The sequence below is a fragment of the Hydra vulgaris genome, chromosome 09, assembly GCF_038396675.1.
Source record: "Hydra vulgaris chromosome 09, alternate assembly HydraT2T_AEP".
NCBI classification, from domain to species: Eukaryota; Metazoa; Cnidaria; class Hydrozoa; order Anthoathecata; family Hydridae; genus Hydra; species Hydra vulgaris.
Genome location: NC_088928.1, coordinates 57,850,958 through 57,995,136, shown reverse-complemented (window position 1 = coordinate 57,995,136; position 144,179 = coordinate 57,850,958). Strand labels below are relative to the sequence as shown.

Genomic DNA, 144,179 nt, shown 5'->3' with positions numbered 1-144,179 from the left:
GTCACAACTTATTATTATTTTAATTTAAATAAGGTTTAAAAAATTATTCTTGTTGAGAACAGAAGTGTCACAACTTATTATTATTTTTAATTTAAATGAGGTTTAAAAAATTATTCTTGTTGAGAACAGAAGTGTCACAACTTATTATTATTTTTAATTTAAATGAGGTTTAAAAAATTATTCTTGTTGAGAACAGAAGTGTCACAACTTATTATTATTTTTAATTTAAATGAGGTTTAAAAAATTATTCTTGTTGAGAACAGAAGTGTCACAACTTATTATTATTTTTAATTTAAATGAGGTTTAAAAAATTATTCTTGTTGAGAACAGAAGTGTCACAACTTATTATTATTTTTAATTTAAATGAGGTTTAAAAAATTATTCTTGTTGAGAACAGAAGTGTCACAACTTATTATTATTTTTAATTTAAATGAGGTTTAAAAAATTATTCTTGTTGAGAACAGAAGTGTCACAACTTATTATTATTTTTAATTTAAATGAGGTTTAAAAAATTATTCTTGTTGAGAACAGAAGTGTCACAACTTATTATTATTTTTAATTTAAATGAGGTTTAAAAAATTATTCTTGTTGAGAACAGAAGTGTCACAACTTATTATTATTTTTAATTTAAATGAGGTTTAAAAAATTATTCTTGTTGAGAACAGAAGTGTCACAACTTATTATTATTTTTAATTTAAATGAGGTTTAAAAAATTATTCTTGTTGAGAACAGAAGTGTCACAACTTATTATATTGTATTAAAGCTTCAAAACTTATCAACCTTTTTTTAAATTAGAAAAATATAAGTGTTTACAATAAACAACCCTTGAAATATAATTGGCATAATTCGTGGTGTGCAAAGACCTTTTGCTTATAACAATTGCACAAATATTCAGTCTTTGAATATAGTCAACTTATGATATATTATTAAATTTATATAATAATAATAATTAGAGATTAAAGTGCCACTATTTACAACAATCACAATAGTGATGAAGTAATTCAGAAGCACTAAAACAAGTTGGCTATGAGTTTGAAAAAGCGTTTATAAAAAGTTTATATTTTCGTCTTTTTTTAAATGTTTCTAAAGAGGTTGAGTTTCGTATGTTCTTAGATAAACCATTCCAGATTTGAGGTGCAGTCACACAAAAAGAATTTGAGCCCAGAGAAGTTTTTTGTTGACGACGTGTAAGTTGACAACTGTCTAATGATCTAGTAAGTTCGGACTACTAGGAGTTCAAATAAATATGCAGGAGATTTAGATAATAAAATTTTATATGTGATAACTGATATCTTATACATTATTCTTTGATTTATTGGTAACCAATGAAAAGATTTCAGCAATATTTCTGAATTTAAATGAATAGGAGAATGGAAAACGATTCGAGATAAGCTATTTTAAATTCGTTGGAGTTTTTAAATACTTTTTTGATAAGTTTTTTTTTTTTTTTTTTAAACATCTTCGCTTCCAACAAAGCTGCAAGCAGCCACTAATTAAAGTTGGAAGTTACTGTAAGAGAAAAGATGAAGATTGTAGAGCAAGATAACAATTGACGGACGATTTAAAAGATTGCAAATTATACGAATCAGGAAAGCAAGATGAAGGAAGCGAATTCCAAAGAGCTGATATTCGAGGAAAAAAACTAGACGAATAAGCGTTTTTGGAGCACTTAGGAACAGTCACAGAAAAAGGATGACACTTAATTGAATGACGAGTAACACGAGAATGAATTTTAGTAGATGGCACAAGAGACGCTAGCTCTTTAGAGCAGTGCCCATTATAGTATTTGTAGAAAAGAGAAAGAGAAGCAACATTACGACGATGTGATAATGGTTGAAGGTTGGCTGCAAGAGCAGGTCCAACTATGTTTACAATGCGTTTTTGCACCTTGTCTAAAAGAGAAAGGGCATCATTAGAAGATCCGCCCCAGATATGGCAACAGTATTCCATACAAGGCCGGATTTGAGATTTATAGAGATAGAGAATAGAATCCAGAATAAGAAAGTGGCGAGCTCGATAAAGAGATGCAACCTTAGCAGATGCTAATTTTGCAACTGATTTGATATATGGTTTCCAAGAAAGATTGCAAGTAAGAGTTAATCCTAGAAGATGAAGAGTAGGTGACTCATCGAGTACATCACCGTTCATAAATATAGGAAGATCTAAATTATTGCGATAACGATTGGCTGAAAAAAATTGAGTTTTATCTGAATTAAAGTTCACCAGCCACTGTGAGCCCCATGCTGTAGCAGAAGTGAGATCCTTTTCAAGTTCAAATGCCCCCTCCAAGCAATCAGAGGGTGTTGGTTTCTTATCACGACAAGAATAAATGGTAGTATCATCAGCAAACAATGCCACCTTAGATGTGAGAATATCTGGAAGATCGTTAATGTAAATTAAAAAGAGTATAGGGCCAAGGATAGAACCTTGAGGAACCCCTGAAGTTACAGAATAAGAAGAAGAGTGTTGTCCATCGAGGACAACTTTTATGCTACGGTTGAAAAGGAAGGATTCAATGATCTTAAAGATGTTGCCGGATACACCATAAGAAGAAAGCTTATGGAGAAGACCAGCATGCCAAACTTTATCAAATGCTTTTGAAATGTCAAGAGCAATGGCCTTAACCTCTCCACCTTCATCTAATGCACGATAAAACCTGTCAGTTATTACTGTTAGCAAATCAGCTGTAGAACGAGAAGATCGAAACCCATATTGATGGTCAGAAAGTAAGTTATTAGATTCAAGATGAGAAATTAAGTGTTTGTTAATTAAAGATTCAAAAACCTTGCTTATGATAGGAAGAAGACTTATGGGACGGTAGTTAGACGAATCAGATCGCTCTCCAGAATTTTTGAAGATAGGGATAACAGATGCGGCTTTCCAGCAGGCTGGAAAACAAGACTCTGATAAGCATACCAGATAAAAGACTGTTACAATAGTCAAGCTGAGAGTTGACAATGCCACATGCAATTGTATTTGCAGCTTCTTTAGTCAGACATGGATGAATGTGGCAAAGTGCACGAATATGGTAATTGCAGGATTTAATAGTGTTGTTTATGTGCTTGTCCATAGAGAGCGATGAATCTAGGGTGACACCAAGGATTTTTACTGAATTTATCGTAGTTAGTGTTGTTCCAGAAAAACTATTTTTGAATCCTTTTTATGCTTGCTAATTTGTTTTCTAGATCCAAATAAAACAGCTTCTGTTTTATTTGGGTTGAGCAGAAGTCCATTATCTAGAAACCACTTTGTTACTGCATCAGCACACACATTGATTTGATTAATGCTATCTATGCCTGGGTTGATGACAGTATAAAGTTGGATATCATCAGCATATTGATGATAATTGGTACCGAGTTTAGCTATAATACGATATATAGGTGAAACAAACATTGAAAATAGAAATAGGCCTAATACACTACCCTGTGGTACTTCTGTTGAACTTGCTATTAGTCTAGATTTTGTTGATCCAATAGAAACAAAAGATTTTTGAGTGTGCAAGTATGATGTCAGCCATTTTAGTGCAATATCTGTGACACCAAATTCATCTTTAATACTGTCAATCAGCAGGCTGTGATCAATTGTATCAAATGCTGAAGATATGTCCAGAGATAGGAGAATAGTGTTCAAAGCATCATCAATGTTTAGCAGGATGTCATTGCATATCTTTAATAGTGCTGTTTTGGTTGAGTAATTCGATCTAAAACCAGATTGTAAAGGATTGAAGTTAATAGATGAAGTTACGTGTGGAAGAAGACAAAATAATGCAAGCTTTTCAAGAATTTTGGAAATTGTATTGAGATTTGATATTGGGCGCAGATTTGATAAATCAAATTCTGCTAGTCCTGATTTTTTGGGAATTGGTGTTATTTGAGCAACTTTATATGAGGCTGGGAAAATTCCAGAATTGAATGAGAGGTCAGCAAGGTGAGCTATAATTGGACTGAAAAGTTCTGAACAAGATTTAAGGATGTATGTTGGAATAATATCAAGTGGCGATGTCTTAGGTTTGAGAGCTTTGATTATTTTTGACACATCTGTAGGTGTGACTGTACCAAATGTTGTTAAAATATTTACCGAGGGATGTAACTCTGAGATTAATTTAAATTTTGGGTTTTTTGCAAGCCTTTATTATACATTATTTACATTATTATACATTTTTTAAATTTTATTATACATTATTATACTTTATTATACATTATTATACTTTATTATACATTATATATACTTTATAATACCTTAATGCAATCAAATTGTTTAATATAACTCTTGTACCATCTCATTTTTTGTTAGAACTAAAGAAATATAGCTTTGATCAGAGCTAAAAGCATTTTAACACCTACAAAAAACGTGGATATTTTATTTCAGTGAGCAAATTCAAGTTTTGCTGTTATTGTAAAATCCAGACCCAATTTATTTAAAATATGCCTCCACTGTGAATGATTAACTTAAAGTGAATGCAATAGAAAAACGTTTTTAAAATGCAGAAAATTTTATAAATATTTTTTAGTCAAAAATAGATTTTTTGAACAGCTTTATGGATTCATATTTTTTAATTATTTTTAAAAAGTTTCAACGCAGTTACTGATAAGAAATTGGTAGTTAAATTAGCACAGGTCAGAAATTTTTATTTTACAACCTTAAATTTTTACATACTTATACTAATATCAAATAATGATATTCTGTCTTAAAAAAAAATACTTAATTTTAGGAACATAGAAATGCAACACTTTCGGGGAACCGACCCTAATTTTTATAAATACTATAATGGACACTGCTCTAAAGAGCTAGCATCTGTTGTGCCATCTACTAAAATTCATTTTCGTGTTACTCGTCATTCAAATAATTTGTTTTCTTTTACTATGACTGTTCCTAAGTACTCCAAAAAATTTTATTTGTCTAGTTTTCTTCCTCAAACATCAATCCTTTGGAATTTACTTCCTTCATCTTTTTTTCCTGATTCATATAACTTGCATCTTATTATGTCATCGGTTAATTGTTATCTTGTTTCATAAACTTCATCTTTTCTCATTCAGTAACTTCCAGCTCTAAAAGTGGTTGCTTGCAGCCTTGTTGGAAGTGAAGATGTTAAAAAAAACACTTCCGATATCGGCCCAACATATTGTATTGGCTGCGATGTTATGCATGTTACACTTTTTTTTTTTGTAACAAAATTCTCTTTTTAGTAATAAAAAAATTACCAATAGAATAAACAAAGTAAATGATATAAAATTCCCAAAGAAGTAAACTAAAATTAAATTTTTCTATAACTAGCAGTAATTTATGTATTAAAAACTATTTATTACTAATCTAGTTCAAAAACAATGTAACAGTATACTAGACATCAAACAAATAAGATAATAAAGGCTATTACCAACCAATCTGTAGAAAAAATAATAAAATATTTGTGCTAAGTAATGCAAATAAAAACTTTAATATAATTTCCTCACAAAATATTCATAACATAATAATTAACAATAACAAACCATTTAGTTGAAACATAAAAAGTAAGTTTCTCACCAATCAATCGTCACCATAGAAACTAGTTAAACTAATTAGCCAACCACACTTTATAAACTTTTTCATTTAAGCAGAAACTTTTCCACAATTAATGACTGAATTTTCCATTTTACATGCCAACGATCCAAAAAACATTATTCAGAATAATTTTTGAATTATTGGCATGTTTTTAAACTACAATAAAAATATAACGCTGAACTATCTTCAAAAAATCTTTTAGGCATCAATCAAGAAGAATCCACACAGTTATTAACTAAATTATATCCTTGAAGTGTTCTAAGCAATAAAAAATAAAAAAAACACAATAAAAAATAAAAATAAACTATTCAAAAATAAAATAATCTAACACTACTTCTTGTAAAATGAATTCTATAAAATTTTGAAACAAAAATATTGCTGAGATTTTTAGATTTAAGGAACAAACCAAATCAAAACAACATCATAAAACAAAAGTAGCCAAATAAAATACTTAAAAGGTGCAGCAACATATTTCAAGTGTAACAATATTGATCAAGATAATGCCACAAAAACGGTCACAATATTAGCCTCTAAGTCAAAAAAAAACTTTATAAATACAACATATAAAAGAACATTAGTATTAGTTCTTTATGACACAGGCTCGGAGCTATTATTTATTTCTCTAAAATGTCTGATAAAAACATTAATTTTAACACAAATATGAAAAGTTCACTTCACTTTGCAAATAACTCACCAATAAATATAACTGGCCAATATGATGGCACATAAAATAGAACCAGTGTAAAATACCTACTCTTCTGTCTCATTATTCTTGTCCTAGAATATATGACCTTTGAAAATTAGCAATTTTAATTTAAATAGTCAATTAAGGTTTCTTTTTTAAATATTAACTTATTTATATAAAAGTATAAACGTTACCAATGTTACCAACATTTTTTCTCGCTTAACCCATTCCATTCGCTTTTAACTTTTTCGCTTTCCCCACACATAGATGGCCATGGGTGATAACACTACAACTACTTGACAACCGCAACATAACTAATATAAGTATTTAAGGGTTGTCCACAAATTACGTCACGTAGTTTTTGACCGTTTTAGACTTAATAAATATTAAATTTAAAGGCGCCCGTGAAGCCCAATTATAGCAACCATTTACAAGTATGAATTTTATTTATTTTGAGAAGTGAAGCCAGGGAAACCAAATAGTATATCTTTGGCATACTCAACGAGTGTTTATATTGAATGATAAATATTTTAAATTAGAAAACTTTATTAAAGAATTTCTTTAAAAACTATATTGTATCAGTTTTTTTACGGTATCTTTACGGCGCCATCAGCGTTACGGAATATTAGAGAATCAGGAATAAGTGACCTGGGTTTTTATCTATTATTAGAATATTAGATAATACTATCTAATTAATTATTACTTAACTACCCAGGTCATTGATCCCCTGAATCCCTGGTTCACTTACGCTGTAGTTTAAATTTATTTTCATGCGCTTTAAGTAATTAATCAATTAGTTTAGATGTCATCATCCGGTGAAACATTTTCTTGTAAACTGAGACGTAATTAAAAGAAAAAACCAAAAATTCACAGAAAGTAAACAATTTATTTAGTTATAAATGTATAATAGATTATATATTTGTATGATTTTGAATGAATATAACCTTACTTCTAAATAAATTGTTTTTTAACAATCTTAATTTTAGATAAATTATTTATTAAGCAGTTGTTATACTATTGATACCAAAATAGATAAAACTTGAACGTATAAACAGGCACCTTTCAATTTTATATTAATGTCATATAATTAATTTTATGATATATTTGTATACAATGTTGTTATGACATTGCTGGCTTAGCATAGGAACAGTATTACTCAGGTAAATACTACTAAGCGCTGAGTTTTTGGTAAGCTCGTATCTAACGGCAGTCCAAGTTTTAACATTTCGTTTATTATCTATTCAAAGACATTTCATAAGAAAAAACAACAACTTTTCAATCACAACATTGTGACAAACAACAACAGCGTTATATCAACTCATTTTAAAATATTAAAGAAGCCTACAATTTACGACATGAAAAATAATATTTAAAAAAACCAACTGTTGATTCATTTACGCTACGTGAATATTAATGTCGTTTATTGAAGCGAATATTCACTCATATAGACGCAAATATTAACGCCTTTGATCAATATTTTCTTGCTATTCTGAGCATTCAGAACGTCTGAAAATATTAATCAAACGCTAGCTGGAAACATTGAGAAACACAAACATAAAATTAAAAAAAACCTAACATGTCCAAAATTATTTTTCAATTTAAGAAAAAAACTAGACATTACACAATTAAATTTAGTCTTACCCACTAAACCACCACTTGTTACTGCTAAATGTAGTGTTAATCCATTAAAAATCCAAGAACAATTGAATAAAGATTGTACTTTAAAAAAAGTTGTTTTGGTTAAAACTATTACAAATAAAGATGGAATTTTTGTAAGAGCTATAATAATGAGATTAAATACGCCCTGATGTACACTCTGATGTACACCCTGCTGTGGTGTTTTTTATCGGTCAATCGCTAAAAAAAAAGGACATTTTGAATGTGCAGTTGGAAAATCTGGAGTTTGCTGTCACATATTTGCATTACTCCTCTTTCTAAAAAATTTTCATCAAGGTGAAAAAAGAATTTTGAAATTATCTGCAACTCAGCAAAAAGTGGCATCGCAAAACAAAAAGTTGCTCAAGATGGAGCTGATTCTCGTAATTCCAATTTTAAAAGTCACTTTAATAAAGTTACAAGCTACATAAAAAATGTTAAGCAACATTTTTACTTATAATAAATAATTTTTTAAAAATTATAAAGTTTGAAGTTAATAAAAAATCATTTGTCCATATTTAAACTATCAATTTACCCTTTAGACAAAACAACACTTTTTGGTTCTAGACTTAACAACCTATATGAACTAAAAATTACGAAAAAATTACTCAACTTTATCAAAACTGAAGATAATTACCCGCTAATAAAGTCTTAAAAACTTACACTTTTAATACATCAAAGTTAGAAGATAAAGCTTTTACAAAAAACAAACTTTATATTAAACAGAAAATTCTCAGACTATATGGAAAACTAAAGACAATAAAAAATTACATGAAAATATTAATAATATCAATAAGATATCACTAATTTCCGTACATATACCACATGGGAAAATCGATTCTACTCCAATCCCAATAAATGTCTAACCACGTGTACCACATCGGTTCCACATGGGTCCACATGTGGAATTCATGTTATTTATTATTATTTTATTCAGTGATCAAATACAAATACAATAATCTATTTATAATTTGATGAAAAGGTGCTACACCAGGCCCCTCTATGCTGACGAACATGGAGATGCAGACGCTACAGACAAAGCAGCAATTGTATCTATAAAGTTACTTTCTTATGTTGTTTTTAAAAGCGTTGATGGATTGAGAGTTTACTGCTTTTTGCGAAAGCGCATTCCATGGGGCGACAATTCTATTTGAAAAAAAGTTATATCGCTCCTCGCAGTTTTTTACCATCTGACGTTCTAGTTTATGGTTATGGCCTCTTAGAATATACTTATCTTTACTTTTTGAAATTTTTTGCGGGACGACAAAACTAAATAGCTCGAGTTTACGAGTGATTTTGAATTGCTCGATAAGATCTGCTCTTTTGCGGCGTTCTTCAAGAGTTGTTAAACCGAGCCGTTGGAGTCGATCTTCATAGGTCATCTGTTTAATAGTCGATATTGTTTTTGTTGCTCGATATTGGACTTGCTCGAGAATGGCAATGTCTGATTTTAAATGCGGTGACCAGGCTTGTACAGCAAACTCAAGATGGGGGCAAATGTAAGTGAGATACAGAGTGCGCCATAAATAAAAACTGCGACTTAACTAACGTTAAGATCATTGAGACCATCACACCAAGGTCTCTTTCGACTGCGGTTTCTTCGAGAGGACGACGGGTGCCGTTGACGTTAGACACTGAGTATTTGTACGTTGACTTGTTACATCCGCATCCAACATGCATTACTTTGCATTCTCAACGTTGAAATGCAAGAGCCAAATATGTGACCACTCCACTGCTCTGTCAACGTCATCTTGGAGAGTCATGTTGTCCGACTCATTTTTAATTATCCCTATTATTTTTCTGTCGTCGGCAAACAGTTTCATATGATGAGTAATTCTGTCCGGCAGGTTGTTTACAAAGATTACGAATAGCAATGGACCCAAACGTACAACACGCATTTTCCTTTACTGGGACCTGAAGGGTCCTAAGATTTGTCTTAAAATTTAGCTTATTTTGCACTTGTAATTGATACACTAAATTATTGTTGCGGTTTTTCATTTCTCAGTTTTCACTTCTTCATACTCAAACTGAGTATACTCAGTTTTTTTAAAAGTGGAAGAATTTTCCCGAAGACATCTAATAAATTTTTTTTTGCAAAAATATACAATACAAAGTTAAGGTGGTAGACCACTAATAAAAAAAAATCTTTCAAAAATTACATTTTAGAAATTATTTTTATATAAGTTGATTATAATTTACATTTTAATGACAATTCTTTTTTTTTTTGATTATTAAATGGCTTGAGAAATTTGGTCCCGAAAACCCCAAAATAGGGTTATTTCGTTGCGGTGAATATCTCAAAAACTATGTATGGTATCAACTTGAAATTTTTCAGACTTGCTTTTAAAAGATCCTGTACCAAAACAAAAGAAAAATATTAAACAGTTTTTTTTTAAATAAAAAAAACACTTCGAAAACAAAAAGAGGGCATTTTTGACCATGTTTGGACTTTAATATCTTTTTATCGAGTTATCATAATGCAATAAAAGTAGTAGGGGGCATTCATAATAACTAAAGGAACAACTCCTGCAAATTTTATGGAAATCGGTTAAGAGAATCAAGAGATAATTACCGCAAAGTCGTGAATTTTAAAGAACTGAGAAAAACACATTAAAACAAAAAAAAAAACATTAAAAACTTCAAATAAAAATATAAAAACACAAAAAAAAACTATTGAAAATTATTATCTTATTATAAACGTGTTGTGGAGTAAAACGCAAAATTAAAATAAAATATGTTTAAAAAAAGTGATAATATTAATAAACAATACTATTATTAAAGTAGTATTTCAGTTAGAAAAAAAAAGTTTTTCTTTTGATTTGCGATTATAAAAATTATAAACTTAATTAAATATTTATTTATAGTAAATAAATAAAAAGTTTATTGTAAATAAATAAAAAGACTAAAATTCTCCTGCACCATTACATAAACTCTCCAAAACTTTTGCTCCCATTGGCAAGATGCACGTGAAAAAAATATACAGTGTGATAAACCTTTTTTAAGTTTAGCATCATGGTTAAAATTAACATTTGCAGAACATTTTGGACAGCAGCCTATGGCAGTAATTATTTCTTCTAAAATGTTAGTGTTCATAAAAATATAGCAGTCATTGGACTGATCATCATTAGCAGAAAAATTATTTTTATTTACAAAATCATTATTTAAAATATCGACGGAAGATTTACTACTGCAACAGGATGACAATATCTTCATTTTTTTGCAGAGCTACATTTGAATTGTAATTCTTCTAAATTAGATAGATTTTCTTCAGCTACAACGTTTGATGATTTATGTTGGTTTCCTCTGAAGAGTCTACGTTTCTTGCTATACCTTATTTTATTTCTTTAATCTTTATTTCCCATTATTTTAGTTATTATTTAACCAAAGTATAGAAGACAGAAAATTAGCCTATGAAAGTTGTGGTCGTTGTAAAGTAATTAGACATTTACTGAAGAAATCCGTTGAAAACCATGTAACACACTGCACCAAAAGCATTTAATAATAAACAAAAAGTAGTCTTAGAGTAGCAGTCACCACAAATGAAGTTTTTTTGTATTAATTTTTATGGTATTTTGTGGAATAACTTCCTTTTTAGCTACATAGCAACGGAATAAACAATCTGTTGCTACGGACAAATTTATGAAAATGCCTAAACCACATTATTAAAAACTAATTTTTAATACGGTTAGCTTTATTTTTATATAAAACTAATATGAAATTCGTAATCTACGATAATTATATTACTTAAAAACTTTAAAATTGAAAAAATAATTTTTTCGATAGTGGTCTACCACCTTAAATTGTGGTCTTTTAATAGTGGTCTACCACCTTAAATTGTAGTCACGCTATCTGTGATTGTTATTATTTAAATATATTCCTTGCTTGGAATAGAAATTATTATTATTATGTATTTCACTGTAAAGAAAAAAATTACAAAGTTATTTATTTATTTTATATTTTTTTCATATATTTTGCTGTTCATACAATTATATAAAAATATTATTCCATAAAAAAAAAGAAAAAATATATATATTTATACAAACAAACAGGGGCTCAAAGAAGATATTGATGACCAGAGTCATTACAATCTTTTCATAGAGCCCCTATGTGAGCTTTAACAAGTGCATAGAAAATAAAGTTAAAATAATAAAATAAAAATGAAAAAAATAAAAAAACTCCGTTAAAAAAAATCTTCAAATAAAATAACAAAACTTCGTAAAAAAAATTAAAAAAAAAGACAATAAGAGGAATAAATTCCTTTGAATATATCAAAAAAATTGGGTTAAAAAACGATAGTTAAAAAAAAGATAGTGTATATGTTAATTTTTAAAGCTGTCATTTGATTTCAAAATCTCTTAGGCCCTCGATATGTTATACTTTATTCTTTGTATTTAGTTAGTTTACGAGGTAGTGTGCATGAAAGCCTCTCGTTTGATCTCAGAGAATAGTTTTTGCTTTGATTTATTGTAAACTTTGTTTCAAAGTTTTTCGGTGTGTGATTTTTTAAATGACAATACATAAAGATCATGTGTTAAAATGTATTTATCTTGTATACATTCATCATCTTCATTTCCCTCATTAATGGCTTTGCATGCTCAAATTATAAAATGCTAATATACAACTGGGACAAGAAGAAGAAAAATTCATTCTTATCACTATACCCTTTTTAAATATAAGTATAAATAAAAAAAATACGTTAGGTCGCTTACTTTCACTTTTTAGTTTCATCACAATGTAGGGGAGAACGGGGTGAGATGGGACAAAAAAATTTGCTTGCATGCTGCGGTTTAAATTTTCCAAAAAAACCATCCAAATCGGTTTAAAACTATAGTCCAATGAATTGTCATGTTAAATTATTGAAAAACCCATTATTTAACCATCAAATTAAGTTCAAGGCTTGGTTTTTAAAGTGACACTGTTTGTCCCATGTCACCCCATGTTGGGGTGAATTGGGACAATGGTTGGGGTGAAATGGGACAAAAATAGAAACAAATAATTTTAAGCATTATTTTATTGTTTATTCTACTCCTTATAAAACATAACAATACACAAAATTTATTTATGTTTAACAAAAATAAAATACCATTCTAAATGCATTTGTAACTTTGTTCAACAGGTTGCTTGATGTTTAAATTGAGTCAAAATTACGTTGACGTCTGAGGGGGTAACTTTTTTTCTTTTTCTTATCTTTATCTTCTTTTTTTCTTTTACATTCTGATAAACTTTCAACTAGTTCATTTCTTGTTGGTGTGTCAGTCAATACCAGAGACCTAGAACATTTTCTTTTTGCACTTTTTCTCTTTGCCACCCTTTCACCCGCTTTTGGACTTATATCTTCTGCTGTCCAATGGTAGGCAGAAGTGCTGATTTGCTGTTTCTTTTCATTAATAACTTCAGATACAATACACAGTGATGTGGGATTGTTTGTTTGTCGGAACTGTCATTTGCTGGAATTGGTCGATCAGATACATAAGAACATAAAAAGTCGACATCACTGAAAACATATGGATCGTACAGGCAAATGCCAGCTGCTTTAAAACCATTTTGAATGTTTTGGGAAGTAAAAGCTCTCATATAAGCTATTCCTAAATTTTCAGAAATGTCATATATCGTCATAGGAGTATTTGGATGTGCCTTTAACCATAAATCAGATGCTGAATTGTAAAATTTATTTAATGGCCCAAATGCTGATCTGTCAAGTGGTTAGAGTTTGTGGCTGCAATGGGGTGGCAATGTCAAGAGCACAACATTGCTTTCCTTAGCTTTATCCATCAGTTCAATCGATATATGAGTTTTGTGGTTGTCCATTATTAAAAGTAATGGTGATCCTTGCTAGGATGTCCATACTCCACAAAATGATGAAACCATTTTAAAAAAATTTCTGTATTTATCCATCCACTAGGATTAGCATCACCTTTTGTACCTGTTGGTTTAAGCATATGGCTACGAAAGTGGACACGAGGAAATATCAAAAACGGTGGAATAAAATTTCCAAGGGCATTAATGCAACCCTCATTGTAATTAGGGTTCCCCTTTCAGCAGAAGTTACCTGTCCTACTTGCTTTACTCCTTTACCAGCAATCACTTTCACTGGCTTATGAACAGTTGTCAAATCTGTTTCATCAATATTGTAAATGGAATCAGCAGAAAAATTATAGTGCTTTTGCACACTGTCAAGGTTTTTGAAGAAAGTATCTACATTTGTGTGATTGAAACTAGTTGTTCGACTGAGGCTGGTAGCTTCTGGTATACGAATAGATAATTTTGTACGATTTAAGAATAAATAAAACCATTCAGTTCCAGCTGTTTCACTCTTTTTCCAGTTTTCTGGTATTTTAATGTCATTTTTAATTGCATATTGATATGCAAGTTGCTTTGTTTCTCTAACAACAAGTCCATAATGCATATTAGATGTTTGACGAAGATATATTGAAAGTTCATCTTCTTGTGACTTATTAAAAATATATTTTTGTTGTTCATCAAAGTATAAGTTACTGTAAGAAGTTTCTTTATTAACCTTTATTTTCCGCTGTAAACTTGATTTTGAAATTGTATACTCTTGTGTAGCTGCTCGTAGTGATAAACTACCAGATTTGACAGCCATCACAGCAGCTTTTATTGTATGAACATCAGGCTTTAACCGACTTGTCACTCATTTGTACTTGTGAAAGATGTCTTCAGGACAAAGTAACAAAGAAATCCAATATAATTATTATTATTTTCTATGATAAAAAACACTTTACTATAAAGTAAACATTGAAATCTTATCATAAACATAAACATAATTTTCTGTTCACTTGCTTTTTTACAAAAATATTGATTATAAAAGTTAAAGTACAGTAAATTAAAAAAATGATAAAATTAAACAGTGTCCCATTTCACCCCAATTCTCCTGTCCCAAGTTACCCCATCACTAGTAGGTGGGAGAAAAGCTTTATTTTATATAGTACTCGTAGCCATATGCTAATCATATTTCTTCAGTAGTTAAATAAAACAATAGTGAATAATTAAAAACCATAAACATAAAAATATATGCAAACAACACATAAATATTTAATATTAATGATGTCTTCAAAATCCAGGAAAATTGTTAGATTTTTACATATTCAGAAGTAATCCGAAAAAAAAAATACTTCTGAAACTTAAAAAACACAATAAAATGAAGAAGCTATTGCAAACTTATAATATATATAAAAAACTTTTGCTTTATTAAATTTTTTACTGAGATATTGCCTAGTCCCATCTCACCCCGTTCTCCCCTAATATATGCAATATATATATATATATATATATATATATATATATATATATATATATATATATATATATATATATATATATATATATATATATATATATATAGATACAAATATAAAAAGACTTTACTATTGTTATAATTATTTTTAACTTTTATTCATTAATATTTTAAATTTCAAATAAATAAAAAGTAGATAAAACATGGACAGCAAAAGAAGGGTTTGGAGCAAGAATTATGAACAATATTTATAGATTATAATGTATACTTTATATAAAATAAATTAATTAGAAACTCTGTTATACAAAACACAAAATTGTAGTATAAAAATTGAATACAATATATAAGAAATTATATTTATAAAAAATAAATTAAACATAAGAATAAATTTTCAAAAATATAAGAAATGAATTTTTTACAAATTTCTCTTATACAAAACAAAAAATTATAGAATAAAAATTAAATATAATATGCAAGAAATAAATTAGTACTCACTTATTTACACATTTTGTAAAACATATTATTGATACAAAAGTTTTTATTTCAGATTTATTATAAGGTTTTCTTAAGAGGTTGTCTAACGTTTGACGTAAATATGTACTTTATAGTTTGATAAAAAAATAATTATTAGCGTGACATCATCAGTGCCAAACAATTGCCCAAATTTGACCCTTTAAGCACATTCAGAAAGGCACCTAAAGTTTTTCTCATTTAAAAGTTTTTTAGTTTCAGTTCAAGATCAAGTATAAATATGATCAAGAGTGTAGTAAAAAAATCAACAAGTAAAAAACAAATGATTACTATTTACTCTTATTTACGCCTATTTTCCAAGCTTCTGGAACAAATAATCTACAATAGACTCTATAAATATCTAACAGAAAACAAAATTTTAAGTGAATATCAGTACGGTTCTCTAACGAATAATTTAAAGGAACATGATATCTTAAACCTCATGAACAACATCAGCTCATCTTTTTATAAAGGACAGTTTGTATTGGTAGCCTTTATTGATCTTACAAAAGCTTTCGATACGGTCAACCATAAAATTCTGATTGAAAAAATGAAAAAATATGGTATAAAAAACAAAACTATTAAATGGTTCACCAGTTATTTAAATAATAGGCAACAATGTGTCATAATCGACGATATTTCTAATTCAAAGTTATTAAAAATAAAATATGTTACACAGGGATCAATTCTAAACCCTTTGTTATTCCTTATATAAATTAATGACCTTCCTAAAGCCTCTACAAATCTTGATTTCATAATGTTTGCAGATGATAGAAATCTGTTTTATTCATCTTCTTCTATCAGCTACCTTTTTGACAAAATAAAATAATATCTTAAGTCTCTATTAGGTTAGCGACAAATAATTAATGGTGAAGAAAGCCATATTGATTAGCAGAGATTTTATTATTGTTAATGCTCTTAACAAGTGTTTTGACTATTTTGCAGGCAGCAGAGTTTAGTAAAATAGGTCGATAGTTTTTTAGAAAGTAACTTATCTTCCGCTTTTTTATAGACCGAACTAAAATTTGCAAATTTCTAGAGAGAAAGGGAGAGTATTATTCCAGAATTAAAGAATTTATGAAAGATTTTTGTAAATGGAAAAAATATTTATAGGGGTTTATATTGGTAAGTTAATAATGTCTGAAAGACAGTATTAACTTACCAATCTAAACTGCCAATAATCTGCCAACTCAACGTCCGTCTTAGTAATTTTTTTTTTAAGTGATTGACTGTTTTAATACAATAGCTTCGCTATTGTACTTTGCTTTAAAACCTTACGACATCATACCTACCACTTAACTAAATTGTATATTTATGAGTTAAAACAGTTTGTTTTAATTTTTTAAATATAAATAAAAAGCTCACTATTTGAATTATTAGTCAAGATTATTATTAAAGTTTTAAAAACAGCCTGAAAAAGAGTTGGTAGTTCTTAGCTATATACTAATAGCAAAAATTGCTAATGTTACTATGTTTATATACATGCGTATTACTTTTAAGAATGACAACTTTTATAAAAAAAATTGGAAAAATTTAGCTTCGGCCCCTAATAACTCTGAGCCCTTCCGCAACTGCGGGCCCTGCGGGCCCTTTTTACCAATATTAACAAATTGTTAAGTGTGACTGCTTGTTATTTTGGACAATGGAGCAAATAAAGTCAAAGACATAAAGTTGTCAAAATTTAGAGCTCAAGCTGAACGTGATATCCTCATTTAATTAGAAAATGATGTTTGTGAAGAGCAGACAACAGATCCAGAAGAACGGTAGAATATGACAAATAGTAAAAAATGGAAACAAGTTTGCTTTATAGTTGAAAACATAACATTTAGAAGATTGGGATGACTTGCACATGTTATACATTTAGTTGTAAAGCCTGCATATGATGGTAAGTATCATGGCTTACTTTTAAAAATACGTTGATTAGTGAGAATAGTTCGTAAATCTTGGCATGAAATGTGGCATTGAAAAAATTGTCAATAAATGTGGTAAGAATGTCATCAGCGACTGTTCTAAAAAATGAAACAGCACTTTCTCTATTGTTTGGCGATTTCTGGAAATAAAGACATCAACTAAGTGTTTGCACTAACACCTTGCTACTGGTATTATGTAACCCAGTACTCCCTCCCCAATGAACCTGCTGCCTTGTAGAGTGTTTTTTTTTAGGCAAAGGCTAAGAGAAACAAACTCCGACTTAAAAATCCCCTGCCTTGGAGCTCTTGGTTGAGTTAAGGCTAGAGATGATGTCTTGATAAAAACACTAATTTTAAGCAGATGTTAACTATATCCAGCTATTGTCTTGTAAGAGGCCTCCTAAGCAAAACCTAAAGTTTTCGCTTAGGAGGCCTCTTACAAGACGATAGCTTTAATTCTCCGAACCAGCCTCGAACCCCTTCTTCATCTATTAGGCTGGTGTAGATGTAAACCTGTGTTACATTGTTTCCTGCCTAGGCTAATGAATGCTAATCTTCTAAACTCTTTTCATTAGTTTTTGCTTGTGCTTCTTTAATAGTGGCTATGCAACTCTTTCTGTTATCTCCTAATGAGGGCACAGCTCTAAAACTCTGTTTAATGGTTCTAAGGCCAGCTGGTGATAAGGTTTCCCGGATTCTATGGTAGCTCTCAGAGAGGCTGATTCCATCAACAGCTGCAAAATATCCGAGTATTAACAGTGTCATATTGCGCATGGATGGTGTAATTGTTAATGCTTTTGGTGCGCATTATCGAGACCGCAAAAGGCCCTATATTACGACTTATGGTTAATTAACAGGACTGAGAAAATTGCATAGCTCTTTGCTTAGGAGGACGTACTCTATCTATGAATCAGTCAAATTCTCCTTAAACTTAAATCATGTCAAAAGTAACTCAAAATATTATACAAAAACAACCATTCCCATCACATATCTGTTTTAATATACCTTTTACTAATATTCGTTGTCTGCGAAGTAACCTTCCATCAGTTGAACATTACCTATTGCAAAATTCACCAGACTTGCTTGCTTATCATGAGACTAATTTAAATTCTGCTATTCCTTCTTCTAATCTTGGTGTTAATGGATGCTATCTTTTGATTTGCAAAGACATATAATAGTCACATGCTTGACCTGGGGGTGTACATACGCATCAATTCAATTATTTGTCGTGAAATCAGGTTCGAATCTTTTGACCATTCTTTTACGTACTTCCGCTTAGCACAATTTCACTCTATCACCTTTTCTCTATCTTTTTTCTTTATTGTTCTCCTTCTTCCCAAGACTGCACTCTTTTATATGTAATTTCTGATCAAATTGACCATGCCCTCTCTCTCTACCCTTCTGCCAATATTGTTGGTATTGTTGACTTTAATGCTCATCACACTTGATGACTTGGCTCTCACCAAGGAGTGACTAAAAAAAGCTCCACTCAACCTGCTGGCACTAAAGCTTATATTTACTGCATTTCTTAATCTCTTACTCAAATAATTAACTTTGTGACTCGTTTTCTTGACAACCCTAATCATTTACCTTCACTCCTTGATTTATGTCTGGTTTTTGATCTTAGATAGTGTTTAGTTTCTCCTTATTCTCCTTTAGGTGGTTCTGACCATGCAATGATCTCGTTAAATCTTCAATCTTGTACTTCCTTTTTGAACTCACCCTATTATCGCACTATTTACTACTACCCTAAAGCTTTTGTTGTTGTTGTTGTTGTTATTTAGGTACCCCCAGAAGACCTAACGGTCTTGTCACAAAGCACCGCGGAAATGCATTTAACCAGGAAGTTCACGCCTCCTTCCTTACCGTGACGCGAAAATATGTCCAAAGCTCGTTTCAAACCTGGTCTCCTGCTTATAAAGCAAGTGCTCTAACCACTGTGCCACGGCCGCACAAAAAAGCTGACTGGAATTCTTTTCGTTATTTTCTTCGTCACGGTCTATGGGCTGATATCTTTTTACTCTCAGCTGAAAAATATGCCTCCTAAGTAACCTGCCCCATTCAGGCAGAGATGGAAGCTTTAATTCTTTCTCGACGGTTCCAAGCCTCATTCTACTCCATTGTTTTAGCCATTTTGTGCAGTTGCTATATCTAATCGTAATCATTTTTATCATCTTTTTTAAAAAACAATTTTCTTAAGAGCAAACTGCTATTTTTTATTGCAAGAAATTGATATAAAAAGGTGCTGTCAGATGCTGAGCTCCATTTTTCTTAGTTTACCAAATTATCTCAGAAGTTAGGCTATAGAGACTTTTGAAAAATCTTTGACAGCGTTGTTAGCAAAGGTAGGTCTAACATTCAATCTCTCATTCACGGGACTGATAGGACTGACATTCTGACCCCTCCAGTTATCGTCCGATCAATCTTCTTTCTGTTATTAGCAAGGTCTTTGAGTCTTTGATTAGCGCTTTCTTACAGTCATCCTCAAAGGCCAACACTCTTCTTTTCATTCGTCATTTTCTCTTTCCTGATTCTCTACCTATACAAATCTCTTATTCGTTCCTGTATGGAATATTGTCGTCATATTTGGGCTGGTTTTTCTAATAATGCTCTTTCTCTTCAAAACAAGCTCCAAAAACGCATTGTAAACGTAGTCAGACCCGCTCTATCTACTGAGCTTGAGCGTCTTTTCCATCGTCGTAAAGTTGCATTTTTTTCTCTTTTCTTCAAATGTTGTTAACTTAAAATGCCACCTTAAGCAATTTGGAAATGCCAAATATGTTGCAATTAAAATGATTGCAGATCTACGTCATCGATTCGCAGTGCTTTTGCAGTCAAACGATCCTAATTTTAATCCACTGCCAAATGCCATATGTATTCTTGACCCTACGCGTTTAATAGCTCTTTAAGATATTAAGCATACACAAATCAGAGAGTGTGCAAAGGCATAAATTTTGTCAAAAGCCGAAAAATTTGTCCAAAAAAATTTACCCTTAGCAAATGCATCTGTTGTTTCTGCTGAGATTGCTCCAGCAATTAATACATTAATGAAATGGAAATTTTCAGCGGCAAAACAGCAAGTAGATAAAATTAGGTTTACTCCAGTTATTAAAGCCCAAATTTAACTCAAAAAATATTTTATTTAAATAAGGAATAGCTCTATGTGCCAAAAAACTTTAAACTTCTGTAAGACGAAGCGTGCCGTTTACCCTTATATTGCTATCCTAGCTGAAGATGTTATTGCAGCTCCTGCAACTCAAGCATATATTGAAAGACATTTTTAAATCTTTAGCTTGCTCTCAAATGGACGGAGAAATCATATGTCAGCGTCATTGAAGATGGGTGTTTTTTTAAATCTAAATTCTCATCTAGTTTAGATGATATGCTGATAATCATATAATCACTACGTCATTTATTTTCAAAATATATGAGTAATGATATAAGTCAGTTATATAACTATTGATGAGTTTTTATTGGTGTATACAGAGTCGTGGTTATACCCCCAAGGGGTATAACCACGCAGGATGCCTAGCAAATTTAGGAGCCCTTTAGGAGCTTCTAATTTATTTATACTTTTAGGCTCCTAAATTTACGAGCAAATTTAAGAGCCTTCAAAAGAATATTTTGGCGCCAAAATATTTTGACTTTTGTCCCCAGAGGCCTTCGCCTCCAAATTAAGGGCCGCACCCATAATTTTTTTGGAGGGAAAGCAGCCGTGGTGCAGTGGTTAGAGTTCTGGCACAAAACCAAGAGGTTCGTAGTTTGACGCCGGTTTTAGCCCAATAAGCGACATTGACAGGGAAGCAGATGAAAACTTCCTGTTATGGTTTATATTGAAATATATGGTTTATATTATAATATGGTTTATATTGAAACGGCTTTTATATTAGCATTATTTTATGTCTGATGACGTTCAAAGCTACTTAGTTCAAAATATAATGAATAAACTAATAATCTCGCTTGTCAAGTAACAAGAACGATCTTTATAGATCAGAGAGTTAAATAAATTATTCAGGAAAAGTTCTGAATTTAGAATGATGCAGCTCTTTAAATGTCACCAAGTCTACCTTTTGAAGTACCATTACCATTTAACCTATAATTGTTATTTAGTAAAATATTTCACCAAAAATAGCTTTTTATGCTATAAACTGCAGAACTTTTGTCTGAAGGACATGCTAAAGTAGTTTTGCAGTAACTTAGAGACGGATTTGAGCCCCCTTTTTCAATAACTAACGATGAAATGTGACCAACACATTCATGTTTATTAATAAAAAATTCTTCACATTATGGCTTAATCTCTATGACTTTAAGGAGTGAGCTGCTGTCACCTTCATAAATAAAATTTTTATAACGCAAACCAATTTGTTGAAATTGATAGAAAAAAAATTTGTTATAGCTCCTTATGTCTCCATTAAGCCTGCTAAGCCTACATTGAACACCTATAGCTGCTGTTCCATATTTTTTTTTTAATTTTTTTAAAACCTTAAATAATCCCAAAAACTCTGGAAGAAAAAATACTAACATCTGAATAAAAGATTGAAGAGATGATAAATGAACCGGTTTTTGTTCATATCCCTGGTTAAAAAAAAAACGCTTGTCCACATGGGTTTTTATGTGGATTTCGTGTGGGACTCATGGGAAACCGCATAAAACACAAGTGGTAAAAGTATTTTTTTCACTGGGTTAAATGAATGGCATTAAATGTGTAATAATGTTTTAAAATTTTTTTTAAAAACTGTATAAACGCTGGTTCTTACGCTAAAGATATCTAGCTGAAATCGAGAAAAAATATAAAATACATATAACAGCTGAAATCGAGAAAAATAATAGGAATAAAAAATTAGCTTATAAATTCAAAACTTTTTATAATTAATCATCAAAAAACTTAATTCTGAAAGAAATTAAAAATTCAGTGTAATAAAGTTTTTATATTTAATCTGATTAATTTTATATTTAATCTGATAATTTTTATTTAATTATGTTGTAAAATAGGGTGGGGTGGGGTAATGTGGATAAAATTTTATATATATATATTTTTTTAAATATAATTTTTTTTTTTAGTTAATTACCACCATAAAAACTTTTGTTATTTTTCTTTACATTCAGGGTGTATACAATAAAATGAGTAGAACATAAATATATTTTCAATAACTAACATACTATTCCTTTTTTAACAACCCCTTTCATATATCCATATTACCCCACTGGTGGGGTAATACGGATACTCATAATATATTTGATACATATATCACACTTATTGCTTTTCATGAATTTAAAAGGTCAAGCTATATTGGTTATGACTAGCAGTTTTTTTTTCTGAGTGATACAGTCTTCTTTTTAGTTTTGTTCTTCTCTTTTTCTTGCAATCTTGCGTCAACATCTTGAGCTGTTAAAACTCTGCCCTTTTTGGCCAGTAGACTTTGATACATTGTATACTGACTCCTCTTCCTTAACGAGCTGTATGACAGTCATTAATTTGCTGTGATTGTATGTACCATTAGTCATCACTGATATTTTATTTCAGGCATGATAGTTTATTATAGTCTAATTATTTTATCTAAAATATTATAAAATTAACTTTAGTTATTTAAAATATAAAATTTAATTATAAAATAAAATGTGGTAATAAAATAAAATGAGGAATACAAAAATAAAATATGAAATATTTAAATGGTAGTTAAAGTTTTACCCTAGCCATTTAAAGAAAACAAATTTGAACTATGATCTTAATGTAAATAGTTCAGTAACATTAGATAAAACTATTATATGTTACTGAAAAATGTATAATACTATATTTAAAAGAAAAAGTGAGCTTAAGTATATAAATAAATGTCATCTAGCTTATGATTTTGTCACAAAATTCTATAATGTTAATAAGATTTTATATATTTTATATATATTCATTTCACCCCACTATCCTTTTACCTGGATATCCATTTTACCCCATTTTAGATTTTTGTTTACTTATCAATATTTTACATGTTGTTACATGATGGTCCAACTAATAAATTTACATCATTATTCTTGGATAAGTAATATTACTGAAGTCTGCAGACAAAAGTTTTGAAACGTTATGTTTTTTTAATTTTTTTCAAAACAAAATTTTTTACATTTTAACTATTCATGTAAATCAACTATAAACATTGTTAATGCTAAAAAAAGAAGCTAATTATGTGTATAAACTGTTGGTAATTTTCAGGTTTTAGCATTATGTATAGATTACTTACTCCATACATACTTATTGAATATATCCATAGTACCCCAACAATCCATATTACCCCACCCTGCCCTATAAAAGTTATGTGATGAAATAAATTCCTCTACGACCGTCAATATCAACTCCATTCTATCTAACGCAAGGAGTGAGACAGGGATCGATTCTCTCGCCTCATTTGTACAATCTTTACACTCAAAACCTACTAGAAACCTTACAAAATGAAAGTGTCGTAGGAACATCAATAAATGGAAACTACACGGGTGCTGTAGCATATGCTGATGACATTATACTTCTTAGTTCCACCCTCTCTGGCCTACAAAAGCTAATTAATATCTGTAACATTTACACAAAAGAAAATTGCATAAAATTGAATGCTGACAAAACCGAGTTTTTGGTCACCGGAACACATCAAATTAAAAAATGCACAATAACACTCAACCACCAAAAAATAAAACTAGACAATAAACTTACTCATCTAGGATTTATATGGGACACAAAATATTCACCAATTGCCTCACTTAATCGTTTAAACATTGATAACCGAATATCCCATTTCCGGGCAGTAATACAGTCTTTAATTCAAGCTGGAATTCGTTTTGTTCACCCAAACTCTATTGTCCAGTTATATAAAACTTTAGCTGTTCCAACACTAACGTATGGTCTTGAGCTTTGCGACCATAAAGAAATGTTATTGCAAAAGCTTGATATAGTAGGAAGAATTGCACTGAAGTCACTACTAAACGTTTCAAAACATAGTAAAAATTATATACATCCCCTATTTTGTATTGAAGATATATCTATAATTACGCAACAAAATAAGATAAACTTATTTATTCGCCTGTTGAAAAATAAAATGACATTTGATATTCTTAAGTCGCAGTTGAACAACGAATCAGGTCCACGACCTTTTGTAGATAGCGTCAAGGCTCTGTGCAATAGTCATAGAGAAACTAATGCAACACAAAGAAAAAATAAAAATTACTGGTTTAAAAAATATAATTCCTGAAACGGATCTTAAAATCTTAAAATGTGCAGTTGAGTTCTGGAACTCAAAAGAACAAAGAACAATCTTTAAGGATGTTCTTGAAAATAAAATTCCTAGATCCTAGAGATTTTTTTTGAAACTTTTTATTTACCTTACTTGTAATATAGAGTGGGTGTTTAACAAATATATAAATAAAAAATAAAAATAATTCATAAAATATTTCGCTTAGACCGTTAATAATTAATAAAAAAAACAGTTATTTATGTTTTAATTTTCTCAATTATTTTTTCAATAGATAATAATATATGTGTTTACTTCATCTTTAAATTTACTTTTATTCTTATAATGGAACACTATTTTTTTAAGCAATGTCATTTATTCATAAATAGCAAACTTTTACCTCAACGATGGTAGGATTTTAAAAGAGATAGAGGGATCTAAATATTAATACGCTAATTTAATAGTAATTAAATATTAATACGCTAATTTATAGTAGTAGGAGTAGTAGTAGTAGTAGTAGTAGTAGTAGTAGTAGTAGTAGTAGTAGTAGTAGTAGTAGTAGTAGTAGTAGTAGTAGTAGTAGTAGTAGCAGTAGTAGTAGTAGTAGTAGTAGTAGTAGCAGTAGTAGTAGTAGTAGTAGTAGTAGTAGTAGTAGTAGTAGTAGTAGTAGTAGTAGTAGTAGTAGTAGTAGTAGTAGTAGTAGTAGTAGTAGTAGTAGTAGTAGTAGTAGTAGTAGTAGTAGTAGGAGTAGTAGTAGTAGTGTCGCTTCACTTTCGTTTTTAAAGTAGTTTCTAGGCTTTTCTATAAGCAGTTCTATATTCCATGCGGTCTTTCAAGGAAGGTCTGCAAGCAAATTAGAGCTGATAAATTTTTAGTTTCAAGAAGAACTGATATTGTTCATAAATTTGCGTATATTTCAGTATAGATTATTTTTCTCTCTATCTATATGTATATTATTTATTTATTTATTTTATTTATTTTCCAGAATAATATGAACAAGGAAAATTTACAATGAATATATTACTGGTAGGACTTCCAGAAGATCGCATGATCTTATGATGAACCCCTTTACAATCTATACATAAAAAAAATTCGTACATTAAAAAATTACATATGCGTTAATACTCTTCAGATGTTAAGCAAGTTTTAACATAATATTTTATAATATAGGTATTTAACATTCTCAATATTGAATAATATTATAATATAAAGTATTCAATATATGTTGTATAAACTATATTCTTTATACAGTAAACAAAAATAATGTATTAAATCATATTAACTTGAAATACTAAAAATAGATGAATATATTTTGTGTTGAAAATATTAATTCTTTTAATTTCTTTTTAAAGGAAGAAAAAGACCACTTGAAAGAGAAATCAAAGTTAGGTAATACTATTTTATTCCAGAGAAATAGACCACGATAAGAAATACAAAACTGGTCAATTTTTGTTTTGCAATATGGCTCTTGAACATTTTTACTACAACAAAGTTCATATTTGTTTTTGGGTTTCAAATTATAGAGGTTTATAAATACACTAGGAGATACATTTTCTTTACATTTAAACATAAAACATAAAATATTAAAAATATTTAGTTCGTATATATTTAAAACTTTCATTTCTATAAGAAATGGTGTTGAGCTTCCCCATATAATATTAGCATAGTTTATATGACAATGAATAAATGAATAATATAGTTGAGTTAGTTGGTGTTTATTTAATATATATCTAGCTTTATATAGAATTCCAATGCTTTTAGCAACTTTCATGGAAATATTATCAATTTGTTGGTTCCAAGATAAGTTTTGTCGATCAAGACTCCTAAGAATTTTGTAGCTTTTTCTCTTTTTATGATTGTATTGTCAATTAGTAAGTCAGGAAAGATATTTTGGATTCTCTTTTTTTTAGAGGTTGGGTAAAAAAGTAAAAGTTTTGTTTTATCCGTATTCAAAGACAATTTATTTTTTCTTAACCAATATAATATTCTTTTTAGTTCATTATTCATTTTATTAAAAAGTATATCTAAGTCTTCGTGCGACTTAAACAAATTCGTATCATCCGCAAAATTTACGATCGTTAAGTTAGAAGCTTTGTAAAGATCATTTATGTATAATAAAAATAACAGTGGCCCAAGTATGGGCCCTTGGGGGACACCCTATGTTATATTCGTTATTATTTGCGATGAAGATTCTTTATCATAAATAAATTGTTTGCGATTACTTAGGTAGCTTTTGAACCAGTATAGGGTTTTATTTTTTAAACCATAGCTCTCCAGCTTTTTAATTAAAATATGATGATTAACAGTACCAAAAGCCTTTGACAAGTCAATGAATATGCCTAGTGTGAATTGAGAACTCTTAAATGAGTCGGTAATACTGCGCGTTACTTGGAGAATAGCGTGTTCAGTAGAATTGTTTTTTTGAAAACCAAATTGATTTTTATAGAGGAGTTTATTATCAATAGGATAAGTGTATATTTTGTTATACATTATTCTTTCTAATATTTTTAAAAAGACTGGTAGAACTGAGATAGGACGATAATTTGTTATATTGGCATGATCACCTGTTTTAAAGATTGGAGTTATTTTTGCTATTTTTAAACTATCTGGAAAAGATCCTTGAGTAATAGATGCTTCAAAGACTTTGTAGAGGATATCTTTGATCACATTCAAAGAGTCAATTATAGTATTTCCATTTATATCATCAGGCCCAATTGCTTTATTCATTTTTAATGATTTAAATGCTTTATTCCTTTTTAATGATTTCAAATTCATAATAACTTAGATTTGAAAAATTTGAAGTTGAATTTGGTGACAATATAAATTTGTCAACAGAGTTGTTGTCTACATAAGGAATCTTATTTGATAGGTTATATCCTATTGTTGAAAAAAACTTATTGAATTCGGCAGCGATTTCATTTGAATTGGTAACTAATTTATTTTCTACTTTTATAGCATTCGGCATCGAATTTGTGCTTGTTTTATGTTTGCCTGTAATTTCTTTCATTATTTGCCAAAAACGCCTTGAATTATGTTTGTGTTTCATAAACAAGTCAGAGTAGTAAATTTGTTTGGCTTTTTTGCGGAGTTTTTCAAATAGATTTTTATAAGCTGTGTAGTTATTTTTATGTTTTTCTGATTTGTTTTTAAGATATTTAACATAGAGTTTTTGTTTTACTTTTGAGGATTTTTTTATTCATTTAGTTATCCAAGGACAAGAAATGCCTTTGGCGTTAAGAATAATTTCTCGTAACGGAAAATTTGCATCGCAGATTTTATAAAATATATTTAAAAAAGATTTATAGATGATGTTTATATCCTCATTAAAGTTTATACAGCTCCGGTCTTGATGTAAAAGTTGCTGTTTAAATAAATTTAGGTTATTGTTGTTAGAAATATGTTTTTTTTATTGTTACTTTTCCGTGCGTATTTGTTTTGAGGTCAGCGCCTAAGCAGAAAATTGGAAAATGATCCGAAACATCAGTTTTTACAATACCTTTTTTGAGCGTTATATTGAAACAGTCATTGGTAAGAACGTTGTCAATTAAGGAGGATGAGAACACTGCAATTCTGGTGGGTTTATTTATAATAGGTACTGTTTCCGTTTCAAATAAATGGTTATAAAACTTTGTAATGTTTTGTTTTTCATTGTACTGGAAACAGTCTAGGTTGAAATCCCCTAGTATATAATTTTTTTTCTTTTCTTGACTAGCTTTTTCTATTATATTATGAACAAGATAACTGCTTAGGTACTAAGTTCTTCCAGTTGGTGGCCGATAGCAGCAGCTTAGTAAAATATTTTTAAATTTTTTGTTTAATATTTCAACCGTTAAAATCTCAATATTTTCATCAGAGACACTCATTTCACTTCTAATATTATACCCAATGTTTTCTTTTATGTGTTTTCTAGCTTTTGAAAGCTTTCTGAATATTTTAAGTAAAGTGTTTTCGTGCATATCTAATAATTATTTTACTTGAGATGGAGTAAAATTTTTAGCCATTTTATTTTAGTATATAATAATAATGATTGACTTGATAATGGTAGATTTGAAAAACTAAAAGTAATCTGACAACGTACTGAATTTGGCCGCCCTCTTTTCTCGCCATAAAATTTTCTCCTAGATAAAAAAAATAGGGTATAGAAAAAAGTAAAAAACTCTGTTGGATGTATTATTTTAAATAAAAAAAATAAATTATTTTAATTTTTGTTTATTAATTTTCGACCTGAATGATAAACCAGTGGTTAAACTAATGAGTTAAATTGTAGATAGTGCGGTAAGTGTAGATAGTGCGGTAGTGGTGTAGTGGTAAGAGCGCTCGCTTTGTAAGCGAGAGGTTCGGAGTTCGACTCCCACCACGTCCCTGGAAGTACCGCGCTCAACTTAGTTTCTCCGCGCAGCGGCCTTGCTCGGCAAGGTTCGTGTTTCGGAGTTAAAGAGTTGAGAGAGGGTTGCACCACGAATAATGACTAAAAAAAATAAAAATAAAAATATTTAAAAAAAAATAAAAATGAGTATCCTCCTCGACTGTAGTGGCCCCCCTCGGGCCTTGGGGAGGTGAATAATCTAAAAAAAAAAAAAAAAAAAAAAAAAGTTGTTTATATATCATAGGGTCATTTCGGATAAAGCGAGCCAATAAAACTAAAATCAGTGTGTATTAATAACTATGTGAGATATCTTAATACTTCTTGTACTAGAAAACTCTATAACAGATACCTAAACTATGATATAATGTAAAGTGAGCCACACTAATATAAAGTGAGCCAAGTAAACTATATATGATACATAGGAAAGGCTCGCTTTATATTAACAAATTTATAAAGTGAGCCACCATTATTGATAAAGCGAGCCAATAGCTTATATGATTATTCTAAAGTGAGCCATTTAGCTTTTATTTCAGACAAAAATTTACAAAATTGGAAGTATACAAATAATATTTACTTAAAGTAAACAAATAATATTTACTATATTAATATTAACTTTATTACGTACGATATAGTAAACTGGTTTTAAAAGTTTGCAAACATTAACCTCAAATGCATACAATTCAAAAAATTTAAAGAACAAAAGCAATATAAAAATGTCAGCGACTAGTCTAATAAAAATAATACTGCTAAAGCTGCAGATAAATGATGCAGTACGAAATGCAAAATATCAAGTCTTAACTAGAGTTAATTTACTTAGTTGTTGTTTGAACACAATCAGCACATAGTTGTCCACGCACGGTTATTTCGATACAGCTCTCATGTAACCAATCACGGCACGCGTCACACTCAATCTATTCATCATCAATGAGAGGATCAGTTGCTTCACCATATGCAAACCCACAATATTTGCAAATGTCCTCTTCTTTTTGTTTCTTTTCTTTTTTCGATTCTTTCTTTTTCTTTATAACCTTCTGTTTAACAGTTCTCTTCTGTTTCTTTTCTTTGCTGGTCTCTTTCTCTTTAGCTGCTTTTTTTGTTATTGGTTTGGTTCTTTCTTGAATAAATGCTACATTTTCTTCTGATGTCAGTTCATAAGATGGTGGTTTCTTACGTGGCCGACTGCTTTGTGGTCGATCTCTGTGTGGCACTGGCATCAAGTTTTCGAAAGACACATCGAGGTCTGCTTGTTCAATTGACACAATTGCATTTTCATCAGTGGTAGGTAAACAAGTACTACCAGCAATATCAGTATTGACATGTTGCTCATGCTTCTTATCTAGGCGACTATTAGAATTAGATGCATTAATATTATCTTTATTAGCTCTATCAATAAGTTTAGCACTAGAACTATTTGAAATATCTGGCAATTGCATTTCATTCAGATTAATTATGTCAACGGATTCGGTCACAGAAATCAACTGCAAATTCATAGCTGCATTAGGTACAGGTGGCTGTTCAATACTCGATCGCAGTGGCAAACAAGAATTTTCAAAATTTGACAACATATTGGGCTGAGAATCCAATGGCTCGGTTTACCTGAATGCCCTTGGCTCGGTTTATCTGACAGTTATGCAAAACCAAGCCAGGTTGAAAATTCGATTAAAAAACTTTATCATCGCTCAAATACATATCAACACTGTATTTTTTGAAATAGTTTCTCATATTACTAATATTACAATCATATTTACTATAAATAGTGTCAAATATGAAATACTCACTTTTCTTAATTGAAGCTAAACAAAATATAAGGTCTTAAAGCGAAAAAACGTTTTGTTACTACTCGAATGATTATAATTATACCACCGCGAAAATAATTGCTTAGCAACTGTTTTTAAAATATTCATTAGACTTTAAAATGAATAACTAATATTAAATAAATTGTTATAAATCGAAAGCATAATTTGATTTCGTAAAATTGCAATATTTAGGCGACCGGCTCGCTTTATCCGATGGCTCGCTTTATCCGAAATGACCCTATATATACTAAAGTAATAGCATTTGATTTTTATTTTAAATATTGCTTTACATTACTTAAGGTATTTTGTTTTTTTTGCTTTTTTTTCCTTTAAATAGTTAAATAAATTTGTTTTATGGATAAGAAACCAAGTAAGATCCAACATTATGTTTTTGTTTTTATAATTAAGTAATATCTTTGTTATTAGGATTGCATGCTTTTGTTGATTTTTACTTGAACATTATTATTTATCTCTTGATAGATATGTTTACCACTTTGTAGATATGTTTACAATTTTAGACTATTAATATTTTGATATTTTTAATTTCTTTTCTTTTTTTTCTTTTTTTCTTTTTTCTTTTTTTTTTTTTTTAAATAATGGCGGTTTATCAATGTTCACTTAAAATAGTAGTAAATAATTTTATATAAAGATTATAACTCTTGAAATTCTTTTGTGTTTATTTATTACTACAGTAGTAATACCACTGTTTATATGTTTGTTGATAATAGTGAAATTGAAATGGATGATACTAGGCTTAAATAAGTTATTAAAAGAATTACTATCGACTTAAAAATAATTGATAGTTTAGTGAAATGATTAGGCAAGCTGAAACTAACTGTCATCAAAATGTAAGAAATTCTGCTCGGTAAGAAGAAACTAATTTGTTCCTAAATTAGAACATCATGGTTAGACAAGTTGAAAGTAATTATTACATAAGTGAAAGAGATAGGCCTAGACGAGATAAATCATTCTTAAAATGTACGAAATGCTGTTAGACAAAAAAAATGTATTGCATAACTAGAAGTGATATTATTCTAGATTATATTTATTTAGGAGAAATTAACCAGATCTTTCAGCATTGCTGTGCTAATAAATTTCTTGATAAAGCAAATTTTTTATGTTGCTATAATAGCAATATATAATTTTTATTAGCAATAACATTGCAATCAACTTTGCTTACATAATTTAATGTTTTATTTGCAAACTATAGTTAGTGAAGTTGCAGTTGTATTCGTTGGAGAAGATGGTGTTCCACCTGCTTCCGGGAAAGTTATTTACCCAAAAGGTCATTTAGAAGTTATATTGAGTATGTCAGCTAACTTCCTGTTTCTAAATGATCCTACGGCTTATTCACTTTTTTTTCCAAGAAATAGCATAATTGGTTTGCAACCCTGATCATGCAATATTAATAAGAAATCATGGCAAGAAACTATTACAGTAATATGCTGCTGATGCATATGTTAAAATTTAAGAGCAGTTTCTTTCATAGAAATAACCAAACCAAACTGAGAAGCATGCAATATGATGCCTTACATGAAGATGTAAGCAACCTTGGTAACAATCATAATGTTAAACCAGGGTGTGTTATAGTTTTCTATTCACTTAGGAAGTCTTAAAAAAACTATGAAAATGCTATGGTTCAAGTAATACCACAACTTAGTAACATTTCTTGACTGGCAGGGATAATAATCTTGCTTTACACACTGCTAAGTAACACTGCTTTTAAAACATAAAAAAAAAAACAGAATATAAACTTATAAATTTTAAACAAATTATATTTCATAAACTATTAACATTTTCTTTATTACACATATAAACATACTTATCATAAACTATTAACTATTAATAAACATTTGAAAATAAATTTGTGTACTTTTTTTTTACCACACACTACTATATTGGGTTGCAGGCAAAAGTAATAAAAAGATTTAGTTGGTTTTAGTTTGTTAGTTGGATTTAGTTTATGGTTCAAAAATTAAAAAGTTAAAGTAATAAAAAAGATCTGGTAACCAAATCTTTTTATTACTTTTTGTCTCCAACCGAATATAGTGGTGTGTGGTAAAAAAAAATACACAAATTTATTTTCAAATGTTGTTAATTAATAGTTTATGATAAGTATTTTTTTATGTGTAATAAAGTAAGTGTTAATAGTTTATAAAATATATGTTCAAAGTTTATATATGTTTATATTCTGTTTTTTTTTTTATTTTTATGTTTTAAAAGCGGTGTTACTTAGCAGTATGTAAACCAAGATTGTTATCCCAGTGGTCACAGTGCCGGGTGGTTTTAATTTCTGTTAATTATTTTTTACTTAAGACACTTTAGAACTAAGACTAAATATAAATCTTACTATAACCAGTATCAAAATATAAATACTAGAATTCGTTAAGCTACGTATCTTCTTTTTTTTTTTCCATAGTTACCAAATATAATTTCTTGGACCCATCAGATAAGTGCTAATATTTATATTTTAATTAAAATTCAATCTTACGTATATCTACTTTTTATTATACTCAACTTTTGTTTCTCATTACTTTCAGATATTCTTCGATATCACGACTGATACGTTTAAGATTATTATAATAACTTAGTTTTTATGACTGTAATTAACTAGATTATTATCAGATTTGTTAATATTTTAGTTTTAATATGTCACCGCATTTTTTTACAATTCAAATTTTATTAAACTTTCATATAACTGATTGTAATTATCCTAAAATGAAATGAATTTTTTTTTTTTTTGAAGTTCAAACATAATCGTATTCTGTTTTTTTTTTTTTTAGTTGCCATTGTTAAACAATATAATGTATTAATAATTATTTAAAGTTATGAAAAAATCAGGCTTCTAAAATATTTATGTAACATTAAAAAGTCTTTTTTTAATGGTTAATTGTGCTATAGCTATTTTGTACTAACGGGTGATGCCGAAGTTATCGGACAAAATAAAAACGTCGATAACTTATTTATAAATAAAAAAACAAACTACTGTTATATTTTTTTTAAATAAAGCATTTATCTTTTAATAAAAATATATTACTTTTTATATGAAAAAACACCACCATCTGCAATTGATCTCAATTTCGCTCTGACGCCTTTCAAATGCGACTGTAAAAAGTTTAAATCAATTTCTTGTAGTTTTAATTTAATGCAATCAATCAAAACTTGCTCTGTTGAAGCTTGCCAATCTCCCTTGTAAACCTTCTGTGCCAAATGTCCCAAAAATTTTCAATTCGTCGCACTTGAAGCACATTTGGGGGATTGGATTCTTTATCAACGTAATAGACATATTAGTCCATCCAATTTAGAGAATCTTTAGAATAATGAGAACTTGCTAAATCTGGCCAAAATAAATAGTTAAAGTCTCCATGATACTTGTGAATAAATGGAAGAAGTTGTTTTTCTAAACATTCATTAATATAGATTGATGAATTGATCGCTACAGCCTTGGAAGTGCGAAACAATGGCTCGGACATACCACGGTCAGATATGGCTATCCACATTAATAATTTCTTTGGAAACTTCTCTTTTCCTATAAAACGAACACTTTCTGGGCATGTCTTTTTGTTGTTTGTGTAGTATCCAGAATTTCCAGGCATGTTGTCCCCTGCAAAACAAAAGTATTTTTCGTCATCGATGACTAGAAGCGATTTTGTGTAACAGAGTTGGTTAGCTTGTTTCCTGATTCTTTTCTTTGCCTTTATTTGTTGTTCTATAATGTATTTTGGAGTCTTTTCACGTTTTCTATATTTAATATTCATTTTTTTTAACTGACGACCAATTGTCGATTGATTTACACCGAATTTAATACCTATTTTTCTCTGACTGACCCCTTTTCGATTGTTGACAAGTCTCGTTAATTCGGCTTTCTTTTCTCTAGTTCAGGATGTCGGACAACCAGGGTGCTTTTTATCAGAAAACGATTGAACAGTTTCAAGTCTTTTTAGATTATCATATATTGTACTTCGAGCAAATCCTTCCTTTTCAAAATGATTTACGATTTTTTTTTTTTTTATATATTAGGTTTATTTACAAAAAACATTTTAGTCGCTTTCGAAAAGATTCTCGGGACAAAACCTTTTTTGGCGCCCTTATAGATATCGCTTCCTATATATACTTAGCATAGAAGCAAAAAAATACATTATGCCTTTATAGCTACTTTAACTTTATTTCATTTTTTGCTAACTAACCACAGCATAAACAATTCCAAATTTAAATAAAATTTTCGAATTTTTTTCGAGGCAAAATTATAAATTGCTTCATCATATAACAATGATTTCGCGAGATCATTTTCATATCATGAAGTCATATGAAAATGATCTCACAAAACATCATAAGGTTTGAAAGTGGCTCTTGTTCCATGGTGGCTCTGAAGTGGTTTTTTATAATCTTAAGTTTACTAAAAGATCATTCACCCTCTACAACGGATATTGGCATTGTGTGAAAGATGCGCAAAAGTATGCATATCGACGGGAAAACTGGTTGCAAGCCTTTGGAATATATTTGATTTAAAAGATTGAGAAATTTAGCTTTTGAAAGCTTTCTGAATATTTTAAGTAAAGTGTTTTCGTGCATATCTAATAATTATTTTACTTGAGATGGAGTAAAATTTTTAGCCATTTTATTTTAGTATATAATAATAATGATTGACTTGATAATGGTATATTTGAAAAACTAAAAGTAATCTGACAACGTACTGACTTTGGCCGCCCTCTTTTCTCGCCATAAAATTTTCTCTTAGATAAAAAAAATAGGGTATAGAAAAAAGTAAAAAACTCTGTTGGATGTATTATTTTAAATAAAAATAATAAATTATTTTAATTTTTGTTTATTAATTTTCGACCTGAATGATAAACCAGTGGTTAAACTAATGAGTTAAATTGTAGATGTTTATATATCATAGGGTCATTTCGGATAAAGCGAGCCAATAAAACTAAAATCAGTGTGTATTAATAACTATGTGAGATATCTTAGTACTTCTTGTACTAGAAAACTCTATAACAGATACCTAAACTATGATATAATGTAAAGTGAGCCACACTAATATAAAGTGAGCCAAGTAAACTATATATGATACATAGGAAAGGCTCGCTTTATATTAACAAATTTATAAAGTGAGCCACCATTATTGGTAAAGCGAGCCAATAGCTTGTATGATTATTCTAAAGTGAGCCATTTAGCTTTTATTTCAGACAAAAATTTACAAAATTGGAAGTATACAAATAATATTTACTTAAAGTAAACAAATAATATTTACTATATTAATATTAACTTTATTACCTACGATATAGTAAACTGGTATTAAAAGTTTGCAAACATTAACCTCAAATGCATACAATGCAAAAAATTTAAAGAACAAAAGCAATATAAAAATGTCAGCGACTAGTCTAATAAAAATAATACTGCTAAAGCTGCAGATAAATGATGCAGCACAAAATGCAAAATATCAAGTCTTAACTAGAGTTAATTTACTTAGTTGTTGTTTGAACACAATCAGCACATAGTTGTCCACGCACGGTTATTTCGATACAGCTCTCATGTAACCAATCACGGCACGCGTCACACTCAATCCATTCATCATCAATGAGAGGATCAGTTGCTTCACCATATGCAAACCCACAATATTTGCAAATGTCCTCTTCTTTTTGTTTCTTTTCTTTTTTCGATTCTTTCTTTTTCTTTATAACCTTCTGTTTAACAGTTTTCTTCTGTTTCTTTTCTTTGCTGGTCTCTTTCTCTTTAGCTGCTTTTTTTGTTATTGGTTTGGTTCTTTCTTGAATAAATGCTACATTTTCTTCTGATGTCAGTTCATAAGATGGTGGTTTCTTACGTGGCCGACTGCTTTGTGGTCGATCTCTGTGTGGCACTGGCATCAAGTTTTCGAAAGACACATCGAGGTCTGCTTGTTCAATTGACACAATTGCATTTTCATCAGTGGTAGGTAAACAAGTACTACCAGCAATATCAGTATTGACATGTTGCTCATGCTTCTTATCTAGGCGACTATTAGAATTAGATGCATTAATATTATCTTTATTAGCTCTATCAATAAGTTTAGCACTAGAACTATTTGAAATATCTGGCAATTGCATTTCATTCAGATTAATTATGTCAACGGATTCGGTCACAGAAATCAACTGCAAATTCATAGCTGCATTAGGTACAGGTGGCTGTTCAATACTCGATCGCAGTGGCAAACAAGAATTTTCAAAATTTGACAACATATTGGGCTGAGAATCCAATGGCTCGGTTTACCTGAATGCCCTTGGCTCGGTTTATCTGACAGTTATGCAAAACCAAGCCAGGTTGAAAATTCGATTAAAAAACTTTATCATCGCTCAAATACATATCAACACTGTATTTTTTGAAATAGTTTCTCATATTACTAATATTACAATCATATTTACTATAAATAGTGTCAAATATGAAATACTCACTTTTCTTAATTGAAGCTAAACAAAATATAAGGTCTTAAAGCGAAAAAACGTTTTGTTACTACTCGAATGATTATAATTATACCACCGCGAAAATAATTGCTTAGCAACTGTTTTTAAAATATTCATTAGACTTTAAAATGAATAACTAATATTAAATAAATTGTTATAAATCGAAAGCATAATTTGATTTCGTAAAATTGCAATATTTAGGCGACCGGCTCGCTTTATCCGATGGCTCGCTTTATCCGAAATGACCCTATATATACTAAAGTAATAGCATTTGATTTTTATTTTAAATATTGCTTTACATTACTTAAGGTATTTTGTTTTTTTTGCTTTTTTTTCCTTTAAATAGTTAAATAAATTTGTTTTATGGATAAGAAACCAAGTAAGATCCAACATTATGTTTTTGTTTTTATAATTAAGTAATATCTTTGTTATTAGGATTGCATGCTTTTGTTGATTTTTACTTGAACATTATTATTTATCTCTTGATAGATATGTTTACCACTTTGTAGATATGTTTACAATTTTAGACTATTAATATTTTGATATTTTTAATTTCTTTTCTTTTTTTTCTTTTTTTCTTTTTTCTTTTTTTTTTTTTTTAAATAATGGCGGTTTATCAATGTTCACTTAAAATAGTAGTAAATAATTTTATATAAAGATTATAACTCTTGAAATTCTTTTGTGTTTATTTATTACTACAGTAGTAATACCACTGTTTATATGTTTGTTGATAATAGTGAAATTGAAATGGATGATACTAGGCTTAAATAAGTTATTAAAAGAATTACTATCGACTTAAAAATAATTGATAGTTTAGTGAAATGATTAGGCAAGCTGAAACTAACTGTCATCAAAATGTAAGAAATTCTGCTCGGTAAGAAGAAACTAATTTGTTCCTAAATTAGAACATCATGGTTAGACAAGTTGAAAGTAATTATTACATAAGTGAAAGAGATAGGCCTAGACGAGATAAATCATTCTTAAAATGTACGAAATGCTGTTAGACAAAAAAAATGTATCGTATAACTAGAAGTGATATTATTCTAGATTATAATTATTTAGGAGAAATTAACCAGATCTTTCAGCATTGCTGTGCTAATAAATTTCTTGATAAAGCAAATTTTTTATGTTGCTATAATAGCAATATATAATTTTTATTAGCAATAACATTGCAATCAACTTTGCTTACATAATTTAATGTTTTATTTGCAAACTATAGTTAGTGAAGTTGCAGTTGTATTCGTTGGAGAAGATGGTGTTCCACCTGCTTCCGGGAAAGTTATTTACCCAAAAGGTCATTTAGAAGTTATATTGAGTATGTCAGCTAACTTCCTGTTTCTAAATGATCCTACGGCTTATTCACTTTTTTTTCCAAGAAATAGCATAATTGGTTTGCAACCCTGATCATGCAATATTAATAAGAAATCATGGCAAGAAACTATTACAGTAATATGCTGCTGATGCATATGTTAAAATTTAAGAGCAGTTTCTTTCATAGAAATAACCAAACCAAACTGAGAAGCATGCAATATGATGCCTTACATGAAGATGTAAGCAACCTTGGTAACAATCATAATGTTAAACCAGGGTGTGTTATAGTTTTCTATTCACTTAGGAAGTCTTAAAAAAACTATGAAAATGCTATGGTTCAAGTAATACCACAACTTAGTAACATTTCTTGACTGGCAGGGATAATAATCTTGCTTTACACACTGCTAAGTAACACTGCTTTTAAAACATAAAAAAAAAAACAGAATATAAACTTATAAATTTTAAACAAATTATATTTCATAAACTATTAACATTTTCTTTATTACACATATAAACATACTTATCATAAACTATTAACTATTAATAAACATTTGAAAATAAATTTGTGTACTTTTTTTTTACCACACACTACTATATTGGGTTGCAGGCAAAAGTAATAAAAAGATTTAGTTGGTTTTAGTTTGTTAGTTGGATTTAGTTTATGGTTCAAAAATTAAAAAGTTAAAGTAATAAAAAAGATCTGGTAACCAAATCTTTTTATTACTTTTTGTCTCCAACCGAATATAGTGGTGTGTGGTAAAAAAAAATACACAAATTTATTTTCAAATGTTGTTAATTAATAGTTTATGATAAGTATTTTTTTATGTGTAATAAAGTAAGTGTTAATAGTTTATAAAATATATGTTCAAAGTTTATATATGTTTATATTCTGTTTTTTTTTTTATTTTTATGTTTTAAAAGCGGTGTTACTTAGCAGTATGTAAACCAAGATTGTTATCCCAGTGGTCACAGTGCCGGGTGGTTTTAATTTCTGTTAATTATTTTTTACTTAAGACACTTTAGAACTAAGACTAAATATAAATCTTACTATAACCAGTATCAAAATATAAATACTAGAATTCGTTAAGCTACGTATCTTCTTTTTTTTTTTCCATAGTTACCAAATATAATTTCTTGGACCCATCAGATAAGTGCTAATATTTATATTTTAATTAAAATTCAATCTTACGTATATCTACTTTTTATTATACTCAACTTTTGTTTCTCATTACTTTCAGATATTCTTCGATATCACGACTGATACGTTTAAGATTATTATAATAACTTAGTTTTTATGACTGTAATTAACTAGATTATTATCAGATTTGTTAATATTTTAGTTTTAATATGTCACCGCATTTTTTTACAATTCAAATTTTATTAAACTTTCATATAACTGATTGTAATTATCCTAAAATGAAATGAATTTTTTTTTTTTTTGAAGTTCAAACATAATCGTATTCTGTTTTTTTTTTTTTTAGTTGCCATTGTTAACCAATATACTGTCTTAATCATTATTTACAGTTATGAAAAAATCAGGATTCTAAACTATTGAGGTAACATTAAAAAGTCTTTTTTTAATGGTTAATTGTGCTATAGCTATTTTGTACTAACGGGTGATGCCGAAGTTATCGGACAAAATAAAAACGTCGATAACTTATTTATAAATAAAAAAACAAACTACTGTTATATTTTTTTTAAATAAAGCATTTATCTTTTAATAAAAATATATTACTTTTTATATGAAAAAACACCACCATCTGCAATTGATCTCAATTTCGCTCTGACGCCTTTCAAATGCGACTGTAAAAAGTTTAAATCAATTTCTTGTAGTTTTAATTTAATGCAATCAATCAAAACTTGCTCTGTTGAAGCTTGCCAATCTCCCTTGTAAACCTTCTGTGCCAAATGTCCCAAAAATTTTCAATTCGTCGCACTTGAAGCACATTTGGGGGATTGGATTCTTTATCAACGTAATAGACATATTAGTCCATCCAATTTAGAGAATCTTTAGAATAATGAGAACTTGCTAAATCTGGCCAAAATAAATAGTTAAAGTCTCCATGATACTTGTGAATAAATGGAAGAAGTTGTTTTTCTAAACATTCATTAATATAGATTGATGAATTGATCGCTACAGCCTTGGAAGTGCGAAACAATGGCTCGGACATACCACGGTCAGATATGGCTATCCACATTAATAATTTCTTTGGAAACTTCTCTTTTCCTATAAAACGAACACTTTCTGGGCATGTCTTTTTGTTGTTTGTGTAGTATCCAGAATTTCCAGGCATGTTGTCCCCTGCAAAACAAAAGTATTTTTCGTCATCGATGACTAGAAGCGATTTTGTGTAACAGAGTTGGTTAGCTTGTTTCCTGATTCTTTTCTTTGCCTTTATTTGTTGTTCTATAATGTATTTTGGAGTCTTTTCACGTTTTCTATATTTAATATTCATTTTTTTTAACTGACGACCAATTGTCGATTGATTTACACCGAATTTAATACCTATTTTTCTCTGACTGACCCCTTTTCGATTGTTGACAAGTCTCGTTAATTCGGCTTTCTTTTCTCTAGTTCAGGATGTCGGACAACCAGGGTGCTTTTTATCAGAAAACGATTGAACAGTTTCAAGTCTTTTTAGATTATCATATATTGTACTTCGAGCAAATCCTTCCTTTTCAAAATGATTTACGATTTTTTTTTTTTTTATATATTAGGTTTATTTACAAAAAACATTTTAGTCGCTTTCGAAAAGATTCTCGGGACAAAACCTTTTTTGGCGCCCTTATAGATATCGCTTCCTATATATACTTAGCATAGAAGCAAAAAAATACATTATGCCTTTATAGCTACTTTAACTTTATTTCATTTTTTGCTAACTAACCACAGCATAAACAATTCCAAATTTAAATAAAATTTTCGAATTTTTTTCGAGGCAAAATTATAAATTGCTTCATCATATAACAATGATTTCGCGAGATCATTTTCATATCATGAAGTCATATGAAAATGATCTCACAAAACATCATAAGGTTTGAAAGTGGCTCTTGTTCCATGGTGGCTCTGAAGTGGTTTTTTATAATCTTAAGTTTACTAAAAGATCATTCACCCTCTACAACGGATATTGGCATTGTGTGAAAGATGCGCAAAAGTATGCATATCGACGGGAAAACTGGTTGCAAGCCTTTGGAATATATTTGATTTAAAAGATTGAGAAATTTGCCTCTATTGAACAAGGAAGATGCTTTCAACTGGTCAAAGTGACAAATTTCCTAAACAAGATCATCTTCTTTAACGTCATTTAAATAGAATTTCGCAAGTTGACGAGCTTTGTCATCTTGTGAAGAAGGGTCTTCAGACTAAAACCAGATAAAGGAAAACTGAGAAGAAACCTTTTTCACCACATTAAACCTTGATTGAATTTGTAGAATTATGTGGTCCAATGCCGTCCAAACGTTGAAAATATATACTTCAAAATTCTTTTCTGTATTGTCGAGGTAGTGGGCTGTATTTGATGATTCCTCGTGGAATTTTTTCACTCTTCTTGTGCGTTTCACTTTAAATTCTGTATCAAAGCCTAGGTTTCCAGCCACTAGCTTTGCTTCAGTCAAAATACCAAAACGAACGAATGCAACCTAGTTCATCTAGAAGTTGTTGATTGAGGATGACTTCTTGGTGGTTGACTCCGACTGGAAACATCGACTAACACCATAAATATTTTGCAGTGTTTTATACCAAATGGTGAACTACTTGTTCGAATGATTTAAAATATTTTCCCAACGATTTCACTTGATTTAGCATGTCCGAAAATAGGTCAAGTTGATAAACGGTTCTATTCAAAGTTGCAATGATTTCTCGTGGTTTTTTCACTAATGGTTTTACAGCTGCAATGTGGGCTGACGATCTAGTATCTGAGAGCTTGTGAAGTGATAAAGCAGTTTCTTTAAGAAGAATTTTCCATCTTGCTGAGCTGCAACTAAAAAACACGTAAAGGGCTTGGATATTGCCAAAAAACGTTTTGATCTCAGCGCAAGACTCAGCAGCATGAACTCCAGCTAAATTTAAACTATGCGCATCGCAAGGATTGTATAAAGCAAACGGATTTTTTTTGCAGTATATGAGCTTGGGCTCCATTATAGGTTCATATAATTGTTCAGCCATATTAGAACAATTGTCGTATCCTTGGCCTCTCAATTTCTCGATTTTGATACAATCACTCAATTTTCTCCAGTCATTTCTTATTTGTCCATTCCAGCGAAGAAGAAGAGATCGATCGCCATTGGATCCGGAATTTTCAGATCGAAATAAATAACACGGGAAACAAAGAAGAGAGTTAGACGATGGGCTCCATATCAAATAATCTCTTTGAACTTTTTCTCCATTAGGCAATGCAACGAAAAGAACTTCTTTTGGGAAGGACCTGTTATTAGAAGCATCTCGTGGGAAATCATCAGGTAAAGTTGACGGACCTTTTTTGATTATTTCTTCTTTTTCTTTTTGCTCAAGAATCGATGGCCAGAGTGCTGGGTCATTTTCAACGCCTGAATTTAAAAAAATGAATTAAAACTTAATATTTAATTAATTATTTAACTATTTTGAATTATTGTTTGAGTAAAAACTTTTATTTTCTTCGGGTTTCAATTCATCATTAAAACTGTTGTCTGTTTCATTTTCCTCTGAACCAAGAGAATGTAGATCATTCGATATCCTCAACGCAATCATCATTATCATAATACGATAATTCTATTGCTTTTTCTGATTTATTTAATTCGGCCGACTTGAAAAATGATTAACTATTATTCGTAAATTGCTTCGAAAATAATATATATATATATATATATATATATATATATATATATATATATATATATATATATATATATATATATATATATATATATATATATATATATAGACCTATATTAGTAGAAAATCACTTAACAAAGATTTTTTTTTTTTTTTTTGTTAAGTGATTTACTACTAATATATAATTGCTCTGTTCTTTTAAGAACATTGAGCACTCTATTGTGTAGAATACATTTTAAAGTTGTTTAAATATATATATAGACCTATGTATTTCTACTAACTCACCTTCAAATCAGTATTTTGATTAGTAGCTTTGTAAAACCAACGTAATTCTTGGAGTGTTTGTTTATTTTTTTCACATTCTTTTGCCCATTTGTAAGCCAATGCCCTATTTTGGGCACCAGAAAGTTTTTTACGATTCATTATTAACAGTTACTGTAAATAACCGTACGCATCAAAAAAATAATAGCATAGTCAACTACACAAGCTCATCAAAAAATTATCAATCTCAAAAAGCTAATGTCATGAATCAATATTTCAATGGTTAAATATAAATCTTAAACATGAATTACCATAAAGAAGTTGATCGTAAAGAGTTGAAAAATATTTATTATTACTTTCTAAATTCTGAATAGAATTATTTCTAAATTGTATTCACAGTTTGTTATTGCTAATTATCAACGTTTTTTTTACTTTAGTCTGATAAATGCGAAAATCTCAAGGGATATTTTTAATTTAATAGCGTACAGAGCGCAAAATCAATGATGAGTTCGTATTTTAAAATTCATTTTAAAATACGAACTCATTGTTTGTCCCCATTGATAGTTTGTCCCCATCAACATCTGCCGCCCGGGACAAACTATCCCTTTGGACACCCCCCCTCTTGGCGGCCCTGATTGGAACACTCTGTTATTTCTAAGCTCTTATGTATTTTTTGGTACCATAATTTATTATAACCATGAACACAATAATATGTAAAATAATTATTTTACATATTACTGTGTTCTTGAATTCCCCTTTATTAATAAGCTTACTTATTCTAAAATTCAATAATAAATATGTAAAATAATGCTTTGTAGATTAAGATGATCTTCTATTTTTAGGTATAGGTAAGTTATACTTGGCTTTCCTTTTCTGGTGCTTGCTGTTACGTGGTCTTTTCTAAATGCCAAGACCAATAATAGCTAGCAAAACGAAAAAGATTATATTATATAGATAAGGCTGCCATTTTGCCGATTTTTACGGAGGAGAGCACAATGTTAAACTAATTAAAACTTTCATAGTGTTCTTCAGCGGAAAAACCGGGACATGGCAGCCCTATATATAGATAAATTTGTATTTTATATTTTTTAGATAATATATCAAGTTAGTTTGTTATTTAACTAATACAAACTCGTATTACGGGTTGCTTACTGCTAGTAAAGTATAATTACGCAAGGCAGACAATATTTTATCAAAAAGAGCGTCATCTCCCAGCAAACATGCAATTGCGGGTTTTCAGTGGACCTATAAAGGTATTTCGAGCGGACCGCTGTAGTTTTGCTTATCAGTTACTTAGTGGATCATTAGTGGCAGCCGCCAAAAGTAGCTAGCCGATGACTAGCCACTGTTAAAATGACGGAAAATTATCGGCTTTCCATTTATAGCGGCTGCCACAAATGGTCCACTAAGTAACCGAAGAGTAAAACTCCAATTAATAGCTAAAAAATGCCTGTTTAGGTCCACTGTAAATCCACTATAACAATGTTTGCTGGGCTTGCACTTCAGATATAACTGGCAATTACTTAAACAACTAACTGAAACAATATTATGAATTTAAATTGATCGCCTAAAAGCTGCACATACTCGGAACTGCAACAATTGTAGTTTAAGTATTAACGATGAAAAATTTGAATTTTATGCCAAAAAAGTACAAACTCTGAAACTTAAAGAAAACATTGCAAAACCTAATTGTACCATTGCGTCAATGCATCATTCTTCTGCTTGTTCTGCTTGTTTTTGTTGCTTATGAGTCAAAAAGATACTTGTAACAATCATGGTGCGAAGAGTTTCTTTTATTTTATTTTAATTTCCCAAGACCATGAGGACCACTACAGTCGATGAGGCTGCTTTGGTTGTGGTTACAACTGTCTCTCAACTCTACAACTCCGAAACACAAACCTAAACAAACAAGACCGCTGCGCGGAGAAACAAGTTGAGCGAGGTACTACCAGAGACGTTGTGGGGATCGAACTCGGAACTTCTCGCTTATGAGGTAAGCGCTCTACCACTACACCACTACCGCCTAAGGTAGTTCAACTGACACAATATAAACAAAATCAGCTTCGGAGTTCACAATTTATTTAATGATTACAACGGCTGCTCATCCTAGCAATAAAGCAGTTGGATAATTTTTGTATGAAATGTTTACAGAACTTATGTGTTATTATAAGTTATTGAAATATGTAAAGGAATTAATGCACGATTATTCACGTACTAGTTCATTCATACTTTACAAAGATATCTGGAAAAAGGAACTAAAATCATATTATCAACCATCAAAGTGTCAAAGTGTCAAAGTGTTGATATAGCCATTTTTCCAAGTTTACTAAAACGATTTGAAGATCCAGTACCAAAGCCAGCATCATGATCAACATCGACTATATCAGTTAAAAAAGAATTTTAAAAGATAACAGGAAATCAACTCTCTTCACATATGTTTCCAGTATTCTATTATGTTCTAAAAGTATGGTACTTGTGTTGCAGAAGTGTACGAGTATCTTGAGTGTGTATAGAGGTGCCTGATGCAGCACATCTTCGTTGGTAATTTAAAAATTGCTAACACTTATGATTTTTCAAAGTCTATAAATTTATTACGGATTGTTGTAAATATTTTAAACTATATCATCAACTGCACCGCGTTTATCATCAATTTCATTACCGCGCACAATATCAATCTTTAAATGAAGTTAAAACAATAGATAAAAAAAAAAGATTTTAATGTGAAACCAATTCGTGCTTATTATATGATATATGGAGATATATTGAGATGAGAAAAGATATACGGAGGCAAAAAAAGATATATGGACTCTACACTAATAATGTAGTTTAAAATTTATAGATAATCTTTGAAAGATCTCCTATTTATCTATATATTAAAGTCAGCTTTATTGTGGGTTTGTCCAAGACATTGCCACAATTCCTATTTAGTTTTGAGACAAAAAATTTTAATTATTGTTTAAATATAAAAAAGTTCTTTAATAATTTTAATAAAAATTGACATTTTAACAAGATGATATAAACTAATTAGATTATTACATTAATTTAATAAACCTATAGGATTACCAAAACTAATAAAACTACTGCAAATTGGGCAGTCCTAAAGCATAAGGCTTGCGTGAGCAAGGTAATATAAAACAATGTAGCTAAGACTGGTATGGAAATCCAATTAACAGTTCAACATGATTTACCATTCATAATTTTATTTGTTTTGTAGCTTCATGTATTTGCACGTAGCGTATTCTAAATCTTGAGCCAGACTGTTAATCCGTTTTGTGCCAGTTAAAGTTTTACCTACAAAAAAATTCTCACGTCACGATGTGGTATTTTGTCATTTGCCAATCTTTATTACCTCATAAAAAATAACGAGTGTTCTGAGCAATCAGTTTAACAAATTTGATTTTTTAATCTTTTAATTTAACAAATTAAACACTTTGTTTTTAATTTAAAAAATGTACGAGGATATAACAAGTTTTGCTAAATTCCCCCATCATTACAAAAGAGAACTCGTCTATTCTAACATCACGAATAGTATCTTGATAAGGGCATGTGATAAAAAGATTTACTTGTTTAAAAATAAACTTACCGCACTGAGTTGGGATAAACCATGCAATGTTTACACGGATCTCTTAACTGCTGGGAAAAACATGACTTCCTGCTAAAAAGAAAATATTTGAAAAATTCCAAAAGTAACTGGTTCACAGCGTGATACAGACCATAGTTTTCTCGTAAAATCTTAGTCATTAGTTGTACTAAAAAATTAAATGACTAAAAATTTACAGATTTTATAAATAAGTTACAACCTTTGCTAGAAAAAAAAACTTTTTTATGTTAACTTTTAGTTTAGTTTTAGAAAGTTAACTTTTTGTAATGAAAAAAATACAAATAATCTTTATTCATTCAAATTGAAGGGCGCCAAGTCACATTTTTTCTTAAAGGCGCTAAGTCACATTTTTTTTTATTTTGAGAAAATTAATATCTGGCATTATTTTGAATATCAACAATATTTTAAATCGTAAATAAAGATGATAAACAATTTTTGTAGTCCTGCTAACATATTTTGATTTTTTTTTTAATGATTTAAATTTTAAATTAGGTAATTTCAATTAAAAAAACAGAGTAAATTGAGCATGCTTATATTACACTCAAATGGTATCTTTAAATAAAATCAAAAATCAATGTGCATTGCTTTTCAAACAATAATTCAATTTTTTTTACTATCATATTTGTCTTTGTGAAAAATTAAATTTCATTATTTTAGGATAAAAATTTCGCGCCACAGATATATTTATGCGCGATGTTGATGACGATGATATTTTAACAACGCACATTTTAATTTAAAGGCTTTTTAATTATATGAGAGCCGCTAATTGCTGTATATAAATTTACGCAAATTATACTGATTTCTGTTATCACCTTCATAGGTGGATTCAAAAAATACAAAGCAACTTTAGTTTCACTGCTTACATCTAAGAAATCTTCTAGCATGCTCATATTACCTAGATGCTCATGTTGCCCTTATCTACCCTATGCAAAATTAGATTTTAATATTTTTTTTTTAATTAAAATTATCCACAAAAAAAGAGTCAAGTTAAACTATTAAAATTGTTATCATTACAATGCATTTAATATTTTTATGTATTATGTAATAATAAAAATTTATTGTCTGGCGCCAAAAAGCCGTCGCTATTTTTGTACACCGTATATTGAGACAGTATTACGTATACTGATGACATATTAAACGTATCGCAAGGTTAAAATTATCTCCGGATTTTTGAGTTATGAGGTAAAATAATTTAAAAATAAAAACTTTAGGAGAAGTTAATAAAACATTTTTTTAACTTATGATTTCTCTGCAACTTTTTTACAAATATAACTTTCAATACAGTAGAAAAATATTATTCTTAGATACATAATACGATCAATAACTAAATTTTTATACAAAGTGAAAATAGAGCAAAATAATTCTAACGTTCTCCAGAAGTAAACGGATATAATAAAACGCTGCAATTTAACAGTTATAGTTTACAGAAATCGGTAAAAAAATTGTTGGGAAAAACTTTTTTAATTTTAAATTAAACATCATATTAAATTATATTAGGAGGCTGAATAAGCGCGAATTTCATAGGTGCGAACTGGCACACGCGCGGAGCAATTGCAAAAACTGGCGTAAATACGAACTGGCATAAGTGCGAATTGACATAAATGCGCCAAACAAATTTGCAATCATTTGCATAAGTGCGAATTGGCATAAGTGCGAACTGAAAAAAGTGCGAATTGGTATAAGTGCGCCGAATAAAATTGCAAATATTAAGATAAGCGGAAATTGGCATTTCGAACTTATGCCAATTTGCACTTATGCTAGTTCGCACTTATGCCAAAGTTTGCAAATTTATTCGGCGCACTTATGCCAGTTCGCATTTGTGCCAATTCGTACTTATGCCAGTTTTTGTAACTGCTTCGCACTTATGTCAGTTCGCACTTATGCCAATTCGCACTTTAAACAATGTTTGCAAATTTGTTCGGCGCACTTATGCCAGTTCGCACTTGTCCCAGTTTTTGCAACAGTCTTGCACTTATACCAGTTCGCACTTACGCCATTCGCACATATGGCAGTTTGCTTTTATGCAATTTGCGCTTATTCAGTCGTCCCATTAATAAATAATACAATTAAATAATAATTATAATTGTAATTTAAAAATAAACACAGACGTCTAGTTAATAAAGTTCAAAGTAACATTTTATTTGTAAAAGTTACATAAAAATTCATTTTATTGTTTATTTGTTTTATTTTTCCGTTTTCACTATATAATTCATATAAAGTTTGGCATCTCGACTATTGTCAACAACGCTCAGTGGAAAAGTTGGATTTTTTTAATAAAAGTATGATAAAACCACTTATGATACAGTTTTATAGCTATTTAATCTTTTGACTAATAAAATGCTGTAAACATAAACTTTTTTGGAAATGTTATCAAACAGGCTGTAGAAAAAAAAGTTTGTTTTGTATTGTTCTTGAAAGAAAAAAAGAAATTGGTTCAAAGTCGCTGGCTGACATAATCATTTTTATTTTGCCAGTTCTACTTGGTTTAATATTTAGCTTGATTATATTTGATCGCGAACATTACATTAGTACTTGGTTTAATAATTAGCTTGATTATATTTGATCGAACACCACATAAGTAAAAAACACGCAAAGAAACTTATTTGATATTTTCATTCAAACTATCAATCTCATCAACTAAAAAATAAAAAAATCTTTTAGTGAACCAGAAAATGTTTTTTAGATGTTAATAGCTGTGATAGCAAGAATGTTTCAGAGTCAGCCCAGTGGGCACGGTACGCTTTTAAAACGTTTTTAAAATGTTTTTTAGGCGTTTTTATAAGGTTTAAACCTAATAAAAACGTCCAAAGAACGTTTTAAAAACGTACTGTGCCCACTGGGAGATGAAGTTAATGACTTAAAAGGCATATTTTAAATGTTGATAATTTTGACGAAAATTTTGAATAATGAATGGATGTAGAAAAAAACACTGAAAGTGCTAACGGTGAATCCATTTCTGAACTGTGTGTAGTATTAAAATTTATTAAAATAAATATAAAATTAATGAAGAAATAATTGATTTTGTATTAAAAACTATGCGAGCTGAGTCATTTCTAATTTGTATAAACTTATCTATACTCATACTTCAGTCAAATGAAAATGATTTGCAAAAAAAAAAAACGCGTTTTATTAGTACATGAGATCAATAATACCCTAAAACGTCAGCCCTCTACTCTAAATGGGCTTAATGAGAGGGTAAGGATAATGAGTTGATAAAAATATTTTTACTGTTATAAAAAAAATTTAAGTTCATCAACAGTTTAAATCTGTTGATAAACTTAAAATGTAAGTTTTATGTAATAACAATTTTGTGTTTGAAAATTATGATTATGTAAAATGTGTAAATTATAAGGGAGGGTTTAAATTTTACCCGGTCATCTCTTTTAAACTCTAACCGATTTTTAGATAAAATTAAAAACCTATTGGTGAAATTAAATTTAATATATTTTACTGTCTTCACATTTGGGGTTGAGGATTATTTGGGGAATTGTTCCTAGGCTCTAGCCACCACAATTTAAGACAAAACATCTTCAATGTCTCATATCTAAAACATTATTTAAAAAAAAATTGACGTCCAGGGGGTGGGACGTCTACACCTTTGTCCCTCTTGCTGTCTACACGAGAGAAACACAAACAAATGTAATTCATACACAAAAATAAAAAAAAGTCATTTTCAGACAATATTTAACTCATTTTAGATCCTAATATCCACACAAACACATTATCGGAGAAGTTGGGGTACAATGGATTGAGAGGCACAGTGAATAAAAGACATTTTCTTAAAGATTAGAATTTTGTTCATCTTGATAGTGTAATCATTTTATGTGCTCATATATCAGCCATCTTTATTTATAGTTGTTACCGCATAATTTTAAAATAAATTTAAATAATTTTAAAAGTTGAAGTTTTTCATTTTGATTATTGATATTTATGCTTCCTTTTAGTAGTTTAACTTTTCCTTTAACAACACTCATGTCCCAAGAAATCATGTCCCAAGAAATCATGTCCCAAGAAATTAGACTAAAACTTCATTTGTTATGGCGGGGCACAGTCAATCGGGGTGCAGAGAATTGGTTGATTCGCTATGCCCTATTAATGATCTTAAAGATTAAGTTTATGCTTTTTTAACAAACAAACTTAATTTATTGGTTTCAAGTTATAAATAATAATATTTGAATAAGTTTTTAAATTTTTAATATTTTATAAGTTCAACAATTTTTTTTTTTAATTCTCAGTTTTTAAAATGTCTATTGCTTCGTTTTTATACTAATCTAATTAATAAAAGTGTGCCAAAAGTATAGAGTACAGTATGCTTACTCCCTCAGCCTAAAAGTTATTTGGCTTTGCCACTATTCACTATCATTAATTCACGGCTGTGCTCATTTATTCACTGGGCCACAGTCCTGGGACACAACGAATCACGTAACAAAACACACTTTAAACCTTTTTGTGACCCGTTAGATAAAAAATATTTTAGTTTAAGTGATTTCTTATCATGAAGGATAAATATCTCAATCCTTTCGCCTTAAAAAAAAAAGAAATACATTTGTTAACTTTTGCTCAATTTAAAGAAAAAAAGAAATCCGATCCATTGTGCCCCAACTTCCCTTACTTTTGACAACATATTTTCATTGTGCATTGTTTGGCATCTCGATAAATATAAATATAATATAAATCAGCTCAAGATATATAAATCTTTGTCAATAATTTTTATATCGTTTGTTTTAACTATTTTAATTTTGGGCAAACAAAAACAAAAATAGAATTTAGCTTTTTTGTTCGCGCATAATCATATAACACACACGAAAATGATATAAATAGTAATACAATTTTTAAGTGTGTGCAATTCTTTAAAATATACAATGTTAAATAACCCTTTAACTTATTAAAAGTCAAATAGTTTTTTATAGTCTAATAACTTTTTATAACTATTATTATTTTGCAAGCATTTTATTTTCAGTTAACAATTAAACTCCGTTTCATTTTTTGTTTCCCTGTCTAAAATATTTTAAAACAGTTTTTATATTTTTCAAAATTATTATTATTATTTAATTAAATAAAATCTAATCACATTATTGCATTTTGTGATTTTTTCAAAAAAAAAAAATAACAACAAAAGTAATTGTGGAAAACAAAAAAATATATAATTTATGGATGATGTTTAGAAACATTTTTTTTAAACTTGGTTTATTCATTCTACCCCATTCAATCTTATTAAAAATGTATTTCGCCAATTATATTTTACCGTTAGCAACTTAAGTGCTCGGGTGATTTTGTGATCAAACTAGCGAATAATTTATTTGCTAGTATAATCATATTCTTTTACATTTTAAACAATTGTTTTTTAGGAGGCGGAAATTTAATAATAGCCGCTGTTGTTTAGGAAAACAAACTATGTTTTCGAATACGTGGTTGTCTTTCGTTTTCAATGCTGCTTAATAATGATATTAGCATTTTGATTGCATATGGTTCTCAATTACAATTGTATAAATCTTCATAAGCGATCATAGGTATCCGAAAATTCCTTGCGTAATTCCTCTTAACAAATTTTTAATACAAAGTAAATTGCCGGTTACACATTTTTAATAGAAAACAATAGCAGTTGATGTGGACGATTAAATAGACGCGTATTTAAATATATGACAACAAACTCGTACTGACATATTTTTTTCGTATAATGCAAAATGTATAATCGATTATATTTGAAAAAATGACAACATGACAAACAGTAATTCAGACTTTTACGTAATGTTAAACGCTACACGCACCTTTTATGTTGGCCATTCAAATTCAATATAAAAGTCATTGTATCGTGCTGACTCATAAAATACGAAATTAGATTCTAATATGGGAATATTCAATCTTCTCTGTATGTTACTACTTATATATACGTATATATACTCATTACATGCATGTTAGCTTTTGTTATAACTTTTTTTAATTACTTAGAGGAGATTTTTTCATTACTTGAAGGAGATGTCTCAGATAAGCGAATTCGACTTGAACAAATATCGAGAAGCTTTTAGCTTATTTGATGCCGATAACGATGGTGCAGTTAGCGTTAATGAGGTAAAAGAAATTTTTAACAACTTAGGGTACAATCCTAGTAAGAAAGAGCTGCAACGAATGATGCACTCAATAGATAATGGAAAAGAGGGGTTAATGAGTTTTGAAAGATTTGCTCAAATAATGTCTAAGAAAACAGAAAAAGCGGATTATGAGGGAGAACTAAAAGCTTGCTTTCAACTATTTGACAAAGATGGAGATGGGTTCGTTACACAAGAGGAACTTTACGAAACTTTGAACAAATTAGGTTTTCATTTCACTGAAAAGCAAGTAAGCGACATGATGCAATTTGCTGACGAAGATGGAAATGGACTCCTCAATTACGACGAATTTGCAAAAGTGAACAGTACTTTAAACGGTGTTAAATAACTAAATGTACTCTACATAAACCTTATCAAAAGTTAAAGACAATCAAATGCAAAAATGAAACAAAAATTAATACGTTAAATTTTTATGTTATTAAAAACATTATAACTATAAATAATATGTAACTGATATTTTGATGAAGATAAATATTTTCAAAAGAAGGATAAAGTTTAAAAACAACATTAGAAATTAATAAAACTCGAAAAAATAGCTTTTAATCATAATTTTTAGAAATTTTATGTAAACTAGTACATTCGCATTACATGATACTTTAACATAATGTTTTTCATCATTGTCAACTATGGTGTGATTACCTGGGTAGGAAAGGGGGTTGAGATTTCAGAGGAAGGGGGAAAAGTTCTCACAACTTTTTTAGGTAAAAATATTTTCTGCATCAATGTTAATTGGCATTTTTTGGTGTTTGAGATAGCTAAGCTCCAGACATGGAGCAAACTCCAAACAAATGGTTGTTATTTTTATATTTTATTTAGATCATTTTTATATAAATGTTTGTATGTTTATACTAATGTCAAATAATGATGCTTTGCAAAAATTTGCGATGATTTGAAGCTGAGATCAAAAAAGCCCTAAATTTTCATCCCCCTACCACCCCAAATGTGAGGAGCAATAAGTTAATAAAATATTTTTTGTACTATTCTTAACTAGAATTTTAAGTTTCATAGTATTATCTCTTAGCGTTCAAAAATGATGACCATGTAAAATTTGTAACCCCCTCAAATTGAGGGGGTTTATACTTGATATGGTCATAATTTTTGAACAATGAAAGATAATACTATGAAACTTAAAATTTATCGATGAATATAAATTAAGTCTATTTGAAAATGTTACAAATAATACTTTATTAATTTGTTAAAACGTACCCTCACGTTTGAGGTGAATTGGAGGAGGATGAAATTTTTTGGGTTTTTTGTTCCCAGTCTCCAATAATTGCAATTATTTGCAAAGCATCATTACTTGACTTAAGTATAAACATACAAATGTTTGCAGTTTGCTCCATGTCGGGAAACTAGCTCAAATATCAAATAATGCTGGATCCGTCACTAATCACTTCTTATTTTGAGAAAATGTAGATTGTGACTTTACTTATAAATTTAAGTAATAAGTAAAAAAATTAGAAAATAAAATTTTATAATTAACATAATCACTAGATGAATTTTTAACACCATCTTTTGAAAATTGTTGATTTAATCTTTTTTTATTTGATTGAGCTTACTTTAGAAATATTTAAAGTAGGATAAATTAATATAATATATAAATATTAATATAATATATAATATACTATCTAAAGTAGGATAAATTAATATAATATATAAAGTAGGATAAATTGAGATTCGTGAAAAATAATAATCGTTTTGATTTATTCTTAAATTGCTCTGATGTAGTCTTATTTTTGTTAACAATATCTGATGATGTTTTGCACAGATAAGGTCTGCGGTATTTTATTGAATAGAAACTTAATTCTAAATTAAAATTCGGAGCAACAAAGATGTTATCTGAAAAAGTTGTTATGTACTTATGGTTAATTTTGTCAAAATAAAGTTAAAAGTATTTTAGAGACAATCCTATTGTTGGTTTAAACATAAACTTGGTGTAAATTTAGTTTATACACACTTAAAGCACCGAGCACACGTAGAAGTGGTTTGCAAGGAAAATATCTTTCGGCTCCAAACACTATTCTACACGCATGTTTTTGTTTGTTGAATAGTTTCTTTAGTTTTGTATGGCTAGTGCTAGCCCGCGCAATACCACAGTAAGTCAAATAATTGTGAATAAAAGCAAAGCTTAATTTTTTCAGTCGTGTTATATTTGGAAAAGTTTTGGTCTTAAGCATCATAGCGATATTTTTTGAGAGTTTTATTTCAATACTATTGATATTAAAACCTTATACATCATGCATAAGTTTTTCATGTTTTCTTTAAAGATTAGGATACATAATTTCCATATAGTCTTCTTCTATGACATTATCAGCGTAGACTTTGCGCTAGTCATATTTGAGCCATTTTTGTAACCTTGGCCACAGCATTATTGAAAATCAAATTAAATTAGCAATACCCGCTCCTTTTTTTCTCTATGTACTCAAGACAAAGAAAGAGTCCTTTTACCTCTCTACTTTTTTGGTTAAAATTGAAGTGCTAAGAATAAAAGTGATTTATGTTTTTTTATCTTCTTTAAATATTTTTTTATTGGCAACAAGGCTCATTTTTTTATTGGCAACAATAGACACTAGAAAAAAGCACTCACAAAATATATATTTTAAATATATGGTAGCGCTTTAATAAATTTTTCCTCGTCTTCTGGCTACCCTAACATCTTGGCTAGGGTGTCCCTAAAAACAATTTTTTTGAAAAAAATCTGCTCCCACCCTTTAAATGTGTTCTATATAATACAAAAACACTAGGTTTAAAATTTTGTTGAATAAAAAATATTTTTAGAGGTCCCCCAAAACCCTTTAATATTTAACGGGTCCCTAATATTTAAAAAAAAAAAGTTTCTCGAAAATAGGTCAACCTGGTACTCAAATGAAGCGAAATTATATAAAAATTTCAAAAATAACATTCATTTTGAAATAGTATAGTTATTTTAGGTTTTACTACGTAAAAATCTTGTTTTTTAGCAAAAAATGAAATAAGTGAATTTTTCATGATAATTGTGATAAATAAGTTTAAACTTCAAATTTATTTTTCAAAATGAATATTATTTTTGAAATTTTTATATAATTGCGCTTCATTTGAGTACCAGGTTGACCTATTTTTGAGAAACTTTTTTTTTGAAATTATTAGGGACCCGTTAAATATTAAAGGGTCTTGGGGGACCTCTATAAATATGTTTTTTTCAAAAAAAATTTAAACCTAGTGTTTTCGTATTATATAGAACACATTTAAGGGGTGGGAGCAGATTTTTTTCAAAAAAGTTGTTTTTAGGGCCACCCTAATCTTGGCGCCCGGAGCCCGTATGTCCTTTTCGGCCCTCCTCTCGGCGGCTGAACGTTTTTTATCATAAAAACTAACAGTATTACTTTAAATAAAAGAAAAAATTATTTTTCTTCAAATATAAATATTTTACTGTAAAGAAAATTGTAACTTGCATCAAAAATTCAATTGAATCAAAAGTTCAATGCCCAAATAATATATAAAAGTTACTTAACAGGCTCACACTGCTCCTTAAATTTCAATGAACTAAATCAAAAAGAACTAGAAATAGCTATGAAATCATCTAAATTTAAGTCCTCACGGATTGACGACATCTCTTGCAAAGTAACGTTAGATATTTTTTAAGAGATACTTAACCCAAATAACCAAATATTTAATTCATCAGTTACATAGGTATTGTAACTGATAAATTGAAAATATCAAAGATTTACCAATCCATGAATCAGGAGAATCCATATTGAGACTGGCATATAATTTTCTTTAAAAAATTATAGACCACTCTCAATACTTGGTGTACCCCAAGGTTCTATTCTTGATCCTTCTCTGTTTCTTATTTATATCTTCAGAACTGTAATGTTTGCCGACGATACAAACTTATTTTACTCATCAAATACAACCAAAGAGCTCTTTAAAAAAACAAATGTTGAACTAAAAATAAATAAATATATGGTTTAAATCAAATTAACTGTCACTCAATATAGAAAAAAACTAAGTATATACTATTCCACTCTAATCAACAAACTAAAAAAAACACCCCTGAACCTACCAACAATATAAAAAATATAACCATTGGTCTGAATAAAAAGTTTTTAGGGGTTCTAACTGACGAACACATCTTCTGAAAACCCCACATAAACTAAATAAACAAAAAAATATTAAAGAATATAGAGCATAGGTTCACGAACATAGGTTTACTCTACAAGACAGGATTATTTTTCAAGTCATAAAAAAGTCTAAAACTTTTTTACTTTTCATTCATACATATCTATCCTACGTATGCCAATATAGCATAAGGCAGTACCCACAAATCTAAATTAGAACCACTTTACTTTTGTCAAAAACACGCTTCAAGACAAGTGTAAAACAAAAACAAATTTACTCATGCTCAACCTCAACTGTAACAATTTAAAGCACTAAATATATTTTAGTTCTCTAAGTTCTCGAATGCAATCAGAGGATCTTAATTATGGAACACGTTATTGGATAATGAGTTAAAAAAATTTCTTCTCTTGATCAATTTAAAAATAAAATAAAAAATAAACGTTTGATAATTGACAACGAACTAGACTTCTTCTGAAACTTTTAAATAGGAGTAATCACTCCTATTTTTGCTCATATTTATTTTTGATTTTAACCGTAATCTTTTTCCTTTCTTTGATGTTCATGTTTTATCTCATTTTTATTTATTTTTAAATTCGAAACCTTAGTAAATAAAAGTTTGAAAAAAGATAAAATTATATATATATATAAAGTATTTTTTATATTTGCATTTATATATGTGTTTTATGCAGATATTACATTGTGATAACGGTAATACTTTTTTTCTTGTCATTGATATTCTTGTTTTAAAGGGGCTTGGCGATAAGACTGAATTTCTCTTCTTCTAGCCCCAGCCGTGTATATACATTTTGTAATGTCTAATTTTGTAAAAAAATTCTTTTTGGCGAAATACATACATACATTTAAAATATTTATCAAAGTATACTTATCATGTTTAATTATAAATTAAGGCTGGTTCCAGAACATTTTATAGCACACTTTTTTAAAAACAACATAAATAAATGCAATAAAAGAGCCACAGACAACTTTAAGATACCGTTTGAAACAACGAGACTTATTATTTAAAACACAATTATTTAAAATGAGTTTAAATGCAGCTGAACGAGAATCTTTTCGAAAACGACTAAAAATGTTTTTTGTAAAAAAACCTAATATAAAAAAAAAAAAAAATCGTAAATCATTTTGAAAAGAAAGGATTTGCTCGAAGTACAATATATGATAACCTAAAAAGACTTGAAACTGTTCAATCGTTTTCTTATACAAAGCACCCTGGTTGTCCAACATCCTGGACTAGAGAAAAGAAAGCCGAATTAACGAGACTTGTCAACAATCGAAAAGGGGTCAGTCAGAGAAAAATAGGTATTAAATTCGGTGTAAATCAATCGACAATTGGTCGTCAGTTAAAAAAAATGAATATTAAATATAGAAAACGTGAAAAGACTCCAAAATACACTATAGAACAATAAATAAAGGCAAAGAAAAGAAGCAGGAAACAAGCTAACCAACTCTATTACACAAAATCGCTTCTAGTCATCGATGACGAAAAATACTTTTGTTTTGCAGGGGACAACATGCCTGGATATTCTGGATACTACACAAACAACAAAAAGACATGCACAGAAAGTGTTCATTTTATAGGAAAAGAAAAATTTGCAAAAAAATTATTAATGTGGATAGCCATATCTGACCGTGGTATGTCCGAGCCATTGTTTCGCACTTCCAAGGCTGTAGCAATCAATTCATCAATCTATATTAATGAATGTTTAGAAAGACGGCTTCTTCCATTTATTCACAAGTATCATGGAGACTTTAACTATTTATTTTGGCCAGATTTAGCAAGTTCTCATTATTCTAAAGATTCTCTAAATTGGATGGACCAATATGTCTATTACGTTGATAAAGAATCCAATCCCCCAAATGTGCCTCAAGCGCGACCAATTGAAAATTTTGGGGGACATTTGGCACAGAAGGTTTACGAGGGAGATTGGCAAGCTTCAACAGAGCAAGTTTTGATTGATTGCATTAAACTAAAACGACAAGAAATTGATTTAAACTTTTTACAGTCACATTTGAAAGGCGTCAGAGCAAAATTGAGATCAATTGCAGATGGTGGTGTTTTTTCATATAAAAAATAATATATTTTTATTAAAAGATAAATGCTTTATTTAAAAAAAATATAACAGTAGTTTGTTTTTTTATTTATAAATAAGTTATTGACATTTTTATTTTGTCCGATAACTTCCGCATCACCCGTTAATAGCAATCAATAAAAAAAACGTCCACATTATTATATTGTTATATTTGATATTTATTTTAATCATGTCTCGGAGTTGTATGCAACTATATTTTGAACTTTATATTTATGAATTCATATTTGTATAATATTTGCTGCCAATCCGTAATTGGTTAGGTGTAAATACTTTAACATTTTAGTATAAAACTTTTTGTTAGGTTGCCGATAAAGTTAGTGGTATTAAGTATGAGGTTTTTTTCGGTGGCAAGATTATTTAATGCTTTAAACTCTGTATTTTTGAAAAATATTTTATTATATAGGTTCGAACTCCAGTTGGAAATGAAAAATTGTAAAAACTTTTTTTTTTTTTTTTGGGCAATATAAAGATCCCTATTACTCTTGTAATTTATCTATAAGAAAAAAGTTTATTATTATGTGATTATCTATTTGTGATTATCCATTAGAGTTAGGTTGAAAAAAGTATCAACTTAAAAAATGCGAAAGGACTAGTCCAAGATTATTATTGATGCGATGGGACGAGTCCACGATCGAATTTATGCACGAATAGAATATTTTGGTGATTGTAGATTTGGTATTTTAATGCTAGAGAATTTTTTACAACATCTGGTTGTAAAAAATTGCTTTAAATCTTTCATATAATAATATTTAAATATAAACCAGGCATTACAGTAGTCAGGTCAGATCAGGCGTGTGATCACCATGATTATTCTGCTCCTGGTAACATGCAATCTAGAGCAACCTGTCCATACACTAGTGGTTGGTAGGATACACTTTCTAAGCGAAGGCTAGAAGCCTTTTGTACTACCTGTTTTCACTACTATCTAATATCTGTCATGTCTATAGTGGTATCTATTTTTGTCCGTTATATTGTTGGAGATAACCATAAGTTGCTAATTGTATATTTGTGTTCTGTCTGAAGCTCTAGCGCGGTGTTCATTAAACCGTTAGTTAATTTATATATTTTTGTGTTCTATCTGAATCTCTGGCGTGGTGTTTGCTAACTCCTAAGCTTATATGAATGTAGGGTTAGCTTCTTTTCAGAAATGGCTTGGAGAAATAAACTCTGAGCTGAAATTTCAATGCTTTGGGGCTCTTTGTTGAGTAAAGGCTTTAGATGGTGTCTCAATAAAAATAATCATAGCTGACATATGTTAACCGGATCCTGCTTCCTTTTTTTTAGAACGCCCACAAAGCAAAGTTTTTAGAGGTAAGCAAAACAATTCTGTTAACCAACCTCGTTGGTTGATAAACACTGGATCTTCCTGACCATGGGCGGATCGAGTCTATTGAAGAGAGACGGAGGGGGGAGAGGGAGCAAATTTTAGCTTTTTTTGATTTGGTGGATTAAGACCATCCAGGAAAGGAGAAAGGGGGAATTTTTTTAAGTAGAAAGAGAAAATGGGGGTAGCAATTTTTAGGTTTAAACCATAAAACTTTTTTGGTTAGTTTTTAAGAATATTAGTCTTACATTGTTTTTTTTTTTTTTATTTTTTTTTTATTTACACTTTGCCGATAAAAAAAAATTTACAGTCGTAACTTATAAAAAAATAATTACATGACCGGGGCTAGAAGAAGACAAATTTAGTCTTATCATTAAGCCCCAAAAAATGCGTCATTACTAGACAAAATATAGTTTGGCAATAAAATATAGTTTCAATGTATATATCTCTGATATATATTATAAAAGAAAATTTAAATATATCGCATATCGTTTAAAATTTATAGTTTTTCAAAAAATAAGATATAACAATTGCTTTGTAAAATAAACGAAACAAAATTTATTAAAATATTAAATGACAAAAATAACATTTAAGAATTGGTTTGAAAAGTAAGAAGATATGTTTTTATATAAAAACATTTTATTGGTAGAGCATTTTATAGTTTAACTTATTTAATTATATTTATAATACTTTTCATTGCCAATTAAGTAAAAGCAAATAAACAGTATAAAATAAAAGTAAAAGATTAATAAATAACGCAAAAATAAAAAATAAATTTCTCAAAAAGAAGATTATCATTTAAAATGATAAAAATATATGTACAATTATTGATTAATTATGTATTAATAATCTAAAGTAATTAATTAATTAACTATTAATTATTGATTTTAATTTTTGTAACTATGAAATTACGTTTTATTGATATCCCAACAGTCACATGTTTTTTTCGCACCACACTAATTTATTAAAATTTCTTGTCAGTTCTAAAGAGTCTGTTTAATTTACTTCCATTTTCAAACAACATGATTTGTTATAAATATAAATTTACATAAAAAAATGTTTTCAAATATCTAAAGGGAGGAGGGGGGAGAATTCGCTCCCATTGCCCCCCTACGGATCCACCATTTTTCCTAACTTTACTTATAAATTTTTGCTAGTGCCTCTTTAAGAGTAGTTATGCAACTCCTTCTGTTATCTCATAATGAGGGCACAGCTCTAAAACTTAGTTTAATAGAACTAAGACAGCTGGTAGTAAGGTTTCCCAAACACCGTGGTAGCTCTTATTGAGGTTGATTCCTTCAACAGTTATAACATATAAGTATTAAAAGTACCATATTGCGCATCGATGGTGTCTCTGTTATTGTTTTTGATTTGCAAAGTCAAGACTAAATAAGAAGCCTAAAGTTACAGCTTTAGATTAGTTATTAGGACTGAGACAACTACATGCCTCATTGCTTAGGGTGCCATGCTCTATCTATAAATAAATCAAGTTCTAATTAACTTTAAATCATGAATAAAGTACTCGAATAAATTAAAAAAATCAGCACCACCACCAAACTGTTTCTTTTTGAGACTGCGCTCTTTTAGACGTAATTTATGATCCAAATGACTAAGCCTTTTATGTGTCAGTTTGTTGTTATTGATGACTTAATGCTCATCACAATGATTGGCTTGGCATTAACACCACTGAATCCCCTGGAAAAAAAAGTCATAACTTCTGCACTGCATCAATTTCTTACTCTTGTAGTTAACTTTTTGAATCATTTTCATGACAACCCTAATCATTTACTTTTACTCCTTGATTTGTATCTTGTCTCTAACCCAAGATTGTGTTCAGTTTTTCTTTTTTATTACATTGTAATCATTTTTCTTACCTTTTTCACGAAACACCTTTTTAGTTTTGTAAGAAATCAATGTAAAAAGGTTCTGTCTAGTGCTAAACTTCATTTTTCCCAGGCTACAAAATCTCGTATCTTATCTCTCAAGATAGGCTCTAGAGACTTTTGGAAAATCTTCATCAGTGTCATTAACTAAGGTAAGTCTAAAATTACATCTTTGGTTCATGGTTTGGATTAATGATCTTCCTGATAATTTTATATATACAGTGGCTCTATTTTTGCTGATGCCTCAACTTTATACTTCTTTTTGATTGCTTAGAACAGGTCGCCGGTCCTGAATCTGATCCTCTTCGGTAACAACTCTGGGCTTGCTGTGGGTTGTGAGTTTTAACTCTAACAAAAATGAGTTGTTTACTGCAGATAAATGTCAAAAAATAGTTGATATTCCTATATTAATGAATGGTAAACGCGGATTGTTAATGTGGTTGAACCTATATTGAGTTCTATCTGCCGAGCCTGAGACACTTTCCCATCGTTGTAAGTTTGCATTACTTTCTTTATTCTACAAATACTATGATGGTCGCTGCTCAAACAACATATTATCCTGGTTCCATCTACTAAAACTATTTTTTGTTTCAGCATTTCCTAACTTAATAGTGGTTACTTGCAACCCTGGTAGGAGTGAATTAAAAAATTAGTTTAAAAAAAATGAGTTATTGAACATCTTCTTTTCGTTTGATGATATACTTGAAGAATGAATACAAAGTTGATAACCGATGGAAAATTGATTACGCCGTATCTTAACAACCCCTTTATTCAAGAAGTTCAATTTGAAAAAAAAAAGTATTTGCGCGTGCAAAATGCTTCAGACACGTATTTTTTTGGATACACATGCGTTTTGCTTGTCATTGTTGCACGTAAAAATAAGTTGAGTAACTTAAAAAAATTAGAATTTAAAACTTTCCAAATACATTTAACTCATAGTATTTTAAATACATTATGCGACAGTTCAGTGTAAACTTACATAAATATATATATATATATTAAAAATCTTCAGTTTGTTAGATCTAAATAGACAGTAGTAGCGTAATCTGCCCCGTTCTTGTATTCAGCAAATAATTTTTTACCGTTAAATTCAAAAGTATTCCATGCCTTGCTTTTAATTTTCAGATAGTTAAGTTTAGAGATTATCTTTACCGTTATTGGGTTTGCAGCAAAAACAGTAATACATTGTGCCTCAATACTTCGAGCTATCTAAAAACAATGAGTCAAAGTCATAAATAATTATTTTTCACAAAAATGTCTCATATTTTTAATAATAATTGATAATAAATGAGGGGATTAATTTACCTAATGATTAGAAAGGGGGAGGAGATTGAAAACAAATAAAAAAAAAAACTTTTTAATTGGCTTCACCTATAGTTTATTAAATAATTAACTGCTTGTTTTTTTTTACTAGTAACTTAAAACAATTTTGCAAAGTTTTGACCATGAAATAAGAATTTAATTTGATTTTTTAAAACATATTTAAAATATATTCAAACATAAAGTTATACATATTAATGTTAAAATATATTCAAACATAAAGTTATACATAATAATGTTAAAATATATTTAAACATAAAGGTATACATATTAAAATATATTCAAACATAAAAGTATACATATTAAAATATATTCAAACATAAAGGTATACATATTAATGTTAAAATATACTCAAATATAAAGGTATACATATTAATGTTAAAATAAATTCAAAAAATTTTTTTTTTTTTTCATAAATTTTTTTTTTTTACATCTACAAAGTAATTACAAGTTACCAATCACTGATTGGCAGTAAAGATATACAAATTTAAATCATAAATATAAAGTTCAAAATATACGAGGTAAATAAAAATACAGTTGCTTACAACTCCGAGACATGAATAAAATAAATACCAATTACAACAAGATAATAACGTGTAAGTAAAAATAATCCGAGAAATATTTCTCTATATTACTCCAATTAAAATAAAAAATACAATAAATAAAAATAATCTGCTGATTTTTTGGAGGAGAGTTTAGATGTTTCACTATAAGTTAATTTACCACATTTCAAGATAATGTTAGTGTATAAATATGATAAAGACAAAATTTGTGTAAGATTGATAAGAAGAAATACTTATTTGTAGTCATAGGAAGCTCGCAGAAGACTTAAGTCAGTCTTGTCATCGAGTACCTATTTCTTAGACGTGTAACACACATAAAAAATCAGTTGCATACGTAGTATATATGTACGTGTTACATATATACCTTGTTATTAATATTATTTTTATTACCGATTTGTATTAAAAGTTAAGTTACATTTATTTATTTATTCAAATTTAAAAAAATTCCTTACAGTTGTTTAATTTAATTATTGTAGATTTTAGCTTTTTTTTCAGAGAGTGTTCGTTGTTTAAGTTTAATAGTGATTCGTTTCTGGAAACTAATTTGTTAAATAAATAGGGACCACGATATGTAACTGAGAATTTTGAGAGTCTTGTTGTTTCAAAAGGTATCTTAAAGTTGCCTGTTACTCTTTTATTGTATTTATTTATATTGTTTTTAAAAATGTGTGCTGTAAAATGCTCTGGAACCAGACTTAGTTTATATTTAAACATGAAAAATATATTTTGAAAAATATTTATTTTGAATATATTTAGTGCGTTCATTTGTTCCAGTAAGGATTGAGCATGAGTAAATTTGCTTTTGTTGTATACTAGTCTTGAAGCGTGTTTTTGACGTGAGTAAAGTGGTTGTAATTTAGATTTGTGGGTACTACCCCATGCTATATATATAACATAAAGGTAAACATATTAAAATATATTCAAACATAAAGGTATACATATTAAAATATATTCAAACATAAAGGTATACATATTAAAATATATTCAAACATAAAGGTAAACATATTAAAATATATTCAAACATAAAGGTATACATATTAAAATATATTCAAACATAAAGGTATACATATTAAAATATATTCAAACATAAAGGTATACATATTAAAATATATTCAAACATAAAGGTAAACATATTAAAATATATTCAAACATAAAGGTATACATATTAAAATATATTCAAACATAAAGGTATTCATATTAAAATATATTCAAACATAAAGGTAAACATATTAAAATATATTCAAACATAAAGGTATACATATTAAAATATATTCAAACATAAAGGTATACATATTAAAATATATTCAAACATAAAGGTAAACATATTAAAATATATTCAAACATAAAGGTAAACATATTAAAATATATTCAAACATAAAGGTATACATATTAAAATATATTCAAACATAAAGGTATACATATTAAAATATATTCAAACATAAAGGTAAACATATTAAAATATATTCAAACATAAAGGTATACATATTAAAATATATTCAAACATAAAGGTAAACATATTAAAATATATTCAAACATAAAGGTATACATATTAAAATATATTCAAACATAAAGGTAAACATATTAAAATATATTCAAACATAAAGGTATACATAATAAAATATATTCAAACATAAAGGTAAACATATTAAAATATATTCAAACATAAAGGTATACATATTAAAATATATTCAAACATAAAGGTATACATATGAAAATATATTCAAACATAAAGGTATACATATTAAAATATATTCAAACATAAAGGTATACATAATAAAATATATTCAAACATAAAGGTAAACATATTAAAATATATTCAAACATAAAGGTATACATATTAAAATATATTCAAACATAAAGGTATACATATTAAAATATATTCAAACATAAAGGTAAACATATTAAAATATATTCAAACATAAAGGTATACATAATAAAATATATTCAAACATAAAGGTATACATATTAAAATATATTCAAACATAAAGGTAAACATATTAAAATATATTCAAACATAAAGGTATACATAATAAAATATATTCAAACATAAAGGTAAACATATTAAAATATATTCAAACATAAAGGTATACATATTAAAATATATTCAAACATAAAGGTATACATATGAAAATATATTCAAACATAAAGGTATACATATTAAAATATATTCAAACATAAAGGTATACATAATAAAATATATTCAAACATAAAGGTAAACATATTAAAATATATTCAAACATAAAGGTATACATATTAAAATATATTCAAACATAAAGGTATACATATTAAAATATATTCAAACATAAAGGTAAACATATTAAAATATATTCAAACATAAAGGTATACATAATAAAATATATTCAAACATAAAGGTATACATATTAAAATATATTCAAACATAAAGGTATACATATTAAAATATATTCAAACATAAAGGTATTCATATTAAAATATATTCAAACATAAAGGTATACATATTAAAATATATTGAAACATAAAGGTATACAAATTAAAATATATTCAAACATAAAGGTATACATATTAAAATATATTCAAACATAAACGTATACATATTAAAATATATTTAAACATAAAGGTATACATATTAAAATATATTAATACATAAAGGTATAAATATTAATGTTAAAATATACTCAAATATAAAGGTATACATATTAATGTTAAAATATATTCAAACATAAAGGTATACATATTAATGTTAAAATATATTCAAACATAAAGGTAAACATATTAAAATATATTCAAACATAAAGATATACATATTAAAATATATTCAAACATAAAAGTAAATATATTAATGTTAAAATATATTCAATCATAAAGGTATACATATTAATGTTAAAAATTTGAGAACAGTTTTCAGGTCTAAGACTAGCTTCAGATTTTGATTGGCTGTTGTTTTTTTTTAATTAATTAACACCTGCTTTTTATTAAAATGAAATTAGATAAAAAGTTTTCTAACCCGAAGAAAAAAAGTCTGAAAAGATAGATAATCTTGTAGTTGAGGAATGTATTTTTTACATAGTCACCATTTTTAAACGTTAGAAACTTCTATCAGTTGGATCTATCAATAAACTTTGATCTTATTTAAGATTTTACAAAATATCCAATTATAGCAATTTTTTTTTAAACATCCACTGAAACACTTATACTTTTGGAATTTGCATCATACATATATAGTGGACATAGCAAATCATTGGTTTCATTATTTATTTGGTTTCATACTTCATACTTTATGTTAAAATGATCTTTTAAACACACTTAAACTGTAAGCGAAGCTTACCCAGCAGGCAAAACGTACCCAGCAAATAAGCTTATATTGACCCAATGTATGAAATAACATGACAAATTATTTGGATTTGGGCAATGCTTTTTAAATCTAACAGCGGATGGTAAACCGTTATCAAAATGATAATTTCAAACCCAAGAGTGGATGGTAGACCACAATTAAAAATAGAAAATAAAAATTGTTCCATTTTATACCTTTTAAGTAATAAAACTATCGCAGGGCCGACGACCCCGAGGGATGGGAGGGGGAGTACGTGCCACAACTTTTTTTCTCAAGGACTTTTTTTTAAGAGAAAATTCTAGATATTAAGAACTTTTTTTAGAAATAGAAAATTATGCCCCTCCACTTCGAAACTCGTGTTGTCGGCCTCGTATTGTAGATTACAAGTTTGTTTTATAAAAAAATAACTCTAATAAACATCAGTTTTTAACAAAGCTGTATAAGTAAATTTTTTGTTTTTTGGTAGAAACTCTTTATTTATTTTGTTGCTATACAGCTAAAAAAGGATTATACCATAAAATACCAGCTGTGGTATTTGCAACTCTAAAGCTACTGTTTGTTTATTAATAATTGTTATTGATGCACTTGGCTTCAATGTTATTGATGCACTTGGCTTCAATGTTATTGATGCAGTTGGCTTCAATGTTATTGATGCACTTGGCTTCAATGTTTTATAATAAATTTTCCAAGTATAGTTGCTAATTTTTGAGTTGTGTCTTGATAGTCCAATCAAAGCAATTTTGATGACTTTAGTAATGTAACGAACAATAATTTATTCAGGGATGAGGTTAGTGAGTGTACATGTATTGACTTATTTAAGGATAGGCACAATGGAGTAAACATACAATGAATGATTTAGTGATAGAAACAAAATTAAAACAAAATTTTAACATTATAATGTATATTCATTTATAATATTATGATGTTTATTTATTTTTAACATTATAATGTATACTTTTATGGTTGAATATATTCTAAATATGAGCAAAAAATGAAACTAAACATTTAATAAATGCTCAAAACTCGTGAAAACTTTATAATGTTGTCAAAAGTAAAGATGAATGAAGTAAAATAATGAATAATAAGAAACTTTTTTGGAGGAAACCAAAATTGAAAACAATTGCAGCTGAAGGAAATCAATATCAAAAACATTGCAGCTGAAGAAAATGTATCTAACTTACATGAACTAAAACTTGAATAAGTATTAAAAGAATATATAAAAATAGCAACAAAAAAATTTAAAAATATAATTATTAATTATTAAATAAAATTGTAAATAATGAGTTTGTAAATAAAAATAATAATTTTTCTAATTATGTTCAATATTAAAAATGGTTGCTACATATTTATGAACTCAGTTATATTTGATGAAATAATTACTGCCATTATAATGTCATTGGTCTACTGTACTCCAATGCCATTGGTCGCTGTCTAAAATAATCTGCAACTAAAACTTTTAGAACTTTTTATGATATTTAAAATAGTTTTTAATAGTGTCTCGTTATTTCGTGTGCATATAAATAAAATGTAATTTTCGTGTGTAATTAGGTGTTTTTCGTGTACTACTAATAGCAGAAGTTCTCATGGTGGCTGCAGTGTTATGAATATATGCAAGAGTCTACGATGTCCTGGAAAAATTTTTTTTTTTTCAAAAATAACCTGAAATGTTATGGAGTTTTTTTTTTTAAAATAAAATTCAAAAACTACTGTTAAAATTTTGTTTTTTTATGCTATATAAAAAATTTTTAATAGCATTTTTAATTTCATTTTTAACAAAAGAGAATGTTATTATTTATTTAAAAGACCATTAATCTTCATAAGCATTTTATTTTATAAAAATCAACTGCTTCAGATGCTTAAGTTTAACTTTAAAATTTTTTTGTTTTTTCAAAACATAAATACTATAAACATTTAAGTGTTTCTATTATAATGGTTACAAATATTTTTTCGCTCTTCACCTTACATGAAACGTCATTGTAAACATGTTAATAAAATAGCCATCATCAGGGGCTTCAGTATCTCCATCGACTGAGGTTTATATTTCGCCATGTACTACCTATATTGATGAAATTCCCAATAATATCCTTATATCTAACAAAAAAAGCATTAGAAAACTTTTGTTTTACATATTAAATCTATCTTTAAATCAAGGAATATTTCCTGATATACTCAAACTTGCAAGAGTATACCCAATTTATAAAAATAATGATCGCGCCGACTAACTATAGACCCATATAGGTACTTTCTGTTTTCTCAAAAATCTTCGAAAGTGTAGTTTATAATTGAATCTTTGATTATTTTAAAAAAATCAAATTTTTAATCCAAAACAACTGGGTTTTCAAAAGAAAAAAAATATTCGAAAGAATGCCATTATTTAACGAGTCGACCAAACAACTGACGGTTATGAAAATGATAAGTTTACTCTCGAAATACTCATAGATCAATCCAGAAAAACTAAAATGGTACACAATAAATTAAATCATTGGATAAAAAGTTATCTATCTAATAGAAAACAATATGCTCAAAACAAGAAATCGGAAAAACTAAATATTCTGTGTGAAGAGCCTCAAATGATCCATTTTAGGACCGAACTTGCTTTTAATTTATGCTAATGATTTTAATAATGCATCAGTGCTTAGTTAGTATCAACCAACAAAACTTAAAAAAAATTTTTGTTTACAAAAACAGGCTTGTAGAATTATATACAACAAAAAATCACACACACTTTTAATGATGGATATGGAACCACTCTAAACTTTTAATGATTGATATGAAAATGATAAAGAGATATTAGATAAATATATACCAGCATCTAAACTTTATGTATAAATATACCAATAATCTAATTCCTAAAATCTTTTAAGTAAATTTAATAAAAATCTATAAGAGAAGTATTTCTTAGAATAAATCAAAGTAGCACATATAAAGTACCTAAAAAAGTAAACAAATACGCAGAATATAGTATAACTTATAAAGGACCTAAGCTATGGAACTCTTTTTTAAAGGCAATTTAAATATGGCAAATTCATTTCAATATTTTTAAATATTTAAACACATTTCAGCATCAAAATTAAGTTCTAAATCTTACGGAAAAGTTTTTATTTACAATTTTTTTTTGTTTACAAAAATAATTTCTTTAAGCATATTTTCTTATTGGCTTTTTTGTTGTTTTTTAAATATATTCCTTTTAAATATATATGACTTTTTGCGACTATTAGTATTTATAAATATTATTACCTTCTTTGAACTATTTTATCAAAACACACACACACATATATATAGATTTAAATGTATGTGTGTATGAATGATAATACACATGTGTGTTTATATATATATATATATATATATATATATATATATATATATATATATATATATATATATATATATATATATATATATATATATATATGTGTGTATATATATATATATATATATATATATATGTAAATTATGTTAGTGTATTTTACAAATAGAGTGCTCAATGTTATTGCAATAATTTAGATATTCCTATATTTATGAAGGGTAATGTACTCGATGAGTTATCTACTCTTTATCTTCTAGGATTAACTCTTACATCCGATTTTTCTTGGAAACCGTATATGAAATCCGTTGCAAAATTAGCATCCGCTAAGGTTCTTTTGTAAGAAAAGACAATACAATAACAGCTACAGGAACAGTTAAAGAGGAATATATGTTACAATAGTTAGAGAACCAACAAGCAGCTATATAGATCATCTAACACCGAATAATGGGACTTCTCACTGCATTGCTGATAAAGTTTTCCATTTAAAATTTGAAACTAGCAATAGTGGTTCTTTAAATGCTATCTTATGTTTAAATGCTATCTATATCGCAAAACTTGCCTAGAGGTGTGGTTTGAACTGTGTTTCTGAAGCAAGTGTGCTACCATTGCTCCACAGCAGCTCAACTTGATAAACCAAACTTGATAAAGTGGCTCATTTATCAACTCCATTTAAATGAACGTCCATTTAAACATATGTTCGAGTCAATGGAAGAATTTCTGACCCAGCATCATTTAAAGGAGATATTGGTAAAAAAATAACAGTAGACTTAAAAGGTGCTCTTCATATACTTGCTGATAACATCCTCAGTACATTAAGCTCAGATCAAAAATATTTTAATAATAATATTCATAAAAATATTTTTCATCAAATCCAAATCATTGTAATTTCAAATTTTTCACATTTTCTCGCAATTACATTTTTTTGTCCAACACGAAGACTTTCTTGTTCTACTTTTTTCCTATCAAGCATATCTTATTCATTTAGTATTCTCATGTCTTTTAGAGTAACATTAATAATAGCAGCAGTCGCTCTGCAACTGAAACGATAACAATCTGCCACAATAGCCAGTTCATCCTAAAAAATTTAATTTTGATTACATTTGTTTAAGAAATTATCAGATTCATAAAGTTTTTTATTTTCATCATTAGATGCATCTAACTCGATACTTTCCGCAGATTCATACAAATCATCATCAGTAATGCGATTCATTTCTTTCACTCCATTTTTATGTGTATTTAAATGCTATTGCCTTGTTACAAATTTATTTTTTCGTGTTTCAGTTTTTTTTAAAGTAGATGCGTAAGTATGATCAAGTGGTCCAAGTTTATCTTTGCGTTGCTTTTGTCAAACAAGCTTATCCCATTCATTCATTGGCGCTTTAAAAGTACATTTGCATTTCTCTCTTCCTACTCCTGCATCATAACAATTGCACGAACATGCATCAAACATTTTGTCAAAAGCTTTCAATTTTGCATAAATATTATCGTTTCTTTTAAGTCTAGAAATTTTATTTAAATTGTATGCTTTTTTCATAAATCTTAATACTTTTGAGAAAACTCCTTCTGTTTCGACAGTGGGGATACTAAACTTCCGCCAAATAATTTCAATTTTTCTAGTAACTAATCAATAACATTCATAAGCAGAACTTGACCTCTTGCCTTTATCATCTTCATTTCTGCGTACATAAAAGCAATATTTTACAACATCTTTGTTTGTAGGTATGATTGCTGTTGGAAATATGGATCTTTGTCCAAATGTTTTCAGTTACTGCAAGAATGAAATGCTGCCATTTATGGTTTGCTTTTTATTAATTTTATACTACTTTTAACTACTAAGAAATAAAATATATACATTTATACTATAAAATATATAACAAATATAGAGGCTAAAAAGAATTTAATAAAATATTAATAAAGTTTACTGCAACTTGTATTATTTGTTCCGAAATAACATAAATTTTACTATTTTTTTATTTATGAAAGTATAAATAGTCTGCAATAGTCAGAAGAAGAAAAAAAAATATTTGAAAATACAAATCTGTCAGAAAAAAGAAAACATCACACATACACACATATATAAAGATATTTTAATTTAGGTTTATATATAAAGACATTTTAATTTAGGTGCCCCAAGAAGACCTAACGGTATTTTTACAGAGCACCTGAATACATATATATATATATATATATATATATATATATATATATATATATATATATATATATATATATATATATATATATATATATATATATATATATATATATATATATATACTTATTCGCGTCAAAAGTTTTAAAAAAGCCCTAGCTTATGATCTGCCCTGACCCCAAATTAGTAATTAAAATTTTTTACAAAAATTATTTTTATCACGCATATCCCATGGCATTCTTTGCAATGTTCAGTCGCTCGAGAAGCATTTCAATTACCATTCATGCTATTAGTTTAATGTTCTATGCTCCTTTGGAAAATTTTCTTTTTTGTTTTCCTAATATCAACTCCCCCACACAAAAACGTAAGCTTATACATCCCAGGGTTGCTGTTTGATATTAACCTAGATTTGTTGTTACAAAAAATTTTTCTTAAATTAGGTGGTGTTGTAAAAACAACTTTGGCATTGGTGGATGTCAGTAAGTATTAATTTGGATCTTGTTTTAAAATCAGTTAAATCATTGTTAAGATAATCCATTATCACGGCTATGGTTTTATTAATTGTTATAGATGTATACAAAGCTATTACACTATACGATACTTGAATTTTATTTGACACACCAGCATTTTGCTCCGTTGATAAATGATATAGAATAGTTATCAAATGAGAGCAGTAGTTTCTACCATCGGCACTCCTCTATATGGAACATCAGAAAATCTTGTTAAAATTATTCAACCTAACCTAAATAAAAACAAAACATGCTTGTTAAATTCTACATCATTTGTCAACGAAGCAAAATCCTGGTGTGCCAGTTCAGATGAAATTCAAGTACCGCATAATGTAATAGTTTTTTATACATCAATACCAATTGATAAAGCCATAGCCGTGATAATTGATTATCTTAACAATTATATAACTGATCTTAAAACAAGAACCAATTTAATACTTACTGACATCTACCAATGCCAAAGTTATTTTTACAGCATCTTCTAATTTAAAAACAATCCCCGGTACTACTGAACAGGGATAACAGGGGTAAAAGTTGTTTCAAATAGTTGGAGACCGTTATTTAAGAAAAACATAAAAAAAAAAAAAGTTAACTTAACGTCGTCTTTGTAATGACTTCGTTAAGGTTTTTAATATTTTACTTTGTGACGGTTTTTAAATTGGCATTTTACGTCTGATGACGGTCTATACAAATTAGACCCAAATATCACATAAAAGAAAAATTAGTTAGTACGATGCTGTTTTTCATGCTGTATAACTTATTATAACTTATAAATATAAAATTATCTAAAACTTTACATAAAAATTTTCATAAACTTTTTCATTAGATTAGGAAAGCAAAAGTGTTTTTACAACTTTAGTTAAGTAGTAAGTTATTACCTTTACAGAATACTTGTGTAGATTAAACCCAATAGATCTACCCCTGAAATTTCTTAAAGTACCTACAGCAAAAGAATAAAATAACTTTCGAAGAGTAGGAATTTTTTCAAGCAACAAATCGTTAATGTCAGCCATTTCCGTGCAAAGATGATCAATTATTTGACATAAATCTAGTTTATCATCTTTTAAAAAATCTAATTTTGATTCTTCAGCATCGCATATTGATCCGTCGATTTCAGAAGTACTAAAAATTATGCATAAGACTTTTATTCAAATAAACAACAAACAGGGTTATATAAATTTGCACTTCACTTTGCTAACTTTTTGAGTTTTTTGTTAAAATATGTTTTTAGTGCACAGTGGGTCAAAGTGTGGTAAAACCATACAAAATAATTTTGAAATTTTGAAATTTAAAAAATGGCAAGAATCGTTCAAAATATTATTAAGCTAGAAATTTTATTTTATAAGAAAATATTTTTGCGTTAAAATATCATATTTGCTATTTAAATACTGCCTTAAAAACTTTTCATCAAGAAAAAAAAAAAAGATGCGAAAATTTTCTTTTTTTACATTTTGTAAAAACTTTGACTTCTTATTTTAAAGAATTTAAAGTTTATTTTTTTACCATATAAGTAACTTATATATTATTATGTTCTTATTTAAAACAAAACAAAAAAATTGTTTGCACTTTACCGAAATATTTTTAACCAAGAAAACATCGTATGATTTGAGTGAAAAACTAAAAAAACTTTCAAACATATCATTTAAAACCAACGCACAGTGATTTAGAAACACTAAAAATTAAAACCACATTATTTCGAAATGGGGCAAGTTGGGGCAGCCATTTTTTTTAGTTTCTTATAGAATGATACAAACTCTCTTTTAAAAAAACAATCAGCTTGGCGAAGGAAGTATAAGGCAAAAAGTCCTGGCACTATAAAAATCAGTTTAAACTCGTTTCAATTGCATTTTTTAAATGGATTTCTTACGTGTATAAATACATATTTCAAATATTTTCATAATTTAAGATAAAGTTATCTATTATCTTTGTATATATAGAAAATTAAATTGAAAGATTTTGTATTTAGGGAGAAAATCAAGACTTAAAAATGATAAAATTTTAGTGATAAAATAAAGCTGTTTTCGGTCACTTTCAAACATAAATAAACGTTTCAATCTTTTGTTTCAGTACTTATTTTTTTATACCGTTAAAATCATAAGAAACTGTAGAAAATAGTTAGCTAATAACATTATTTAAATTGCGCTACTCAAAAAACTGTATTTTGGCCAAATTTTAAGTGTTTCTAAATCACAGTGCAACTGATCAACCTGCCTGCCTATAGCTGCCTAAACGAATACGCTTTTAAATTCAAATAACTGCGTTCACGTTATTACGTTTTTTATCGATAATAATAAGTTTATTATTTTGGATAAAAATAAGAGGAATTAATACAAAAAAATTGTTTGACTTTTTAATAATTTTTTTTTTATAGATTTAAGTTTCAAAAAAGATATTTTTTATTTTTTTAATTTCTAGATACTACATATTACTCGTTCAATTAACATTCAGATCGCATTGAAACCATTATTTGTCATTTTTTATGCTATCATTTTAAAGTAATAAAAACTAAATAAAATATAAAATTATGAACTTGTACCTTCTACAAGTTTGAGACATTACCAATATTATTTTTTTTAAAATTACCGAAAACAATGACATTATACATATTCAATAAAAACGCGACAATAACGAATAAGATTATACATATTCGATAAAAACGCGACAATAACGAATAAGAAATATAAAGGAAAGGCAGTGAATTACTTAGTTACGACTCATAAAAAAAACACCATAAAAGCTTTAACTAGCTTATTAGAAAATATTTCCATTTAATTTATAACAATATAACAAAAAATTATTAAGTTGATAGACGGTCATTTGAAAATGAATAGAAAACGTCTTATGAATTATATAATAGAAAATATTTCCGAAAGCAATTTTAAAGAATCTAATAATGGTTTGCTAATAATTTTAAAATTCATTTATTAGGCCAAAAAAAAAGTGGAAAAAACCTAGTAGATCAAGTGCAGTATTTAAAAAAAGAAACAAAATTTGGTTAGACGAAATTATATTTGAGGTGCACGCCCTTCAGTTTAGTTTAAAGATGCGTCTGTGCGAACGAAAGATTGCATAGTTTCCGAGCTTTGGGGCCATCCATAGTAAATATAGATGTTAGTAAATATAGGGGGAAAGGGTTATTGAAAAGTTTAACAATAATTGACAATAGAGAAAGGTGCATCAATATCAAAATAATGTCAATTTATAAAAAAAAATTAGGTTTATACGAGCAGATTTTTAAGGTATTTATATTTACAGTGTGGTATAGAAATGGTATATTTACATTGTGGGGAATTTGATATAAATTTCCAAGAAACATTAAATAAATTAAAACAAAATCATGGTTGTGATGTAAACAATACTGATGAATCAACAATACAAATACGGATAAAGCCATGAAAACTAGGAAACGAAAGTGATTAATTGCTGAGGCTGAAAAGGATGATTTGAAAAAGAAATAGAGGAAACTAGCTCATCTAACCAAAGAACTGGCCAAGAAAAAGTATGATTAAGCTCATCAGAAGAAAATTAGATAAATAAATAAAGCTAGAATGGAGGAAATCTGCTTGGAACATCCAAGAAGGTTTCCTTTCATTCCAGACCCGATAAAAATCCCGGATACCAGAAAGTAGTTGAAATCGGAATTCACCATTTCTGGAAGAATAACCATGACGCTCTTTTCATCGTGACAAAAGCTCCGGGACGCAGTGCGATGAACGGCACCTCTAAGTAGAGAATTATCTTGGTTAATTCTTCCACACAAGCATTACGGATCTCATCTTGGTTCTCAGGATAATAACAAATATTCATTGACAAAAGTTAATTCGTAATATATAAAGCAACTTTTAACTTATAATAACCAATATATCTCTTTAAATCAGGCAGGACAATAGATGAAGATTTAGAAAAAAAAACTTTGGCTTTGCAAGACAGGCTTTAGCAGATATTTGGTCTGACCTAATACTTGACAGTTATCCAATTGTTTCAGAGTATATTAATCCAGAGGAATTAGAGCTAGAGTCAAGAAACCATTTATTACTAGATCAACGTTGGATTGCCCATCACCTTCGTTCGAGTCAATATTTTACTCTAACTGTGAAATGGGAAAGTTGTTTTTGTTGTCAGAATTTAAGAGACTCTTACTTTACTCTAATTAGAGCACGATTTCTTCCGCTACCTATCATCGCATCAAACATTAAAAGTATTCTTCCTCGACCTGCCAAAGGATATCCAATTCTTTCACAGGATGCATTTTGTCCATCAACTCAGTCTAGTCTAGCTGATAGAATCTGTAAAAAGTATAATATCTACTTTGCCTCTCAAATTCTGCTGTAAAAGCACGTTTCTATCCTTCCTTCCGCTTTAACACTCCCTCTTATCAAAAAGGTCCAGCCAGCTCATATCGCTGCCAGGCGACAGACAGAATCTATGGCAGTTGTCATCCTGCAGAAGAATCCGGAAACTGCTGAATGATTAGATGAAAATGAAGTTGACGCAAAGAATCTGATTATACATCAAGAGGACAATAACCTTTTAGTTCGCCGAGAGCATTCACTAACTATTGTTTCAATTAAAGATCACTTCAACAACCAATGGGAAGACAATGAGTGAGTGGATTTATATTACAGATATAGAACAAAGTTTACTTAGTATGATTAGTTTGTTTATTATTCGGTGAGATATCAACTGTTCTATAATATAACTTGCAAAGATCTACTTCTACATAAATCTATAATTTAACCAGAAAAAAATCAATGGTGTTTACGCACGTTTATGATGTTATTTTAGGGGGAAGGGGGGTGGGGATACAAAAACTGACATATTATATAAGGAGATGTTGGCCAAAAAATAACAGAATTTGACAATGAGGGGAGGGGGGGGAGAAGGTGTCAAAAAATTGAATAGTTTCTCTGACGTCATTTATGGATAGCCCCTTATGGATAATTACAGTTCGAACGAACTTCTGTATGCAGCGAGTAAAAGTTTGAAAAAGATGAAAGATTTATAGAAGCAAAAGTTGTTAAAAAAATATGCAACAAAGAAATATCGACAGGTTCACTTACGTCAGAACAGTCCTTAGCGTTAGTCTTAGATGCTAATTTATACAAAGAAATTTATTAGCATTTAAGAAATAATGCTCTTCAATTTAACTCTGCTACCCTGAATGCTACCCTGAAAACATTTAAGTCAGTAACTACTCTGCAGAGGTACCATTACAAGATCTTCTTTATCATGCTGTATCAAGATTATGTTGAGCTTATAACGTTGTGTTGAATTTGCGAGTGCTTAAAGATTGTACTAGACCAATTCTGATATACATAGCTGGCTTTGATGGTGCAACAGGGCAATCTGTTTATAAACAACAATCAGATAATACGAGTGAACTTAACACTGACAAATCGCTTTTCATAACTTGGTTTGTTTCTCAAGAACTGTATTGTTTCATAGATGAGAAAAAACAGGTTGTTTGGAGAAATCCGAAACCATTGTCAACTAGTTATTGTAGGCCTCTCAGATTTAAATATAGAAAAAAAATCAAAAGAAGTAGTTCTTGCAGAATATGAGTCAATTATGGCTTCTATTAAAAAGTATAACATTATATAATGTATCTGTTTTATTGGAGGACGGTATAATGAAGGAAGTTGTAGTACAACATATTATAAATATAACAATGATAGATGAAAAAATTCAAACTATCATTTCTACAGCTAACAACTCTTACCAATGTTCAGTGTGTGGTGCTTTTCCAACCAAATCAAACAATCTATCTTTAATAGTTCAATAAAAGCTTCAGAAGGCAATATCAGACATATTTCAACTTTGCATGCTTGGATAATGTTTTTAAAATGTATGCTCCATGTCTCTTACAAGATTTATGAAGTAGCAGGCTAGGACTGAAGAAGAAAAAAGTTAAACAGAGAAAGGTTTAAGTTTAAGTTGAATTTCGAAAAGGGTCTTTTTATAAACCAACCAAGAGTAGGTGGCAAATTGTGTTTTTCAATGTAATAAACTGTTTCTAATAAAAAAAAGTTAAAATTCTTTTTTGTTTTGGGGGTTTTGGCTAAAAAAACGTCACTTTTGAACCACTGTTTAGTGTTCGAAAAATAAAACATAAACAATAACAGTGTCAAAAAGTGATTAAAATCGATGAATAATTTCTTTTAAAAATACAACATTTTTAAATTTTTGTTAAAATTTATAACTATATAGATTTTTTATTTTAAACAAATGTTTATATATACATATATATATATATATATATATATATATATATATATATATATATATATATATATATATATATATATATATATATATATATATATATGCCGACCTCAAAAAGATTGAGGTCGGCAAACTATTGCCGACCTCATTTTTTCTAATTCCGAGGGTTGTATATATATATATATATATATATATATATATATATATATATATATATATATATATATATATATATATATATATATATATATATTATATATATATATATATATATATATATATATATATATATATATATATATACAGTATCGGACAACACGAGTGAAACCAAATAATGGTAGTTTCTTATATAAAAGTGCTGCATTTTTTCAATTTAGAGAAATAACTATGTAACTGTTTAGAGACAAAGTTCTTCAAGTTTTATTCATCACAAAGTTCATTATTTGTACACGAAAATTAATAAATTAATCAAAAGTATTAAAAAAAGTTGATTTCCTTCTGGACAAAACAAGTGCAACTCGACAAAATGTTGACCAAGCTGTATTTCGCTATCAATATTTAGTGGCGAATCCTTTGTTGTCGATCACAGCCTTGCATCTTCGAGGCATAGATTCGATCAGGTGATCAATGAAACTTTGTGGAATCGCTGCCCAGGCCTTTTAGATTTATTCAAACCGTTGATCCTTATTACGAACACCTTCACGATTAATTCTGCGGTTGACGATCTCCCACAGGTTCTCGATAGAGTTGAGATCCGGTGATTGAGGCGGCAAATCCATCACTGATAGGTGGTTGTCTAGAAACCACTGCTTGACCGATTTTGCAGTGTGTTTCGGATCGTTGTCTTGCTGAAAAACCCATTTTATTGGAATATTCCATTCAGCATGAGGTAATGTAACATCTTTCAGGATATTTTTATACATGAAACGGTCCATTATTCCATCGTTTCAATGTATTGGACCTAGACCGTTAGTAGAAAAACACCCCCAGACCATTACATTGCCTCCACCATGCTTCACGGTCTTATGCCAATAACGTAAATCGAGGCGTTTTCCGGCCGGTCGACGTACACGGCAAATGCCATCGCTCCCAAAGATGTTGAACTTCGATTCATCAATGAACAGGACAGTTCGCCATTTCTGCACATTCCACTCAATATGAGATGTAGCAAACAGGAGTCTTTTCTTCTGGTTTTTTAGTGAAATCAGCGGTTTCTTTGCAGGGCGACAAGAAAACAATCCGGCTTCAACAGAACGTCGTCTGATTGTTCGGTCCGATACAGGCAGCTCTAATTGCTTTTGTATCTCGACTGATGATATCCAGGGATTCTTCTTGACGGATCTGACGATCATGGAATCCTCTCTAGAAGTAGTGGAACGCGGTCTTCCACGTTTTTTATCTGTTGCCAACTTGCCCGTAGAACGATATTTGTAACATAATCTTGATACGGTCCATTTTTTCACGCCATATTTATCACAAATACTTTTTTGTGACATTCCACTTACATAATCGCCAATAATTTTCTTTCTTAGTTCCAATCCAAGACTGTCGGGAGCCTTTTTTGCACTTGAAGCCATAAAAATAATAAAAATAAATAATCACGCTTCTCAAGGCTTACCGTGTTACATTTACCTTGTGATGATACAATAATGCTCTGTGGAACACAACGTCTTGGTTGGATGTGGACTGTATTGATGTAATGAAACACTTGTTGTATTTCACTTCTTGTATTGATGTTCTTCCATAAAACACTTTGATAAAACTCACTTCGATAAATTGTCTTGATAATACTGACTAATTGACCTCCATATACTGACTGAATTACATGTCGATTTACATGTCTCTTATATAGTAAAATGAACCTGTGTGAACCTATTCTGCAAGATTCTAGATGCTTTTTTTCGATGCTTCTGGAAGCTTCTGGATGCTTCTGAATGTTTCTGGATATTTTTGGATGCTACTGGATGCTTCCAGATGCTTCTTCTGGAAACTTCTAGAAACTTCTGTATCTTCTGGAAACTTCTGGATACTTCCTTTAATTATTAAAAAACCTCCGTGACGTTGACACGGACCAGACTTAAGAAAATGAAACAAACCAAAAAAGTTGCACTTGTTTTGTCCGCTGCAAAATGGCACTTGTCAACGAAATTCTGCCTGTGTGCTGTCACCTGTCAGCTGATTGCTCATGTCATGGCATGCTATGACTCCAGACTCCTGAACTGTTTGCTGTGGTAGTATAGTTCGTTTCGTTTTTAAGACATGTAAAATTAGGAACACTTTTTAGCATTCTTCGATGTTGGTTGCAAATGTTTTGTCCAATACTGTATATATATATATATATATATATATACATATATATATATATATATATATATATATATATATATATATATATATATATATATATATATATATTATATATATATATATATATATATATATATATATATATATATATATATATATATATATATATATATATATATTATATATATATATATATATATATATATATATATATATATATATATATATATATATATATATATATATATATATATATATATATATATATATATATATATATATATATATATATATATATATGTATATAGTTTGATTTGAAATAATAATAGTTTTTTATTATTGTATTTTATTATTTAATGTAATCAAAGTACTAGCGTCTCCATTTTTATGTTGCAATTTAAATTGCAACTTTTATATTCAAAAATATTTTTTTTCTTTATATGATCGTATTTGCTTAACGATATTATTGAAAACAATTCAAATATTTATTTTTATTTGATTTTTATGAAATATTCAATATATTTAACAAGATGAGGTTACTTAAAAAAAAGCAAACGATTAATCTGAAGTAATTGTTTCTTACACACCTAAATTATAGATATAAATATCAAAGTTTTCGACGACCTTTACTACCCGTTTGGACCTTCTTATTTGCTTGCCTGTTCAGCTCTACGTTTGTTACATCTTTATGAATGTTTTTTCGGCCATGCACTAATTAAATCCCTCCAGGCTTTTATTTTATGTTGCAGTATTTATAATCATAAAATACCTTATTGTAAATCCGGCAAAAATACTAACAATTCTTATCAAGATTTTTATTAATTCAAATCTAGAAATAAATACCCTATTAAATACCCTTTTATTACCAACATTCTTCTTCTCAATCGAAACAAAATTAAGAAGTTTTCATTTCAGTATATATTTAATGAATATTAATTTTATCTTTTATTATTATTGCTTTTTTTAAATTACTGTATTTATAAAACTATTGTTACTTTTATTTTATACTGTCTTTTTTAAATATACTAATATTACTATTATCATTAATTTATCTTTGCTTTTGAAATCTTATTAATATTATTTATAATGATAGTGACAGTGATTCAATTGTAGTAATAGTTTTATGGCTATTGTCCTAATTTTTGCAATTGTTATGTTTATATTATTAATTTCTGTCATAGTTATAAACTTTACTATAATTATTTTTATCATTGTTTTTATCATTAGTTATAATTTTTAGTAAAGTTATCATGATATAGTTACTTTTTTTTTTTATTCACATTATTATTAATATTATTATTTTTAATATATTTTTATTGCAATTATTAATATCATCTTTATTTATTAGTGCTTTATTTTCCTTTATTTTTTTTTTTTCTTTTTAATTTTTTTTTTCTTATTTATAATTCTTTCTATGTTTTATTTGTTTGTTTGTTTTTTTCAGGTGTCACTCCATTGACTAGTTTGTAACGATATGAGTGACACTTAACTTTATTTATGTGAATTTATAAAATGTTATTTTAAACTTTCATATTTTATGGTTGAATAAATGAATAAATGGATTATCAATAGTTGTTCAAAAAGCTCAACATAAATAAAAAATATATAAAAAACAGTTTTTAAAAACAGCGTTTTAAAAATGGACTATATAGTAAAAAATAAACTATTTTACGGGACCCAAGGGCTTTGTATATGTACACAACCTGAAATATCCATAAAAGTCAATGACTGAAACTGTTGGGCGCCAATAGGAACGAGTTGTACTTAGTTGCCCAACATTTTCAGTCCTTGACTTTAATGGATATTTCAGGTAGTGTACATACACAAAGTCTTTGGGTCCTGTGACATACACAAAGCTTTGGGTCATGTGTTTATTTTTTACTTTTTAGTCCTTTTTTAAAATGTTGTTTTTAAGAAGTGTTTATTATATATTTTTTTATTTTTTACTTTTTAGTCCGTTTTTAAAATCTTGCTTTTAAAACGTTTTATATATATATATATTTTATATATTTTTATATATTTTATATACTGATAATATTTATTATTATTCTACAGCGATTCATTTTATTTACGCTAAACAAAAACGCTAAAAGTTTGTTTTAATTACTTTTTTTAACGATTTCTTATATTACTACCGCCAACCTCGTGTTTGTTATGCGCGGGCAAAAAATAAATAAATAAACAAACCGACAAGAAAGCAAGTTAAATCAAATGTTGTAAAAAGTAATTATAAACTAGCTCTAAAATTTGTTTCGATTTTTTAAAACTTTCATGCTTGATTTGCAATTCTTCAATTGCTTATGACGTTTTGAAACAAAATCATTAAATAATTTTTAATAAAAGTGGAATGTAATTAGTTGACTTTAAATTATGAAAACGCGGTGTTTAATAGAAAATTATGTTACTACTGTTCCTTGAGAAATGACGCATTTTAACTTCGTTCCCCCTCCAGTCTATTATACCGTTAGTCTCCAGTTTGCTATACCGTTGTCGCGTTAAATAAGTAGATCGTTAAATAGGTAGACAGTCAGTTCTGCGCAAGCGTAACGCATTCGCAGATACGACGTAAAGCTTTCGCTAGGTAGGTTAAATCTATCGTTAAATAAGTATTCTTGTTTCCGTTAACTCAAAAAACAAAAATAATCATATTTTTAAATTCTTTAAAATTATATAATTAAAATACCAGTCTTTAATTTACTCGGTTGAAGATTTTAAACAGTATGTCTCTGATAGAATAATAAATTATTATAAAAAAAAAATGTCAACTTTGTGATATGTGTATATATAATCCACTATTTAAGTTAAACTTTTACATAATTTATGATAAAGAGTTTATTATTATTGTATATTTTATATTATATATATATATTTTATATGTTTCTGAAGTTAATTTTGTACTATCTCAACATCTTAAAACCCACAGTTGTTTTGGGACTTCCATTTTATGCATTGACTTATTTGTCAATTTTGCTCAGAACTATTAGTCAATCTTGTTATATATTTAAGTGTTGCAATTAGTATTGTATTTAACAAGTATTGCTAGAAACATTTATTGAAAACAATCTAAGATTAAAATTTTTAGAAAGTGACCCTAGCTAATTTTTAAACTCTTCTACTTCATGGAATTTTAATAGTATAAGTCAATATACTTATACTAATACAAAGTAATTAGTATAGAGATGTGATCGTATCAGTTTCGCCATTTTTAGACAAGTTTTATGGCTTAAATTTGGGCGTTGAAAAAATCTGCCCTGAGGTACACAAACTTTCCCTAGACCTTATTGGACTTCTTGCCTTAACAAAACTTGGAAAAAAAATATTATTAAAATTACTAATCGTTGAAGTAAATATATTGAAAAATTAACAATTTATGTAACTACTTTAATTTATAGATTTTTGGTACTCTTCAAAAAATTTTAGATTATTTGATAGTCTGCTTATTTTCGTAAAGCCAATCGAAGAGAAAAAGGTTCAGAGTTTAAACTGTTAATGGTAAAGCTTTGAAAAAGCCATTTGTTAATGATAGTTTCATTGTAAAAAAGGGCTGTCGAAGTTCAAACTTTTCTAAAGTTTTTTTTAAAGTTTGTCAATACAGTCTAAAGATAAGGTTTTAGATATTTTAAGAGACTGGCTGGCTTGATGACACCTTGATTGATATAGTACAAAATTTGTTTTTATATCAGTTTTCTAAAATATTTAGGTTTCCAAGTTTAAAATATCTGGGTTTTTTGCATTTTTAGTTGTTTTAATTCAGTTGTTTTTTCTAAAAAGTTTCAGTTTTATGCAAATGAATGATTTTAGAAAATCATATTGGGCATTTCTAAGTAAAGTTGTTTCACATTGGAAGTGTGTTCAGTTTTATGATTCACTCTTTAATAGTTTAAGTAAAGATGATGCGCCATTGTTTGTGCATAGAGTTGCACGTGAAAATTATTGTGATCAAAAGGAAATGCAACGGCTTTGTGTAGCAGTATCAACCTAAGTTTAGTTATATAAAAAGATAATGACATGAGGTAACATTACCTGAAATGTATTGAGAATAGTAAATTAGAGATGTTTCCTTTTGTTACTGTGTTATACTGTCATAAAAGGTGTGCCTTTAGTACTATCATGTTGTATGAATGTATCCTCTTATTTCTGCTATTTTTGTTTTTATAACTTATTTGAATATTTAAATGCAATCAATACCTATAAGTACGTTTTTTTGTTTTTTTATTGTTGGTTTGTTTATGTACGTTATGTTTTAGTTAGTATTTAAAACGTTCATTACTTATTTTTTTTGTAAGTGTTTATAGATCTCTAAAGTTATACAATTGACTGATTTAGGTCAACTATTACTTGTTTTTTAGTTTTTTAGGGTTATCGATATAAGATATAGTCAATAGTACAGTTATTTAAGTCAGCTCTTTATTTAGATTTGTTGCAATTGCAGTTTATTATAGCGACTATTACAACTACGCCAAAAGTAGTATTTAAAAATATGTATATGTAATTTTTAATTATAATGTGATATTTGATCAATTTTTTATAGAATATTGTGAAAGTATAGACTATTTTGGCATGTTGATACCATGGCTGTTTTAACATTTTAAACGTTTATATGATTTAAAAATTCAAATCTTTCTGGCACACAATTAGAGTTCATTTTGTAAATCAATTTATTGACATATATTGATCAATGCATTTATTAAATACTCTTCTGACACAAAAGCAGATATATATATATATATATTTTTTTTTATTGAATGCGATTTTATGATACTATTTATATTATAATATATTTCTATGCTATATAGGCTTGTAATTAAAAGTGGAAAAATCGAATTTCTTCCGAAAATGCCCAAAAGGACTTAAAAATCAAGTTATTTTATTTTGCTATTAATATTGTGTAAGAATATTTTGATCTTATTTTCAAAATAAAATTTTAGTGTTGCATGAAGTGTATCGTTACTTTAATGTCGTTTTTATTTAAAACATTGACATAGTAAGAAATAGTAAACTAAGTTTAGATCACATTTTATTATTATTGTGCTATACATACATTAAAACAGCTAAAATCGTCGAATAATACTCGTTTAGGTTATTATTCAACGGTAGTACAGTAGTGGTGTAGTGGTAGAGCGCTCGCCTCATAATCGAGATGTTCCGAGTTCGATCACCACGACGTCCCTGGTAGTACCGCGCTCAACTTGTTTCTCCGCGTAGCGGTCTTGTTCGTCATGGTTTGTGTTTAGGAGTTATAGAATTGAGAGAAGATTGTAACAACAACTAAAGCAGCCTCCTCAGCTGTAGTGGTTTAATCGGCCTTGAGGACGTAAATTAACACACAAACAAAGGCTAGACACGAATTAATAAATTCTCTTCTTTTCTTTTTTCTGCGATAACATCAGAATACTTTCCTTACTATTTATCTGCGTAGAATCAAGTAACAATTACAAATTTTACAATTGTTAGGTTTAAGGGTTAAAAACAAATAATTTAACGTAAAACATTTTGCTAAAATGCACAGTTAAATTATATAGGAATACAATAAACTTCTTTGTAAGATCACTATTTTATTAATATTTGATATCATTAATACGGGTGAATGACCTAAAAAAAAGCTTTTTCTTAAAAATATGTTTCTTGTCATACTGTACTATAAAGATATAAATTATAACTAGAATATACGTCGTGAATTAAATATTATTAAAAGTAGTAAATTATCACTGTAAAAATGCTGTAAAATAATAACAATTCGCATCACAAAGTAAATGTTTTTAGTTCGGTTAACGTATGTTTTTTTTTATTTGTTTGCATGGGTTAACAAAAATGTCTCGATTGTTCAATTTGTCTACTTATTTAACGATCTACTTATTTAATGTGACTTAATACGTTAAATAAGTATCCGTAAACTAACGCATGCGTAGAATATCATTTTGTCTACTTATTTCATGATCTACTTATTTAACGTGACACCGTATTGACACTATATTTGTGTTGTTTTTACACCATGTTTTTAATCATATCTTTGTTATTCTGTATTAAGCTGCAGAATATTTGATTATTTGCGTGGTTAACAATTGAAATAACTTTTAATTGATAGTTAAGGTTAGGGGCTAATTTAATAATAATAATAACAATATTAATATATAAAATATACTAATAAATATTAAGTTAAATATATTGAACATGCTTACTCATCTTCTGAAGTGAGCGGACGTGTTTTTGTAGCGAGAATTTTTTTTTTTAATAACAAACTAATAATAATAAAATTTTAATAAAAATTTGATAATAATATGGATATTAAAAGTATTGAAAGAGCTGTTGCTAGTATACTCGACATAGTAATGCAAACTTAGAAGATTAATATAGATAATCAAATAAAAATTACCAAATTGAAAACGAATTAGATATAACAACTAAAAGAGCCATCTAATTTTTCGGAGCTAAAGAAACTATAAGTGATCATAATGCTTCCAAAAAATTCAAGCTTGTAAAATTGAAAACTAAAGAGATAGAGATTAATTAAAAGATAGCATTAAGTTGTTAAAGGTAATTTATTTTAAAAGAACCAGTCGGTACTTTTTAAAAATTCACACAACTTTTTAAATCCGTAGAATCGCCTCTGAAAGTGAGTACAATTCAATATCTGAATGTACTTAAAATCTTTGTGAGAGAAAGATTTTCAAATATTCGAAGTACGAATAAAAATTTTGAGAGCTTTAAATGTTTATTAAAGGATATAATTAACGAATTTAAAATAGTTTGTGTCACAAAAAACTTGGCTTAAAAGCAATGAAAAAAATTTTAATTTTGAGTTAACAAACTATCTATCACCAGCCGTATTCACATCCTTCCGTTAAACCCTGCGATAAGCTATCGGCAGGTTAAAGTAAAAAGTAAATCGGTAGTTTTTAACGCCAGCAATAAAAAAAACTCGTATTCTAATGTCTTGATTTGGTTAACGTCAGGAGTATATTTAGTTATCGGAAGGCTGATAACGCCAAAATCTAACCCTACTATACCCTTCTGTTAAAACTGCAATCAGATAAATTTTCTATTATAAGAAAAATAAAAAATGGTGTCCAATTAAAACAAACGCAAACAAATAAGTTTATTTTTATAACAAATAAGCTATTATACATACATTATCTAATTTACATAATTTAAGTTTATGTATATTATTTATACACTCATTATATTTTAAAGTGAATGTTATTATAAAATTAAATGTATTTTGTATTTGATTATAATGCACGCAATGTTACGAGCATAAACAGTATTGTGCAAATTAGTTGCATCAAACTTTTTTTCTTTCTATTTTTTGTTTTATTCTGTGTTTTCTACAATTTTACTGTGATTAGAAGGATAAATAAATTTAAAAAAGTAAATAAACTAAGCACTACACCAAGAAAAAGATCTAAAATATTAACTTTACTTCAATATTATGATAAATCTCAAGGGGAGATAGCCACATTATGTTCAGTAAACCAATCTACGGTTAGCAGGGTTAAAAAACATTACATTGAAACAGGTGGTTTGTCACCATTAAGACAAAGAAAATGTGGTCAAAAACGAAAGACCACAGAAAAAGATGACTGATATCTGACGCTGGAGAGTATCAAAAATCCAAAAAAGACAAGTGACTAACTAATGAATGATTTATTTACGCATCCGTGTCTGCTCGAGTACTGTGCGGAGAAGGTTAATAGCTGTGTAAAGGTTTGCCAAAAAACATTCTAAAAAACCATTACATACAGATGTCACGAAAATGAAGCGTTTCTTGTAGGCAAAGGAATACAAAAAGTGGACTAATGAACATTGGAGAAAGGTAAGACAAAAATGTGTTTACTAAATTTACAGCTATTTTATCTATTATATTTACATAATCATATTATTTTTAAAAATTGAAGCTATTAAATTGAAGAGACTTGATAACAGTTAACTTGTTTATTTATTGATTGCAAGGATATTTTCGGATGAATCACATTTTGAAGTGCAAGGCCAACGGTCACAGTTTGTTCGTCGTTCTGATGGTGCTCAACGCCGTTAATGCAAGTTCTCAAACTTTTTTGTCTTGTTTGTTCTCGGTGATATCAAACATATTTTTTTTCCGGTCTGCAACATTTGTTTTTAAACAATATGATATAAGTTTTAAAAGATATGTTAAGTTTAAACAATATCAATATATATATATTGTTTAAAACTTAACATATCTTTTGCGATGGAGTATGAAAATATGTATATATATTTTCTACAAAAAAATAAAAAATATATATATTCAAATAAAAAATAAATATTAATCTATGATAATTTAAAGACCGGAAATTTAGTTAAATAGTTTTATGGCATTATAAAATAGGGATGGCTCACATCACAGTAATGTTTAAATTTTGAGCTTAGACTTTTAAATAAACCTTAAGAGGTTTAACTTTAAAAGTCTAACTAGTCGTATGTCAATTTGTGTGTTCTTCACACTCATACTAATAAAAACTTTCATATAAAATGGAAAAAACAGATTTTAAACTTGAAATAACTAATTTTTTTCGACCTTTAATATGTTTGCAGACATATGACTGGTTAGAAATTAAACATATAACTTAAAACTTGTTTGAAAAAGTTGTTTTCTCAGTTTAATGTTTTATCTTCATTGAGAGCAGCACTATTTTATACCAAAATATGGTCCATCAACTATAAAGCAAAATTTTATATCTAAACTTGAGTAATTAAAAAAAAATTTAACTTTGTTTGACTTTAGACAAACTAAAGCGCTAGGAGAAAAAAAAACTTTTTTTTTCTAAAAATTATTCGGGTTAAAAAAATGCAGCGAAACATAACCTTTTTATAAAAACGCAAAATTCGTGTATTTTCCAGTACATGCATTAACCGCGTTGAGTGAGCCTATAATACCCGAACACATTGAACATTATGCCAAGCATCCAGAAAACAAGATGTTTTAGGGTTGTTTCTCTGCTTTTGGTCCAGGAAAACTCTACCCAGTTACTGACATGATGAATATTACAGCAGGATTTAGCCACATGCAATACATCCAAAAAAGTCAAGAAATTCATGGTAAAAAATTATATTAAATGGCCTGGCAACTCCCCAACTCCAAAACCCAATTGAGAATCTCTGAGCAATTGTAAAAAAAAGAATGCGAAAACATGACTGTACAACTAAAACTAAACATGCCACCACTATCCTTCAGATTTGGATTGAAGATACAGAAATCTAAAACATATGTAAAAATTTAATGGATTCTTCCAAATTGTGTGCAGAAAGTCATAGCAGCACGAGGAGGACACCTAAAATATTAATGCATGAGTCGGGTCGCCATCGATTTTTTTCAAAAAAACGGGAAAGTTTGCAAAAACTACGGGATTTTTGTCAAAAATATGGGACGTTTGCTAAAAAAATTTTTTGTAAGTATATTGAAGCAAAAAATAGTTTTTAATTTATTTTTCGAAATATTTTGAACTTGGCAGTTATTTTTTAAAAAATTGCTCAACATTTTCAGATAAAAATTATTTCTTAATGAATGACAAAAGTGCATTAAGTAAAAAAAATTGGTATTGCATAACCTAATTGTACTGCAAACAGATTTTTTTTTGTTTAATTTAAATTTAAAATTTAATTTAATGGCTGAGAAATGCAGTAATAACTGTGAGATAGTTAAAAAAAAAAACAAGTTTAAAAAAAAATTTACCTTTATTTTGAGTATTTTTTGTTTAAAATAACCTTATTAAGGAAAGAAACATTGTACTTAATTGGATTATAAAAATTTAAGTATTTTAAGTTAGAATTGAATTTAATAGTTGTCAATGAAGCAATTGTCTCAATATCAAGTCGATTTTTGTTATCATCCCAGATCTGATTAATTATAGAAAATAATATCTCTTCTTCTGCTAATGAGCGAGCCAAATAAATAATTTCTTGTCACTTTAAAAAACTTTCAACACAGGTTAAGATAATAGGTCGAAATTCGTCGAAAACCTACGTCGAAATTCGAAATTCAAAATTCGAAGTTCGAAAGAAATTCAACGGCGTCAAATTTGCTTTTAAAAAAAACGTTAATATATGCATTATATATATATATATATATATATATATATATATATATATATATATATATATATGCATTATATAAATATATATAAACATATATATATATATATATATATATATATATATATATATATATATATATATATATATATATATATATGCATATATATATATATATATATATATATATATATATATATGTATATATATGTATATATATATATAAATATATATTTATATATGTATATATAAATATATGTATATATATATATATATATATATATATATGTATATATATATATATAAATATATTTTATAAATCTTTTATAAATCTTTTTGAGATATTGCTTTTTTTTTTTTTTGGTTTTTAGAGAATATTATTATAATTAAAAAGTTAAGTAACATTTTTTGTATCATTATGATCGGTTGAAATTTGGACGATTTTGAATTAAGTTTTATCAAAGACAACTTAACCAATTATAATGATTTTTTTTTCATAAAGACGCTTCCATAACTAATTTTTATTTCAATAAAATTAAATATAGCTTTAACTAGACGAGTAATCTAATTTTTTGTAAAGTATCCTCCATTATCTTCACAATTTTACTGTGCGCCACTTTTTTTGTAGCATTAATTCATAAATATTGGAAATTGTTTACACTATTTTCACATTTGCCTCTTTTTCTTGATACTCCCTTCACAATTGCCCAGTAAGATTTGAAAACTCGCTGTTCAGGACAGTTTGGTGGATTATTATTCTTTGGAACAAATTGAATCTTTTTTTCTTATACCACTGAACTTTGTAACAGTGGATGGATGCCAGATCTGGCCAAAATAAGGTTTATTATTTGTGCTTTTTAATGAGAGGAAGAATTCGTTTATTTTTGCTTTTTAATTAGAGGAAGAAGTCGTTTTTTCAAGCGTTCCCTCGCATTTAGATCTGGTGTCAAAGATTGATTTGTTATGAAAGAAGAGCTGTTAAAACCTCAACTGCAAATTACCTGCCATACAAGGAACTCGAAAGCTTAAAAGTCAGAAACTTTATAAAGTTTTGACTAGTAATAGTAGTGATTACCTGGAAGCATCGAGTGATCTTTTTTATAGTAAGCTTTATCGTCTTCTAAAATGCATAAATTTTTTTTCGTAATTAATTTAGGCAAAGTTTTAGCTCATCCGATTGTCTTGGTTTCTCCATCAAGCGACCTTTTCGTTATTTTGTTCTTGTAATGTTCTTTCAGATTTTCATTTTTAAATACTCATTGAACAAAAGCTTTATTGCTTTTAAACTTCGTAGCTAAATCTTGTTACGACTGAGCCGTCATTATAAAAAAAATCATAACAATTGATCAAGTGGTTTTTGAGAAAACTAAATTTAAAATCGTCAAAATTTCAACCGATCATGGTGATATGTTTAAAGATTCATTTTAGCCTAGGAAAAGTTAATTTTAAAAGTAAATAATTAGTTGTCAAATTTCTTAAACAAAAAGAAAAAAGTACAAGGTACACAGTAAAATAACTCATTTTGAAGTTATTATATAGTTTAAACACTAGGAGGATAAAACCTCCACTTTGGTGCAATAAAGATGATTGCAGTTTCTTGAAATGAGTTTCAATAAAATTCGCTTTTAATATTTGGATCCGTTTGCAACAATCGAAGAAAATAGAGTTATGAGAAAATGTTTAATTCATAAGAGTAAAGAAGCATAAACATTAAATTGAAAAAAGTGAAACTAAGTGTTAATTAGATACAAACTCTTTGATTTTTTCGTATTATAGCGTTAAATTTAGAGAATTTGTCAGCAACCATTATTTAAAAAATCACCGGCTGCAATTTACCAATTAAACAAAATCATTGTTTGTTGGCATTGCAACGTTTATATGCGATGAAAAAAACAGCACAATAACTAGTTAACTGAGCTGGTTAACGGAGGAATTTTAACTAAAATTACTTTATAACCGGTTGTTTATCGTTTTTTTCTTAACGGACACTCAAAAACTCCGTTAGTTTAACCGGAGAGATGTAAATACGGCTGCAGTTCATCAAATGCGCTATGTTTGCGTAGGCGGTAGCGTAAGCATTTACATTCGCAATTCTACTGATTTTATTAAACCTAACGACCTTAATGTTAACAATACACACCGTTCTGGAAATATTTCTTACGAAAAAAAAGTTACACCAGAAAATGGATTACATTTTCGAAACCACTAAACCTTGTTCTGTTATGAATTTGATTTAGAGAATTTTGAAAGATTTTAGAAATAAATTTTGAAGATACTCTGTCGATATCTAAAAAAGAAAAAAAGGGAGTTAAACAAGCTGGTCCAGAATTTTTAGTGTTTAAGATAGAAAACTTCCTGAAATGGTGCTTTCATAAAATTACGTTTTAATCATACTAATGCAAAATAAGAATGTTTTAGAAAAAATTGCGACAATCCTAAAATTTGGATCCTTGTGTCCTAAGTATGGTTTCAATATAAAAAACTTTTTTTTTCCTATAATATCTTAAACTAGTTAAAAATTAATCGACAGATTTAAAATTTCATAGAAAATCTTTCACGTTAAAAAGTTATTATCGTTTATAGTTTATTATTCCCCAATTAACTCCAAAAAATAACTTTAAAAGGTCACAACTTTTAAACGGCATATATTTTTGGAATGATATTTAAAATTTGTCGATAAATGTTGATTGTAATAAATGATATTCATTATAAATAACATTTATTTTTCATGTTTATTAAACATGAAAAAAAAAAAAAATTCAAAAACGTTTCAAGGGCGTTTCCTTAGGGGCGTAATAGAGTTTTAATATGATTGGGTCCGGTCACTCGGACACAAATAAAAAAAAGGTTTTAATTTTTTTGTAGAAGTTTTTAGTGATATTTATTACAACAAGTTAATAATTTTCTGTTTCATATTTTACAAACTAACTTTTCACAATGAATTATATATTTTATATTATTTGTACGAATTTTTTATTTATATATATTTTATTTGTACTATTTATATATATTATATTTGTACGAAAATTTACTTATATATATTACATTTGTACGAAAGTTGTATGTAACAATAGTTTCATGAAAATTTTTCGAATAATTTTTGTCACAATTGGATACCTTGTAACTGTTCCATAGAACTGACTAAAATTATGATGAACAGATTTAGAGGCTTGTTCGCTCTAACAGCCTAGATCTGTGTTTGGATTATCAGTTTATATCTTTTTTAAAAATTCTACTGTATGTTTTACTAAAGAGTGTACTTTAGGTGATACTCCTAATTCAAGTTTACGGTAGGCTTCCTGATAATCTTTTATTTTTATTTCGTAGTCAGGTTCTAAAGTCATTGCTAAACAACTAACTTTAACTTCTCTCAGGCATTTAAATGCCTGTAGTATGAAAGAAAGATGTTCATCACTATCTAGTGAAAAATAATTTATCAAATTGTTTAAAATATCTATATTATCAAAAAGTTTTAGAGACTGTCCTACATTAAATTCTCCATCATGAAGTCTTGGTTTTTTAAAGCCTTGTTTTTCATTTCACTCCTCTGCTTTAAAACAAAATTCTTTAGATTTTGTACATGAATCAAGACAATCAAAAAGTCTGTTGGTGTTTCCTCTGAGAATGTGTAGCTCCATTGGAGCATGAAATTTTATACCCTTTGTTACATCTGGTAGATCATAAGTGGTCGGTCTGTACAGCTATGATAGGGGAAAGCAGATAACTTTGATTTTTTAATTTTATTTCTGCAAGCATTTTTGTTGTTATTAGCCGATGATCTAATCATTTCAAGCGTTTTATGTTCACCTTGAAATACAAAATTTTGAAAATCATCTTTGCTAGCTAAACAGCAATAGCAAGGATGAGTTCAGGCTGCAGTTTCTATTCCAAAATAAATATTGGCTAACTTATATCAAAAGCACAAAAATGTTTAATTCTGTTTAAATTAATAAAATTAACTATTATTTTCATATTTGCATAAGATTCTTGCAAATTTTCTACAAGTGCAATATTAATGAGTTTGTTAACCGACCATTCTATTTTACATATGATTCCGTCATGACCAAATTTTTTTACCTTCCCTTTAGATACCTTGTAACAACCTAAGATATTTAAACTATTTTCTAAAACTCCTCCATAAATGCTAACTTTTAAAATGTACTCACTTAAAACATTTCTTTTTTTGGCAATATTTTCCACCAGTCCTTTAATATCTTTGCAATAAGCCATCACCTTTTCACCCTCATCAAATTTAACAGACCTTACGTAAAGTATCCATTTAAAATGGCGTCATCTTCAGTGAATTTGTTTCTTGTATTTTTTTTCAAACGATTTGCGACCTTTCCAACTTCTAAAAATACTTAAAGCTTTAGCTTCTTGTGTGTTACTAAGACCATATTCATTTTTTAATTTATTTGCTTCACTTATAGGTATCGGTAAATCAGAAAACAATGCTTTGGAAGAAGTTTTTGTTCTTTGTATACTTGTTGAAGTTCTGCATGTCGCAACCTTAATTAAATTGCCTTGTTTTTCAAACGTTTATTTAAGTGTTTTGGAACATTGCAAAACGGCACCTTTATCGTCAAAATATCTACAAAATAAAATCTTTAATTATTTTAGAATTATAATTATAGTTTAGTTTTAATAGAAATTTTTTTTTACCTTCACCTAGTTGCTTCATTAGGCTTTCCTTTCTCTCTGTTATACAACAGGTGTGGGCTAATCCTGGTCCAATAACATTTAAATACCTTTGACAAACTTTATTTGGTCCAGGAGACGGTAAAACTCTCATGTTGAGTTTTGATCTTCCTTTTTTTTTTCTATATTTGATCCACGAATTAAATTACTACTAGCAACAAGGCATATATAATTTTGGTAAAGCAATTGGTTTTTAGTAAAATTAGTTTCTTTGATCTTAGAGAAATTAAATGGTTTAAGAAAAACTATATTGATGTTACCTTTTTCCATTTTTACTAAACTAGTTCAACTTCTTCCACAAATTCTATTTGGAAAACGGTTATCATTTAAGTTAATATTGTCAATGAAATATTTATTAATTCTCAATAAAACTACACTTACTTCTTGTATTTTATTTAATTTTTTTCTTTTTTCGAAACAAATTCAACAAACTTTACTCCTACAAATTAAACAAGCAAACTCCTACTTTGACTGTGACTTAGCCTTGAATACGGGATTTTAAAGGTGAAATAATTAATAATATTTAAACTTTCAAAGCACATCTAACAATATTACAAACGCAACGCGTAACAAAACGCAAATTATAATAATGCATAAAAATCAAAGCTTGTTAAAAATAACAGTGGTTTTTAATTAACCAATTTCAAATATTTTAGCAATAAAGAATCATTTTGAGGGTTATTTAAATTAACGAGATACAAAATTAACAGTAGTTTGTAAAAGAAAAACATGCAGAAGAATTAAAAAAAAAGTTCAAGTAAATATTCACAATGGAGCAAACAAGCCTCTGAGTTTTTCATCATAATTGTACTCAGCTCTGTGAAAATGGTTACAAGGTATCCAAATAACACAAAAATTATTCGAAAAATTTTCATAAAGCTATTGTTACTTACAACTTTCGTACAAATGTAATATATATAAGTAAATTTTCGTACAAATATAATAATATATATATATATATATATATATATATATATATATATATATATATATATATATATATATATATATATATATATATATATATATATATATATATATATATATATATATATATATATATATATATAAATAATAAAAATAAAATATATATAAATGAAATGCATATAATAAAAAATTCGTACAACTGTAATATAAAATATATAATTTATTGTGGAAAGTTATTCGTAAAATATGAAACATTATTAACTTGTTATAATAAATATCACTAAAAACCTCAACAAAAAAACTAAAATCTTCTTTTTATTTGTGTCCGACTGATCGGATCCAATCATATTTAAACTCTAAGAACACACTCCGAACGTAACGCCCTTAAAACGTTTTTGAATTTTTTTTTTTCATATTTATTGCAATCAAAATTTATCGAGAAATTTTAAATATCATTCTACAAATATACGCCGTTTAAAAGTTGTGATCTTTTAAAGTTATTTTTTGGGGTTAATTGGGGAATAACAAACTATAAATAATAATAAATTTTTAACAAGATGAAATTTTGTATGAAATTTTTTAAATCGATTTAAATCGAGTTAAAATCTATCGAATTCGATTCGATGTCAATTGATTTTAACCTAGTTTTAATCCGATTCTAGTGCATTTTTTTTTCGTAAGAAATATTTCCACTTGGGTGTAAATACAGATTGCAAGTCGCGAGATAATAAGCAAATTTAATTCGTTGTGATAGTAAGCAAATTTATAACCATGAGCGAGATCTCGTCTCGTTCTCGTTTCTCGTGAGAAATGGGACTTCTCGTGAGAAACGAGAAATAGAAAATTCCCGCGAGAAGTAGAACGAGACTTAAATATTATATTATTTTCCAAATTAAAAGTTATTATAATTTACAAAATGCTTAATAATTTGTTTTTTTAATTAATTAATATTTTGACTCCGTGATTTTAATTAGATTTTTAATAAGATTTTTTAATTAGATTTAAAAAAAAAATTAATTAAGAAATTTTAATTAGATTTTAAATATCTTAATTAGATTTTAAATACAAAAACTTTTTGTATAAAATGGTGCACTTTCGACTTAATTTCATTAGTTTACCAGTGGAATTCAACTTGACACATATTGTTCATATTGTAAAGAAATATTCTTGCCTCATTTCAACGATCAAAAATGTCACCAAGAAAAAACAAAATCTGGAGATATTTTCAAAAAACAAGTGACGGTGCTGAATGCAAGGCGTGCAAAAAGTCTTTGAAAACAAAAGATGGAAACACAAGCGGACTTCATCGTCACCTCGAAAAAAAACATAGCCAAGATTATGTTGAGTATTCTGAAAAAACTGACGACTCTCTTCTTCCTTCTCCTAAGAAGAAACAACGAACCATGGTCGAAATGCTTGAAACAAAGTCCAAATATGACAAAGACAATTCCATTCAAAAACAGTTTCACTCTGCAATGCTGGATTACTTTTGCACTGATCTGGCATCCTTTTCAGCAATCGTAGAAAGAGGTTTCAAGAAATTGTTTGACATTGCAAACTCTAAACTGAGCCTTCATCACAGAACAACATATTCAAGAAAGCTTTCAATTCGGTCAAGAGAAGTTCAAGCTGGAATGAAGAGCATAATAATGGAGATCACGCCAAATCTAAAAAGTGCCGCATTTACTTCTGATCTTTGGACTTCTACAGCTCAGGACAGCTACGTCTCTTGGACTTTTCATGCTATTGATGAAAATTGGAGACTACATCACTGGACACCCCATGTCCAACAGTTCCCAGGCAGACACACAGGTATCTTAATTGAAGGAAAGCTAGACTCTTTCTTAGAAAAACTAAATTTGCCTACTGAATTGCCAATGTACTGCGTGAACGACCAGGCAAGAAACATGAAACTTGCAGTCAAATTGTCAAAGCGCCTTGACCAATACTTGCGCAACAATCATATTTTGCAATGTGCAATTCGAGACTCATTTGGAATGACTGCTGGAATGGATGATGCGTTGCAAACATGCAAAGATTTGGGTTCTTCAACTCACCAGTCAACAGTTGCACCTGAGTTGCTTGAATCAGAATCAGACGCTCAAGGAATCAGTTTTAGACAATTACGCCAATCTGTTGACACAAGATGGAATAGTGAACTGGATTGCATGGCTTCTGTCCTACATCTAAAGAGTGCAATTATCAGCTTATGTGCAAATGAAGATATTTTTTCTTCAAAGACCATCAGTGCATCACAGTGGAAATCAATCGAGGGAGCAGTAGAAATGTTTGCACCACTTAAAGAAGCTACAAAAACGTGGTCGGCTGAGTCTATTCCAACAATTAACACTGTCGCTGATTCTCTTTATTTAATCTATGACAAAATTGCTTAATTTATTGAGACGGATGGAAAAAAAAGGCTACGGTGTCCTGTATGCAAAAAACTTGAAAAGCTGCATTGAGAAAAGATTTCCTCTTTGTCACACTGGAAACTTATTGAGTGCTGCAGCAAACTACTTAAATCCTGCTTTAAAGGGACTTCACTTGAAGCTCTTCAAAAAATTTCAAACAACAAAAGAATGGTTCGCCTCACAGGTTAAGGATAATGTTGAGTGCCAACCTGTTGCCAGAGTCCTTTCAGCAAATTTGTCCCCTAACTCAAAATTGAAGCGCAAGTTAAACGTCAGACTTGAAACACAAGAGCCAACATCTGAACTGAATTCTATTTTGAGAAAAATGTGCCAGTATGAATATCTCCTTGATGCCAAAAAAGACTTTCTAATTCTTGATTGGTGGAAATTGCATTCAAATACATTGCCAGAACTCTCTTCATTAGCTAGACAAATTTTAGTTATTCCAGCAAGTTCAACTAAATCAGAGAGAGTTTTTAGCTCAGATGGAAATGTTGTCCGATCATCCAGACACAACTTACACCCAGAAAAAGTAGAACAAATCATCTTAATCAGAGAAAAAATTGTTTCGTTGGAAAAGTTTGGCAAAAAAATTCTGAATTAATATTTGAAAAAGTTGTTTACATTTGACACATGTCATTTGTGTCTATTTGTCAAAACCATGTTTACATTTTTTTTTACTTGGATTTTAATAAATTTGTTTTCAAAAATTGTTAAATCTCTCGTCTCGTCTCGTTCTCGGTCTCACGAGAAGTACTAACTTCTCGTCTCGGTCTCGTCTCGGTTTGAAAAAACCTAGTTTCGCTCATGGTTACAAATTTACAAAAAATATTATCATCAATGTTATTTATATACATCAATGTTATTTATATACATCAATGTTATTTATATACATCAATGTTATTTATATACATCAATGTTATTTATATACATCAATGTTATTTATATACATCAATGTTATTTATATACATCAATGTTATTTATATACATCAAATGTTATTTATAGGCAGCCAGCTGGTAGTTTAAAAGCAATCAAAACTTACTCAACCATGCTTTAAATAGTGACGCAAAATCTTTTATTGATGCTCTTCTTAAAAATAACCTTATCCCAACAAAAACCAAGCAACAAGAGTAACTAAAATATCATCAACATTTCTAGATAACGTAATAACTAACAATTTTCATAATAGCCGTTATAAAACTGGTATAATCAGGACTGACTAATTGGTCATTTCCCTATATTCCTTATTACAGATAGCGTAACTCCTAATGATAACACCCTCAAGTCAACAGTTCTCATGAGACAAATCAATAAAAGTTCCATATGCCAGTTATAAAAATTATTAAATAATTACGTCGATTGGAATCTTATGTGACAATGTCACAATGTAATTGATGTTTATGATTTATTTCTGAACTAATTTTGTAAAACTAATGGATTATAAAATGTATGATAAGACATTTCCTATAAAAGGAAAATTAATAAATTCTAAGTCATTTCTAACCCATGGATGATCAAAGGGCCACTAAAATTATCAAGGAAAAAACAAAAATTGTATCAAAAATATTTAAAACATAAATCTTATAAAAATGAAATAAATTACAAAAACTATAAAAATTTAGAAGAAAAAATTAAAAAACGATCAAAAGTTGGTTATTATGCGAAATTGCTTGAAATTTTCAAAGGAAACACTCGAAATACGTGGAATCTTATTAAAGAATTAATTGGGAAAGAAAAATTGCGAAAATAGTATACCTCGAAAACTTTTTGTTGATGGAAAAATCATTTATCATAAAAAAGTTGTTATTGAGAAACTGAACAGTTTTTTCCTTGATGTTGGTCGAAGCTTAGCAGCGAAAATTCAAATTGGCCAAAAAGGATTTGATTCATATCTTACAACAACAGATGTAATTATTATTATATCTGTTGTTGTAAGATATGAATCAAATCCTTTTTGACCAATTTGAATTTTCGCTGCTAAACTACGTTTATTATAATTTTAATTATAATTTTATCTGTTGTTGTAAGATATGAATCAAATCAATAATTATGGACGATAATTGAGTTGGTTAAACATATATCAAATGGATTTAATAGTGGTTGCTATTCAATTGGGGTTTTTATTGATTTATCAAAAGCTTTCAACACAATAAATCATTAGGTACTTTTGAAAAAACTAGAAAATTATGGTGTTAAAAACAAAAGTTTACTTTGGTTTAAATCATATCTAACTAACAAAAAGCAATTTATACTCAAAAAATCAAAAAATTCAAAAACAACCTAATAACTTTTGGGGAACCCCAGGGTTCTATTATAAGACCATTATTTTTACTTTATATAAATAACTTTTTTTAAGCTTCTAAAATATTAAACACTATCTTGTTTGAAGATGACACTAGTTTATTTTATTCTCACAAAGATATTATTGAAATATAAGATATTATTGCTTTTTTTTTTAACTTTTAACGAAGAATTAAGTAAGACCAACGAGTGGTTTATAAGTAACCAACATTCATTAAATGTAGATAAAACAAAGTTTATCCTATTCCATAAAGATAGTGAAGCCGATAATATTCATTTTAAATTGCCCAATCTTTCAATCAATAACATAATAATTGAGGGAATTGACTATAAACTTTTAAGGAGTGCTTTTTGATAAATTGTCATGAAAATTCTAAATTAAATATATGGAAAATAAGATCACAAAAAGTACTTCCGTGTTATATCAAACAAAACCATTTCTTAATAACGAATCTTTAATAATACTTTTCGTTCATACACAGATATCTATCTTACTGTAACGTTGCTTGGGGTAGCACTAATCACATTATACTCAAAAAAATTTATAGCAAACAAAAACATGCTTGCAGGATAATATTTAGGACAAATAGGAATGCACATTGCGAACGTCTCTTACGTCAGTTTGGAGCTCTAAATATTTATAAAATTAATATTTATAAAGTAATATTATTTATGTTTAAAGCAAAATGTGGGTTATCATAAATATCTTACCAAATTTTCAGTGAACAACTTTGTCATTCCCATAAATCATCTTAAACTAAGCTCGTACCAAATTAAATATCGGGGACCTTTTGTTTAAAAAAATTTTATAATTTTTTTAAATTTTAGTAAAAAAAAAATATATATATACATGGGCCACGGCGTGACATTTTAGTGGGGTAAGGGGGGTCGGGGGCAGAAGGAAAGAAAAACCTAAAGTACCCAATAAAGTACTACTATAAATCTACTTTGTAAATAAACTACTTTGTAAATAATTTTACATATGAATGCAATATTAAAATAGTTTCGGTAGTTTTTCTATCCCGGATAGGGAGGATGATTTTTATCCATATGAACAGCCGCTTAGTTAAAACCAAAATTTAGCGTTAGCATGTTTAAGGTCATCTAAATAAATTTGTTCGCTAAAAATAATTTTTACTTTTTAATAATAATTTTTTATCAAAGTTATCAATGAAAAAATATTAACAAAAAAAAAATTAAAGTAGATTAAACAACTTTGTTCCATAATTTTATTATAAAATAAAATTAGACAACTATTTTTCATATCTTTTGATGTCAAGTTTGTGATATTGTGATACCTTATTGAGAAGTTAAATATGAATGTTCAAAGCTTATGTGATTAAACTTAGTCGATTTGACGGTATTTTTTCAAATTTATTAATTTATTTTATGTACCCCAAGAAGTCCTTTCGATCTTATCACAGAGCACCGCGGAAGAGCATTTGAAAGAAAGTTCACACATCCTTCCTTACCAATATTATAAAACTTTCCCAGAGGTGGTGTAGAACCACGAATGCGCTACGGCTGCTGTGCCATTACGAGTGTGTATTTAATATCTTTATTAGAAATTATAAACTTAATCTTAATTAAAGACCGCGGTATAATAAGGCTCAAGAAATTAAGAGTCCGAAGTCCTAATTTCTAGTAAAATAAGAACCTTTTGAGTTTAAATTTACTAGGAAATTATTAGTGAAACGATAAACTAAGACTCCAATAGTCTCTTGAAATAAAAATCTGGAAATTTAAATGTCATAAATTACAAGTCAATATTTTAAGAAGTTAAGTTAAAAAAGGTAAGTTAAAAAAATTAAGACTTCTGTAGGAAACACAAAATCAGTAGAGTATAGAAATGATTAATACAATTGAAGACATGGTTACAAAAATGATGTAACTTCACCTTTTATCGATTTTCAGGTTTTAATGTATTATCAGTATATAAAGGAAGTTTTATCAGTTAGTATAAAATATGACATGGATTCAAGCACTACTAGCGTAATTATACACAGGGTTTGGTAGAAAAATACTTATTCTCTACATTCATTTGGTGTAAAAACGAGGTAACTCCAGTAATACCTACTTTTTGCACCGGATATATTTTGTGTTTATGTCACATTGAGTAGTGTCCGTTTGCGTTTGTTTAAATATTAAGTTTACTATTGAAAGAAATACAAGATATTTTAAGTTTCTTCCTGCCATATACTGTATTCTAATATAGTGTTAATGTTATTTTCATATACTTTACATAAATAAACTCACTTAATACAAGTGCCTATATGGCCTTTTGTGATGAATGTGATAGTGTGTGATGAATGTGACAGAATGTAACAAATTTATCAAACATTTTGCAAGGTGAAATGTTTTGATAAAGTTACATAGAATATGAAATTGCTGCTTAAGAGTATTTTTAACAATATTGTTAATAAAGGAAAACAGGATGTTTTTATATCGAAAGACGTAAGCCAAAGTCTGGAAGCGTTCATGCTCTTGTATATGTACAATAAAAGAGGGTAAAGAAACAATAAAGGTATGCAAAATAGTCTTTTGTTCATCGAATGATGTGAGTTGAAAAAGGGTAGAACATATTGTTAAACAGTTGCAAAAATATATTCCTGCTTCAAGAAATATGCGGGGCAAATACAAAAATTGTCCCAACATGATACCTGAAGACATTGTGCACCAAATAGATGATCACATCAAGTCTTTCCCGTAATGATCATCCCATAACAACAGAACTAAAAACAAAAATAAATGATATTTTTCTCCTAAGTTGAATATGCGAAAATTCGAAAACACAATCTGCAAATATATGAGCTTGTTATTCATAATAGTTTGGAAAATAAGCTAGATACTATTAAGTCGATATTTACATATAATTATTTTCGTCGTCATATTGTAACACGTATTAACTCCTCGTTTGGAAAGCCTCAATCTGATACCTGCCAGAATTGTGAGCAATTGGAAAAACAAATTGCTGCTGAAGAAGATATTGAGGTTAGGAAGATATTTTATACTAAGAAAGATACAAGAAATAAAAGCCTGTTTCCTCGACACAAATAAAAGCAGACATTATTGAAGTAAGGAAAAGTAACAATGAAACAGAACTGCCAACATTTGATTATCAGCAAAACATGTCCCTTAGGTGTATAATTTTTGTATATTTGCAACCATTTCTGAAAAGTCTTATTTCTTTATGTTTAATGAAACGGTTGCCAAAAAAAGAATAAAATTATGTTGTGAGCTTCCTGCATTTTATAATTAAAAAATTTCTTGCTGCATCAGTCAAAATGCTCTACCTGTATTCAGAAAACTTCATATACACTTTAGCTCATACTGGAAAGTTTACCAATATAATGCACTGTTATCCAGAACCAGGAAACAGCTTCTTACTTAGCGAGTGAAGTTTTGATTTGATTGAGAAGAAAAAGAAAAAGAGAAAAATAGTATTTTTACCAAAAGAATGGATTTCACTAGTTAGAAACACATGTCAAAAATTTGGCAGTTTTGCCAGCGGTATTTTAAAAGAAGATTTTGTCCTTCAAAAATGCGAAGACTGTCTGACTTTATTAAAAAATGATGTTAAACTTTATTTAGGAGTAATAACAATGAAGCGTCGAAAGTATCTACAAGTTAAAGAACTTGTATTTCTCTACATGTTTCACCAAACTGCGGTTTTACAATATGTTAAAGTGCAAAGTTGCAGAAGAAGATGATCCATTTTTTAAAGATAGCTTCACATGCAACCAGAGAGTTTTTAAAATGCGATTTAACATTATAAATAAAGAAATAGAGTGCGCATTTCGAAAACTTTGTTATTTGCCTATTCTGGTATTCTTTTACTAGATTTAAACCAAAAAAAATTAGTTTTATTTCAAAAATTTATTTAAAAAAAAACAACAACAACAACAAAAAATACATATTATTCAAATATTTTTTTAAACAAGATAACTCTAAGAGTTAATTTTTTAAATATTATCGTTAGTATTAATGATACAAAAACAAAATTTAAAATGAACATTCATTTTATAATAAGCTACTAAGCACCTATGTATAAAAATTGGAAAATTCTTAAAATCTCTAAGTTGTTTAGTTTTATCTTTCTCCTAAACAATTTGTGAAAACGGAGTTTCATAGAAAAAATTGTAACCAACACAAAACAAGTAATAAATAATCATTGCAAAATTGATTTGAATAACACTATTTTGGATTTGATGACAACAACTATTCACTGGGAGTTTTTGTAGATTTATCAAAGGCATTCAACACAGTCGATCATAAAATCCTTTTTTATAAGATGCAAAACTTCGGAATTTTGAATTTGAATTTTAAATGGTTTCAGTTTTATCTTCGGAATCGTACACGAGTGTACACAAACAGTATACACCAGAATGGTGACCTTTCGTATTTATTCAGTAAACGAAACCTTGACCTCAACAGTTATGTATGTCTAACCCTAGTTTTTTTTAATTTATTTAAAAAAACATCTGTCAAGTAAGTTCCTGTTTGACAGTCTACAAATAAAAGTGAAATGAATAATTCTATTGTGACAATATCTGGTTCTATCTGAATAAAATGAATAGTCAACGACATTTTCTCAGTCTAAGACAGGTCTGGTGCGCAGTCTAGCATAAACAATAAGTATTTTGCTATCTTGTACTGCATAATAGTTTCTTCTCTTAATGAACCAGCTTGAAAACTAACCATTTCATTTTAAATCTTTTAACAAGGTAACAGAAAAAAATTTCTTCTGATTAGATTCGCCTGATGTGCTCTTACAAAACCATATCATATTTAGCCAGAATTTCAACTAATCCCAAAAAATTGCGATTATTTGTATTTCCCAGCTTTTCAATTGACCCACGAAAAACAATGTTTTTTTCAGCTAAGAAATGTGCAATTGAAAGAGGTCTTTCTAACACAACTGTCCATTGTTTGCATTCCTGATCTGTAATTTTTTCATGCTCAAAATCAACCGTTTATTTTTTATTTTTTTTGTATTTACTATAGCAATCCATTTATGCATAGCTTTCATATGAGACTTATCGTTATCATGAACTTTTAACTCTTCTAACATTTCACGCCAGTAACACACACCACCGCCAGAATCTAGAAATCTGTTTTTAGATGTTGAATATAACTTGCAACAGAAACAAAACATGACCTTTTTAGATTTTGAATAAACTAATTAATGTCTGGCCACTTTTTCAACATTAGGAAGAATTTTAGTGTCATAAGAAGCACTGAGTTTTCGGGAATCTTATTTATCTCGAGAGAAAGAAAAATTCTCAATATGCACAGGACCTTGTTTGACAAAACTTAAACGACTTCGATCACTGAGGCATTCAGGCCGCAGTCTAGTGTCATATAATATTTTGCAATTGTTACCGATTTCAACGAAAAGCCGCATTTTATATTTCAAATACTGCACTAAAGTTGAAGACGAAGTCAACTTCACTTTTCAGTAAACTTCTCAACCCGAATATTCTTCGGTCCTTAATCTTAATCAAATCCTCTTAAAGATGAAAACAAAAAAATTTTTAAAAGTTAACCTTTTTAAATCTACAATAGAGTTGATTTTAAATCCAACGATGTTGTTCGTTTTTTCTTCAACAGCTATTAAACTGACTCCATCTTCAATAGACTTTTTAAGAGAGTTTTCCCAAGCTAAACTTCTAATTATCACATCGAATTGCGATAAAAGAAAGGTACATATTGGTAAATCTAAGACAAAAAATTAAAAACAATAAATAATTTTTTTATATTTGAAAACATATGATTATAGTATTCAAAAGTAAACCTTAAATATTTTTAATGGCCAATACTTGTAATTATTACTGCACAATTAGCAGAATAAACTGGGTCTAAGTAAACAGTTTAGCTTCAAGTTTAATACTGATTTTTGAGGAAAAATATTTTGTATTATTTTTTTTTAATATCAATGTTATGATAGAGAATTTTTCACACGATATAATCAGAGAAAGATGCATCTTTGAACATGGGCAGCTTTGAAAAAGTGCATTTTTGAATCATTCTTGTATTAAAAACTAGTGAATTTAAATTTTTTGTAAGCATAAGATATACTCGCACAGTCTGGGACAGAAGCAAGTTTTTATTTTACTGCGTCAAAAAACAAACAACTTTTGTAAGTGACGTAACTATGTCCGCTGTGAAAATAATAAAAATAGGCGTTGGTGACACTATGTGTTTTGGGATGGCCAAAATACAAAAAAAGTTGTCTCAGATTTTTGAAAACTAAAATCCTACTGGTTTAAAATACTCAGATTAAGGAAAATCCAAAATTTTTTTACTTTGGTGATAGAAATCCTAGAGATAGTGACACTCAAAGTCAAAAATGGTTGCCAAATTTAATTTTTTTCAAAAAAAATTGTATGTTTTTGTTTTTTTTGTAGTGTTTCGGGAATAATATTTTTATTTCTGTTAATTTATTTATATATTAAAGAGTATCAAATTATATACGCCTTAAGACGTCAAGAAAAAAAAAACTTTTTTCTCTTTCAATTTTCATGATGTTTTAAGCCGAAAAAAAGTTTAAATCACAACTTCCAACTTCCGTGAACTCGCAAAAAATATAGTATCAAAAGTTATCGAATTAAAAGCAATGGATATTACAACTAAAGATATTATTAGCTGTTTCAAATATTCAATTAAAGAAAAAAATATAAACAATGCTTTACTTTTTATAACTTCTAGAGTTTGTATGAGTGATGGTAAAAAAGAAAACTTGGTACAAAAGTTAAATGGAGTTAAATCGAATTGCCAAAGATTTGGAGAGATTTATCAAGAAACACAGTTTTTTCTGAAAAGAAACACAAAAAATGGTTAAATCAAAAGTTTGAAATACACTTTTTATCATTGGAAGTGGCACAAAATATGAAAGGCCAATTAAAAAAAGATTTTGGTGATATGAGTGAGGAAAGTAAACATCGGATAATTGATGGAGAGCAAACTCAAATTTTGATACAGTTAAAAAATCGTTACTTATAGCCCGTAGAAAAGTATATTATCAAAAAGATTTTTCTGTATTCAATGAGTTAACAGATGTCATCAAAAATCATAAAGCTTCACATCATATGTTTGTCCAGTTGACAAATGACAACAATAAAATAACAGCTGAAGAAGCTGCTGCAATAATAATTGAAGTAGATCTTAGCGTATCTGACTATAAACGAATCAAACAGGTATCTAAAACGAACAAAGAAAGTTGTGCTTAAACTTTTATAAAAAGTAAAGAGTTAATAATTTTAGAAGAAAACAATAAGGAATCAATAAAACTGACAGAACTAGAATCCTCAGACTTATCGGAACCAACATAAACTATTAATTTAGAAGATAAAATAATGAACGATTTAAAAGCAACTAATGGAGATTATTCTGAAGATGAAAACATTGACGTGTGAAATAAATACAGCAATACTAAAAGTAAAAATTGTGAAAAATTATTACTTTGAAGAAAGTTTTATAGATATTCTCTTTTTAAAAGCTAAAACAAGTTTGCAACCATTTGTATAAGTACCAGTGTCCTCTTAGGTATTTATGGCCTGCTACACAGTTTACTAATTAGGTCTGTGAGGGTAATAATAAATCTTTACAAGTTACCTACTTCAACGAAACAATATAATTGATAATAAATAATATAATCAGTAGCGCGGCTAGTTGTTCGGAGTTATCCCCTAAAAAAACAGTCATTAGGGTCTAAAAAATCTTTAAAATTTTTCCTTCATTAAGTTTAAGTATAAAAAAAAAAAATCTGAAATATGTACTTTTATAAAATATTACATAGTGGAAGGGTGTAAAAGAACGATATTTTTTGCAATTGCAAAAAGAAGCCTATGACTAAGTTTAACATCTTGTAATGCGGCAAATTTTTTCAAATTATTATACAATAATAAATCGTGAAAAATATAAAACTCTCTTCCTCCTTTGGAAAGAATTATTGTTAATTATTAATCATCGTTATTTAAAAATGCAGTTTGAAGAGCAGTCATGATTTGCTTTAAAAACTTCTTGCACTACAATATTTCCTTATTACGACTTAAATTTTGACTATTTAAAGGTGAAAATGATTTTAAGTTATAAGAAAAAGCATAATAAAAAATACTTTACATTACAGAATAAAAAATAAATAAGACATTTATTATCAAAGATCAAATTAGGGTTAAAACTAAGTATACTGTTTCACAAATACTTTATAAAGATCAGAAGATGTTGAATAACTACATAATAAAGCACTTTACGATAAATTATGGTTTGAAGTATAAACAAGAAAGACAATTAATGTTTAAATATGCTATAAAAACTCATTAATTTTTCAGCTAAATGGGTATTTAATAAACAAGCAGGTATGGAGTAGGTAAAGGGTATTATGTAAAATTAAAGAGAATTTTCACTTTGAAAACCTAAAAAGAAAACCTTGTTTTGTTAAACAAGTAAAACAATCTGCACAATTTAAATCAAATTTTTGACAATTATGACAAAAATTATTTTGTATATAAGTTATTTTATTCTTGATAGCATTTATAATGTTTATGAAATCAACATAATAATCGTGCTACTACAACATGAAAAAATAAACAAGGTCAGTGTGTGTCAACTAAATGTGGGCAGCAAATACTATGTGTGGTATAAAAAAAACTATTGAAAATTTCATTTTTATCTGTCATTGGAACATATTCTTCTTTGTTCTATGGTTTCATGAAACCACGATAAGAGGACTAGTTTTAACATTTCCTCTGCAGTGCACCCATCGTATGCAGTGCACCCATCGTATGCAAACTTTGAACATGGCATTTAATGGCCCTTTCAAGCAAAATAATTTAAATATCAGAATGATTGACTCAGGGAAAACATAAGCAATACATAATTTATTTAGGATATTGGCATCAATTAAGGGGTATACTTTCCCATAAATCAAAAAAAAAAATCAACAAAAAAAAACAAACTGATTTAGACAATTAAATTTATGGGGGTTTCAGAAATCATAATGGTTTTACCTAAAAATATCTATAAATAACAAAACTTTTTGTTTTTGAGAGTTAGGTACAAAAAAAAAAAGAAAATTTGGTACCCCTAAAAAAATCACTTCTAAACCAAAACAATGTATTGATTTCACAAGTTAAAAGCATTTTTGACTTCTTGGTAGACTTGTTAACAATTTACTTTTGGTATTTCAAGACAAAGTTCGTTTTTGCTAATTAGTAGCTCATTTTTTGTCGCATTTTCTTGCAAGAACTAGTATACTTTTTAGTTTTCAAACATGGTTAAAGCTGATTGAATTAAAGTAAGAACTAAGCGAGCAGGAAAAAGAAAGAAGATTTTTAATAGAAAAGTGTTACGTAGCAGTGTGAGTGCAAATAATGTAAATTTTCCTTCTTTAAGTGTAAATATCGAATTACCTGTAAATAGTCAAACTGACATCTTCGATACGCTAAGCTCTTCTCTTCGCAAAGTTGAGGCAGTCATTAGCTCAACATCAAAAAAATATACTAAAAACAAAGTTCTGACAGGATATAGAATTATTGATTGTTCAATTTTGTCTGATGTTATCAGCGTTTTTAGTTGTCCAACTTGTTTCCAAAGGACTTTAGCAATCATTGAAAACAAAAGCAAAAAGCAAGGAATTGCATGCGAATTTTCTATTATTTGTTTAAAGTGTAAATATCAAAATGACTTTTACACTTCTAAGTTAATTGTTAAAAAATGTAACTTTGATATAAACAATCGAACAGTATATACAATGAGGACTCTTGGATTAGGACATTCCGGAATTGAACGGTTTACAAGCCCTCATGAACATGCCAAAACCAATCACGCTAAAAACTTGTTTTAAAAATTACTAATATTACTGAGGAAGTTGCACAGGAACAATGACTGATGCTGTATCTGATATAAAACTACAGTGTCAAGACAATAATGAGATTCTTGATGTTGGTCTATCATGTGATGGCACATGGCAGCGTAGGGGATTTTCATCATTGAATGGTGTATTTGCAGCACTTTCAATAGGCAGTGGGAAAGTTTTAGATGTTGAGGTGATGAGTCAAATATGCAGAGGGTGCTCCTTAAATCAAAAACTTTTTAAAAAAGATCCTACTGCTTATGCTGAGTGGAGAAATTCCCACATTTGTAAAATGAATTTTTTGGTTCTGCAGGTGAAATGGAGTGTGAAGGAGCCAGTCGTATTTTCCAGCAATCAATTAAAAAACATAAGTTGCAGTACATTAATTTTTTAGGTAATGGAGATAGCAAAAGTTACAATAGTGTCAAGGATGTTTATCCTAATATTAAAGTAAATAATTTAGAATATGTTGGACACTATCAGAAGCGTGTTGGAACCAGACTCCGGAAATTGAAAAAAAAAGTTAGGGGACTGGGCGGTCGTGGTAGATTGACAGATCCAACCATTGATCGACTGCAAAATTTCTTTGGTGTGGTAATTAGACAAAATACTGGTAATTTAGTTGCCATAAAATCAGCAGCGCTTGCTACCCTTTTTTACGTTGCCTCATCAAAAGCAAATAATTGGCACTATCCACATTGTCCAACAGACGTAAGCAGTTGGTATAAATTTAACAGAGACAAAGCAAATAGCACCAACACCTACAAGCTAGGACCTGGTCCACCTTTAGAGGTAGTATACAAGATCAGACCAGTGTTTGAAGAGCTCACAAATGAAGATGAGCTTAAAAAATGTCTGCACGGTAAAACGCAAAATCCAAATGAGTCTTTCCATGGGAAAATTTGGGATCGCCTACCAAAAACAAAATATGTCTCGCTGACTTTGCTGAAGTTTGGTGTTTATGATGCTGTTGCCAATTTTAACATTGGGATAAAGTCTTCAATCCTAATATATGAAAAACTAAACATGGTTCCAGGTTTTTATACACTAAACGGTTCTAACGAAATTAATAAAACACGCATTAAATGGTCGATCTATAAACTAAAACCCGATAACAAGTTGCATCGTCAAAAGTTAAGGGCTAAAAAATAGAAGAAAATTGACAAAACCAAGAAAAAGAAAGTAAAACATATGAAGCAGGAGGTTTTTAATATTAAATATAGTCCAATATATAATGTTACGTATATTTGTAGATCTTTTATCTTTTATTTTCAGTTTTTATGCGTTTTCTCAGTTTGAGGTTTTTCAATATGCCGGCCAAAATTCCAAGAGAACCGCTTGAGCGTTTTATCTGAAATTTTCAACAAATTTTCCTTTTTATAAAAGCTGTGTTTTAAACGGAACAGAATTTTTAAATACTTATGAATAAAACAGTAGGGGAGATGGGGGCGCATTGATCGTTCTAGCAGTGTTTTGAAAATTGCGCAGAACCTGAAAGAGATGTAAAAACTTATTAACTACGAAACACATGTAGAACTATCTGGCTTTTGGAATATATAAATATTTTGATTTAAAAAAATGATAAACATGAATAATTTTAATTTTTAAACAACCCTCTCAAAAGATCAATGTACCCCAAACTATGGGGTACTATGATCTCCGACTTGGGGCACATTGATCTTATATGCGTAATATTATCTAAACGTTTAACACTTCTATAACTAAATCTTGTAAATAATTTAGTCAAAGGGTAATATTGTATAACATATAATACATCTAAATTTTTTAATTATTTTTTAAATATAGCAGTTAAACCCACTAGTCTAATTTTTAATTAAAAAATGCATAAATCACAGCAGCTATAAGCTACCCGCTTTATATACGTTTAAAACTTTACAACAACTTGAAATTTATAAGAACTGAAATATAAAGACTGAAATAAGAATACAACTTTTAAGTTTATAAAACTTGTTAAAAGTACAATATTTTGATTAAGAATATTTCATCATTTGTGAAAGTCAAGTTGTGAAGCAGCTTTTGGTTTACATTGTTTTTTATTCCTAAGCAAGTAATTCTTAGTTTCTTTCTTATCTTTTGTGGAGACTTTTTGTTGATTTTTGGTTTGCTTCAAAATTTTCTTTTCTTTTGACAAACGAATTTCATTTCTGACAGGAGTATCAGTCAAGAACCTTGTTTTTAACTGCCTACTTTTAACTTTTTTTTTTCTGGCAGATGCTTTTGGGTAAGGTTTTAAAACCTCAGGTGAGATTATAGAAGCAACACTTGTTGACACTTTGTTTAAAATACTTGTTTCAATATTCACTATAGTTATTTCAGACTCTATGTGATTAACATGTGCTGGTATCATTTCAGATTCCATGTTGTTGACAGGAGTGATAGTAACTGCATCTGGAGCAGCTCTATCTGTAACTGATGATGGTAAATATTCGTCATCTTTGAAAATTTCAGAATTGAATGGCTCAATGCCAGCTACTCTAAATCCTGTCTGTATATTAGATGGTGAGAAAGCTTTTGTATACGGTTCTCGAACTATTGAAACAATAACATTGGTCAATGGTCATTGGTCTTGGGTTTGAAACCATCCAATTATCACATGCAGAATTGTAAAACCTTTTCAATGGTCCAAAAACAGTTCTATCTAATGGCTGCAATTTATGGCCGCAATGGGGAGGAAAACTTATCATTGTAATTCCGTGTTGAATTGCAAGCTCCAAGCCTTTAACAGAAATATGACTTTCATGACTGTCGAGAAGTAACAAAACTGGAGATTCTTGAGAACAGTTTGAATATTTAACAAAATGTTTAATCCATTCTATGAAAATTTCTGATTTCATCCAACCAGAAGGATTTGCAAATCCCACACATCCAGGAGGTCCTTCCTTAATCATGTAATCATGAAACTTTACCCTAGGAAAAATAAATAATGGAAGAATGGAATTTCCAATAGCATTAGAGGCACAACATGCAGTTACCAATGTTCCTCGTTCTGCAGATGTGATTCTTCCAACTTGTTTGCTTCCTCTTCCAGCTAAAACCTTTACCGGCTTTTGAACGGTTGTTAAACCAGTTTCATCAACATTATATATACAGTTAGGATTATATTTATATTGATTTCTTACCGTTTTAAGATTTTGAAAAAACTCTCTTACAGTGTGTTTGTTAAAAGCCGTTGATCGAGCGAAGCTCGTTGCTTCAGGTGTTCGTAGAGACAACTCTGGTTGTCTTTTCATAAAACCTTGCAACCAATCAATGCCTGCAATTTTATTTTTGATTCATGATGATGGGCAAATCTTATTGTTTTTTAAAGCAAATTCATATGCCAATAATCGCGTTGACCTAGTTGAAAGGCCATAGTTCATTTTTGATGCAATTAGTAAATAACTTGATAAACTTTTTTCTTCTTCTGCTGTAAAAACTTGTCTATTGTTGTAGTTAGGCTTGAAAGCTTCATTTGGATTAAGCCTCTTTTTACGACAATATCTTTTTAAACTCATTCTATCTATGTTAAACTGACGTGCTACAACATTCAGTTGTGTTCCTTCTAAAACTTTATTAACAGCTACTTTCATTGTTTCACTTGGTATAGCAACTTTATTTGTTTTTTTAATTCTATTTCTAACCATTTTAAGATCTGTAAAAAAATATATCAATAAAAACATATGTTTTTAATAAATGCTAATATTTAACATAATAATATTATGTTAAATATTTTTTAATTATTATGTTAAATATTATTCTTTTGATATTATAAAATAATAGTATTATTATTACTAGCTTATAACATAAGTAGATTTAAAAAATGAAATGCTAAAAGCTATTGTTTGTTTATATATAGTTTTTTTTTAAATTATAAATACAATTCCATTGGTTTAACTGTATTGCTTATAAGCAAAAACATGGGGCACTTCGTCTTCTATGGGGCACTTTGATCCTCCGATCAATGGGCCCCGCATAGTCAAAGATCAATGTGCCCCAATAGGTATAGGTAACATATTGATAGCAATATCTACTGTATAAATTGCAGCCAAATAAAAAATATATATTATATTATACACCTAACACTTACAAATTTAAAATAAAATTGTTGTTAACCCATACAGACATCTAAATAAAAATATATTTGAATTATAGTACGATTTAAAAAAATCACTTTTTATGACGAAAAACAATATTTTCTTTATTTTTTTTGACGCTGATAACCTTATGAAAAAATATTACGAATAATCAATTAGGGAAGCATAATGGTTAATTAAAGTGCAACCTCACTTCTAGTAAGGCAAAAATGAACGAGTAAAAGCCAAAAGATCATACTGCCCCGGCGATCAATGCGCCGGGGCAGTATGATCTTTTGGCTTTTACTCGTTCTATGGCTACTATGGCTAATTTAATTTTTCAAAAATGTACTTTTTTCTATTGTCAACTTTAGAGCCACAAGCCTTTAGGCCCAGAACCTTTTTTTTAAAAAATCTGTTTTGTTTAAAACACTCATAAACATATTCTAATTGTGTTTCCAAAGTTTTATTTAGCCTTTTTTTTATTAGTTTTTGCTAAAACTTGGGCAACGCAAATCTTATTTTTTGCTTATTTTTGGGGTTTTTTACGGTTACAACAGCAACCGTTAACCAACTTTTTTAATTTTTTTTTAATTTTCTACATTAAGGATATGGTTAACCATTTTATGTCAAAATTTGTTATTTATTGTCTATATTTAAAAATGGTGGAATATACCCCTTAAGAATCACCAAATTAATTATATTTACAAGAAAAACTATTAATTTTTGAAAACTAAGTACTTTTATAATAAAAATTAGTGAAATTTTGAAATACTCTAACTTCAATCATTCGCGGATAAACAACAAAAGAGACAACTTGCAGTAATATTGTAAAATGCTGATAAGGGGTTGCCCATAAATTACGTCGCGCAATAGGGGGAAGAGGAGGGGGGAGGCGATTTTGAGACGATTTGTTACGAGGGGTGGGGGGTCTCGATTTTGTAACGCAACTTTTTTTTTTTTCTTAATTTAAATCTAGAGAAGACTTTCTTTTAATTAAAAGAATATCTGACCAAACCAAAACCGTCATGTATCTACATGCTGATTGTAAAATCAACTATGCCTAAATCTTACTTGATGTGTACTCCGTTAACGGAGTAGTTACAGCATGTTAACGGAATGTTACGGCTGTAACAGTCTATGTGCAGTGCATGTTCTGCGCTTTGTCTTCATAAGGTAAGAACTTTATTTAGTTGCAAATATATGCAAATTGTGCAGAAACAAAAAAATAACCTTTGTGTACTAATTTAAAAGAAAAATGTCGATAGCCGAGAGATAACCGAGAGCCGAACCTGGAAGATAACCGAGAGATAACCGAGGTATTTTATTTAAAAAAAAAATTTGTTCATAATTTCAAAATCAACTGACAGTTCTTTAAGTTCTAAAAATGTCAAGCTTGTGACATTTTTTTCGGAAATAAAATTTTGGCTCAACGACAATTATGGATAAAAAAATTAAGAACTTTTTTAAAAAAAAAGAAAAAAAAAAAAAATTTAAAAATTAAAAAAAAAAAAAAAAGTTTCTTTTAAAGTAATAAAATAATCAATAAAAAGTAAAATGTAAAAAGTTGTTCTTTTATTAACTTTATACATGAAAATTAAAAGATGAAAAATATTTATTTGGTAGACATTAAGTATATTAGGCTTTATAAATAGTTCTTTGTAGTGAGTAAAACGGCTTACATTAGATATTATTCTCATTGCATGTTTTTGTTTATTAAAAAGTTTTTTTAATTTTGTTTTGATTTGTGATACACCAAGCAATGTTTGCGTAATTCAGATAACTATGAACAAAGGAGAAATATAACAATTTTAAACTAGTTTTATTTAAAAATGGCCTTGCTTTTTTAAAGTAGACCAATATTTCTTGAGATTTCACTTTCAAGCAGTACTCCTAAAAATTTTAATGATTGTTCTCTTTTTATAAATTGACTGCCAATATAAAGTTTTGGAAGTTTCAAAGGGATTTTATCGCGTTCATGAAAGCGATGGAAAAAAGAATACTTTGTTTTATCTAAATTAATTGATAATTTATTTGCACTAAGCCATTCTGTGAGTTTTATGAGTTCGATGTTAACTGAATTAAACAACATTTTAATATCGTGACAAGCGTGAAAGAAATTTGTATCATCCGCTAACAAAATAGTTTCTAGTAACTTACAAGATTTGCTTAAATCATTAATATAAATTAAAAATAAGAGTGGTCCTAAAATTGACCCTTGTGGAACACCACATTTTATATTCATATTATCAGTTTTTCCGCAGCTAAATGAAATGTATTGTTTCCTATTTGACAAATAGCTTTGAAACCATTTAAAATTTGAGTGCCTAATCCCATTTCTAATTTATTTAATAGAATATAATAATCAACAGTGTCAAACGCTTTGCTAAGATCAATAAATACACCTAGCGTATATACGCTAGGTGTATTTTCATCAAATGCCTGAAAAATATTTTGAAAAAGATGAATAATTGCTTGATCTGTCGAGTGATTTTTTTAAAATCCAAATTGTTTGTTATAAAAATATTGTTATTTTCTAGAAAGGTAAATAGTCTATGATACAAAATGTATTCTAATAGTTTTGAAAGGCATGGTAGTATTGAGATTGGTCTTTGATTGGAAATGCTGGTATCATCTCCAGATTTAAAGACTGGTACCACCCTTTCAAGTTTAAGTTTATCAGGAAAGATTCCTTGCTAAAGAGACAAAGTAAAAATATGCATGAGTGGAGATTTTAAATAAGAAATTGATTTTAATATTTCATTACTGCAAACATCGTCAACGCCTAGACCTTTGTTTGGTTTTAAATTAGAGGCAGCATTAAATAATACTTTTTCAGTTAATTTATTATTTTCCATTATGGTATTATTAGCGGTTAGGTATGATTTAAAATCAAATTTATTAAGTTTAATTTTTGATGCTACATTTACGCTTGAATTAACAAATGCATGATTAAACGATTGAGCAATTAAAGATTCATTAACAATTTCGCAGTTATTTATAATGAGTTTTTTTGGAAGACGATTACAACTTATACTTTTTTTACCAATGACGTCATTTATTGTTTTTTTTAAATAAGTTTTATAATTTTTGGAAATGCTTCATTATAGTTGTTTTGAAATATCTGGTTGAAACTGTTTTAAGCAATATTAACATTTGTAGCTTGCAGGTCCGGTCCACAATCTGCGGAAGATAAAAGGCTTTTAAAATGAACAATGGAAGCGTCGTTAATTATTTTTTTAGTAATTTTTACTTTTTCGGAAATTTGATTGATTTTTTGTTTTGTTGATATTATAAAAATCGGAAAATGTTTTGAAATGTCTGTTACAAGTATTCCAGTTTTAATTTTTATGTCAGAGAAATTGTTAGTTATAATTTGATTTATTGAAGTGGAGCTATCTTTTGTAATTCTAGTAGGTTTATTAATAGTTGGAATAAAACTACTTTGATATACAATATTGTAGAAACTTCTAACGTTTTTATTTGCGTCATATTCCAGTACGTTCAAATTAAAATATCCCACAAAGTATGTGCATTTCCCACAAATGGCTTTGTTTGTAATTAAACTTTTAAATGGTGTAAGAAACATTTTTATATTGCCAGAAGGTGGCCTATATATAAAACTCAGAATTACATTTTTGAGGATTATATTTATAACCTCAATCGTTAAAGATTAACAGTTATTAGTCACCAAACAAAGGTCCATGCGTAATTTAAAAGTTAACGAGTTATGCACAAATACGCACACTCCTCCGCCTGTTCTTTCAGAGCCTCTAACTTGATGGACAATCTTAGAATTATCAAGTTAAAAATTCATTTTCAACTTCCTTTTACCGACACCATGTTTCTGTAATGCAAATAATTAGAAAATTAAGTTTATAGGCGTGTCAATAGTTCATCACTCAGAGCGGCTTCTTGCACCCAAGAAATAGTAGTAAAGTATTTCAACACACTGCAAAGAGAATTCGACGAAGCAGGTATTAAAGAAAACACATCATGTCATTTGAAGAATTTTTATAAAATTGGCTTTTCTATTGATCAAGGAAAGCAACACATAGTTTGCAGACGTGGTGCTTAACGACCATTAAAATTGGTTGGCAACAATGAAATAATCAACTCTACAGTTGGAAATTGCACCATTGCTACTCGTTATTGTCCATAGTGCATAGCGCCATACACTATTTTAAACCGGTTATGTTTCTTCCTTGAATTTCTGCATTGAATAATTAGATAAGTAATTTCTTCGGAATGCAAATTTGATCTTGGTCTTGATCTTGATCTTATTCCGTAAAATTTGTTATCAGTTTTTTATGGTAATGAATCTTTAAATTTTTCCAAAATCAAGTAAAGATCACATGCTGCAATCGAAATAAAGAAATAAAGATCACATGGTGATAAAGATGATCGCTGCAATTAAACTGTTTTTTTAATTTAAACAACGTTTTTTAAAAACAATACGGAAAATAACGAGCGACGATGAGACACCGCTCAGAAAATCATCAGAAACAACAACGAGAAAGTATGCTTTTAATGGTTGAAACGCGTCAAACGACACCATGAAATTTAGATTCACAGAACTCGAAGCATTCTTTCATCTATTTTGACAAAATAACATAACTTTGCACGCACTTTTAAGACTGCATGTAAAAAGATAAAACTTTCGAAACGTTTTTAGCACATTTGTGAAACATGTGACCGTTGTAATGAACAGCGATTGTGCTTTGATTTCCGGAACAACTAATTTTTATAAACTTAATTAATAACTCCTTAGTTAACGAATATGTTGTCAGCTCTGTATGTTGTTACGTTTACCCGCGACAAATTTTTTTCCTGGAGCACACGGCATAATTCACATATATATTTAATAATAAAATAAATATATAAATAATAAATAAAAGTATTTTGTAAGACTAGTCATCACACATCGTTATCAAAGGTGAAATACAGAACTACAAAGAGATTCAAACAAAGAGAAAACTTTCGGTTTTTTATGTTTGAATCATCTGTTGAAACTGAAAATGGCAAACCACCCTGTAAATCATGCCTTGCTAGTTCTAACAAGAATGAATAAAAAACATTGTTAAAAATTTTTTGTTTTTTACTAATTCCGAATCTGGAATGGTTTTTTTTTTAAATTTATTGTACAATTTGAGCTAAAAAAATTTGCGGTGCTTCACTACATAAAAAACCATTGTCAACTTTATTATTTTTGTGGTTATAAAGGTGCTCTCAGAAGTCCTTATGGCCTTATCACAAAGCACCGCGGAAAGGCATTTAACTAGGAAGTTCACACCCTCTTCTTTACCAATGTCAATAACGTGCTAGAGCTAGGATTGAACCTCGGAACTCTTCCGAGGTTTGACCTCCGAAGTTCGAAAGAAAAACAGGACCATTACATGTCTGATATTTATTTTGCTTTTTACCGGACAGACTGTTCAAATATTGGACTGTACGGTACAAAACTGGACGCCCAACAAGTTTATCTCTAACAAAGAATAATAAGAAAAAATAGTTCTTGGTCTGTTTCCCTCAAACCATCCGTTCCTCATTTTGTCTAATGCTGAGTTAAAATTTGGCACCGCAGTACAGCAGGCTCAAAGACTATTTGCATTAATCAAATTCAGTCATACATCACTGTGTCACGAAATGACTTTTAATTCGAACCTCTTGTCCCGAGAAAACCCTTTGGAGGTTTGAGAGTACACATGTGTAGAATTACACTAGAGTTGGTTTTGAAATCTTTCATCATCGTCCGAGAAAGAAAAATCAGTTTAAAGTTTTTAATTTTATGCTTATTTAATAAGGTCAATAAACTAAGATTCTATTTTGGTTATTTGTTTTACAAATAGTACATACAAATATTTTAGCAAAAAAATAATTAACTAAAAAATTCCGAAAAAAACCTGCAAACAGTTTAGAAACCGTTTTAAAAGAACAAGGTGTGCGTCATTTTTCAAAATGCCTAACCAAGCAAAAACTCATGAAGACCACAGGAAAACTGTCTGTTTTCTCTGTATGAACAAAGCTAACAGGCAGCTGACTGATTTTATGATTAAACGCAGTCAAGAAATTTTGGGCCAAAGAATCAACTTTGAAGACCAAAGAGTACCAATTGGAATCTGTGAAAACTGTCGAGTAAGTCTCAGAAGAAAAGGTGAAGCGAGAGATGTCCAACTTCCTTCCTTGCCAGGCTATCAAAACATAAAGATCCGTCCTGCAACAAGAGAATCAGCATGTGATTGCTTGATTTGTAGTGTGGGAAAAGCAAAATTCAGAAGCCCTCAGATAAGTGGAGCAACAAACACTGCCAGTCAGCTTATAGAACAGCCAATTGTTGAGAAAAGATGTTCAGCATGCTTTTCATTGATAGGAAGAGCATCCCTCATGTCTGTACTAAAGCAATGTTACGACAAAACTTACTCGAAGTTGCAAAAAAGGACAAAAAAGCAGCAGAAAGAGTGGCTGTTTCTGTAATTGCCAACAAAGTTCCTTCCCCCCATGGCACTGTCCGTCTCAATCAAGGAGTAGGAAAACCCTTTCCAGTAACTCCAGGTAAAAACTGTACTTTTTAAACAAAAAAAACTTTTGTCAAAGGGCATAGCAATAAAATATACACTATGAATTTCCGAAATGATACAATGGTAACTTTCTGTGATTTTTTGCAGGTCCATCGCGACAAAGAGAATTATTTCCTTCATCTACACCCACCTTGACTGCACAACATCTAGTACAAGTTCAAAACCAGATTGGTCTTTCAAATAGAGGAATGAATATGCTTGCTTCAACTCTAAACAAAGTAGTTCCACAGCGTGTTGTGGAGAAAAATTTCAGAGAAAAGTTTGAATCTCTTGGAAAGCAACTTTCTGACCTCTTTGTCACCTCAGAAATTACTGATACATCCAAAAGCACTAGCCAAGAGTCTAAACATTTATTGGTGTACTGCAATGACATGGAGGCATTAAGAAACACTGTTGCTGAAGTCAGAGGCCCTCAGTCAGACCAGCTTATTAAGGTGGGGATAGATGGTGGAGGCGGGTTCGTGAAAGTTTCTTTTGGTATTATGAGCTTAGAAACACCAGATACTTCTCCTCCATCAAAGAAACCTCTCTTTAAAAATTTCAAAGACTCAGGAGTGAAGCGTCAACTTTTGGTGGCCATTGCAGAAAATGTCTCTAAAAACTATGACAATGTCAAACAAATCCTGGATAAACTGTGTTTAGAGAGAATGTCTTTTGTGTTGTCATGCGACATGAAGCTTGCTAACATAATTTGTGGCTTGCAATCTCACTCTAGTGCACACCCTTGCACCTGGTGTGACATTGAGTCAAAAAATCTTCATCACAGTGGTGAGCTTCGAACATTTGGCTCCATTCGTTCTGATTTTGAAGGCTTCCAAGCAGCCGGTGCCCAAACAAAAAAGGCAAGGGACTTTCAAAATGTTGTTCACCAGCCAATAATAAGACTTTCTGATGATACTCTTGTCCTAGATTTTATTCCTCCTATGGAACTTCACCTTCTTATTGGTGTTGTGAACCACCTCTTTAAGAACCTCTGTCAGGTTTGACAAAATGCAGATGAGTGGCCAAAGATGATCAACATTCAACAACAACCTTTTCATGGAGGACAATTTGCTGGCAATGAGTGTAGAAAGCTTTTGAGAAATGTTGACTCACTTCAACAACTTGCAGAGAAGCATGCTTGCTTTTTGGCATTTCCATTTATTGAAACCCTCAGAAAATTTGATGCTGTTGTTCATGCCTGCTTTGGGAATACACTCCAACAGAACTACTGTGAGCTTATTGAAGAGTTTAAAGCTTCCTATCTCAACCTTCCAAACACAAGTGTTACCCCCAAAGCACATGCTGTTTTCTTCCATGTGACATGATCGCCACAACCACTCTCTGGGCATCTTTTCTGAGCAAGCCACAGAGTCACTTCACCACAACTTCAGTCTTCATTGGCAACGTTTCAAGAGGCCAGCCATCCATCGGGATTATCCCAGGAATCATCGAAACTGTTTGATCAAGTATAACAGTAAACATTTATTTTGATTTCTATTTGTGGAAGAGACATTTAGAGTTATTAATTACATATGCTATGTAAGAGTTTAATAAAGGCTTGCTTCTTAATCAATTTAGTAGAATAATTTTGTATAAGTATCTAGAATCATTAATGTTTTTCACAGCTTGAATTTCAAAGCTGAAAGTAGAAAACTGTTTGTCTTTCAAGAATAGTTTGTATGTATTTTTTTTGGTTTTGCTTTGTTTAGAGTTGCAAACACATTATATGTTGAAGAAATTTATATGTTATAATAGAGAACAAGACTTTTTTAAAGAAATTATTTTTTTGTAAAATTTTTATTCTGAGCAATAAAATTAAAAACTTTAAACTGATTTTTCTTTCTCGGACGATGATGAAAGATTTCAAAACCAAGTCTAGTGTTATTCTACACATGTGTACTCTCAAACCTCCAAAGGGTTTTCTCGGGACAAGAGGTTCGAATTAAAAGTCATTTCGTGACACTGTGACATTTGATTCTCAGTCATTCTTTTATTTAGTTATTCAGCCATTTATCAGATTCACAGTCATTCATTTACATATGATTATATTCAATGAATGTAATTCTATGTATAGATTACATTCTATGAATGTAGTCATTACATTCTATGATTATATAATGAATGATCAATATTAAGTTATTTCATTACATTCATAAAAATATAATCAAATAACTTAATTCTATTAATATAACCGAGAACTTATTTACTATTTCAAATAAATTTAAGTTTTGTTTTCAAATAAATTTAATTTTTTTTATTTAAACTCTAAATAAAATTGTTAAATTAAAAACGGCAAAATCAATGTTTTATTTAAATTCTAAATTTAACAATTAAATAAAAACGAAAAAAAGAACGTTTTAAGTAAGTTTAAAGAAGTTCAGAAAGTTCAAAAGTTTAAAAGGAGGAAAAAGAAACTTTTTGTTTAAATTCTAAACGAATAAAAACGGCACTACGAACGCTTTATTTAAATTCTAATTTAATAGTTAAGATAAAAACGGAATAAAGAACGTTCTATTTAAATTCTGAATAAAATAACTAAATTAAAAAAAAAACACAATCATATTAGTCTAAATAAATAATACCAAAAAATTAAAAAAAAAAACGTTTTCTGAATGAAATAAGTATAAACGAAAAAAAAAAAGTTCTGAATAAAATAATTTAAAAAGTAAAACGGAACTTTTTAATTAAATTCTAAATAAATAATACAATAATTAAAAAAAAAAAAAAGAATCAGATACGTAAGCTATTGAATACAACTCCTAACATTTTGAATTAAATATTATTCCCGATGGTTAAATAAAACATCTACATGGAACTCTGAACTTCATGCCGATAGGCATGAAACTCAGAGTTCCATGTAGATGTTTTATTTTTTTATTTTATATAAGTATACTGCTTTATTATTCAATAATGGTTTAATTTAAGAGTATTCGCATTATTATTAAAACGTAGTTATAGAGCATTTTTTTATGTATAAAATTTAACTCTAGTTTGAATGTAACTAAAATGCCATTGGTTTAATTTACTTTTTGAAAAAGGTCACTCAGCTTGACTGTTTACTAAATTCGATGACCCTTGATGATTTTCTTCGAATCTCTATAAAATTCTGCTTCTTTCGAGACACTGATTGCTATACTTTTGGATAAATTTTTTTTACTGGTATATGGGACCCAGCATGTTGTATTTGTGCATAAGTTGTAACCTTTATGTATATACCTTCCTAATAGTGGTAGAATCACAATTCTCGTTCTTAATCTGCAAAACAGATAAACGTCACGAAAGGCATACATTTGTAAAAGATTAGCTTTAACTCTTCTATCATATTTAAATATGAAAATAGCATTTAAAAACCTCTCTAAATTTTTGGAAACACAAACGTTGGAACATAAAACAAAATAATTAAAAAATAAACATACCTTCAATGAATTCTCCAAAAAACATGTTAATCACATCCATCATTTCTGATTCACTTTCAATGTTTTTATAGATAATTCCATCTATTGTTTCTCGCAAATATGATCTTACTAACATTTTTACTTGCCTTAAAATAATAATACTTAAATGTTTAAATTTTTTAGCTTCAAAATGAATACCATGATTACTGAGAATAAAACTAAATTAAAATAATTTATTTAAAGTTTATTTAAATAATGCTAGTTCCATTGAAAACATTTTCTCTCGTAAGTTCAGTTGATAAGAAATTTTGACCTACTACTATTTGACCTACCTAGTAGTATTGCCCCTCCCACCCCTTCTCTTCCTCTATATAACTTTTGTTCCTAAAGGCCTAAATATATATATATATATATATATATATATATATATATATATATATATATATATATATATATATATATATATATATATATATATGTATATGTATATATGTATTAGGTTTACGACTTTTTTGTGTTCCTGTTCTTGGGTACATGCTCCTTTCATTACTGTTGTACTCCATGTTCCTGGGTACAACAGTAATGAAAAACGATTAAATCGGTTTTTTGTCGAAAAAAATCACCCACAAACCAAAAACTCAAACTTACTCAATATAAGTATGGATAAAATTCTAAACAATTTTATGATCGTTATTTTTCGATTTAAATTTTTTTAATTGGAGAGTTATTACGTAGCTTTTAAGCGTTTAACAGTTTATTGTTACCAGAACACTCTAAACAAATAAATATAAAATTACAAACTCTTTTCTCTGGTAAAAGAATAAATTCCAAAAGATGTGTATTGCTCAGGAATTCTTTAACTTATCTTCTTCTTGTTTTTCTATAAAGCCAACAATTTATATTCTTGGCGACTAATACGTTTACAATCAAATTGCAGCGACCAGCTTTATTAATGAAGGACTTTTTTCATTTCTTATTTAAGTCTAACAACTTCTTTAATAGTTGATCTAAATATACCAGACTGTGAATGTGACTGAATGTTGATCCTATCTTGAGATAACTATCTATAAATGATTGCTGCTTTGCTGGTTTCTAACTTTGAAAATGTAATAATTTTGTTTCAGGTTTGGCTATGCTACAATTCTTTCTGGTACTTGTGGAATTTTCTTCTAAAACAGGTAATATTTTTTGGTAGTTGATGTTGTTGCTGTTTTGGAGTTATTGTTATTGAAATATCAAGGATATCTTTCTTCTTTTGGATGAGTGGATGGATAGTTATTAAACTAGCAGACTTCCCAGTTGTATATCCAACCATTCATTTGCTTTTAATTTGAAGATTATAAAATCATTTGTCCTCATTGCAGAGTCATTCAACATCATTTGTTGTGATGTCAAAAACTTTATTCAATCGATCGTATTTTTTTTGTTATACACATTTATTGTGCGTCTTCAATATTTTTTCAAGCTTTGCTTTTACGACTTAAATTGATAAATGAGGAAAATTTAATCTCTTTTGCCACAAACATGTTACTTCTTTCTCAATTTGTTTTATGTGTTTTCGTGTCCTTTTCGAGGACTTCTCCCAAAATCAGATAGTGAACAAAAATTTAGATTTTGAGTGGTTTCCTGCTGTTGTCTTCCATTAATTGTTTTTCTAGTTGGACAATTGTTCTTTTTCTATGTGACTCATAAAGCATAATAGATTCTCTATTTAGATCGTCTTGTTTCTTTTAGTAGTGGAAGTACTTTTCTTAAAGGATACTATGATTAAAGATGATACTTGAATACAATTCTGAATGGTAACAATGATAAATACAAGTGCTACTGTTTTTAATTATTGTTATTATTTGACTGTCATCTGGTGAATAAAAATTCATACATAATTAATAGCGTTGCTGAATCAGGCAAATGAATCAGAGCTGTTGAACAGGCACTTGACCATTTTAGAGATATCATTATTATGAGGTTCAATCAAAACACTCCAGGAAAAATAACTGGCTACTATTATAGATGAAAAAAAAAAATTCATTGTCAGGACTACTATAGCTTCATTACGTTAACAAAATATTATTTAAGATTGAAGGATCAATATAAACTGTGGATTGCAAATTTGTTATTTTGGTCGGAAAAGACCAGAAAAAACTGTAAGCTATTCAAAAAAAATCAAAAGTTAAAACAATGTCAATATTTAAGTAATTAAGAAATGGAATCTGATCAAAGTTAACAAATCAAATGTTTTGTATTCAACACAACAGCTAGCAATACAGGACTTGATAACAATTCATATGTTAAAAATAAAGAACCTCTCAGAACTTAAATGGTTTGGATTGCATGCTGTCATTTTGTAATGGAATTTTCCTTTTAAAAGTTTTCTCGTCTCTGTTAGTTCCAAATGAAGACCCTTCAGCTGCACTATTCAGTTTCAAAAACAATGCCCATTAATTTGCTTACTTTAAAGCAACTAACGAACTGTTTCAGAACCCAAAGTTAATGAGCATGCGACAGGAAATGGATGTCTATATACCAATAACCCTTGGTACACAGCAGTCAAATATCAGAAATATTAGCTATTATACTTCTGGTTTCTTAAAGGCACAAAAACAGCAAGAAATTTAAAACCTTGTCCAACATTATGTAAGATGGTTGACTTACCAAACACTGAAAATTTTCTTTTTAAAGACTCAGTTAATGTTGACTGCTCATAAATTTGATGAATGTCACAGATTCAGCTCTGTTTGCATCAATAGAAGAAAATGTGGGTTATAGTAAAGGTTAGGGTTTGGGTTAGTTACATTAATCACCATTAGCAGACCTCCTTCTGCATGTTAAGTTAACAACTTAATCTTAACCATCAAAATTGGCACCTTATCTGTATTTGAATTAAAGTTTAATAACAACTTCTACCATAGCTGAATAGCTTCAATTTTTATTTATAAAAGAAAAAATACCCGTTAATCTATGTATACTTTTTCTTCTAGCGTATTAAGATATATCAGTAAAGTGGACTGTACACCTACATGATGCAGTTTTAGACTAAGGTAGAGTGCTCACTTTTGTTAGCAAAAATAAAACCCTTTATATGAACAAATGTTTTGATCGATCCCCACCATATCCCAGCTAGTCCGGCGCTCAAAATATTTTTTTAATGATGTGCACATGATGCCTAGAAGTCATATCTCTCATATACACATGAAAAAGCAAGGTGTAAAAACAAGGCTGAGTAACCTAGAGGCGTCTATACAATTTAAACTTAACCAGAAAGATGCCCTGATTCTGTATTTCAGGTCTGATAAACTAAACTTTTTATGGAAATTTATTAGATAATCTTGACTCACTTTACTCATTATTCACACGTAAATGGTATATTATTTAAAATCAGTTTTTTTACTTCCTTTTAGGTTATTCATCTTAAACAAACTACCAACCTAGAGACAAATACCCAGACATTTAGCTAATATCTGCCATTCAGCTATCTTTATATTTGAGGTTCCCACTAATCAAAGCTGATAAATGACATTAACAGCATGGCAAAAAAAGTGAATGAAAATTCCACCCACTGCTGGCAGCTTTGTCATTGCTGGCATTATATGTCATTAACCGAATTTAAAAAATCTTTACGATAAAAAGGTACGTATATTATTTTTACAAACATTGCCTTCTTTCCATGATATCTTTTTCAGATATTATACGTTATCCTCTTATTTTATCATAGAAAAGGTTTGTAACATTAATACAGCATTTGCTGTTTGTTCATCTTACACAAAGATACCGAGAACATGACAGGTCTACAAAGCAAACTAACGGTTTAAATGGAGAAACCCCTGCCGTATATGGTAAAATACCAATCAACTATAAGGTAATTAAATGAAATTTAAAACCTGTGAGTAAATTGAAATTTAGCAGAAGAAAGTAAATTAAAATATTCGATTAACTCATTGCGCTCTCATTTGAGCAGCAGTAAACCTGTTGGAGTTTTTTGTTTCTAGGCACCAATTACTTCATTTTTTTTCAAAATATTCTCATTTGACATAAACATTAACATAATTAAATTTGGAGTTTTGATAATTTCTGAAATAGTCTTATCTAAAGCATCATAAATATCCGCCACTGATTGCATATGCAGAAAGACAATATACAAAAAAAAAGGCCATTAATAAAAAAAATATTATTTTAAAAAAGTGCCAAAAAGTGCTACTACATTTTCCACTAAATTTACCTAAAGTAAATTTCGGATCAGTAAATGCTGAAACAATCATGCAAATAATTACATATCAGTTTTCCAGCTCCACTAAATTTAAAATATTATATTGATTTTCAACAGTTTTTCCTTATTTGGTTCTACTTTACATCTAAATTCAAATTTCAAAAATCTAGAAGTAGTGTCTCTCAGTCTCAGAACTAGAACAAGTTTTATAGACCTATCCATGAATGTATATATGTCTGCGCAAATATTAAAAGTAATTCTATGTAAATTGATTGGAACATCACCCATCAAATTCTATAAGATACAGTATTAACTCAAAGTTTTAACTTTTTATCTAAAAATCGCATTAATAATATTCCTAATTTTTTTGTATTTAATATATTCTTATTGATTGTGTTAGCTTTAGAATCCACTATATAAAAAACTAAAAAAATTGAAAAATAAAATAAAAAATGTTAAAATAAAATTTTGGCCACCGTAAGACCCACTAAAGGTTTGGTGGCAGAGTATAAAAATAAAAAATAAAAATGAAAAACACAAAAAGGTAGTATATACACTATTACTTATTTTACTACTAGACTTAAGATAAAACTAATTCTGAAACTTTTTTTTTAATGTTTTTTTAATGTAAATATGCAGCCATTTGTGATAATATCAATTGCAGCAGCAAAGTAGACGTCACAAGCCAAAACTCAATAATAAAATTTTAAGATTAAAAACATTTTTAATTTTTTAAAAATTATTTATATAAAATATTAAAAATAAATTCCTCTCCCTAAAAAGGAGAATGCAATAGTTTTTTACATTTTTCTGATTTTTAATCCATTCATTTTAAGCTAAGTTTCATAATAAAAAAAAATCAACTGACTGATTTGGCATTGAATGATCTAACCGAAAGTATCATGACTTGCGATTTTTATTGATAGACGACGTTGGCTTACGTTAACATAATGTCTATTATTGACAATTATTATGACATAGTTTCATTATTAGAATTCATTACTTTAATCATTAGATAATGGTCAAAACACTAATGAATATCAATTTCGTTTTGAAACATAAAAAATATATTTAAATTTTTAATTTAGGTGGAAAGTCAAACGCCTGCCTCTAATAGTTTTTATAAAAATATTTAAAAAAATTTATAAAAACAAACATTAAATGAAAATAAAAACCATAAATGAACTAATATCAATTAGTATTTAATATTAACCTAGTATTAATTTATAACTATTTGATAATAATATATTATTAATTAGAGTATAACAATTTTAATATTTGCCGTGTGGTTAAATGATATAATGAGTCTGGTGAACAGAGATAATAGATAGAAGAATGTTTTGTGTCTTTAAAAATCCAGTGGGTACGCATCGTCCGGGGGTTGCGATGTCGGGGACGCGATGTCCGGGGGATGCCCAGTCGTTCCCCGGACATCGCATACTCATTAAGAAACAAAAGGTTTTTTTTACATTCAAGTTTTATTAGCTCAAAATTTTATTTATTTTTTTCTTGTAAATCACAGTTATTTTTTAAAATAAATTGAATAAATTCACAAAAAATTAATTATAAAACAAATTAAATTTTAACACTTAAACTATTTTCTCGTTATCTAACATCAGTTACATCATGGTTATCATTGAACTATAATGTTAACAAAGTTAACATTATAGATCCATTTTTAATAGTTTGAATTTAAGCGCCTTCCAAAACTCTTAATTCGGAAATTTAAGAATTTTTTTTTCTTACCGTTAAAAGTGTCACAGACAAGTGATTTTATTTGCCACTAAACAAAAACATGCCAGCAATAAAAAAATTTACTTTAGAAGAAATAAAAAACTTTTATTAACGTACTCCAGCAAAAAGCGACAGCGAACTATTGACTTCTAAAAAAAGTTGATGTATTTATAAATCAGTTACTTCGTCGCATTAAATAAGCTTTGCATAACTAAGTCCTATAACAAATGCAACATAACATAAAAAAGTGTTATGCATTGTTAACAGCTAAACTGTTTTATGCATGTCATAAAAGGTAAACAATGCAAAAGTAAATAATGCAAGTCATAAACTTCAACTCTTTGATTTTGTTTAATATTTAGGGCGAAGAACTTATGGTTTCCATTAATTATCTTTGTACCGCAGCATATATGTTTAGGTAGATAGAACGGTACCAAAATAACCGGGTTGCAAAATACCCAGGGCAAAAAAGTAAAGTTCTTATTTGTCTGTTTACAAAACAATAGATTTTAGAATTGCATAGAGCGTTAAGAAGTTATTAACTTTGGTAGATTTAAGTTATCAAACGTAATTTTTATAAATAAGTATACGTCAATATGCGTTTGAATATTTTAAAATAGACTTCTGAAAAATTGGGTATAGTTTATTCAGGTTATGTTTTAATTTACAACAATAAATATATCTCGAAGAGTGTAATTTTTTTTGTAATAACACAAACAGGCGTTAAAGGACCGTTTATTTCAGTAACAATGGTTAGTTTACCACAACGAGTTGTATAATTTTAATAAAAATTTAGTATAATTATATATGTTAGTTCAGTTGAAATTGTGTAATCTTAAAACATTATTATGCAATAACACTATTTACATATTTAAATTGTTGTTTTTATGTTGGAAGGTACCGTTACGCAATTGTTATTGTGAAATGTCGGAAGTTTTACTGTTGGTTTCAAATTATAAAATTTCACTGATGATTTATAATGTGATTAAAAAGTATCGTTAAAATAGTCGACGATTTTATTAGTGTAGCACCGGCCTTAGCTTTCTTGACGTCCTAGTGCCAAATTTTACGGCTACCCCTAACAAGTTTTGTAAAGTTGTTTGTAAATTACGCTGAAAATAATACATTAATCAATTCAAAAATAATGCAATGAAATGTTTAGTATAAAAAGAGACTTATTTGCATAAAACTTTTTCTTAATTTACAAATAAGAAAGAGTTTTATTTGCATAAAACTTTTTCTTAATTTACAATTACAAATTTACAATATGTGAAATACTAAAATATTCCGCCCCAATTTACTTGCCGCCCTAATGCTGTGCACAATCTTGCATCCCGCATAGCCCGTTCTGGTTACAGGGAATAAGCTATAATTAGCTCACCTCAATTCATATCAATATTTCTACTATAAAGAATTTCATTTCATTTAATAAAATGTATACCTAGGAATAACTAATAACTGTAATACAACATAATATTGATACTTAATGTGGAAGCAAATGATTTAATGTTTGGATATGATGTAATATATTTGGGCAATTATAAAATGTAGATATGTTGTTACGAGAACATTACATCATCTCAAATTATTATGACTTAGAATGCGGGATACATTCTATTGAATGCATCCCGAATTCTAATGCCGTAATGTGGAATATATATAGTAATAGTAGATCTACTTCCTAAATACATATAAAAAGTAGATATACTGCATAAATTCTGTAAGAAAATAGTTATACTAAAATGTTATAAATGTTATGTTAAACTTTTATATTTAACTTATATTATACAATATTATATTATAAAATTTTACTTATATTATACAAAGATGTTTAAAAAAAATGCTACATAAAATTAATGTAATGTTATGTTTATAGTATTAAACTGTAAATTATTTTATTGAAGAATAAGAGTGATATATAGACGAAATATTAAAAAAAAAAAAAATATGATGGATGGTCACCAGAATCAATGGTCAGAGTAGATGAGGACGTTTGAAATAAAAACGAAAAAATAAAAACAGAACGGAAAGTTGCCCAGAAGTATGAAGTCAACTAATCAACACGGCACCAAAAAGTAGTGAAATTCAGAACATCCGTTGATAAAAAAATTTGAAAGCAATCCCTAAAGTTTTTTTTTAATGAAATTTTCTACGCCTTTATGAGACTAATTTGAGTTCAGATGTCTCATCTTATGATCTTAGTGTTGATGGTTATCTTCCTTTAACTCGTAAAAACTCCAATAGCTACATGGTTGGTCTGGGCATTTACATTCATAAGAATTCACCCATTTGTCAGAAAACTAGGTTTGAATCCATAGACTATTCTTTTATGTGCTTTCGTTCAGCACCACTTCACTCGATTGCCTTTCTCTTTGTTCTATATCGCACTCCTTCATCTTAAGACTGCACTCTTTTTAATGTTACTTCTGATTAAATTGACCTTGCTCTCTCTTTTTATCCATCAGCCAATATCGTTGTTGTTGGTGACTTTAATGCTTATCACACTGAATGGCTTGGCTCTAGTGTCAGTGACTCTGCAGGTGTTAAAACCCACAACTTTTGCCTTTCTCAATCTCTAACTCAAATAGTCAACTTTCTAACTCGCTTTTCTGACAACCCTAATCATTTACCTTGTCTACTAGACTTATGTCTTGTTTCTATCCTAGTTTGTGCCCAGTTTCTCCACATTCACCCTTAGGTGTTTCTGATAAGGGTTTGATTTCTCTAAAATTATTATCTTATTCTTCTTCATCATCTAAATCCCCCTATCATTGTACCTCTCACAACTACATTAAGCTGGCTGGGATCCTTTTCTTGATTTTCTTAGTGATGGCCCTTGCGTAGAAATCTTTCGTCTTCCTGCTGAAAAATGCGCTTCTTACATAACTTCATGGATTCAGGCAGGCATGGAATCTTTTATTTTCTCTTGACGATTCCAGATCAAGCCTCTCACTTCTCCATGGTTTTCCTCACATTGTGCTGCTGAAATTTTCAATTGAAACCTTTACTTTCATATCTAGCAGCAAAAAATTATTCGGAAAACAGACACCTGTTTAATTTAATGTAAAATTGCTAGAAAGCATTTAAAAAAGGTATTGTCTAACGCCAAATTCCACTATTCTCAGCTCATGAAATTTTGTATTTCATCACAAAAATTAGGCTCTCGTGATATCTAGAGAATCTTTAACAGTATCAATAAAAAGGGCAAATCTGAAATTCCACTTCTCCTGCATTGTTCAGACTTTGTCACCTCACCTAAAAACAAAGCCGAATTGTTTGCTAAGAACTTTTCATCAATATCATCTCTTGATTCCACTTGTTGCGTTCTACCTGATAAAGCTGTCAAACAGGTTAATTTATTGCTTGGCATTCGTATTACTCTAGCTTCTGAATTAAAAGTGATTTCCTGCTTAGACTTTTCAACAGCTTGTCGTCTGGACAAAATACCTGTTATAGAATTGCCGAAGTGCTCACCGGAGTTGTCGTCTATACTTTCAAAACTATTTAACAAGTGCTTATCCAAGTCTTGTTTTCCAACCTGGCGGAAAGCAGCATCTGTTATCCTTTTTTTTTTTAAATGCAGGAGAACAATCTGACTCGTATAAATACCGTCTCATTAGTCTTCTTCCTATCATAAGCAACCTTTTTTGAATCTTTAATTAACAAACACTTAATCTTGAATATAATAACTTACTTTCTGATCATTAATATGGATTTCGATCTTCTCATTCTACAGCTGATTTTTTAACAGTAATAACCGATAGGTTTTATTGTGCATTATATAGAGGTGGAGGATTTAAGGCTATCGCTCTTGACATTTCTAAAGTTTTTGATAAAGTTTGACATGCTGGACTTAAAAAAAGGTTCCTAAAAAAAATAAAAGTCCTTGATATGTAATATAGGGAAATTTCTATATATATAGCGGCCCTGCATCTATGTCTCCCCCGGGCCCCTAAATGTCAGTCCAACCCTGTATATATATCTTCATTTTTTTTTGTATACACCTTCAATTTATTTAGATTTATCTTCATAGTTTTTAGATATATCTTTATTTTATTTTTAGATATGTCTTCATTTTTTTTTTAAGTTGGTTACAGTTTTCATAAAATCAGAGTTACAAAATTTATTACTTTGAATGACCACAACTTCTTGTAAAAATTTCAGATTTTTAAGAACTGATTGTATCATTAATTTTGAGCTCCTTCCAATGATGTATAACTATGTATTATTTGAATAATATAAAGTTATTACACGCTTACCTAAAATACTGTCATATACTTTTGTGTCGTTAATTTTTTATACTTTTTTTGTTTATGTTGTGTTGTTTTTTTATTATATTTATTGTTATTGCTTATTATTATTATTGCTATTATTAATGTGATTTTATATTTTTTGTGTAATCTTAATGTTTAAATACATTCTTTTTTTTTTTTTTTTTACCTTCTTGTTAACCTTCTGTTGAATCTTGTTTGGGGCTCTCCATAAACAACGTCACGTTATGATCCCTTTTTTGAATTAAAGTAAGAGAAAATAGGTTCTCTTACGCGAATTTTTTTAATCCAGTTAAGCGCTTTATGTTTCATGTAAATCTATGGAAATGATCTCCTTCTTTCATCTAAGTTATGTTTAGCGTGACGTCATTTATAGACGATTCCTTGAACTTTCTATCTCATACATAAACTGGCTCAGATCTCATTTTATTCACTTTTTATTTTTTTTGTTTATTTGTTTTGCTTTTTTAAATATTATTTAACTATTAGCCAACGCAGTTTATTGTTAGAACATCACTCCGAGGCAGTTTATTGTTAGAACATCACTCCGAGGCAGTTTATTGTTAGAACATCACTCCAAAAGATGGATTAAAGATTTCGTCTGTACCAACGAAGAAACTATATCAATATAAAACGAGTGTAACAGGATTTGAAAAGATGAAAAATGCGTATAATTTTTATAAGAAGATAACTAACAAATTCAAAGTTGGTGAGAGATTGTATGGTTAGCTCCTAGAGTAACTGATGCAACTCTCAATGCAAGATTGGAACAATTCTAGGGTTGTTGGAAGTGAATAAAATACAACGACACATACTTGTCCCAAGACCCATAAGATTTAATGGGGATTCAGGTGAGCATCCAAGAGACGATAAAGAACTGTATGTTGTGTTTCCTGAAGACAAAACAAACAAAACGTCATAGTCTAAAAGATGAAGTGGTCGTGATGTCCTAGGGAGAGTAAAATGTATGCAAAGTTTGTTAATATACGAAGTCATTTCCAGCAAGATGTTCCATGTAAAATCTTAAAAGCAAATTAGTAATTGGCGTGACGAGATAAAATAATTCTTTTTTATAATAATGGTATATATAAAAAAACATAATTATAAATATCTTGAGAACATAGTTTATATAGATTATGTTGAATTTTACAAAATGATATCGGCGTTTACGCATAAATGACAACAATCGTATTTTATATATATATATATATATACATAAATATAAATATTTATATATATATATATATATATATAAATATTTATTATTATATTTATGTATATATATATATATATATATATATATATATATATATATATATATATATATATATATATATATATACATGAATATAAATTAGTAAAAAACACTTATCTAACTTTTTTCTTATTTATTTTATTATTGCTCTGTTCTTTAAGAACATTGAGCACTCTATTTGTAAAATACACAAACATAATTTACATGCTGTAAATGTTGTTACAAGCTGCAGCCATTAGATCGGTCAGTTTATGGGCCATTGAAACGTTATTACAATGCAGCCTGTGATGATTGGGTTGTATCTAATCTAATAATATAGCTGTAGTTTTAAGGAAAGCTTTTGCACAAGTTTTTACTCTAACATTTGCTGTAGCAGAAATTGAATTCTAAGATATTTTCTGATGATAAGTTTTGGGCTTAATATGTAACAGATCGGTTCCATTCTTGATCCTATTCTATTTCTTATTTATATCTTCAAAACTGTGATGTTTGCTGACAATACAAACTTATTTTACTCATCAAAGACAACCAAAGACCTCTTTAAAAAAACAAACCTTGAACTAAAAAAAAATTAATTATGGTTTAAATCAAATTAACTGTCACTCAATATATAAAAAAAATCTAAGTATATACTATTCCACTTTAATAAACAAATAAAAAAAATACCCCTGAACCTACCAACAATATAGAAAATATAACCACCAAAAGAGCTCTGAATACAATGTTTTTAGGGGATCTTACTGACAACCACATCTCCTGCAAACTCCACATAAGTAACTTAAACACAAAAATATTAAAAATACTTTACTCTGCAAGACAAGATTATTTTTCAAGTCATAAAAAGTCTAAAACTTGTTTAGTTTTCATTCATACATATCTACCCTATGTATGCGAATATAGCATGGGACAGTACCCACAAATCTAAATTAGAACCACTTTACTTATGTCAAAAACACGCTTCAAGACTAGTGCACAGCAAAAACATATTTACTCATGCTCTACCCCTACTGTAACAACTGAACGCACTAAATATAGTTTAAATAAATATATATCAAAATACACTCTTCTCATGTTTAAATATAAACTAAGTCTGGTTCCAAAACGTTTTACAGCACACTCTTTTTAAAACAATATAAATAAATACAATAAAAGTACAACAGGCAACTTTAAGATACCGTTTGAAACTAAAAGACTCTCCAAATTCTCATTAATAAATTTAAACAACGAACACTCTCTGAAAATAAAGCTAAAATCTACAATAATCTACAAAATTTTTATTAAAAATTTAAAAATAAAAATAACAAAAAAAAATACCGTTAGTAAAGAAAAGAAAAAAATTTATAAATTAACTTTTAATAACAATCAATAAAAAAAAACGTTCACATTATTATATTGTTGTACTTGATATTTACTTTAATCATGTCTAGGAGTTGTATACAACTACATTTTGAACTTTATGTTTATGAATTTATATTTGTATAGTTTTTGCTGCCGATCTGTAATTGGTTATGTGTAAATATTTTGCCATTTTAGTATAAAACTTTTTGTTAAGTTTAATACATGCCAATAAAATTAGTGATATTAAGTATGAGGTTGTTTTTTTTCAAAGTGGCATGATTATTAAATGCTTTACGCTCTGTATTTTTGAATTATATTTGGTTGTGTTTTAACAAAGTTATAGGTACAAACTCCGGTTAGAAATAAAAAATTGTAAAAACTTTTGCTCTTTTTTTAGGGCAATATGAAGATCCCTAATAAATTTTTCTAATAGATATATTACAAGACTAATATCTAAGATATTAGTCTTGTAATATATCTATTAGAAAAAAGTTTATTATGTGATTATCTATTTATGATTATCTATAAGAAAAAAGTTTATGTGATTATTTATTTGTGATTATCTATTAGAAAAAAGTTTATTATGTGATTAACTATTTATGATTATCTATTAGAAAAAAGTTTATTATGTGATTGTCTATTGGAGTTAATTTAAAAAAAGTTTTAACCTAAAAAATGCGATGGGACTTGTCCGAGATTAAGATTGATGCGATGGGACTAGTCCAAGATTGTATTTATCAATGAATAGAATATTTTAGTAAATGTTGATTTAGTAAACATTTAGAGCATTTAAAGTTTTTAGTAAGGATTCAACATGAGTGAGGGTATGTTCATCATAAACTAATCTTAATGCGTGTTTTTGACCTTTATGAAGATTATTAAATTTGGGTTTATGTGTACTTGCCTAACTAATATTAATGAATGTAAGATAACATTATATGTAAGAAAAGTACAGAAGTTTTAAATGATTTTGGGACAACATAGATTTAACTTTGTAAAGTATCCCAATATTTTTCAAAACTTTTATGTTAGTTGTACTTATAATGGCTTTCTAAGAGCCATTACAAGTACAACTAACTATATTTTTGGCTATTAGTATCCAAAAATGTTTACATTAACTATATTTAGTGAGGGAATTTTAGCTAGTATATTATTTGTTTATTTTTTGGATTGAAACAATATATATTTATTTTTTTGTATTTTGTAAAAAAACTTGCATAATATCAACCTGATATTTAATCTTTCAACTCGTTTTTCATACATTTGTAAAGGTCTTTGAATAGATTCCAAGGAATGAAATTAGTTTGTGTCATCGGCAAACATTATTACATCAGGTTTTTTTGTAAGATTATTAATATATAGAGGAAACAGAAGAGTTCCAAGAATAGGACCTTGGGAACACTCTATTCTTAATAGTTTTGAGTGTAGTTTACATATTACATAACTATAAATACATTATATATTTGTAGGATTTGTATCTTGGATGATATCTCTTCTTGCAAAAGTATAAAAGTTAAATTTTTTTTTTTTTTAATTTTTATTTTAAGTGCCGCATGAAGTCTTTACGGTCTTATCACGGGGCACCGCGGAAGAGCATTTAAAAAGAAGTTTACGCCTCCTTTCTTACGGATTTCATAGAACTTGCCCAGAGGTGGCGTTGAATCACAAATCTCTAGCTTCTGACGCAAGCGCGCTAATCACTGCACTACAGCTGTTCACCAAATAGTCTTAATATGCTGAATACTTTAATATCAGGGACAGGACATCTGGTTGTAAAAAATTGCTTTAAATCTTTCATATTGTCATAATCAAATATAAATTAGGCATCACAAAAGTCAGTTCAAATCAGGAGTATGATCTTGAGCAACCTGTCCATACACTGGTGGTTTGTAGGATTCACTTTCAAAGCAAAGGCTAGAAGTGTATTACCTAATATCTGCCATGTCTATAGTGGTATCTATTTTTGTCTGTTATATTGTTGAAAATGTCTTTCAAAGTTAGCTCACCCATAATTAACTATTTTCGTATGTTTGTGTTCCGTCTTCTGGCGCGGTGTATAACCATAAGTTGTTAATTGTATATTTGTGTTCTGTCTGAAGCTCTAGCGCGGTGTTCATTAAACCGTTAGTTACATTACATATGTTTGTGTTCTATCTGAGTCTCTGGCGAGGTGTTTGCTCACTCCTTAGCTTATACGAATGTATTGTTAGCTTTTTTTACAGAAATGGCTAGGAGAAATAAAATCTGACCTAATATTTCAATGCGTTGGGGCTCTTTGTTGAGTAAAGGCTTGAGATAGTGTCTCAATAAAAATAATTGTCCTGGACATACGTTAACTGGATCCAGCTTCTTTTTTTTAGAAAGCCCACAAAGCAAAGTTTTTAGAGGTGAGCTGAGGACTTCTGTTAAAAAACCTCGTTGGTTAATAAACACTGGATCTTCCTGACCAGGGGTGGATCCAGGCAAGTAAGCATGGGTAAGGGAGTAATATTTAGGTTTTTTTGATTCGGTGGATTTATACCATCCAGAAAGGAGAATGGGGTGACATTTTTTAATTCAGAGGATCCAGAGTCTAATAAAATAGAAAGAGAAAGTGGGGGAGGTGGTGTTACCAATTTTTAGGTTTAAACCATAAAACTTTTTTGATTAGTTTTTTAGAATATTAGTCTTACACTGGTTTAATTTTTGTAACTATGAAATTACGTCTTATTAGAATCCCAACAGTCCGATTTTTTTTGCATCACACTAATTAATTAAAATTTCTAATTAGTTCTAATGAGCCTGCTTAATTTACTTCCATTTTCAAACAATGTGTTTTGTGATGAATATAAATTTACATAGAAAAGATATTTTAAAATACCTAAAGGAAGGGTGGGGAGTATTCGTCCTCATTGCCCCCCAACGGATCCGCTCTTTTTCCTAACTCTACTTATAAATTTTTGCTTGAGCCTCTTTAAGAGTAGCTATGCATATCCTCTTGTTATCTCATAATGAGGGTCTAGCTCTAAAACTCAGTTTAATGGAACTTAGGCAGCTGTTAGTAAGGTTTCCCAAATACTGTAGTAGCTTTATTGAGGTTGATTCTTTCAACAGTTCTAATATATAAGAGCATTGAAAGCATGATGTTGCGCATCGATGTGTCCCTGTTATTGCTTTTGATTTGCATATTCGAGACTACATAAGAAGCCTAAATTTAAAGCTCTGGATTATTTATCAAGACTGAGACAACTACATGTCTCATTGCTTAGGGTGCCATGCTCTATCTATAAATGAATCAAGTTCTACTTAACTTTAAGTCATGAACAAGGTCCTCAAAAATATTGAAAAATCATCACCACCACCGAAGTGTTTCTTTTTGAGACTGCGATCTTTTGGATATAATTTCTGATCCAAATGACTAAACCTTTTCTGTGTCAGTTTGCTGTTATTGACGACTTAAGTGCTCATCACAATGAATGTCATGGCTGTAATACCACTGAACCTCCTGAAAAAAAGCTCATAACTTCTGATTTTCATCAATCTCTTACTCATTTATTTAACTTTTTGAATCGTTTTCCAGAAAACCCTAAACACTTACCTTTACTCCTTGATTTGTATCTTGTCTCTAACCCAAGATTGTGTTCAGTTTTTCTTTTTTATTAGATTGTAATCATTTTTCTTACCTTTTTCACAGAAACAACTCACTTGATAACAAACAACTTTTTAGTATTGTAAGATATCAATGTAAAAAGGTTCTGTCTGATGCTAAACTCCATTTTTGCCAGTTTACAAATCTCGTAACTTATCTCTGAAGTTAGGCCCCGTAGACTTTTTGAAAATCATCAACAGCGTCATTAACCAAGTAAGTCTAACATTACATCTTTTGTATATATGTGTGTTCATATTAAATTTCTACATAGAATTAGGCAGAACTATTACTAAAGAACTCTTAATCAAATTCCATTTTTGAATCTAATAGCTATACTTTTCTAACCATTCTAGTTAAACATGTTAACCAATTATTAAACAACCAAGTTATTCCGGCTTCCGTTGCTAAAGTCATTTCTCAATTTAACTCTTCTACAGCTTTTGGTTCAGACAACAAAACAATTTCGTAAATGCTTGACTGAATCTTGTTTTCCTACCTTCTTTAAAATAGCATCTTTGGTTTTAATTCTCAAAAACTCCGGAGAGCTCTCTGATTCCTCCAATTATCGTCCTGTCAGTCTTCTCTTTATTATAAGCAAGGTCTTTAAGTCTCTAATCAAAAAATTTCCCATCTTGATTCTAGTAACTTAATCTCTGACAACAAATACAGTTTTCTGACTTCTTTTCAAGTCAGTTTTTTGTTTGGCTGACCTGTAGCTAAAAGATTTTATCATGCATTAGATAAAGGCAAAGAGGAAAAAGCTATTGTCTTGATATGTCTTTTGAATGTCTGATATGCTTTAAGCTCTATGCTTTATGCTTTATGTCTGATATGCTTTTGAAGTTTGACATGCTAGTCTTCTTCCCAAAATTGCTTCATATGTTGTATCTGGGTATATTTTTAAGATTATTAAATCATTTTAATCATTCTAA

The 144,179-nt window shown here is 28.8% G+C and overlaps 2 protein-coding genes and 1 long non-coding RNA gene across 4 annotated transcripts; 2 read left to right on the top strand and 1 right to left on the bottom strand.

The window, feature by feature from the left end:
• The first annotated feature begins 52,970 nt into the window (after nt 1-52,970).
• Nucleotides 52,971-54,053, top strand: LOC136084889 (uncharacterized). Its single transcript, XR_010640923.1, has 2 exons — nt 52,971-53,210; nt 53,293-54,053. It is a non-coding gene; the product is annotated as an uncharacterized LOC136084889 (long non-coding RNA).
• Nucleotides 54,054-59,075: 5,022 nt separating this feature from the next.
• LOC136085611 (uncharacterized) lies at nt 59,076-59,639 on the top strand. Its single transcript, XM_065806934.1, has one exon. The coding sequence runs from the start codon at nt 59,076-59,078 to the stop codon at nt 59,637-59,639; it is 564 nt and encodes a 187-aa protein (XP_065663006.1).
• A 4,129-nt stretch (nt 59,640-63,768) lies between these two features.
• On the bottom strand, nt 63,769-132,967 carry LOC100208005 (uncharacterized). Of its 2 annotated transcripts, none has more exons than XM_065806155.1 (5): nt 132,873-132,967; nt 126,839-126,963; nt 108,483-108,654; nt 74,901-75,144; nt 63,769-64,070 (listed from the first exon to the last, which is right to left on the bottom strand). In XM_065806155.1, the coding sequence occupies exons 2-5, from the start codon at nt 126,951-126,953 to the stop codon at nt 63,870-63,872; spliced, it is 732 nt and encodes a 243-aa protein (XP_065662227.1). In that variant the 5' UTR covers nt 126,954-126,963; nt 132,873-132,967; the 3' UTR covers nt 63,769-63,869. The 2 variants fall into 2 exon arrangements, with proteins under 2 accessions (XP_065662227.1, XP_065662226.1); XM_065806154.1 differs by lacking the exon at nt 132,873-132,967 and adding an exon at nt 132,768-132,791.
• Between the last annotated feature and the right edge of the window lie 11,212 nt (nt 132,968-144,179).

What these genes read in the sequence shown, in the direction of transcription:
- LOC136085611 (XM_065806934.1), top strand. Translation starts at nt 59,076, where the DNA reads ATGCCTGGATATTCTGGATACTACACAAACAACAAAAAGACATGCACA.
- LOC100208005 (XM_065806155.1), bottom strand. Translation starts at nt 126,953, where the DNA reads ATGTTAGTAAGATCATATTTGCGAGAAACAATAGATGGAATTATCTAT. An exon ending in TTTTGGAGAATTCATTGAAG is followed by an intron (nt 108,655 to 126,838) that starts GTATGTTTATTT and finishes TTTTTGTCTTAG; the next exon opens with ATTTACCAATATGTACCTTT. An exon ending in TCTATTGTAGATTTAAAAAG is followed by an intron (nt 75,145 to 108,482) that starts GTTAACTTTTAA and finishes CATAATTTTTAG; the next exon opens with TACTTCTGAAATCGACGGAT.